At 38.2% G+C, this 144,179-nt stretch overlaps 2 long non-coding RNA genes across 2 annotated transcripts in view; both read left to right on the top strand.

Moving 5' to 3' along the window:
• Positions 1–6,275: 6,275 nt before the first annotated feature.
• Positions 6,276–89,966, top strand: LOC143675979 (uncharacterized). Its single transcript, XR_013171729.1, has 4 exons — positions 6,276–6,357; positions 47,418–47,482; positions 48,008–48,122; positions 89,679–89,966. It is a non-coding gene; the product is annotated as an uncharacterized LOC143675979 (long non-coding RNA).
• A 6,855-nt stretch (positions 89,967–96,821) lies between these two features.
• The window catches only part of LOC143675980 (uncharacterized), a 62,917-nt gene continuing 15,559 nt past the window's right edge, over positions 96,822–144,179 (top strand). Inside the window, exons 1-3 of the long non-coding RNA XR_013171730.1 lie at positions 96,822–96,888; positions 134,478–134,591; positions 135,433–135,581. This is a non-coding gene — a long non-coding RNA (uncharacterized LOC143675980). The remainder of the gene's footprint in view (positions 96,889–134,477; positions 134,592–135,432; positions 135,582–144,179) is intronic.

Below are 144,179 nucleotides of genomic sequence, written 5' to 3' on the forward strand. Positions count from 1 at the left end.
ATGGTATTTGTTTTAGTAGCTGGGAAACTAAGACAGTTTTTAATTCAAAAGGGAAGATCTTAGGTTTTATATATGTTACCAGAATAATAATTAAATATATATAGTCAGGAAGCTATTTTTTTTAACTGATGGTGGGAATAAAAAAAGTTTGGGGATCATCATCCTAGAGAATAGTTTGAGATGTGGATATGGGATTGTCAAGATCAGGAATATTCCCAGTGTCTGGGGACAAAAGAACGAAGGCAGAGGGAAATGAGAGAGAGACCAGTTAAGGGACCTGTGGTCAGAAGTAAAATAGAAGCCCAGTGACAAGTTGAAGACAGGATGCACAGCAGGTCCAGAGGGAGGGCTGATTGTCCCCTTTGAGTGCTTCCTAGGAGGGAGGGTTAGTCCTGCATTGCTGCGACTGACTCTGCCCCTCGGGGTCCAGTGGTCTCCCCTGAGGGGGAGAGGATGCCAGGTGCAACCAATAGCAAATTAATACACTTCCCCATGTTCTTAAAGATAACTTAATTTGGATTTCCTAAATTTTCTGCAAAGAATGTGAACTGTTTTTCTAATGATAAAATGTGGTAAAATGCCAGTAATTTCTCCACACATAAATAACCAGAGTAAACGTTTTGATGTATGTCCTTTCAGTTCTTCATTTCTATTTGGTTGAGTATGTGTGCATTTCCTTTTTAAAATTCGTTTTCATTTCACCTAAATTATTTTGTAGCCAGATTTTTTCCTTTGCATGAAAATATCATTAAATATTTTCAGTAAATATCGTTAAATAAAATGAAAATATCCTAAAACTTTAAAAGCATTCCATAATATACCTCTCTCTATATATATATATATAGAGAGAGCATGCTTTAATTGATTAACACATGATGCCAAAAATTTAGTTTATAATAAGAAGAAAGAAGTTGGAGACAAATGGTTCAGTAATTTGGTCCGTTTTAATATCAGAAGATAAAGCGTTTTTTGATTCTTTCCCTCTCCCTTTCTGCTCCTCATTGGGTACACACCCTCACAAAAAAGTTTGCCTTTCTATTTCTTTATTTTGCTGTTATATCAAAGCAATGGCTTCAGATGGCTTTCACCGTGCAGCCCTCCCAGCCACCTCTCCCATTCCATCATCTTGGAGCTCACCTCAGCCAACAAATCAGGCAAGAATTTACAGAATCAGACAGGTACGCATTCATTCTCTTCAGACTATTTTGAAAAACATATACAGAAGTGTGGTCGGGATCTCCTGCATCAGAATAACCTGTGGAGTTTTTTTTAAAATTCAGACTTCCCAAGAAACAGCCCAGGCCCGCTGAATCTCAAGTGCCATGTAGGAATTTGTATTCAAAAATTCCTTGTGTGATTCTTGTGAGCACTGAAATTCAAGACTCCAATTCCGGGATCATCTTCCTAATCCCTGCATCTATTTAAGAGGATCTTTAATGAACAGCAACAACAAAAAGCTTTCTAGTGCCAGGGCCAACCTCACTGTAACTGACAAGGTGGGAATTTCTTGCGGGGTATTGGCAGTTGCCTCCATTCATAACATATTCTAGCCATTACCCTCACTCCTTAAAAGAATACATTTTTAGTTAGGTTAAGGCATTTTTACTTTAGGGATGCTATATTAATAGCTTTATTTGATAGTTTGTAATAAGCTGTTGTCACATAACAGATAGGTGTCTGAAATTACTGTGTGTAAGAGGAGAATGGCAATTTCGGTATTTATGACTTTTAAAGAATCAAATGGTGAAAAAAGCAGTGAGTTGATTGTAATGATGAAAACAAGGGAAGAGTGAGTGGTTGGCTCAGTCTGACTGTCTCCCAAGTTTACCCAGAGCCCACTGATAAATCTACTTGACAGAAAGTTTATTTTTCTGTGTATACATCCTACGCTATAACACCACAATAGTGCATCAGGAGAAGAGATTCTGAATTCAGGGCTGATTTCCTTTTCAGTATTTCTTTTATATCGTGATTGATTATGCCTCATATTATTAAGAACTGAAAATCAGACCTCACACTATTTTCTGTGTTAAGTCAATAACTTCTTTATTTTGCAAATTTTATTGAAAAGCATGTCAATATATATATTCAATGTTTTAGAATAAAATAACTTGTCAGCACTTGTTACCTCTACTTGACAATGTTTCAGGCACATAATGGATAACGGCATGATAATTATACTTGATAAAGATTTTAGCAAATTGTGGGTAAATTAAAAATAATAAATTGTGAAGTAAATCATGCTTTGGGGAATATTTCTTTCTAGAATCATGGCAAAAACAAAAATTTTCTTTCTATTGATTTCAATGAAAAGCCTGTGTATTTTCAATTCAAATTCTAACTATATTAAAATCAGCAACTGTTTTTGCACATTGAAGCCACTAAGATGGATATTTTCTCAGTCAGCCACTTTTAAAGATTGTGCAGTGATGGTACATAGTATTCATAGGCATGTAGAAGCATATTTATGTATGTATGTATATATATGTGTGTGTGTGTGTGTGTATTAGCTCAGTTATCTACTTTGCATGAATTTAGGTGTCACGGGATTTTCTGCTCAAACCTGTACTGCACCAACTCATTGAAGAAAAACCAAAATTTCTGCTTCATAATACATTTCAAATAGGGCATCAGATACATGCTTAATATAGAGCATGGCATTCTGGGAAGGCAACTGAAACTCAAAGTTTGGTCTTTGCTTTTACTAGACTCTTAATCAATTTGTGGAAAATAAGATGGTCATGTAGGAAGTAATGAGAAATCAACCAAGCACATTGTGGGCATCTAGTCCCTAAATGCAGGTTAACAGCAAAATAATGAAAATACCATTTGTTTCCTCTAAAGCTAAAAGTATAATGTTTTTCTGTCTTAAAGTCTTAAGTTTTTCTGTCCTACCTTTTGAGATTATGTCCTTCCTAATTTGGAATGTATGTATGTGTTAAACTATCCTTAAAAGGCAAATGATGGTAGGTATTAGAGAAGTTTTTAAAGTTACAAGCTGGCGACTTATATTGAGTCATCATGTTGTTGCAATATATTTTGAGTTCATAAAATCCAAACATCTGGGGGCCTCTGGGGAAGGGGAGAGCATGACAATTATCTCTGTCCTTTACTAGCTGCAGCAATCTGAGAAAGTGACTGTGGGAGCAGAATTATATATATAATTTCCTCTAAAATAAAGTTTACATGAAATCAGAAGGTGGGTTGCTTTCAGGAAAGGCATGAGTTTTGTTTTTTTAAAAAAAGAGCAATAAATAAATCATTATGGAATTTTGTTTATTTGGATACACTTGCTTTGGAATACTTACCTATACCTCCTGAGCTCCAGAACCTGTTAGCCAGATGTTTTAGTTTCTGCTCAAAGGTTTAAATTTATTTACTCTATTTTTTTTCTTGGTTTTCAGCCTCCCTAAGATTTACAACCCATGGGCTCCTAGGAGATAAGTTCTCTTATGAAAACTGTCACATGTTTGTGTGTTCATCATATACTGTGTGACAGGTAAGAGATGATTGAATGACATCATAACCAGTCTCTTGGGTTGGAGAAAAGCAATTTAGCACTGATCTGTAAGGGATGTATGAACTCACAGAGAACTCACTCTTTAGGGCTTCCTCCTTCTCTGCCTTAACTCTGGGAGTCCTTTGTTTTACTCCTACACCGTGTGAAAGTTCTAGTGTTAGAACAGAAGTGGTTTATTAAAACACTTTGTGGAATCACACACATGCACACACAGAAAACAAATACTTTGCAGATTTTCTGAAATTGAGCATCACATGAACTTTATTTAACTGTGTTTCCTCACTGGAAACATAATCCTGCCTAACTGTCAGGGTACCTGTAGGGATTAAATGAGACTTTGTGTAAGAAGCTCCAAATACAGTGCTGGGCACACATTAGATATTCTCTATGATAGCTATTCCTATTTTAATTTACATACCCATAAGTTCCACTCAAGCATGTGGAATAGACCCAAAAACTCCAAAGTCGTTTGTGAGACATTGAAAGGTCCTCAGATTATTTAAGGAGCTCTTAAATTCAAATTCTGATTCTACGATAAGAAAAGTCTTATTAGCTGAATATTCAGGAAAGTCAATTTACACAGCAGCTCGTTGTACAGCTCAGACATGAACGCACGGGTTTTGTCTGCACTCCCGGGTCCTGTCCGCACTCCCGGGTCCTGTCCGCACTCCCGGGTCCTGTCCGCACTCCCGGGTCCTGTCTACACTCCGGAGCACCTCCGCGATCTCCACACTGAGACAGAATTGGCCTGGGCTCTTGGCCGGTGCAGGTTGGGGGCAGGTTGGGTGCAGGTTAAGCCTCACCTGACCTGGCGATACCAGCTGTGCACCAGGGGCTGGGCGGGGGGCGCTTTACAAAAATTCACTTGCCCAGGCCGGGGCTCCTTCATTAGCACCTGGGGTGGGGCCTGGCTGCCAGGGGTGAGAAACCCCCAGGCTAACCTCCAAGCTCCCCTTGGTCACCTTTTTTCTTCTTTTCTACATTTCATTTTATTGAGTCCCCGGAGGTCCAATTTCTGTGCTCTGAAATTTGTGAGCAAAATACTTATTTCTCTACTTTTTCAACTTCCATAAAATGTAAGCATAAAATCAAACAATGTAACTGAACTGATGAAATGCTAGTAACCTCTGCTGCAACAAAACTATTTGAGGCAAAAGGGTGATTTAATATTGCTTTTCCCAAATCTATGGCATTTACTCTTAGTGATATTTATTAACACATTCCAGTTGAGATTGAATTTCACCTTCTTGGGTTTTCTAATTAAAGAACATGGAATAAAACCTTTAACTAGTAACCATAGAGCTGCTAATGATACATGTAGTTGTGAAAAAAAATTTTTTCAATTTCATTTTCCAGTGGTAAACATTCTGTAGAGATGGGTATGAATAGGTAAGAACAGATTTGAGTCCCAATTATCTTTAGCACTTTTTTTTACAAGTAGATTAAAAGGATGCCAAATATCTCACACTGGTTTTGCCAATATGTGTGTGTGTGTGTGCATGTATAAAATTTTATTTTATATATTTGAGAGAGAGTGTGTGTGTACTGGTGCAGGTTAGCTGGCAACAGGTTACACTCTTAACATGTCTAGGGTCCTGGGCTAATAGAGACCTGGCTTCTAATGTAGTTCTGGTTGTGCTAACTAATAGCCCGTGGACAATCTCCCAGAGAATTCTGTAGACCCTACTTAATGGACCTGTGGGGATGGGAAGCAGCTCAGGAACCAATGAGTTGAACAGTCTACCAAACTAATTTAATGTCAAATAATATTTATTTTGATGATGCAGTACATGGGTAAAGACAACATGCAATAGCAATCCTCTAAATGTGGACAAATACTTAGTAAGCTGTGTAAGGTCCTGCAAGTGTGTCTTCATAATACATCTAGAGAAGACACTTGGAAGTCTGCCAGGTCAAGTTCATGGAAGCTTGCACAGGTGGCCGCAGAACTTGGGCTTTATTCTTTGGTAAGTGGAGATGCCATTGAAGAGTTGGAAAAGAGAAATTTGACAATATCAATTTCAAATTTCAGAAAGATTGATCTGGTAGCATGCATAAGATGGGCTGGAAGGGCAGCTCTGGGAATAGAAAGATTAGTAAAAGAATTAAAAGGTTGAGAAATTTTAGATAAGCGATGCCCATTTATGAGGTTTAAATGTAGAGTCACAATTCAGAAATATGCTCCTAAGAAACATTTTGTTTAAAAGTGCTCATCCTTTCACAGGTCCCATCTGTTTTATTAAGCTTAGAAAAATTATCTTTTATTTTTCTTGTTAATGTAATCCCATTGCTTTTGAAAATGTAGCCAAGTCTAACAGTTAAGTAAACAAATCCCTTTCTTAAAACCTGTTTCTCTGTAGTGACCATTTGGTCAAAACCAAGTGTTGTTTCCTCAGCCATGGTTTACAATTCCAACTCTCTCTTTCTGAGCCTTCCCCAGAAGGGTATCTCAGTCTTCTACCCACTTACTGGCAGAGAGAGTGGTGGGAGAGAGGGGAGAGTGATTGTCTTCAGATGCCCAGTGGCACATTGCTTGGTGTACTGTTCTGTTTGATGCCCACGGCCTCTGTTAATCAGAGGCTGAAACATAAACATTCTGTGTGCGTGGTTTTCTGAAGTCCTGTTCAACATTGCCCAGGACCCCTTCCATTCCAGTGCTCCCCACAACAGATGGATGGCCGTGCCTCCCTCAAGCCACCTCCCCCCAAGTATTAGTCTACCCAACTTTCTTTGGTTTGTGAGGTCACCTGGTTGGCCTTGGATACCAACCCCAGCAGTAAGCCTGGCAGTCAGTGGTGTCTTCCCCACACTTGGAAACATGTGTACATGTGAAACAAGTGAGTTCCTCCCCTTCCTTCTTCTTACATCCTCTTTTTCTATAGACTTTCAGGCCCTCCTGGGACAAATTGCTCAGCTTCTGCCTTCTCCAAATGAGAGGAGGCTCCACTCTCTGTGTTGAAATAAGTCCCCAGACTTTGAGAGACTCAAATTCAGCACCTCTGATCCTTCAAAGGGGGCTGGAGAGAAGAGCAGGACCCCCAAATTCAGGCTCCTTCTCTCCCCATCACTCATCTTTTTCCCTCAGGTATGAGTATCTTACCCCATATCCTTGTTAAAATTGAATAGAAGTGTATAGTCTTTGCTGTACCCCGCCAGATTTCCCTCTTAAATTTTCCCTTGTTGGTACCAGATTTCCCTCTTAAATTTTCTCTTGTTGGAGCCACCAAACCATTTTAGATCCCCTATACTGGTGAACACCGGAGGTCTCACTCAAACACTGGGCCTCCTTGAATTCAGTTTCTGAGAATTTAGTCACTGGTTTCCTAGAGTGTACGCTGTGCATGGCACAGTGAGGGGTGTAGTGGGTAGAAGGTCAGGAAAAAGTGTCGGTTAGTATTTGGAAATTGAGAGGGCAAGACATTTATGGACATCCCTGGAGGTAACAGACACAAGACCAGGTGCCTGTCCTGGTTTGAAAGAATTATGTGCCCTAGAGAAGCCATGCTTTAATCCTGATCTAATCTTGTGGGAGCAACTGTTCCTTTTAATTCCTATTTAGTACTATCAGTTGGAAACTCAATTAGATTATCTCCATGGAAATATGGCTGTACCCATTCCAGATGGGCCTTGATTAGTTTACAGTCATCCTTGAAAAGAGGGAGCATTTTAGAAAAAGCTTGAGGATGACAGCAGAGCCAAGAGAAAGCCTCAAGAATCATAAGAGCCCACGCAGCTAGAGACCTTTGGAGATGAAGAAGGAAAACGCCCCTCGAGAAGCTTCAGGAAACAAAAAGCCTGAAGAGAAAGCTATCAGATATCACCATATTCACTGTGTGCCTTTTCAATTGAGAGAGAACTGGATGCCTTAGATTGGACGTTTCAATGTCCTTGCTTTAATATGGATGTTTCCATGGGTTTAGAACTGTAAACTTTCAACTTAATAAATTCCCCTTTCTAAAAGCCATTCTGTTTCTGGTATATCACATTCCGGCAGCTAGCAAACTAGAACAGTGCCCGAGCAAATAAGGGAGAAGAGGTAAGAGAATGTTCTAGACAGAACAATTAACCAGACAATTGACCAAGTCAAAAATTGACCAGACAGTTTTTGACTTGGCGGACCAGGTATGACAGTCATTGATATGGGTAACACAGGAAGGAGAGCAGGTTTCAGTGGAAGGAGGAGACAGATAGGAGATGATGAAAAAGATTGTTTTTATGTATATTGGTAGATTGTTCTAAAAACTGTTCATCAATTTTATATATATTTTTAAAGTGTGTGAGTATCTTATCCCATACCTTGTTAAAATTGAATAGAAGCATATAGTCTTTGCTGTATCATGGGTTAAAAATTATTGCTATTGTTTTTATTCATTTTTCTACGATTATGAATAACATTCAAAATGCTGATAATTTAAGGGATATTTGCTTTTCGTTTTCCTTTTAACTAGTTGTTTATATATTTTGGCTATTTTTATTGATTCATGAGTTATTTCCATATTAAGGAAATTAATCCTTTATCATGTCAAACTCCATTAAATATGCCAAAAACATACTTCCAATTTGTCAGATATGCCTTGACTTTTTTAATGCTTTTTTTTTTCCATATAGAAATTAAAAATGTTTAGGTTGTCAAATTGGCCTACAGCCTTTTCTTGTAAGGCTTATATGATTTTTTTTGTCATGTTTAAAAATTCCTTTTATCCCATGATTGTCAACACATTGACTTAAAAAAAACTCTACAATTTCATTTATGCAGATAATGCTTTAATTTGGGTGCATGTCAGGGTTCCATCTCACTTCAGTCTCCAAATACCATATATTGAGTCATCTGTCTTTTCCCCACTGATTTGAAATGTGAGATTTATTCTGTTCTAAATTCCCACGTGTATTTGGATATATTTCTCTTATGTTTCATTGATCTTTTTGTCTTCCTGCACCAGAACAAAATTATTTTAATTACTGAATTTAAACACATTTGAATATCTGTTAAGGCTACTTTTTAAAAAAATATTTTTATTAATAAATCTTAACACATAAACCTCCTTACATGATGTACAGTCAGTGGCTCACAATAACATCATATAGTTGTGTATTCATCACCATGATCATTTTTTAAAACATTTGCATTACTCAAGAAAAAGAAATTAAAAAGAAAAAAGAAAAACTCATTACCATATCCCTTACTCCTCCCTCTTATTGACCACTAGTATTTCCATCTACCCAGCTTATTTTTCCATGTTAGGGCTACTTTTGAGTTCTCTTTTGACTTTCCAGATCTAGTGGGACTTCCAGAGCGAAAGTCAGGAAGTTCAGTAAGTAATTGGATAAATGGGTGTGGATCTTTGGAGAGAGGTCGAGACTAAAAGTACAATGTGGAGAGTGAGTTTATAGGTGATGGGTAAAACTATGAGAGTGGATGAGATTTCCTTAACAGAAAGCCTGGTGAAAAGGTAAACTTGGGCATCCTATATGATGGGACATCCCCACATATGAGTATCCCCAAATATCTCTGTCAAAGGCCCCCTGGTTCTTAAATTTTATTTGCTCTTAAAAATAGCCTTCTACCAATATACTAAAGCATTCATCTGGAGATGCAAATCGGAAAGGATCTTAGCCTAGTATCAAATGGAGGTTTGGACACTTCTGTCCTTAAACTTTAGACCAATGACTTAAGTGTGTGTGACCTCCATTGTATTAGTTTCCTAGGGCTGCCATAACAAATTACCACTAGTTGAATGGATTGAAATGATAGAATTCTATTGTCTCACAGATCTGAAAGCTAGAATCCAAAATCAAGGTGTTAGCAGGGCCATGCACCCTCTGAAACCCATAGAGAGAATTCTTCCTTGCATCTTCCAAACTTCTGGTGGCTTGCCGGCAATCCTTGGTGTTCCTTGGCATGACATTCCTTCAGTTTCTGCACCTGTCATCACAGATGCTCTCCCTTTCGCATGTATGCTCATTTTCTTTTAGGACACCAGTATACTTGATTATGGCCCACCCTAATTTGGTATGACCTCGTCTTACACTGACTACATCTGCAAAGACCTTCTTTCCAAATAAGCGTACATTCATAGGTTTGGGTGGTGAGGACTTCAACATACCTTTTTTGGGGGGCACCATTCGACTCACAACAGGAGGCCCCATACAAATGTGAAACTTTAGAGCAACAATTTTTAATTTTCTTGTGACATTTTAATTTATCATGCTGAACTGATTAATTAATTTATTTTTACCTCTCTTTTTGAACACTCAGAGGTCAGGTACTATCTTGTTAATTGTCCTTATCTCATAAGGACAGAGAAAGTGCTCAACAAATATTTGTTATTGGAGATACCAAGTACTGTGAGAGTAGGCTAACAAATTCATTGAGCTCCAAGTGTTTCTGGTAGTAGTAACAATCTTAGTCTCATTGTGGGCATTGCCAGCTCTTTTGATTCAAATTCTTATCTTTGCTCAGACTGATAACTTGCAGATCACTTGGGAATTAACAGAGCTGCTATAATTAATTAGTCTAAATCAGTCCAAGGGCAGACTGTTTATATTGGGGACAGCTATCAAAGTCTGAAATAGACTAGAGCTTGCTGTTTGGGGAGGATTAGGTTATTGAAAAATGCTGCTTTAAAATTTTTAAATTGAGAAAGGTGTTTTTCCCATAGGGTAGAAGGGAACTCTATTTACACATACATTTTTTCAAACACATCCCACATACTGGCTTACACGAGTGCTGCCTAGTAAATAGGAGGAGAAGGCAGATGTCCTCCAGGGAGACAAAGTGCTAGCATATTGTGAGACTTGTCATCACAGGCAAGTTTGCTTTTCCTTTCCGGATGAGTTTCTGACTGATGTTACCCTTTGATACATGCTCAGATTTTAGAAAATAGAATTACTTGTTCCTTTGAACTGAAGAATATACCTTTTTTTTTGCTCTGCATTCTTTTTCTGACTCTTGGGTCTAGAATAGAATAGTAGCTTGGAGTAATAGTGGAATATAATCATGGTAAGATTAAAATGGCTACAGAGCAAAAGGTCATTGACAGGTTAGAAGGTAGAGTTGAAGAAAACCTCACCAGATTATTTTTAAAACCAAATTTTCAAAATTTATTTTTCTTTTAGTTTAATGAATTTGCTTCCTCTTTTATTCTTTGACCAGCAAAAGTGACCAAATAATTCATATCCTTGAACATAATTCTAGAACATTTTGAAATCATTTGCCTACTACAGAAACCATAGTGTCTGAGAATTACTAATGTAAGGCATTCTAAGAACGGTAAAAATTCTGAGAAACCCATGGGATTTCTAGACCACATAAAGCATTCTAAGATAAAAGAATTATTTCATATGCTAATTCAAACCTTAGTAAAAATAACACTGTAGTTTGTATTTTTTTTGTGTGTAGAACCAAAGCTCTTCCCTTTCATTGATCAATATTTAAGATCCATCTTGATGTTTGTTAAATGGTGCTCTCAGCCATAAAGATAATTGATTTGTGTATTCCAAAATAGTTCTTATTTTGTTTTCCAAATATCTTGTCCTTCTTAGTTTTGTATGAGAAGCCAAAGAAAGGATCTAGTTTTTGCCAGTTTGACTTTGGATAGAATTAAAGTTCATAAAATCATCCCTAAATATCAGGTAAGCCATAGTGTATCCCTCTTAGACATTTTACTTCACTTCTTGGCCTTCTCCCATGGCCTAAAAGTTAAAGCACCTAGCACACTATCTGGCATGGAGTATGATATTAAAATGAATGTCTTTCACTTAAATTTAAAAGATATTTTAAAGGGAAAGAAATGAAGAATTTCTATTTGGAAAATTTAATAACAGTAAACACCTGGGCATATTGGAAGATGACTTTTGCCCGAGTAATCAACTCTCATTATTGTATTTCATTTGGGAGGAGGCTATAGAACGTTGATGTGTCAGAATGTACATGCACACTCACACACACATGGCCTCCAGAGATAGGTGTATTTTTCCATAATCTTCCCCCCCTAAATTTCAGTGCACTGATGATTAGGTGTTTTGCACTGAGTGACTCATAAGCCTACTGTGCCAGATTTGCATGGTTGAGCACCTCCACAGTCTTGCTAATGAGTGTCTGCATAGCAGCTCCCATGCCATTTTCCAAGAAGCAACCGATACTGGCAATTAATGTAACGTGTGTATATCGAATCATCAAATAGCCAGCTTGTGTATGTGTCTAAACACCTTTTATAAAACACCAAGAAGTATAGTGTTAAATAGCACTGTCAAAGTTATTTGTAATAGATGTGAAAAAATGTGCCCTTGCTGACTGAGAAGGGTCATTTTTTCTAAGGTTTCACCCTATAGACAATTTCAGAGTGAGAAAATAACTCTTCTTTCCCAAAGCTTCTCAGTGCTTTGTGCACATGGCCCGCAACCATCTTAGGGAATTGGTGGATTCAGCAGATAGAATGGAATCCCAGGGTTCATGTCTGCCTGGTTGGAAGATGGCTTGGGTACAACAAGAGGGTGCAGAGGGGAGAAGTTGCTGAATGAGTACAGCAGTGGACATTTTTAGCAGCTACTCTGAGTGTGATACTTTGGTGAAAGGGACTATTGTCTAAAATGGATCTCTGGAAGACTTTCTGTAAGCTGTATATTATATGAAACCCTGGACTTCCCCCTTTAGAAACATATAATGAAAATCAACTTTACTCTTGAAGGTTGCTGAACTTGCATTCTAGAATAGCCTCTATGTAAAGAATAAACCAAATGAACTCCTTAGATTTATAAGGGCAGTGCCTTAAAATATCTTGTTTAGAAGGATTAATTGGATAAATGATCTGTATTCATTTAGTCTTAGATATTAGAAATCCCTGGGGTGTTCATGTGGTGGTTTGAAGCTATATGTACTCCAGAAAACGTGTTCTTAAATCTAATTCATTCCTGTAGGTGTGAACCCGTGGTAAGTAGGATCTTTTGTTGAGGTTACTTCAGTGAAGGTGTAGTCCAGCTAATCAAAATTAAAGACATTTGTTTAATTAAGTACACGTGAACAAAAAGTGAGAGAGATGATAGAGTGGGAGATGATATTGACAATATCCCAAACTGAAAAGGGAGAGAAGATACCTTTTCATTCAACAATAACAAGATAGGAGTCCTGGTAGGAAAAGGGAAGAATCTGAGAAGACGATTAACAGAAGAGGAATCCCAAATAGCTACAGTATTTGAAGAGATGCTCTAATTCATTAGGAATCAGAGAATTGCTAATTAAAACAGCAATTAGGTTTTACTGGACTCCCTTACAACCAGTAAAAAAGATAAGGCTTCAGGAGCCCACGTGTACTTATCCACTGCAAGGGAGCCCAGACTAAAGCCCAGACTGAAGGATGATTATATGACTTCTAGCCAAATTAGGACACTTTTGAGAGCGAAAAGGAAGCGTCCATTAATATTACATAATTTTTGAAATATTAAGAAGCACATTGATTTACTTTACTGGTTTTAGTCAAAGAGTTGAATTAAAAACTATTTTCAAAAGCAAAGTTCTTTCTAAAAAATAAATATGATCTATTTATGTACATTAAATGAAAATAATTTCTTCAGTTTCTCTGAATAATAGGCAGAGTAATTGGTACATATTCACATATCCACATCTGTCTCTAACTACCTCTAAATCTACTTTTTTCAATATGGTCTTATTTTTATTTACGTAAAAATAGCTGCCATCTTGTTCAGAACTTGAAATTGTTATCTCTTCTCTTTTGACCATCGTATTTTTAATTGAGAAAACTTTACTCTCTACAGGTATTAAGTATCTAGTATACTCAGAGTATACTCTCTCTTTCTGTCCCCCTCTCTTTCTTAATTGAAATGTATAAATATTTTGGTTCCAGTATTTTCATAGGTCCAATAGTTTTTCCTCTATTCACAGCATTTTTTCAATATTTTTTACAAGGTAAGAATCTTAAAATAAGTGAATCCTATTTATGTTTGTTGCAATGTTTTGCCAAATTTAGATGCTGGAAAATCAAAGACCTTCTCAATTTTACTTTATTACAATGCAGAATAAAAACTTATTCAATGAATTATAGGAGCTTCACTAACAGATTCTTTCCAAAAGTCATGATATTCAAAATTGCAGTTACAGAATTTCAAAATTAAATCTTGTACTTCCTTTGGGCTCTCATTGTTTAATTTGTTCATTCTTTTCTAGCCTTTGCAAAGATAAAGTTCAATGTCTTCCTTTTGGTGAGCTTTGTTTTAAAAAATTATAATTTATGTAAAGCTTTAAAAGCTGAAGTTTTGATGCTTTATTTGTTGAATTACATTTAATTAAAAATTTCCAACTGATTTTGAACATAGTTTATTTTACAAAGTTTGATGTAATTGAAGAATCTTTACCTTGATTTACAAAGCTGTTCTTTAAAGGCTCATTTCTAAAATCTAATTGACAGTAGGCAGCTAAAAGAGAAAGGGCATGGTGCCATGCTGATGGATTTTGTTTTTTGTTTTTTGTTTTGTATTCAGCATCAGCTTTGTGACATAATTTTGTAGTTCAGTGATTCCAACTGTTTTGTGTGTGTATTTATTAAATATTGAAAAGGATTACTTCTCTTTTGATTGACAGGATATCATAGCTGTTTTGGATATAACTATGAATTATGTCTGTACCATACCCAATTATAACTATAAATTTGCTCCCTAGATGTCTTACTTTAATAAGAATATTGGGGTTTTTTTTTTGTATGCTGTATGGCAGAATCACATTTCATTATTTTTCCATGTGAGTATCCCATTTTTACAGCATTATTTGTTGAATTTTTGTTTGTTTAGTTGTTTTTTTGTTTGCTTTTGCTTGTTTGTTTGTTCTTTGGCAAGTGCATGGACTGGGAATCAAACCTGGGTGTCCCGCATGGCAGGCAAGAATTCTAACATGGAACTGTCCTTGCACCCCCAGAATATTGTTTTTTATAGGACTGTGCCACCAAAATTTGTTTTAGTATCATCAGTACACACATACACACATTCAGAGAACATGACTTTGTCTTCAATATTAAAATATTTAATTGGATTTGCAGAATAATTCATAATATCAGATGTTTATTCATTAAAGAATAAACTATTTTGATTCCATGGGCTGGATGAAAAAATCTGAGTATTTTTGGAATCAACTGAACTGATTTTCCATTTTGCATGTATCTGGCATTGCTTAACTGTGTGCATATCCCTCTGCTAGTTATTTGTTCTAAATGAAAAAACATGCTTCACCGAGTGATTTGTAAACAGAACTTCTGGAGTTGCAAGTTTTAAATCTTCATCTCTAGACACAGTCTTTTTAAAAAATGACCATCTTTTAAAATAGATGCTGATGCTTCCTCTGCAAATATACATCTTCTGGTTTTTATGCACCAGTGATATTTTCCAGGACCCTAAGGGGTATAATAAAAGTCAACAAACATTTTGTGCAAGTTACACGCTCATTGTCAACTTTCTTAGGGAAATTCAGGACTCCGATTTTCATTCAGGAGACACTTTTTTTTCTTTCCATTTTTGGTCATTCTTACTGACAGTTTCATTGAAAATAAAAAAAAAGTGGTAATGAGCAATAAAATAAGTAATTGTGGGCTTACTATTAAAAATGGCAAAACCATCTAGCATAGAACCACTCTCTGTATGTCCCATGTGGGACTTGCTGGGCCTGTTTCCTGCGTATATACCACACACACCTAAAACCTGCAAATCCCAGTGACCCCTTTATTTGGCAGCCTCCAAGTTCCTTGCACACCACTGACTCGGGCTCACCTGACTGGTGCACTAAGCTGCCAGCAGGGCAGTTGTGAGGAATACTCTCTCCCAGCAACATGGGAGTGCTTAGGAAGTTAGCTGTTCCTATCTGATCTGAGCACACTTCTGTTTTATCATGGCATACTGTCCTTTCAAGTGAGGTTTCTGGTTATGCTGTGTCTGAAAAATTTCAGGAAATGAAAAAAAAAACGGTTTTCTGCTGGCTGATTTTCATATTTAACTATGTGTGAAAGTATCCACTATATATGGCAGAAGCTAGATGCAAGGTGGAGGTCTACCAAGCTCAGCTGGCTCATTTTAATTATCCATCATTACTTCTTCATGAAAATAAAAAGTCCAGGGCACATGCTGACTCCAAGGGCGCCCCAGGCCAAAGGACATGAACTGGCAACTGTGCCAGGCAATCTGTGCTATGGGGTCACCCTATTTAGAATCTAGAAAAGCACTGTGTCAATCACTATGATACAAGTCAAAAGTGGTGGGTTCTCTGTCTGATGTGCTCAAATAACCAATTGCTGAGACACCAGAACTTCAAAGAGAAAAAGAGTTTATTACTAAGAACGAAGCAGAAGATTCATTCTATTGGCCTAAAAGTCTGTCTCCCCCCCGCCCCCAAAATATAGAACTATTAAACTTTCCCACCTTGGAAACCCCTGATACTCTCTCAAACACTAGAGACTCCCAAGTTAATAGGCAAGGTCCTTGATCTTCAGAATTGCTCTTAAGAAACTTATTTCTGTAGTGGAGAACTTAAGCCTACCCATAATTATGCCTAAGAGTTACTTCCAAAGAACTTCTTTTGTTGCTCAGATGTGGTCCTTCTCTCTCTGCAAGGAAAATCATTACCTTCCCCCACTACATGGGATATAACATCCAGGGTGTAAGTCTCATCTCTAGCAATGTGGGATGAACCTAGCCCTGGGACTGTGGAATCGTCAATGTCTTCCGGACCAAAAAGGGGAAAAGATTTGTAACAAAACAGGGTATCAATGGCTAATAGAGTTCAAATAGAGTCAAGAGGCTATTCTGGAGGCTACTCTTACGCAAGCTTCAGCTAGATATTGCCAATTTTCATAGCTTGCCAAACCCCAATCAACATCATTCCTGTTAAGCTCAAAGAACGTCCACATCTCTATCTGAGAGCCTACAAGAGTTGCATGTGCTAAGTTTACTTTTCAGAAACCTAAAACTTCAGGTGCTTCTTAGACCAGATAAGTCCTGAAACCCAGAAGTGCCAGCTTCTCCAAGAACATCAACCAGTCCCATTCCCCTATCCCATATGGCTGAAACACTTTTTCAACATGAAAAAGTTAGGATGGGCATAACCCAAATATCCCTAAAGATTGGGAGAAGGATCAAAAGAGAAGGAGGAGTCGTAACAGAGAAGTTAGGATTTAACAAATAAGTATGACTACTGAATCATTATATTGATATGTCTCTCTAGTCTCCAGTTTCTTGGAGCAGCTAGAAGGAAGAGACTGAAATTGTGGAACTGTAACCAATATCAAACTCTGAAATCTGGTCTATAACTACTTGTTAAAATGTACCAAAAAAATGTATATATACGTCACAATAAAAAATGCTAGAAAAAATCTGTCTTCCCCAAATAAATGTATAAACTCTCATAGTTTATAATATCAGAAGATGAGCAAGCAGTATGACTATTTCAAAGGCTTCTTCAATTTTTTACAATTTTAATGAAAATCTGTTTACAGTTTTGTTTTGTTTCGTTTTGGTGATCTGTGCCATGGTATTTGAAAACCACCAAAAAATTAAGGGAAATTTTGTATTCAATTCCTTTTTTTGTTGTTTAAAGTTAAGTTGTATAGATTGTTAATACATGTCCACTGAATATAACGCTGGTTTTGTGATATAACTGTTTAGATTTCATTGGCGACATTAGATTAGTGCTTGCATTAAATAACTAAATTCCCATTATGATCATTAATTGAAACTTTGTTTCAATTTGCTTAGAGAGCGTATGTCTGTTTATCTATCAGTACCGGAGAATGTAAACTCTTTGCATCATTAGTGAACTCATTGGATGTTTAGTCCTTGCTAAATATAATTATAGGTATTAGGTATTTGATAAAGCAAAAAAAAAAAAAAAAACTCAGCTCTCTCACTCACCAGTTGGGTGACTTGAAGCAAAGTACTGTACCTCTCTAAACCTTAGTAGCCTCAGGTGTATAACTCAATGATCATCTACATCTATTTGAGGATGAAATGAGATAATATTTGTAGAGCACCTGTGCTCTACAACCCCTGGTGCACAGTAAATGTTAAGTAAATGAAAAAAAGAAAAAAATGAGCAAGTGTTCCAACCCAGCTCTTGAAGGGCTTGAGGTGGTGCATCCCCAAGACCAAAGAACACATCTGGTACAGAGTAGACATGAATTTTATTAGGATTTATGAACAGGATAAGCACTTTCCTGGTGGTAGCATCCAGAAAATGCATGTCAGCACTCCGCAAAGGTGGGGATACAAGGGATAGCTTATAAGGGTTTAGGGTATGGACATTCTATAGGATATGAGAACAGAGCTCAACAGGGTCTCATGAAATGGGGGAGTTGGATATTTGTTATCAACATATCAGCGGAGATGAATTTTAATGCCTTACAGGATAAGTGGTTTGTTGTACAATCTGTATGTTCTTTCCTCCTTGAGGAGTTTGGTTGAATTTAAGTTTTGTCCTGGTCATATGGGTGGCTACATGAAGTCACTTATTCTCAATATGGTGGGGGAGACTGAGCCTGGGCCCTGGGTCTCCATAGTGGGTTTTAGATAATGAGCACAATGGCTGAAGATGATGAGATTAGAGATGGTCTTATTATTGAGCATATGCAGATTGATCACATGCTTAGTCACAGAATGTATGTAATAAAACGGCGGTCTTAATATGGTGATGGGTGTGATTTCTAGTGTTATAAAGATGTATATGTCACTTATAGGTTAAAGTATAAGCTACTATACATGTAGGTGTGCCAATTTTGGTTAGATCCAGCTGTCTAACAACATAGTTTTGGAATTACATCAAGGCCCTTCATCAATAAATGATCATAAGACTCTAAATTTGAAAAACAGAATAAGTTGGTAGAAGTGGGGGTCAGCTACAAAGTTTTTATAATCACGAGATAAAGGCTATGTAGCTATACAATCATTATCAGAGACCAAGGCAGTTGGATTATGGTTCAGACATTTCAGTTACTTCCCTCTGGCTATTCTAATATACTGGAAAGTAAATAGAAATATCCATATAATGATTCACTAATCATAATCATTTGTTAAGTCCTAACTTCTCAGTTACAGCTGCTTATAACCATATCAAAACTATGAAGGAAAAAAAGAACTATGAAAGACATCTTCAGGGGCATCATTGAACTTTCTGATCTGCTTGGGTTCAAATTCTAGCTCTTTCATCTACATGTTGAGTGATATCAGGTGATTAGAACTCAAAGTCCACTGTCCAATATGGTAGCCATAGTCACATGTGACTATTTAAATGAATTAAAATTAAGTAACATTAAAAACTTCAGTTCCTCAGTCACTCTAGCCACAGTTACAGAATGTTTCCATCATCCCAGAATGTTCTGTTGGATGGCATCACAAAACCTCAGATATTTCAAGTGTAAAACAAGATTAGTAATTCCAACCTAGTATATAAGGTAGGTATAAAGAGTAAAATCAAATAATATATATGGAATCACTAGCCCAACATCTGGTACATAGCTGCTTTGTAACAAGGCTATCTTTATTCTTTAATTTATTCTACTTTACTATAACTGAGAAATCATAATTTAACAAATAACTATGACTGAATTGTCATATGATACCTTTCTCTTACTTTCTGGCATTATGTAAAATAGCCAAAAGGAAATACCTGAAATTATAGAAACCACTGAATTGCAAATTGTGAAACCTCCTGACTGGCCCTGCTTGTATTCCCTTATTCTGTTTTACAAACTTTAAATAGAGTCTAACAAAAACAACCCCCTAATGTTAATGAAAGAACCTGAGTCAGCCCCGAACTAACCGCTGACTACAGTGCCCTTACTTGCTAGTATAATGGTTATTCTAGCTTAGTTCTAACTTAGCTCCATTCCTTTACATATGTAAATTATAGTTGTTTGTACATGTTACTGTAATAGTGACAACTCCATCTTCCCTTGTTTGAATCCATAAAAATCCTAAACTCCTTAGACTCAGGAGGCATAAAAATCCTAAACTCCTTAGACACCTTGCTTCCCATTGCAATAAACTTTCTCCCTATGAGACCCTAGTGTCATAGATTGGCTGCTATGTGAATTGAGCAGAGAACTCCACATTTGAACCGTATCATTACTGCTTTGCTTGTGGCCACTCCCTTATATCCTTTGAAAATTTCAGCCATGTCTTCTCCAGCCTAGAAATCCAGATTAAATAATTGGATTTGACTTGAAAGAAAAAGTAACCTCTAGTAATATCATCAGATCCAAAGTGACGTCTCAAAACATGCTTAACGTTTAAAATGCAAGCATTTAAAATATACAACTGCATATATTAATTGGAGATATGTAACTAACTTAAAATATGTTCAACCTACACACTTATAAATTGCACAATTCAAATTTCATTTTCTTCCTTTCTTACTGTTGGCTAAATTTCATTCCTGGGATAAGCCAATGCTTTGATTTCAATTTAATTCAGCAAATATTTGTGCTTTACTATGTTTTCAATTACTCCTTTGGGCTACACAGCAAATTGTCAATTATTCAAAGTCGTTTTGGCCCATATTACCTATTAGCTATTCTTCCTCAAAAAAATATTCTTAGGGAGGAAGTACATATTAAGAAACAATTTATTCTTCCTCAGGAAGTTTTATGTTTTTCTGAAGGATATTATTGATATTTTTACTTCTGCATTTTATTCTCTTCCTCAAGCAAAGTGAAGAAAAAGTTTAAAAACTCCATCAATTGTCTCCTCACATATCACATTCAGTAGCTCCTTTTTTTTCGTTGTTTTTTCAGTAGCTCCTTTTTTACTCTCTTCTCATTAGCACTGAAATGACTCAAATCTCTCCCTTGTCTCAAGCCCCTACCTCTACCCTCCAGTGACTACTCATTCTCTCCTACCATCAAAGACCTACTCACTTGCCTATAATTCAAATTCTATTTATTCTACATCCTGCTACAATCATACTTCTGCCCCTACTCCTCCACCAGTAAAAAATTTATTGATAAAATCTATAAATAAATTATAAACATTATTTTCTAATTTATAATTATTATATTTAATAAATAATAAATAAAATTAATATCTACAGAAAATTTTTAAACTATTGTAAAAAGAACACCTGTATACACATTACTTAATTCATAAATCAACATTTTGTCACATTTGTTTTATCTCTTTTTTTATTATCTCAAATATCATTTAAAAATCTCAGGGTAAACAAGAATCATAGGACTATACAGCACAAACAGTGAACCATAGTGTAAATGACAGTACAGTTAGCAGTACATTTTTACAAATATTCTTTCAAAAATTGTAAAAAGTGTGCCGCACTAATGCAAGCTATTGATAATAGGATATATACGGGAACTCTGTATTTTACGTATGACTTTTCTGTAAATTTACAGCTTCACTAATTAAAAAAAAAATCCCATGATACATCATTCCTAAATACTTCAGTAGATATCTTCTAAGAGTAATGGAACTCTTTCACATAACCAATACAATTTGCATAGTCATATAATTAACAAAAATTCTATAATATCTGAGTTCCTATTCAAATTTCTCTAACGTTTCTGAAATGTCTTTTGCAGCATTTTGGTTTTGGTTCATGCATTCATTTGATTATAGTTTATTAGTCTTTTTCCATCTGAAACATCTCCCTACCTTGTTTTGTTTGTTTTAACATCAGTTTTTTTTGAACCATGGAAGTCTAGTTCTGTAGAATAGATTCCATGTTCTGCTTTTGTCCCACTCCCTGGGAGAGGGTGGCATTTAATGAATTATGTACTTCACTGAATGAATTCCTCTTGCTCTTTCACATAGCTGGTGTGTGACCATCCCCAAGTCTCAGAATATCATATTCTCATTAAAATATTCAAGCTCTTCCCATTTTCGGGGGATAGAGCTCTAGAAATCCCTTCAAATGGCAAATACATGGATATTTGTATTTAATAGCATTTTTGGAGTACTGTTCTTTACAAAGATTTTTCTTTTCAATTTTTTCCCAATTCTCCATTAAGAAAATCTCAATTGGATATCAGTATGTCTTCAATACTTTTTATTAAAGATCTGCTAATTTCATTTTCAACAAGGAAAACATTTATTTCTATAAAGTCTAAGTTGTCAGGGAGATGCAAGGTAAGGGGTGAACTACAAAGCATTAGGAAACAAAATCCAAGTACAGAAAAAGGATCAACTGCCGTGAACTCTGTTCACAAATCCAGAGGATTGCAATTAAATTCAACATATCGATACTTACAAAGCACTTACTATGCACCCTGCATGATAGGTGTGGACATAGAGATAAATGAGAAATTGTTGCTATCCTCTGGGGATCCACAACTCACTTGCATACCCAAGTAATTTCGCCAGAGGCAGGTTCGAACAGGTACTGTAAGGGACAGTAGGAAGTGGAGCAAAAAGCTTGGCTCTGCCCAGGGTAACCTCACAGGCCTGATGGATGGGAGGGCAGGGGAGCTGGACCTTCCTAGACATTCTAAGATCTTGCCTGGAATGGGCACTAGGGGATGGAAGGACCATTACAGTGTCCATTTTGAGCAACAGTAAGTGCCAAATGTACTTGATAATGAGGTAGAAGTCTGCTTAAAGGAGTATTAAGGAGTAAGATTGAAGTGGGGTAGGTATTTTGTCACCTAAGTTTTCTTCAGGGCTGTGTTGAATGACTGGTTTTTCGATATTTGGGCAGTGTGGCTTTGCAAGCCTCTACCTAGATTTTAAACCGACCTATGTGAGATTTCAGACATTAGGATGGTAGGAAATGGTTACTTATTTCCAGCAATGCACAGTTTTGACAATGTGGCCTGATGCCCCTGAATTCTGCCCTCACAACTCAGCTTGGGGGTCTGCCATTCAGCCTTGAATATAAAAGCTACTCTCTGCAATATAAGTGTAATTGCCCTGCAAGAAGGTCCCCTGCCTCATCTCTGTCTTCAGGCACCAGGTAAATGAAATCTCTGAAATATTAATGTGTAGAAATGACTCTATTAACATGAAAAAAAAAAAGGAAACAACAAGATCTCACATGTGAAAAGAAAGAGCACACTTCATTGAAATCCAAGCTTTTGTGGAGGGGCTTAACCGTTCCTGACTTGTGGGAGGACAGTGAACCCAATATTGAAGGCTGGAGCCATCCTGTCACAGAGAACAGCTTGGAGGGATGATGATAATTTCTCTGTGGGTGACAGAGGAGGAGAAGTCCTTGCCAAGGAAAGAATGATCAATATCTTGTTATTGATGCTGTGCATCTGAAAGCCAAGGGTCTGTCTTGAAGGATGAGAACAGAAGGATGCATTGTGGAAGGAATTGCGATAAGGTGTTGGAAGCACTCTGGGGCCAGCTCAAAGTATCTTTTCTCCTTTCATTACTTTTCTCATGCAGCATTTCTAGTGGAGAAAAAGTTGGGGACCTTTCTGCAAGGAAGTCTAAGAGATGGGCCTTCAAAAATGTTTATTGAACTAGTGGTCAATGAGAGGGAGTGGTAAGGGGTATGGCATGTGTTTTTCTTTTTTCTTTCTTTTGCTGGAGAATTGCAATGTTCAAAAAAATGATCATGGTGATGAATATACAACTATGTGATGATATTGTGTACCATTGATTGTAACCATGTCAAGAATGTTTGTATGTTTGTTCATTGTTTATAACAACAATATAGAGAAAAAAATGTTTATTGAATCCCTACTATGTGCTGGACCTGTGCTATTTGCTGTGGATAAGGTGATTAATAAGACAGACCCAATTCTCGCCCTCATGGGACTCATAGTTTAGTGGGGGAAGACAGGCTACTAAGCAAATCACATTTAAGTAAACAAGTATGAACTGCAAATGGGATAAATAAGAGGATGTAACTGAAGCCCAGAAGAGGGAATCTAATCAAGTGTGTGGGAAGTAGAGGGTTGGGGGTGTGGTTAGGAAAGGCTTTCCTGGGGAGGATTGAACAAGCTGCAACAGTTGAATAAATAGGACTTAAACAGGTAAGGAGTGGCGCGAGAATAGCACGTTTCAGGCAGGGCGAAATCTAGGACAATGATATGACCTGATGCACAGTTTACACAGTTTATTCTGCCTGAAGAATGGAGAATAGATTGGAGGGGGGCAGAATGGAAGCTGGGAGACCAGTCAGGACGCTAGTATGGTTGCTCAAGTGAAAGAGGATGATAAAAGGAAAACTTACATCATGCCCTTAGATGAACATCATTCACCATTTGGGGTACTACAGAGCACTGTGTGCCATAGTTTAGAAGTTTTGCAACCCAAGGTAAATTTTATTAAATCTGTCACAAACATTATCCAACCAGAATTGTAGACTACCATATAAGAATTTGAGCTCTATGTATCCCTAGTATTTTTCTATTCAAGGAGGTTTGACTCCTTTGCAATGCAAGTAAAATTTTTTCCAGAAATATTTATGACTTTTTCTTTGAAAAGAATTATATTTTGCAGTAGGTGATGACTATGGACTATGTCTTGAGTCAGTGAAAGAAGAAAAAGGTTCTTTGTCTGAAGGATAAAAGGGTCTCAAATTTTTCTGAAATGACCTTGTGTTAGTCTTTAAGCTGCCGGAATGCAATAGGCCAGAATTAGAATGGCTTTTATAAAGGGAATTTATTACGTTATAAGTTTACAGTTCTAAATCTGTGAAATTGTCCAAATCAAGGCACCAACCAGGGGTTACCTTCATTCAAGAAAAGCTGATGCTGTCTGGAACACCTCTGTCAGCTGGGAAGACATGTAGCTGGCATCTGCTGGTCCTTGTTCCCAGTTCTGTTGCTTCCAGCTTCTGATGCCAGTGGTTTCCTCTCTAAGCATCTGTGGGCCTTCACTTTAGCTCCTCTGGACACAACTCTGGGTTCTGGTTTGCTTAGCATCTCATGGGAAGGCACATGGGGACATCTACTGGGCTCTGCCCATATCTAGGCATCTGTTCTCTCTGTCAGCACTCCAAGCATCTCCAAGCATCCATGTCTTTGCCACCCCTGAAGCAACTGTTCTCCAAGTGTCTGCATCTGCATCTTCAAAGTCTGAGTCTGAGGTTTCTTCAAAATGTTTCCCCTTTTAAAGGACTCTAGTGAACTAATAAAGACCCCTCTTGCATGGGTGGAGCTACATGTCTATCTACCCAAAGGGCCACACCCACAATTTGATGTGCCACATCTCCATGGAGATAATCTAATCAAAAGGGTTTCCACCCTACAATACTGAATCAGAATTAAAGGGGATGGCTTTTCTAGGGTACACAACACTTTCAAACCAATACAACCCAGAACAGGAGAGAGCCTAAACGATATCAAAGAGAAAAAAAGAATGTGGCAGTGAATTTTAAATTGGCCCCACCTTATGGGACAACCACAGCTCCGTGTCTTTTTACAGCCAGCATGGGCCCCACAAATCATGCAGTTCAACCCCCAGTAGGATGGAGGGATGCAGAGGTTAAGTCACTTGCCCCACATCATACAAATAAGAGAAGTAATTTCTTTATTTTGAGTAATTGCAAACCAATATAAGTTTTTGGACATGCTTTGTTTATCCTTCTGTGTTCCATCACTGTGCTTTACACCTTCCTAAAAACTCTCTTTAGATTTTCTTTGCTATTAATGGAATAATTTTCTGAAAGTTGTAACACATCAATTAATTAGCATTTGTTTCTTCAATGAGGATCTTCTCACTCTAGTCATTCATATGTACATCAAGAAGTTATCTCCAAAGCCAGTCCCACAGGCATTTCCCCACAATTACTGAGAGGGAGATTCTTCATTGTTCCTTGACAATTTCATTGAAAGACAACTGTTTTAAGCAATCATTTGATACTTTACTTCACTGACAATATTAGGACATCTCATTTTTCTTCTCTGTGCTTTTTTTCTTTTGATGTCCCTCTTCCTCCAGGCAGGGTCAGACTGAGACATGTTCACACTCAGACCAGACTAATAAATTTAGGTACCTTAAAACCAAAAGCAGTGAGTCAGTGTGTGTGTAAGGCATTTGATCGTTATTTAGCAGAAAGCTTTAATGTGCTCATGGGGAAGGCCAGAGCAGCACCAGCTGTGGCCGTGTGACCCTCTCCTCTATTGTGAGCGTTTCTGCTCGGCCCCAAACATGAACATCTGTTTAGCAAAACAAGATCCCTGCCATTAACAGGAGTCCCTCTTTAGACAGCAGTGTGGCTTTCTGAGCATTCCTCTTGGGGATTTCAATCCCAGCAACCGTCCTAAGTGGCTTATTAAATGATTCCTTTTCACTTGCTTGAGGAGTCCTAGTGATTTTAACTTCTGGTATTTTGTCACATTTCCAATGTTGTTTTAGCTGAAACATCCCTTAAATCTGTCTTGTTCCTGGTTGCATAGCCTCCTGTGTCATCCCCTCCCTGCATCTGCTCCCAGGGATTATTCATCACTCCCCATCAGTACTCCCCTTGCTTCAGGACTCTGTCCTTAGCCCGATATAAAATGAAGTCATCTAAGTAAATAACCGCTGCTTTTCTTTTTATAACCCTCATTCTTGTAATGGTTTGTTTTCCATCTATTTTAAATCCTAGACCGCAGACCATATTAACACCTACATTATTCACCACTGTAGGTATCCCAACGGCTACCATAATGGTACTTGACAGCTGGTAGATGCCTAAAAATATCTGCTTCAGGAGTGAATGAATTAAAATAACCCAGAAGACTGATAACATATTATCCACTGTACCAATCAGGGTTAGGTTCACCTCTCAGCAACAACCCCCAAGAAAACTATGGCTTCAACAAGATGAAATCTTATTTCTCTTCTACATATCAGTGTGAAAGTAAGTGGTCCACAACTCCCGTGAGACTTCATGAAGTCCTCAGGGACCTAGGCTTTTACTGTTTTGCTGCTTTGTTGTATTCAGCGTATGACTTTTACCATGTGGTCCAAGATAAGGGTGTGAATCCCAGATAGCATGTCTGTTTTCCAGCTAGGAGAAAAAAGGGAGGATTGAAGACAGGAATGCCTAAAGATATTTTTTGGAAGACACATAAGAAACACATGACACGACCCCTTGAATACCATTCACTAGATCATAGTCACGTGGTCATGCTTAGCCATAAGGGAGGCTGGGAAATATATTCTTTACTATGGGTAGTTATGTGTCCAGCTAAAAACCAAGGATTCCCATTATTAATGGAGAGAAGGAGAATGGATATTGTTACTTTGACATCCATATACACTCTTTTCTTTTTTTATTAGAGAAGTTGTAGGGTTACAGAAAAATCATGGAGAAAGTAGATTCACGTATACCCTACACCGCACACATTTTCTCTATTACTAACATTGCATTAGCATGATATTTTTGTTACAATTGATGAAACTATTATTGTAATTATTTTACTAATTATAGTCCATGATGTACAATAGGATTGACTGTATATGTTGCAAAGTTTTATGGCTTTTAAAAATATTTATTCTGGTACTATATATGTAACCTAAAATTTCCCATTTTAACCACTTTCAAATATAAAATTCAGTGGCATTAATTTTATTCACAATGTTATACTATCATCTCCACCATCCACTACCAAAACTTCCCCATCACTCAAAACAGTAACTCTGTACCAATCAAACATTGACTCCCCAATTTCTACCCCCAGCCCAGCCCCTGGTAAGCTATATTCTAGTTCCTGACACTGTGAATTTGCATATTTTAATTATTTCATATAAATGAGATCATACAATATTTGTCCTTTTGTGTATGGCTTATTTCATTCAATAGGATGTCTTCAAGGTTCATCTATGCCATTGCATGTACCAGAACTTCATTCCTTTTTATTGACACATAATATTCCTTTGTGTGTGTGTGTATGTGTGTGTATATATGTATACCACAATTTGCTTATCCATTCATCTGCTGAGGATTATGTGCTGATTTGAAACAATTACATACCCCAGATTAGATTCTTTTCATTCTAATCTTTTCTTTTAGGAACAGACCTATTGTTTGGAGGGACTATTTGATTAGGTTGTTTCCATGGAAAGTCAGCCCACCCAATTGTAGGCAGGACCTTTTGATTAGATGAAGATGTGACCCCACCCATTCAAGATGGGTCTTAATCAGTTTATTGGAATCCTTAAAAGAGCTCATGTAGAGAGAAAGAGCAGTGAGCCAATATAGACACCTAGACACAGATGTTTGGAGATGAAGACAAGAGATACCTCAGGTGCTAAGCAAGGATTCACAGAAATAACCAGAATCTGGAGAGAGTGAACACAGAGGGCAGAGAGATGAAACCAAGAGATACAGATGTTTGGAGATGCTAAGCTAAGAGATGAAACACGGAATTTGCCCTGGAGAAGCTAAATGAGGCCCCTAGATGCTTGGAGGGCCACTGAGGCTGAGAGCAATGGAATTCAGGAGCAAAGGACCAGTAGATTCAAGCCATGAACCTTCCCAGCTGACAGAGAAACCCCAAACATATTGGCCTTTCTTGAGTGAAGGTATCCTCTTATTGCTTCCTTACTTTGGACATTTTCATGGCCTTAGAACTGTAAATTTGTAACCTAATAAATCCCCTTTGTAAAAGCCAATCAATTTCTGGTATATTGCATTCTGGCAGCATTAGCAAACTGAGATAGTCATTTGGGTTGCTTCCATCCAACAATTATGCATCATGCCACTATGAATGTCAGTGTACAAATACCTGTTCCAGTCCCTCCTTTCAATTATTATGGATTTATAGCAGAAGTGGAATTGCTGGATCATATGGTAATTCTACACTTAACTTTCTGAGGAACTGCCAAACTGTTTCCACAGAAGTTGCACCATTTTACATTCCTACCAATAAAGAATGAATGTTCTATTTTTCCACATCCACTCCAACACTAGGCATTTCCAGTGTTTTGATAGTAGGCAATCTAGTGGGTGTGATATGGTATTTCATTGTGGTTTTGATTTGCATTCCTCTAATGGCTAATAATATTGAGCATCTTTTCATGTCTGGCCGTTCATATATCTTCTTTGGAGAAATGTCTGTTCAAGTCTTTTGTCCACTTTATAAATTGGGCTGTTTGTCTTGTTGTTGAGTTGTAGGATTTCTTTATTTATGCTGGATATTAAACCTTTATCAGATATGTGGTTTCCAAATATTTTCTCCCATGTTTGGTCTCAAAATAAAGATAATAGTAAAATCTTACCCTTGTCTAAAAAAATACAACTAACCCTTATACAACCAAATTCTTTTCCCAAAAAGATGATACAAAAACTAGCCAACTCACAGCTCCCCTTTGATATCCTGCAATTTAAATAATGAGATACGAAATTATCTACTATTAACACTTTTGGATGTTGGGAATGGGAGAGAAGAAGAGAAAAACATTTGGTTAATATATATACAAATGTATTTGTATCAAAATAAAGATGAAATAGTTATAACATATTGAAGTCCTTGTTTCTCCAACTGGTTATGTAGTCATAACTGGTACTTATAACTATATTCTTACTCAATCCATTCTGTATTTCCTTTGCTCTCAGCAAACAGCTCAGCTGATTGTGATTCCCTAATGCAAGGTTTATTCCTGTAAGGTCTGGGTCATTAAAATGCTAACTGTGTTGGTTTGGTTTAGTTTCCCACTTATATTAATCACAGGACATGGAGTAGTTAGAGGAACTCTAGGGACTCCTGCATTCCTTATACTCCTTTACCTATGTTGAGTAGTAGCAACTCACTTTTGCTTGGATAGTCAGGGCTAATCATTTCTTCCAGTGTGGTTACTCCCTTCTTTTCCTGTTGATTCACTGGCATAAGTATCCCAAAGTGGCCAGGCAGTGGTCTCAACTTCCAGTTTAATGGAACCATTGGTATACTCCCTGGTAGAAGCATTTCTCCCTTGGGAATTAAGACTTATAGGTCTGCATAGCCTGAAATCAGTCATGGGGATGAGTAAGTTGCTAGTGGATCACTAAACACTGTGCTGAGAGAGCCACCTTCAGTTTTCTACCCCGTGATTCTTAAACCCATTAATCCTGGTTGTGGAAGGGATAACGCCTGACCTTGTTTAACAATTTGGAGGATATGACATCTCAGAGGATGGTACTCCATCCCAGCAAAATGTTTCCCTCAGTTTACCCTATAAGTTTTCAAAAGTCCGTTCCACAATTTTTCAAGCCATCTGCTTCAGGAGGAGTAACTATAATGGAGAACATGGTAAGATCAGTGAATTCTATGAACGTGAACCAGTAACTGCACTCCATTTGCTGTAAAATTAGTTTCTTTGTAAAACTAATGCTTTGTGCAGTACCATGAAGGTGACCATCTTAGTTTCCTAGCTGCTAAAACAAATATCATACAATGATTGGCTAAAAAACAGGAATGTATTGGCTTATGGTTTTGAGACCAGAAGAACTCCAAAAATAAGGCCACAGCATGCTCAGGCTTTCTCTCCAAAGACTGTGGCATTCTGTGGTTGGCTACCAGTGATGCTTGGTCATTAGTTTTTCTTCACATGACAGTGCACATGGCAGTCTTCTCCTTTTTCTTTCAGGTTTCTTTGACTTCCAGATTTTGGTTACTCCTCATGGCTTTTCTATCCAGTCCCTTGCTTATAAAGATTTCAGTCATATTGGATTAACAACTACCATTCAATTTGAGTGTACCTTAACTAGTAACATCTTCAAAGACCCTATTTACAAATGGGTTCACACCCATAGGACCAGGGATTGGGACTGAACGAGCATTTTATGGGGAAGGTGATTCAATCCCCCAAATTAATAAGACAAAGCCCTTGGGTGTTGATTTTTGCAATGCTTTCTATGTAGGGGAGGCAAATCTGTATTTAGAGTAACCGTCTCTCCCTATGAGAACAAATTGAAAACCCTCCCATGATGGAAGTAATGCTATGTAATCAGCCTGCCACCAGGTGGTTGACTGATTCCCTCAGGGAATGGTGACATTCTGAGGGCTCAGCATTTGTTTCTGTCATTAGTGTCTTGAGCATTAGCAGGGACGATAGTTGATTGGCCTTAGTGAATTAAAATTCATATTGCTATACCCATTTGTAACTTCCAGCCTTGCTACCATGGCAACTTTGTTCATTAGGCAAAGATAGGTTATGTGGGAAAAGAAGCTGAGCTGACTGATGTCCACAGAACAGATCATCTGACCAACCTAATTATCTAGATCTTCCTTTTTAAGTTTGCTCACTGCTGGGCATTCATATGGGAACAAATACGGTCACTCTCTTTCCCCATTCAAAGATAACTATCCATATATCCTTTCCCTAAACTTCCTTGTTAACAATTTAACAATTGTGTTCTTTCCAAGTACCTGATCATCTAGCCAAACCATTAACCATTCCTATGAGTAAATATAAATCCCTACCTCAGGTGATGTCTCCTCCAGGCAAAATGAATAACCATGTGCACTGCTTGAAGTTCTTCCCATTGGAAGGATTTTGTTTCATTGCATTTTTCATGGCCATCCATGAAATAGTGCTTTAGTGTGGCAGCTATCCACTTTTAGCTAGTATCAGCATACTGTGCAAAGCCAACTGTAATGCAGGTCTGAATTTCTCAGTTTAATGAAACTATGACTGCTAACCAGGATTCTTTCTAATGGACCAGGGCTCTGGTATACAATTCAAGATAAATTTCAGTAGTCTAGCCATCTATTTCAATTCTAGGAGCATCATGATCAGCTAATCGATGCCAAAAATGTCTGCAGGTCAGACGATTTGGATTACTGCCCTTCTGCCCATGATGGTAACCACATCCACCTTATCTTTAATGATTAGATGATTTACTCCTGCCACTCAGGATCCCATTAACCCTATTGAATTTAGGGAACTTAGTTTAATGACATCAGTTCCCACTGTCATTTGCAGATTACAAAGAGTAGCCAGAGTTCCTCAGTGAGTTTTCTTATTGCCTGGGTGAAGGCAGCATCCTCTGGATCCTCCTGTAGGATATTTCAGAGGTGGTTAAGAAGGGATTTTATGTTAAATCCACTCTAGCATTCCAATTGCTCTAAGTCTTTAGATAACTTCTGTGACTTTAGAAAGGCCTGCTGGCTTTGAATACAATTATATGCTGAGCCCTGTGAATCCTTCTAGTAAATCATTGAATGGCATTTGGTCGTGGGGCATCCCTACATACATTCTCTTACATATTCCGAGGAAGTTATGGCATTTCAACTACACTTAATATAGGCTCTCATTGGGTTCATGTTTCAGTCAACCAATCACTCACACTTACTTGCTGAATCTCTACTTTGTAAATCTTTATCAATAAATTCAGCCTGATCCAATATTACATTCCTCTACCCTAACCCAACACACTTAATTCTACAAATGTCCCGAGATTTCTGTCAATATAAATTGCTAAAATCATACAACACTTTTGATGTATATTTGACCTTCTCACAGCTGCCATTTTGTACTTTACCTTCTGTGGCCTGTTCGGAACTGAGGAGGGTCAGCAGTCCCTTGCAAGGCAACTACATCAGTGGTATGGAAGGGAATACTAACCTCACTGTCTCCAGCTTCCTTGGGATTTGTCCATTTGTCCCCATCCCAACCTTCAGGGTCCCATTCTCTTCCAATCAATGTCCTAACATTTTTGAAAATATTTTTATTGAGAACTCTTCACACCCATACAATCATGTGAGTATACATACGTGGTATACAATCAATGGCTCACAATAATGTCACATAATTGTGTATTCATCACCATGATCATTTTTAGAACATTTAATGCCCTAACTTTAACATAAATGCATAATATAATTTTTATTGAAACATTGTTTATAAAAGCTCCAAATAGGACAGAACCCAAATGTCCATCAACTTTAGAATGTTAAATACTTTGGGTATCTGTATACAATGGAAGACCATTACAAATTACAGCTACACAAAACAGTGATGAATCTCATAAAACTATGCAACATTCATAGAGTTTTCCTGGTGCATTTAAGGAATCAACAAGAAGTTCCAGTAGACAAACTTTACTGTAATTTTGGATCATGGTGCTGGGATCCATGAAGTCTAGAGTGTCAGCCCTACCTTAAGGGTTCTGGAAATCCTTGTTCTCCCAAGCTGCCTCCTCTGTTTGCCTCTCCAACTGTGAATTGAAGCTTCTCTTTCCTTTGCATCTAGTTTCCCTGTCCTACTAAATTTGTATACTATTCCCAATTGTTTCATCTCTATCTGTTTGTCTTGAAAGGACTCTTTTGCTGGGTAATTTTGAGAGTTCTTATTGCCCAACCCACTCCAATGCCATTCAACTTTCCTGAAGCCCCCTTACACTCACTCTATATTAAAGCTTGTTAGGTCCCTTCTCTGTTTCAGTTAATGTTCTTAGATTGCTCTGCCAAACTCGTGTTCTGAGTTAAGATTCCGTCTTTTGAGGATAAATACTTAGCAATTTCTTATTTACTTAGTCTACAGGACCATCTGAATTCCCTTTGTATTTTTTTTTCTTCCTCCTACACAGTTACTTGTACCATCTGGATATTGTTGCTGTCAATGGCTTGAACCTACCCACTCTTATTTTGGGGAATATTAGGGGTAACTTGTCACTTTGTTAAAAATGTTGCTTACGAATTTTTTTTATCCTGTTTGTTCCTTCCATTTTCCATTCCTACCCTCCCTCCCTCCCTCCTCCCCTTGTCCCTTCCTCTTCCCCCTCCCCTCTCCTCCTCCTTCTCTCTCTTTCTTCACACAAAGTGGGGATTCAGAGAGATTAAAATGTAATGCCTCTGGGGCCACCATCTTGCTTTCAGGTTCCACTGGTATTTTTTAAAAGTCCCCCAAGTCCTCATGTGAAGCCGGCATTGAGAATTGCTAGTTTAAGAGGGGTGGAGAGAATATGAATACTTTGCACTTTTGCTTCTGCTGAGGTGTTGGAGGGGCTTGGAGCACCCAGTCAGTGTCCAAGCTCCCACTCATTCCAGGAGGGTCCAGGACAAAGGAGAAACCACCCTGCTGATGTGTGATTTGACTAAAATGCAGCACAAGTGTCTGAAAATTTTCATGCTTCCGTGTATCTTGGGGTTTTTTTTACGGTCGTTCTTGGCCATATCTGAGCAGTGTGTTTAGCCAAAAATCTCCATTTTGTGTTGTAAATATGTTACTAGAATAAAACTTCATTAAAAACCACAGGACTACAAAAAAATCATCTCTAATTACCACAATGTCTGATACTTCTGTTGGCCTTCTCATTAAGTATGCAATAAACAGCAGCATTTACTGCTCAGACCAAGTAATATGATTTAAAGCCTTAGGTATATTACAGATACCATCTCTGTGCAAAAAACACATTAGACTGTTTCCACAATTCAAGAGCAGGAATGTTATGCATAGGAGATTCAGAATACTCTGTCTCTCTCCTTTGTGTTTCCCTTTCTGTGACTCCCTGCCCCCTTTGAAGCTCTCAGTAACTCTGAAATTTCTCAATGGATAGGATCAGTTTCCGGCATTTTTCCAGCTGCTGCTGCTATAGTTACCAAGGTCCAAATACAGTTCCTCAAAGTGAATGTTGATTCTGCATGGTTTCCTTATCCAAGGTGTGCTGGTTTGAAAGGAAATATGCCCCCTAGAAAAGCCATGTTTTAATCAAAATCCCATTTCATAAAGGTAGAATAATCCCTATTCAATACTGTATGTTTGAAACTGTGATCAGATCATCTCCCTGGATGATGTGATTTAGTCAATAGTGGTTGGTTGTTAAACTGGATTAGGTGATGACATGCCTCCACCCATTTGGGTGGGTCTTGATTGGTTTATCAGAGTCCTATAAAAGAGGAAACATTTTGGAGAAAGAAATTCAGGGACAGCAGAGCAGAACGATATAGCCACGAGAAGCAGAGTCCACCAGCCAGTGACCTTTGGAGATGAAGAAGGAAAATGCCTCCCAGGGAGCTTCATGAAACCAGAACCAGGAGGGAAAGCTAGCAGATGATGCCGTGTTCACCATGTGCCCTTCCAACCGAGAGAGAAAACCTGATTGTGCTCACCGTGTGCCTTCTCACTTGAGAGAGAAACCTTGAACTTCATTGGCCTTCTTGAACCAAGGTATCTATCCCTGGATGGATGTCTTTGATTGGACATTTCTATAGACATTTTATTTGGGACATTTTCTTGGCCTTAGAACTGTACACTAGCAATTGATTAAATTGCCCTTTTAAAAAGCCATTCGATTTCTGGTATATTGCATTCTGGCAGCTAGCAAACTAGAACACAAGGTATCAGTTCTCCATTTTATTTTCTGCTGAGGCTTTTTCTCTGAGGATCATTCATAACATCTTCCCTGATGTAGCTTCCAGGGGTAGGTAGTCTACTGCACACCCTTTTCCTGGAATCATGATTTGTGGGAGTCTATTTAAAGCGGTGTCATTCACCCTCCCTAAGTCAGGGGAACTGGGTTCTAATCTTGGTTCTGTCAGTGACTAGGTGAAATTGGACTCAGTGCTATTTGCACAGGTAATAATACCACAGAGCATTTGTTGTTTGCAGAGACTTAAGGAGGGTGGGTGTCCTCTGAGACAGAATTTGAGGGAGGGCTTGTGTAGGATTCTCAGTCATAGGTAAAGGTCTTCAGTGGTCATGGAATTCATTCCTTTTCCCTTTTAATGTTGAGTCTTTTCTTCTGAGGTGGGTTCTTTTTGGATAGTGATTTTCCACCAGGTGTCAGCCTGCGTTCTGGTTTGAACTTTAGAATGTTTCACAGTTTCTTTCTTTGATGGAAGTATAATTAGAACTGTGCCTACACCTCATCCACATTTGTTCATGGAGGATTTTGCAGTCTTAGTATTTGGGTACTATGTTTATGACTGTGAGCAAGCAAGACTGAATCTTGCTGTATACCTGATCAAGTCAGGGGTCCTTGCGATCATGAATGAAGACACCAAAGGAAGATACCAAGTTCATCCTGTTCAACTTTCTTGTAAATTGCCCTCTACTTGTCATAAAGCGATACACTATTATGATAAGAGAGGAGGATATATAGGAAGAGAATGTGAAATACATTACAAAGTGAGACACAGTTAGTCGCTATAAACTTTTGAGATGGTTGATATCTTTGAGCTGGGCTCAGACACTGAATTGCCTTCTTCTGTTATGCTGACAAGCTTCCCAAGGTCAACTTGCCTGAGCCTTTGCAAGTCAGACTGTCTCTGACTTTAAACTGTATTACAGTGACAATCCACAAGGCTACAATTACTGACCAAAGCAGGTCCTCAAGCTAGTAAACAACTGTAAAGTATTAAATAAGCCTATTTTTATGAAAGAACCATATCGGTATAAAGTGATAATCACATGTGCATGGAGTAATATTACTGATTCAATTTGAAGTAAGAACAACCACATTTTTAATTGGATTTTGTGAGGCCCAGATGCATGGGGTATTAACTAGGACTGATGAGATTTAGGCACTTAGGAAAGGAAAGCTCATGCCTTTATGGAAGCTCATCCTTATGTGATGAAATGGAATATAAACGTGTATATTAATAAATACAGATACACAAACACCATATAAACACATACATACACACACGTGTATGTCTGTATGTATTTTTTCTTCTATTCTTGTCAGCCTCAATTACTAATTCGCTTTTCTTGCAGAGTTTTGTCTGCTGTAGAGCAGACTGAAATCTAATCATAAACAAACAAACAAACAAAAGAACAAAAACACTACCCTTTAAACATGCCCTTTCAGGCACAACGTGAAAGGACATAGAAGTGCTAGTATGTGAGCCTTTCCCAGCCAGCTCATCTGTCCCTGGCAGGATGGTTTTTCACGGATGCTGGGAATAGGGCGCAGCATACAGGCCATATGCTCACAGAAGTATTGGTGACTTGACTGAAGCAGGGACAGGGAGAGCCGCGCTAATTGTGTGAAGTGGTGCTGAGCTGAGCACTTGGCAGGTGTGCTTGGGGGTGGGAGAAGAAGTTGCATTTGGATGGGATCCTGGAGCTGAGGGCGGAAACTGGAGATTAGATGGGCAGGTGCTGGTGAAGTGCAGAAAGAAGGAAAGGAAGGGAAATTGGACTGAGTCATGGGGAAGGAAATTCACAAGAAAATGAAAATGTGTGAAGGTGGAATAGGACTAGGGAAGGGACAGAGAAAAGGAATAGAAAGCTTGAGACGCAGGGAGTCTGAATGACAGAAGCGAAATACACCAGGGAATCAGTACTTAAGCTAAAAATTGTCAAGAAAAACAAGAATAGAGGAGTCTCTCCTATATAGTAAAAGAAATAGCATCCCATCCCTCCTTTTAGAGGAAGTAATAAAGTGTGATAATGGAACAAATTATGACAACCAAGCGTGGAAAGTATAAACACAGAAAGATGACAAATAAATGAGAAAGATGATACAGGATAATAGGTATTACTAATTTTTTTTTTAAGAAGAGTGAGAAGACTTTCTGAGCAACTGAATTTCTCTTCATTTCATTCCAGAATGCACAAAGAATTTTGCCAGGGTTTTTCTTAAAGCTAGAATTCATTTCTTCCTTTTCCTTGAAACACTACCTATACTACAGTTTCACTTTTTTATAAAATTTTTTACAAAATAGATATACATCAGCAAGCTTTAATGTATTGTCACTTATTTTTCTCTGAAACTCTGTTTTGAAGAGGATATTGTGTATACATTTTTCTTGCCCCAATGTCGATAAAGTGTGATCAATAACTCTAGAGAAGCAGAAACTATTAAAATATATATATATATGTTATCTCAGAATCCTGCAGTTTTAAATTCTTAGCTGCTGTTGTACTAGTGGTAGGGTTATATAATAGTAGAGGTTTGTTTCTTGTTATAATTTATGACAAGAGTCTGCAAACATTTCTGTAAAGGGCTGGATGGTAAATATTTTAGGCTTTGAGGTCCAAACAGTCTCTGTTACAACAAGTTAACTCTGCTGTTGTCATGGAAAAACAACCATAAACAACGTGTAAACAAGTGAGCACGGCTGTGTTCCAAGACTTTATGGACACTGAAATTTGAATTTCATATAATTTCCATGTGTCATATAATAGTGCTCTTCTTATGATTTTTCCCAAACATTTAAAAAATACCTGTATAAAAACAGGTGGCAGGTCAGATTTAACACAAGGACAATAGTTTGCTAACCCCAGTTCTATGGTACTAAGGAGAGATCGATTTCTTTTCATTTCATTTGCCTGTCACCATTTTCTCAGCAAGTTATTTCTTTTACTGGCAGCGTGAATTATTTTTCAAAAACAACAGTTGGGTTTAATTATTAGAATTGTGTCTTCAAGAAAAAAAAAAATAACCAGATTTGGGTCTTCAGAATAAGCATGAAAAAATGCCAACCATAATTCTTGGCTCATAGCAGAACTTTAAGTGGAATTTGAATTGATATATTGTATTGACATCATTTTGGAATGTCAGACTTTTCAGAAGTGAAATATACTGAGGTTCACAAATTCAGACTAATAAAAATAGAGGTCATCAAAATTGATGACACAATTTCAGGATCATCTGATAATATAGCTAATTAAATTATCTTCAGGAAATTCAATCTTCTTTAGTAGGAAATAAATATATTTTCATGTAAATGGGTATATCTGAATTGCTTGAGGATGCTTAAATATGCTTTATATTCCCCACAGGCCTAAATTATTTGCCCTACTATCATTTTTATAGTATTTACTTAACCCATCTATAAAAAAAGACTTTGCTATCTGAAAGAAAGATAAAGCTCAACTTAATCTGTGCAAACACTCTCAAATACTAGTGTAAATGAATGATGCGTATGTATATTTCTAAGGTTTGAAGTGTCTCTAGGTATATGCTAACACATCTTTTAGCTGTAATGACTTTGGGAGAATGATGGAATGTCTTTGGTTTGTAGATGGTGTAATTATTGTGCGAAGAGACTACTTTCTTTTTCACAAAGAAATATTTCTTTGTAGCTTTTAGATTACTAAAGAGGAGTTAAATATGATCCCTGACCTGGTGGTTGTTGGCAGGAAGAGGGAAAAGGAAAGACTAAGATTCAGATAATTATAGGGTGAAAAGATAATATAACACATACTGTTAAGTGGTTCATGGGACTTGATGTATAGCATCCATTTTCCTCGCCCAATTTGAGAAACGAATTGAAAAATAAAACAATGGAGGCAGATTTATTATCCAGCTTTATGAAGAGTTAAGTTGGTATAGGAGATTGTGATTTACATCTGTAGCAATTATCTTTCTAACATTGAACACCGTCTTTCGATGCTTACTTGGTCAGTCCCCGGCTGTCCCCGGCAGGCCCTTTGTATGCACAGTGGTGGGGTCCATGCAGACCATAACAATGTTGAATGTCCTTCCACATGGAATGAAACATCAGGGATAAAGGGATAGAAGATATTGGGTGGGGTAATGGGTAGGTACTTGTAGTTTTTACTCTGTTTACTCTTTAGTTGGAAAATGTTCAGATCTGGGTTTAGGGTATACTTTGTTAAATGAATTGACTGACTGAATGGATAGATGCATGACATCATTATTAAATGATGTCAAAGTTTCCCAAGTCTTGAAGGAATCACCCTCTGTGCTGTGCTTGGCTGTGATCTGTTTCAGCGTTACTACCAAAATCAGAGCAGGAACAGCAGCTCACCACGCTGATGATCTGGGTTGGGCACTAACGTGGATGTTTTTTGGGGGGAAACACAAGTTTGAATGGACAGTCAGTCAGACCCTATGAAAGCAAACCTAGATTTCTCAGACACCAGCCTTAGCTTCTGCTGCTCTTTTTCCCTTAGTCCTGACTGTGACTTGTCATCCACACTCCATAATGCCCTCACTCTCTCAGATAACTGTATAAACTTCTCCAAAAGACTCCTGTACATTGTCTAGTCCCAGGCCCTCTAAGAGGAACATTTTTGAAGTTTATCTAACTGAACCTAAGTCTATCTATATAATCTAATATTTACTGACTTAATGTATATACTAACATAATATTTACTTTCTGGTCCTTTGTAATGTCTAATTAAGCTCAGCCTTCATCATACCAGACTATCCGATTGTTGGTTGGTTGGTTCGTTCATTTTTCATGGGCAGGAACCAGGAAACAAACTCAGGCCTCTGGCACGGCAGGCAAAAACTCTGCCACAGTGTCACCATCGATCATCCTCAGATTGGTTTTTATGAAAGTGAACTGGGTTTCTAGAAAATATGTTGATGGCTGCAATAAAAATACTATTTTTTGGTACTAGAAAGCTGTCCTCAAATCTCAAAATCTGTGGGCACCTATCCATCTAATGTCAGAATTAGAGGGTAGGAGACTTAACAGTCCTAAGGCCAAAAAAAAAAAAAAAAAAAAAGAAATTTGTGTCCATTTCTCATGAATAGAAAAGTTTCTGCTCTTCCTTTAAAATAGGATTGGAAAAGAATTCATTTGCCAAACCAGTGGCCATAAACCATATGTTTGGAACCTGACAAATCTGCTCCATCCAGACCTGGCATAACAGTTGTGATCAGGACTACTTGAGTCTGACTTAATCTACATCATTCTCCAAGATAAATTCATTTTCTTCAGGGACAAGACTAGCAAATTAAATGGAGAGTGTTTTGAATTAGTTAAGTTGGATTTTAAATTGGGGTCTAAGTAGAGATCAGATGCAAAACAAAGGAAAACCAAGACCATAATGCATGAGAAAGGATAGTTTATTACTGCAGGTGCCAGGGAAAGAAGGGTGCCATAATCATGGAGAGCATGATTGGCTCAGGTCATTCAATGGCACATAGCAGAGAAAGAGGGACCCATGAACTTGTGTTTCATTGTGGTCCAGGGATAGAGGTTAGTAGATTTCCTATGGAAGTCAAGGATTGGTTAGTTTAAAGCAAACACATGGAAAAAAAGGTAAAGGGAATTGTGGTCCATGGGTGGTGGGGTTGATTAGCTTGTCATTTGGGACCAGCTGTGGGGTTTGGAGAGGGTGGGTGTGGTGTGGGTGATGGCCACAGATGTGGGTTTGAGCTCTGGGGAAGTTTATGTCCCAAGGCTGGGAAGCTGTTCATTAACTAGGCCAGAGGACAGTTTTGAGGCAAGTGGCTTAGCTGAAGTAAGATGGATGCTGAGGCATGGCAAAATGTTTTTGTGTTTTGTTTTTTTTAATTAGAGAAGTTATGGAGTTATATAATAATCATGGAAAAAATACATGACTCCCATATACTATCCTAATATTAGCACTTTGGATTGGTGTAACTTTGTTACACTTGATAAAAGCACATTTTTATAGTTGTACTATTAACTAAAGTCCATGGTTTAACTTAGGGTTCACTGTGTTGTGCACTCCCATGGATTTTTTAAAAATAATTTTTATTCTGATAACATACATACAACCTAAAATTTCTCTTTGTAATCACATTCAAATAGATAAGTCAGTGCTGATAATCGCACCCACAGTGTTGTGCTGTCATGACCATCATCCATTACCAAAATTTTCCACTGTCCCACATAGAAACTGTACAGTTCAAGCCTTAGCTTCCTGTTTCCTACACCTACCCCATGCCCTGGTAATCTATATTCTAGATTCTGACTCTGTGCATTTGCTTATTCTAATTATTTCAAATCAGTGAGATCATGGTATAATTTTTCTTTTTGTGTCTGGCTTATTTCAATTCATACAACGTAATGTTTTCAAGGTTCATCCATGTTGTCACATGTATCAGAACTTCATTTCTTTTATTGGCTGAATAATATTCCACTGTATGTGTGTATGAATGTATACAAAGTTTTGTTTATCCATTCATCAGTTGATGGATATAGGTTGCTTCTATCTTTTGGCAATTGTGAAGAATGCCACTTTGTTGTTCATGTTTCAGGATTTTCTGTAAATAGGGAAAATTTTACTTTCTCCTTTCCAATTTGGATACCTATTATTTCTTTTTCCTGCTTAATTCCTCTGGCTAGACACTCTAGTACAATGTTGACTAAGAATGGTGACAGTGGATGTCCTTGTCTTCTTTCCTGATCTGAGAGAGAAAACTTCCAGTCTTTCACAATTGTTATGGGTTTTTCATGTATACTTTTTATCATATTGAAGAAATTTTCTTCTATTTCTAGTTTTCAGACTATTTATCAAAAAAGGTGCTAGGTTTTGTCAAATCCTTTTTCTGCATCAATTGAGATGATCGTGTGGTTATTTTCCTTCATTCTGTTAATGTGGTATATTACATTAATTGATTTTCTTATATTGAACCACCCTTGCATAATTGGGATAAATCCTGCCTTGTCATGGTGTATAATTCTTTTAATGTACTATTGGATTTTGTTTTCTAGTATTAAGGTTACATATTTTTGTATCTATATTCATAAAGGCTATTGGTCTGTAATTTTCTTTTCTAGTGGTATCTTTAAATGGCTTTAGTATGAGGGTTATGTTGGCCTCATGAAATAATTAGGGAATATTCCCCCTCCTCAATTTTTTGGAAGATTTTGAGCAGGATTGGTATTAATTATTCTTGGAGTGCTTGATAAAATTCACCTGCAAAGCCATCTGGTCCTGGAGGTTTCTTTGTTGAGAGGTGTTTGATTACTGATTCAATCTCTTTACTAGTCATTGGCCCACTGAGATCTTCAGTTTCTTTTTGAGTCAGTATAAGGATTTTGTGTATTCTAGGAATTTATTCACTTCATCTAGGCTATTTTATTTCTTGATGTGTAGTTGTTCATAGAATACTTTGTAGTCTTTTTTATTTTAATGCAGTCAGTAGTAACATTCCCCTTTTCATTTCTGACTTTAGTCAATTGTGTCCTCTCTTTTTCTTTGTTAATCTAGCTAAAGGTTTGTCAATTTATTGATCTGTTCAAAGGATGAACTTGTGTTTTTGTTGATACTGTTTTTTTTTTTAATTCTCTATTTAATATTTCCACTCTGATATTTATTATTTCCTTCTTTCTGCTTGTTTTGGGTTTAGTTTGATTTTTTTTTTTCTACCAGTTCTTCCAATTTTCAGGTTGGGTCTCTGATTTAAAATATTTCTTCTTTTTTAATGTAAGCATTTAAAGCCATAAATTTCCCCCCTTAACTCTGCCTTTGCTCTATCCCATAAACTTTGGTATGTTATAATCTCATTTGTACTTGCCTCAAGATATTTCCTAATGTCCCTTGTGATTTCCTCTTTAACCCATTGGTTAAGAGTATATTGTTTGATTTCCAAATATTTGTGAATTTTCCATTTTCCTCTCTGTTAATTGATTTCTGGCTTCATTCAGTTGTGGTCAGAGAAGATACATTGTATGATTTTAATATTTTTTAATTTATTGAGACTTGTTTTACGATATAAGGTCTGGTCTATTCTGGAGAATGACCCACGGGCACTAGAGAAGGATGTGTATTCTACTACCGTTGGGGATGTGTTCTATATGTGTTTGCTCCATCTAGTTGCTTTGAGTATCCTTCAAAACTTCTATTTTCTTACTGATCTTCTGTATAGTTGTTCTATCCATTTTTGAAAGTAGTGTATTAAAATCTACTATTCATGTATGTTAGGGCTCTGCTCTTAGGTGCATGTATATTTACAATTACGTCTTCTTTTTGAATTGACCTCATTATCAGTATATCATGACCAAATTTGTGCCTTGTAACAGTTTTTGACTTAAAGTCTTTTATATTTCATATTAGAATAACTACCCTAGCTTTCTTTTGGTTACTATTTGCATGATATATATTTTTTTCCATCCTTTTATTTTTAACCTACTTATGTCTTTGAATTTAAGGTATGTCTCTTATAAACAGCATATGATAGGGTCGTTCTTTTTTATCCCTTCTGCCAATTTCTGCCTTTTGCCTGAAGAGGTTATTCCACTTACATTTAGAATAACTGCTGATAATTTGGAACTTTCTTCTGCCATTTTTATATTTCATCTTTTGTAAGTCTTACGTTTTTTTGACCCTCAATTATTCCATTAATGCCTACATCCATAATCATTTGCTTTCTTTTCTTGCTTTCTTTTTTGTACTGCACCATTTTGCATTCCTTCTCATTTCTTTCTGAATGTTTTACAGGCATTTTTTTTTATGATTACAATGGGATTAACACCGTAACCCAATAATTGAACATACTCAATCTATAACAATTATACTTAATTTGATATCAACTTACATACATTTCCCTATGTCCTTGTGTCTCCCCATCTTTGTGTACTTTTTACAAATTATCTCTTTGTACATTGTATGTATGTTCAAAGCCATAGATTTATCATTGCTTTTTAGTGCATTTGCATTTTAACACCTTAGGAAGGAAAAAGTGGAGTTACAGCCCCAAAATGCAATGCAATAGTACTGGAATTTATAATTCCCAAATTGTCACATTTACTGGATGTTTTATTTCTTTATGCCACTTTGAACCACTGTCTCGTGTCCTTTTCTTTCAGTATGAAAATTCCCTTTAGCATTGCTTATAAGTCAGGTCTAGCGGTGATGACCTCAGCTTCTGTTTATCTCGAAATACCTTAATCTCTCCCACATTTTTAACAGGAAGTCCCAGCAGACACAAAATTTTTGGTTGGTAATTATTTTCTTTCAGCACTTGTGATGGTTAGGTTTTGGTGTCAACTTAGCCAAGTGATGATACCCAGCTCTCTTGTCAGGCAAGCACTGGCCTGACCATTGCTGCAAGGATATTTCATGTCTGGTTGATAAACTGGTATATTAAATCATCAGTCAGTTGATTGCAGCTGTGACTGATTACCTCTGCAATTAGCTAGGGCATGTCTCCCACCAATGAGTAATTCAATCAGTTAAAGACTTTTAAGGAAAAAGAGACTTTCTCACTGCTTCTTCAGCCAGTGAGCGTCTCCAATGGAGTTCATCCAGACCCTTCATCAGAGCTGCTGGCTTCACAACCTGCCCTGCAGATTTTGGATTCTTCCATTCCCATGCTTGCAAGAGAAACCTTTATAAATCTCGTATTTACAGATAACTCCTTTTGGTTCCATTTCTCTAGAGAACCCTGACTAGTAACTAGTACAGCACTTTAAACTTTTTTCACCGCTGACTTCTTGACCCCATGCCATCTTATGAGAAGTCAGCACTTGATCTTATTGGGATTCCCTTGTACATACATGTTGCATTTCTCTTGCAGCTTTCAGCATGCTTTCCTCATCCTTTGCATTTGACCGTTTGATAAATATGTGATGGGGCATAATTTTCTTCATACTTACCCTATTTGGTGTTCTCTGGGCTTCTTGGATATGCATATTTACATTTTTTGCTAAGTTTGGGAAGTTCTGTATCATTATTTCTTTGAATATTCTTTCTGCTCCATTCTCTCTTTGTTCTTCCTCTGGGACCCCTATAATGCATATATTGGTATACTTGATCGTGTCCCAGAGGTCTCTTAGGCCATTTTCACTTTTATAATCCTTTTTTATTTCTGCTCCTCAGAGTGACTCATTTCAATTGTCTTGACTTTGAGTTTGCTAATTCTTTCTCCTGCCTGCTCCAATCTGCTATTGAAACCCTTCTGAGAATTTTTCTTTTCAGTTTTTGTGGCCTTTAACTTCAGTAATTCTGTTTGGTTCCTCTCTAAAATTTATTTCTTTTTAATGAGCCTCTCAAATTGTCCATGCATTGTTTTCTTACTATCCTTTAGTTCTTTCTTGTATTTTCTTTCATGTACTTGAGCATACCGAAAATCATTGTTTAAAAGTCTTTGCCCAGTATGTCCACAGTCACTCTTCCTTTGGGTGGGGCATCATTTCCTGTTCTTTGTTTTTTCTTACAATCTTTAATTGCACACTGTACATTTTAATATTTTAAAATGTTAACTCTGGGATTAAGTTCTTGAGATGCCTGTTTCTTGAATGTCAAGACCTTCTTGAAGGAACGTCCGCCCAAGACAAATGCAAAGTGAAGGGTCCTCCTTGTCTTTTCGGTGCCTGTGTCTTGTCTTGGGTTGTGCCTGCTAGTTGCCTTAGGAGTTCTCTTCTTTACAGAAATTTGAATGCCCCCTTCTATCTCCCAGGAGTCAGTCCTTCTTCCTCTCCCAGTATCCCATTGCCAGACCTAAAGTATAAAGCCTTTGGCCAAGGCTGTCTGCTGAAATTATTTTTTATACTTGCTTTCACTGCTTCAAGTTGCTTTTGTCTCAAGGGCAAATTCAGGTGGGGGTTTGGGGAGCATTTTGGAGAGGAGTTTCCCAAGTCAATCTTTCCCACCCAAACAAGGCCAGGGACCCACAAAGGTAGCACTGGCTGACTTCAAACTTCCCTGAAAAGAGGATGAGGCAGGGGCAGGAAGGATGCCAGGGGCTTCTTCCATGGCTCCCTAAAGCTGTATTTGCCCTGTCCAGCAAATGCAGCCCTTCAGTGGTCCTCCCCAGTTCTGATGAAGCATACTATCTTTAAGTCTCCTCCATTGCCTTTGCCTTTATCCATGGTGTTTTGGACCAGTGGCCACTCTCAGAGATGGGCTGCTCATGATCCAAAATAGCTAGTCAAAAGGTAGATCATGCCTACCTCAGATCTTTGGGAATAGGATTTGTATGTCCCTTTCTACACCAGCAAGCTACACCAGGGGCCAACGCCCTGTGCTGCCTGCTGCAAAAATGGCAGCTGAGTGATGGTAGCTGCTGCATGGAGAGAGCCATTAACTGGTATCTCATGGAATTTATCAACCACTTCCTTCTGCTCTTCCCTGGATACTGCACAGTGTTCTACTGAACTCCAGAATTTCAAAACAGTTGATTGAGATAGTTCCTGCCTGTTTAATAGTTGTTCTGGTGGAAGGACTGATTCCTGGAACTTCCTACTCCACCATATTTCCACAGCTTATAGTGCACAAAAGTTTGGATACTTATAACACAGATAATGACAGGGACCACCACCTCCACATTCTTTAGGTCTTAATGGTGGCCGCAATCACCATACCCCTAGGAGACAAAGTTGTTTTTTTGATTTACTAACCTGGCCAGGAGTGAGGAGTATGGAGGATGGGGTGGGTGGAGACAAGCTTCAGAAGTTTTCATTTGGCTTTCCTAAATATAATTGTGATACCGTAAAATCACGACTTTCAGTAGTTGGGTCTTCCCTGTCCAGTGCTAAACAGAAAAATGAGTCTCTTTGGTGAGAAGGTGAGTTTTAATACAGGTGCACAGTATGTAACTAGGGGAAATCTTTCCAAGACCAGTTTGAAATGAGAAAGGGGACTTGGGTTTTTATAGCCCAAGGAGAAAAACAAATGGCAAGGGTCAAGAGGAAAGCAGAAAATAAGAAAGGGAAAAAAAAAATCTGAATCATAGTTACAGGATTTATTAAAATTGAGTACTGGTCACCTGCTTTTTTTTTTGTTTGGCCAGCACATCCTGTTATCTTATAGGTCCTCCTCTCTTTTTTTTTTTTTTTTTTTTTTTTTTTAAAGGAAAGACAGAGAGAAGGATGGAAGGATAGAAGGAAGGAAGGAAGGAAGAAAGGGAAACATTTTTAAACATTTTCTTGTTTTATTGTATTCTGTTTCTCCGTTTTTGTTACATGGGCTGGGGCCGGGAATCGAACCGAGGTCCTCCGGCATAGCAGGCAAGCACTTTGCCCGCTGAGCCACCGCGGCCCACCCCAGGTCCTCCTCTCTTTACTGACTATCCAGGCATCTCAGATCTTCAAGGCAGGAAGGTGCTGATTTATTAGTCTATATAATATTTTTGGTGCCATCTCATCCTATTTTAGGATGTTATCTCATTCCTGCAAGTAAAGCTGAGAAGTTCTGGTTAATGTAACTAGGAACAGAGAGTAAACTTCTGAGATTATATCAACAGCAAGCTATTCCAGCAAAGGGCTTTAGGCTTTAGATGAATCAAAGCTGCTCTAGTGAAGAGATTATAATAACCATCTTCTAGCTACCAAAGGCTATGCTAAACATTTTTCAGCTAATGAATTATATTGAGCATCTTTCTAATTATCCAACTATCAATTGTTCTTGTTCCATATTCCAGGTACTCAACTTGGGGTTAATACAAATACCAAGTATGTCAATTCCATTTGCACACTAGGATGCTAGGTAAGTATCTATTGGCTGGTCTGCAAACCTAGTGGGCCTGTTGTGAGCTGGGCTTTAGCCAGGATTTCATTTGGTGCATCTACTGTGTGGCAGGTGAAGGGAATGCTGTCCTAGTTGGAGGTGGAGTAGAAATGATTCCTGGCACAAAGTGGAAAGAAGAAGCCCTTGTCTCCTGAATTAGAAGGGAGAAACAGCTGGACATCAGACTTCTCTGAAAACTACCCTAGAAGCCCTCTATCAAATGCTTAACAGCCCTAAATTTCTCATTACTTTTCTTTAGGGAATCAATACCTGCCAGTTCCACTCTTTTTGTAAGCATTGTTCCACCCATGCAGTTCAAATGCCTGAATCATTATGTCTTCAGTACTTTCCAAGGTTACAACCAGTGAAATCTTTAGCAATGGAGTTTCCACTTTGTGCCCTACCTAAGACAACATTCTCTTCACCTGAGAGGCAGTGTGTCAGCTAATCCCAAAGTCCTGTCTTACTGTCTGTTTTCTCCTGGTACCACTTGTGCTATTCCAGGAGTTCCATTAATCCAGATACCAAAATATGGCCAAGAATTTTATTAGGGAAAGGGCAAGTGATTGAGAATGGGACAAAGCCTGGGAAGCCAGAAGGAGTCATCAGATCATAAAAGGCAAGTCTGGAACCAATTGAAGGGAAAGGGGAAAATGGTTGGGTGGAAGCATCTTAGACCAGCATGTACTGATAAAATAGTAGTTTCCCCATTTCACTTAGGAAAGAGACAACATCTATTTGCTATGAAAATTGTTGCTTTGAGGTTCAAATTGCTTGCCATAAACAAAGTAAAGTCAGTGCTGGTAGCAGGTTGAGACTATGTGCTGAGTTTACAGGGCCCTTAACTCATGCTCCATAGCTACTACCATGGCTTAAATCCACGTGGCTAATGATCAACGTGTTCTGTGATGTACTGGGGCTTATGGGAGGAAGCCAGCTAGGACTCTGTCTGATTCTGCTGCTCTTTACTGAAATTATGTGGACAACCAGAAACAAACAAACAAACAATCATAAACATGGCAACACTTGTTTAGTTTTCACCAAATCTAGTGACATGGTTGAGGCAGATTGGCAAGAGAGTGGAGAGGAGCAAAAAGGAATGATTTGTAAATTGCCAACTGTTAAAAGTGTATATTTATTCAAAGCGATTCTATAAGATGGTTCCCAGCAAAACTCAAACTGAAACTTTGTTATCGCTTCTGTTCACCAGAAATTTGGTGAAATGTTAGATTGGTCCTCAGATAGGATTTAACTTAAGTAGGGGAAGGGGCAGGTGCCAAATGGGAATAATAATATGGCATTATAAACACCCAAAGAGGACAGATTCAGATGATCTTGATTGCAACACTTTCCCTCTGATTGAATGACTAGAGCACGTGATTATCATCTATAATATGGACATAATTATGCCTGCTCTGTCCATCTCACTCAGACTATATTCTATAGGGCATTTAGTTATGTAGAAAACAATAACCTCAAACCCAATTTGAGGGTTTTGAGTCAGGGAGTTTGAATTGATAAGGTTATCATTTGTTGCATTTAGTCTTAAAATTGGAAAGTATAGCATTAAAATATAATTCAATGAAGTCTAATTTCCAGGGGCAAATGCAATATACTCTACAAGGGTAGCTTTTTATATTATAGTAACTAAACAAAGGTTAGCACTTAGAATCCTGGTAGAAGGCAATAGATAACACATTTCTCAAAGTAATATATTTGGCAATAAATTTCTTTAACTGAGCCTTGGTGTGGGCTACAGAAAAATGTTTTCAGACTCAACTCTCTGGTGAGGGCTTGATGTATGGGCCCCTCGTTCTGCGAATGAAAGTCATTTCTTTAAGCTTTACTACCAAGAAACAGGTAACGAGGCTAAACTCTAACCATCAATCCCAACCTTGCCAAAGAAATGGAATAGAGACTTGAAGCCCACTTGAGCTTTTGATCAGGTAGGTGTCTATTGAGAAATCCAAACTTTCAGATTAAAAAGTAAATTGGCATCAATTTTTAAAAATGTTTGAGAAGCTGTAAGTTTATAGAAAATCATGCAGCAAATACAGAGTTCCCATATATCACACTACTATTAACACCTTGCATTAGTGTGGGGACATTTGTTTTAATTGATGAAAGAATATAATTAATTGTACTATTAATTATAGTCCATGGTTTACATTAAGGTTTCCTTTTTGTGTTCTATAGTCATATGGCGTTTTTTTTAAAATTTATTCTAGCAACATATACACAACCTGAAACATTTCCCTTTTAAACCATATTCATATATATGTACAGTTCAGAGGTGTTAATTACATTAACAGTTGGCGTCAACTTTTGACAAAACATCCAGCAAACCGATGGTGTTTAATGGTTGATTGGTGTAGGCAGTGCCTCTTTAAAAGGGGATTAAGCTATTCTACATGTAACAACAGGGCATCATATTAAATTAAGTTGAATTTAATGATTTGGTGAGGAGTGGGATCTACCACTGAGGATAAACTAAAATTCTGGTTGCAAGATAGCTTTACCTCAGCTTTATTTCATTAATTGTGACTAATGAGGATGGTTATGGTCAAAGAGGCTAACCAGGACCTGCACAAGGAGAGTTCCAGGTTGTTCAAATTTCGAAATAGTTGCTCTAGGACTGTAGAGCTAGGAAATCAGGGCTCCTGTACATCAATAGTGATCTATGCTACAACTGCATTTCAAGTCAGACCCATGCTGTGAGCAGCCCTGTTCTCAAATCTACTGTCATAAATAATCCAAACAAGTAAGACTGTGGCTACCTACTGGGTTTTGTTGTACTCGGAGATTTTTGAAATTATATAACATTTATACTAGTAAACTCAATCAATTCTCAGGTGGCTTCTTTGATGTTCTATTTTTTGTATTTCCTGGTTATTATAGCCACAATTTTTCTCATTTTGCAGCTCCCTTAGGCGATCCTTATCAAACCAAAAGCAATGCAACAGGAACCATATGTTTATGTTTCTCAATTTTAAACAAACAGGAATGGCTTAAGACTGTTAGTAATTTGATAAGATAAGACAGAGAAGAGCTTCTTGGCAAGTTGGTGCAGATTGTTGCAATTTTTTTCTGTTCGGGAAAAAAATTACACATAATTTTAGAGAGTTCTTCATTGTTCCTTGTACTCAGTTTTAGCTCTTTTGAGATTAATGGATGTTCTAAGGATTAAATAACCTTTTGGACACAACAGGAAATTATGTATGGTGATAATCAAAGAGGGGACATTTAGTGATTCATACAACTGGTGCATAAATTAGGAGGTGGCTGAAATTTCTCCTGAATTTGGCTTACAACATGCAATTCAGTGAGAGTAAATTATGTCTGTGGATACATTTTGTCTGATTTTTTCCAGATAGTTAAAAACAATTATCCCATTGAGAAGTAGTCAGGGGCGGAACAATTCTCTCATCTCTGGTAGTCTATTGATAGGTTTTAGGAGGAAATGGAGCCTACTAGGATTATTAAGTATACAGCAGACATTGAAAATATGCTTCTACTCTTAAGAGACTTGAGAAAGCTAACATGAAAGAGAAAATGATTGAACAAATAAGAGACAATATTATAAAATGCGTATAGACGCGGGTGATTGTAAGATATGGGAGAGTGGGAAATGACTACACCCAAACTAAAGAAAGTCTGATCTTTCGTGAAGCAATGAGTCTTGACCAGGCCTGAGAGAAGTGTTGGCACAATGTTGGTGAAGATATAGGGAAATAATAATATATGTATTTGCTGCTGGTGGGAATTTAATTACACAAATTTCTGGAAGATAATTTGTCAGTGTTGACAAAGGCTGTTTTCCTTCTCTTGACCAAGCTCCCAGCCTTACTCCTCGGAGGTCCCTCCCTACCCCTTCCCCTCCGTTCTAACTACCTTGAAACCAATCTTGAAGCTGTGAGAATGCAAAGAAAAACAAGTCGGACTGCAGGAGAGGAAAAAAAAAAAAAAGGAAAAAAAGACAACTTCAGAACGTAGCTATTCTATATATCAAACCCACCCCTTACCACCCCCACACCCCACATGAGATCCTCAGGTGCCTGCCAGGCCCTAAATGGGTAGTTCCTAATCTCCCTTCACCTCTCTTCCAGCCTGTACAGGCTCCAGGAGATCTAATTCCCACAAAGGCAAACATTCCAAATCTGGTGGTCCTAAACACAGCCTCAGAAATTCCCCACCCTTCCCTGTGGAACCCAGCTGTCCTAAGTGTAACCTCACACACTCGCTCGCCCGCCCCAGTGTCCAAGCCACCTGCAATCATGCAGGGTCTCTCCTCCAACCCTCTCAGGCCTCAGAAAGCTTACTGTCCTTTGTTTCATCAGAGTTCAGTTCTACCTTCTCTCTCTCCTGTTTCAGCAGTCCTGAAAAATTATCCCTTCCTGTTTAACATTGTCTGGTGCAATTTTTTTTTGACAGTTCGAAAACCCTTGAACATATTTTTTCTCATAACCCAGTAATTTCATTTCTCTGAACTTGTCCTAGAGTCATAATTTAGAGATGCTCTTAAGGATGTTTACTGTAGAACTATTTTATGATAATGAGGTACTGGGAACAAATTAAATGTCAGGATTTAGGAGATGGTTAAATCAATTATGGTACATTCATGGAAATCATCACGCTTTGGAGAAAACCAAATGACTTGGAAAAATTCCTAAGTTACCTTAACTTTTTTTTCTTTTAGTTTTTACTGAGAACTCTTCACACACATATAGCCCAACCAAGTAGACAATCAGTAGCTCACAATATCATCACACAGTTCTGTATCAATCACCCTGATCATTTTTAAAGCATTTGCATCACTCCAGAAAAAGAAACGAAAAGAAAAAACTCATATATCCCATACCCCCAACTCCCCCTCACTGACCACCGATATTTCAACCCACCCAATTTTTAACCCTTAATCCCCCACTATTATTTATTTTTTATCCTTATCCTTATTATTATTATTATTATTTTACTCGTCTGTCCATCCCCTGGATAAAAGGAGCATCAGACCCAAGATTTTCACACTCTCACAGTCACATTGCAAAAGCTATATCGGTATACAATCATCTTTAAGAATCAAAGCCACTGGAACACAGCTCAACAGTTTCAGACACTTCCTTCCAGCCACTGCAATACGCCATAAACTAAAAAGGGATATCTATATAATGCATAAGAATAATCTCCAGGATACCCTGACTCTGCTTGATATCTCTCAACCACTGGAACTTTATTTTGTCTCATTTCTCTCTTCCCTCTTTTGGTCAAGAAGGCATTCTCATTCCCATGATGCCAGGTCCCAGCTCATCCATGGGAGTCAGGTTCCACATTGCCAGGGAGATTTATACCTCTGGGAGTCATGTCCCACGTAGGAGGGAGGGTAGTGAGTCCATTTGCTGAGTTGGCTTAGAGAGGGAGGCCACATCTGAGCCACAAAAGAGGTTCTCTGGGGAGTGACTTATAGGCATAATTATCAGTAAGCTTAGCTTCTCATTTGCAGGAATAAACTTCATAGGGGCAAGCCCCAAGATTGAAAACTCAGCCTTTTCTATTGGTTGTCCCCACTGCTTGTAAGAATATCAGGAGTTCCCCAGATGGGGAAGTTGAATATTTCTTCCTTTCTCCCCAGTCTCCCGAGGGTACTTTGGAAATACTTTTTTATTCTTTGCCCAAATTACAAATTACCCTGGGGTGTATTGGGGCATCACACTAACCCATACAAACCAACAAGATATCACACCCTATTCAAGATTATTTTAAGACTTGAAACAGGTTAGAAATTGTTGAGTTATATCCCAAAGTTTGTCAATGAAAAAGTATGGAAAAAAGATTGATGGCTATATACTAAAATGGTAAAGAGCGGAAAGTGGTGATGGATTATTTTAATGTTCTTTATATCTCACTTCCCTAAGTTTCTCAATAAATGTCTTCTACTTTTATAACTAATATTTAAGAAAATTATATGTATAGGGGGGAAAGGAAATACATATTTGATGGGAAGAAATTGGTTAAGTTGCAGGAAATCATTACCAAGAAGGAATACTTGAGAAGGGCATTCAAGGCAAAATGAAAACCACTTTCACGGAAACCGCGAAGTAAGGCTGAGGCTAGATAGCAGTAGGTACAGTGGATGGAACACCTGGAATACCAGGCTCAAGAAATTAAGTTGGGAAGCTGCCCTAGAATCTTACACAGGCAAATATGGTAATAGAACCACACTTTGGAATGGTTGCTTCTGGAGTGGTATACTATGACAATGTCAATAGAAAATGTATTCAGATTGAGTGGTTACTGATCACGGGGTAATACACTATATAAATGGAGTACATAACTGAAATAAGTAATTTATCCTTGTTTTGGAAATTGACAGCAACAGTAGCATATGCTGTCCATATTCATCGATACATTGGATTTTTTAAAGCCGAGTAGAAAGTGAAAGTTTCATTCTGTCCTGATTTGTTTCTCCCTTCTCCAACTCAGCAGGGATAACAGTTGACTCTCTAGTGGGTGTGTTTCTGGTCTTCTTATATGATCATTCAAAAGGTGCCCCTCCCTCCTTCCTTCTCTTCCTCCTTTCCTTTCTCCTTCCCTTGTGTCTTTCTTTAATTCTTCTCCATACAAAATGGAATAGCACTATAGATATTTTTTCCGTAACATGCCTGCCTTTTTGCTCATAAGATGAGGCATTTTCCAGATCATACATAATATCTACAGAGGTCTTTTTGTAATTGAACTCTGACACATTTTCTACTGCATCATAATTTGTTATCAAAATCAATTCAAATTGGGAACCATTCCAGTTTTGCTCAGAAAGCTTAATATCATGTTCCAAATGACCCAGCTCATAAATACTGGGCTTGGGTTAACATAAGTGACCTTCTGACTCAAGCAAATGTTCATTCTGGTTTACCAGCTGCTTTCTTGCACCTTTGTGAGAGTTAATGTACTAGGTCCTGTCTTAGCACTAAATTTTATAAAAGAAGTATATATGAGTAAACTGGAGAACAACTACTAAAGAACTAGAAACAGTACAGAACAGCTCCCAGAGCCACGACAGAGACCAGACACACAGCGTACCCCATTCTGGACCGGCTGGACCGGCTAAGAGACTCCGCTGCGGTGAGGTCCCTGAGAGGCGCGCGCTTCCCTGGGCCGCGGTGGCTGGCGGCCAGAGCCCCTCCCTCCCTCCTTCCCGGGCCTGCTGGGAGCTTTGGATTGGCGGTTCCCCAAGCCATGGCAGCCGGCACCCCTCCCCCACGCGCGGCTTCCCAGGCCAGCTGGGAGCCTCGGATCAGCGGTTCCCCAAGCCATGGCGGCCCTCCCACACGCAGCTTCCTGGGCCGGCTGGGAGATTTGGATCGGCGGTTCCCCAAGCCGTGGCGGCTGGCGCCCCTCCCCCATGCGCGGCTTCCCAGGCCGGCTGGGAGCCTCGGAACAGCGGTTCCCCAAGCCGTGGTGGCTGGCGACCACAGCCCCTTCCACACACGTGGCTTCCCGGGCCGGCTGGGAGCATCGGAACAACGGTTCCCCAAGCCGTGGCGGCTGGCGCCCTTCCTCCACAGGCGACTTCCCGGAGGGAAAGGAAAGAGTCTCCAACAGTAGTAGAGACTGAGCCCAACCTAACACCAATAGTGGCATTAATGAACAACTTCTGACTACTAAAAATAGGCCCTCAACTCAGGCGAAACTGATCAAGGCAGAAGTCGCCAATTGGGCTAACTGAAAAAGAGGAAAGGGGATGAAACAGAGCCTTCTGTGGCTGTTTCTATGGAGGCTTCGTTGCCTCTGGGCTCAGCGCTGGGATTACACAGGTTGCAACTGCCCCAAATACAGAAACAGGCTGCTTTCAGGACTCTCTACCACCTGAACCTTCCCCGCGGGAGGGGTGAAACGCAACTCAGGTGGAATCCCTCTCTCAAGGAATTCAGATCCCAGGACTTCACAAATTGAAGCCATTAAAACCAACCTACAACCTTTCCTCTGTCTCCACCACACACCCAGCAGCAAGAGTCTTCCAAAGTTAAAGGAGCCACAACATCTTTTGCTGGTGGGACCCGCAGACAGACAAGCACCACATACTGGGCAGGATAAGAAAAACAGAGCCCAGAGACTTCACAGGAAAGTCTTTCAACCTGCTGGGTCCCACACTCAGGGAAATCTGATTAAATGCCCAGATGCCAATAAAAAATAACAAATCACACCAGGAAAATTGAAGATATGGCCCAGTCAAAGGAACAAACCAATAGCTCAAATGAGATACAGGATCTGAAACAACTAATTCTGAATATACGAACAGAAATGGAAAACCTCTTCAAAAACCAAATCAATAAATTGAGGGAGGACATGAAGAAGGCATGGGCTGAACAAAAAGAAGAAATGGAAAGTCTGAAAAAACAAATCACAGAACTTATGGGATTGAAAGACACAGTAGAAGAGATGAAAAAAAACAATGGAAACCTACAATGGTAGATTTAAAGAGACAGAGGCTAGAATTAGTGAACTGGAGGATGGAACATCTGAAATCCAAAAAGAAACAGAAACTATAGGGAAAAGAATGGAAAAATTTGAGCAGGGGCTCAGGGAATTGAATGATAATATGAAGCGCACAAATATACGTGTTGTGGGTGTCCCAGAAGGAGAAGAGAAGGGAAAAGGAGGAGAAAAACTAATGGAAGAAATTATCACTGAAAATTTCCCAACTCTTATGAAAGACCTAAAATTACAGATCCAAGAAGTGCAGCGCACCCCAAAGAGATTAGACCCAAATAGGCGTTCTCCAAGACACTTACTAGTTAGAATGTCAGAGGTCAAAGAGAAAGAGAGGATCTTGAAAGCAGCAAGAGAAAAACAATCCATCACATACAAGGGAAACCCAATAAGACTATATGTAGATTTCTCAGCAGAAACCATGGAAGCTAGAAGACAGTGGGATGACATATTTAAATTACTAAAAGAGAAAAACTGCCAACCAAGACTTCTATATCCAGCAAAATTGTCCTTCAAAAATGAGGGAGAAATTAAAACATTTTCAGACAAAAAGTCACTGAGAGAATTTGTGACCAAGAGACCAGCTCTGCAAGAAATACTAAAGGGAGCACTAGAGTCAGATATATGAGTAAACTGGGTTCCTTCATGAGTTAACATGTTATAGAGTAGAGAAAAAAATGGGAAGGCTCCACACTGTAAAAACAACTTTACCAACCTCTTTGTATTTCCTTGGTTTACCAGATTCCACCTTATGGTTAATAAAGGAGAGAAGCCATCCTGTAGCTATTAAGACATTGCTGCATTGTATGTTTCATGGTGTGCAAATACCTGTGGCCAAAGAGGAGAATGGACTCTGTGGATCAAAGTCTCATAAAAGAATAAAGCAAAAATAACCAATGTTCTAGCAAGTTTTCAGAGGAACTGTGCACAAATTCATGGCTTAGAGCAAATTTATCATGCTGCTCCTGGGAGATCTTAATTCTATCATTGACCCAAAATAAGACAGTAAATCAATTCACAACATCAACATGATGAATTCACCATTACTCTGTCAGGAATTTGTAATTTATACCTTCAGAGTACTACCTGAGATTTACTTCTCACCTTCTTGGTGGGCCACGTTAGTGTTTTGTCCAAAACAATGGGTGATTTGGGAAGTTAAATCATGTGTCCAAAAATTCATAGACACTCTGCATGGCAGAAAACAGTTGTTTGCCAAATGTATTAAATCTGACTTCACTCTTTGTAAACATTCCTTTACCCAGGTCTATCTAAGAAAAACTGAATCACAATATCTGCTTCACACAACGGATTTTATTCTTGTAGAGAGAAAGGCATTTCCCACGTTAAAACCTATCCTATTTCACCAACTATTCTCACTTGGTTCTGGTTTGCCCTAATCCTCTCCTTAGCTAGTGAGCAGTGTTCCCTGGGACTCTCTGCTCGATCTATCAGTAGAGACATCCAGGAGAGCCATGCAGTCCTTGTACTTGGGTTGCTTACAATTTACTTTGGAGAAAAGCACAAAAGCATGATTAGAGAGCACGTTTATAGAACTATGTACCAACAAACATGAATAATTGTGGAACAACCTGCCTTTTTTTCTCCTTTCCTAGGACTTTAGGGAAAGGTAAATAAATGGGCTGTATAACCCAGAGTGTTGATAAATAACCTGGGTATTATGAATCATGATTTATAACGAATGTTCCAGGAACAGATTTCAGGCAAAGTGGAGAAAGTGTTCATTAAGGACGTTCAACTTCACAGGCAGCTACAGTCCACAACATTATATCTCTCTGCATAAGCTTTGGCATCACTTTAAGAAGTATTTCTAAGAGTTTAAGCATTGAGTAACTTTGTTTTCTGGATGCCCTTGGTGGATAAATTTGCTGCAGAAGACCTCTAAGAAATGTGCGGTTTGCATAGAAACTTTGTCTTTTCTTTGAAGATTGGTTTATCAGACACCAATAGTAATTTTAATAAGGATTTCTAAGAAAGAAGTAAATTAAGTAGGAGCCCAGTTATTAACAATGTCATATGTTTGATAGAAAATATGTGAAGATTAAAATTTTAAAAATCCAAACTCGGATAATGAAATTGTAGCATTCAACAGTCTTTCAAAGAAAGAATGGAAATATTCCTTGTAAACCAACCTTTGTCATGAGTTCCACCCCAGGTCAAACAGGATTGACTAACTTGTCTGAAATGGAACTTTCAGTTCTGATTCAATTGGATGAACACCAAATTTCTATCTGGTTCGCATTGAAAAGTAATTTTCCTTTAAAAAGCAAGGACAATGAAGAATACAGAATTTGAAGGAAATTCAGTACATTAACTGGAGATTTCTGCTACTGCAGAACTTTGTTCAATAATATAAGCATATAAATATATCTAGAAATGCATATGTATACATGTATACATATATATATGGACATAAACCTCTGAAGAAGTGGTGAATTATCGTTCTCAAAAAAATGCTTTGTGGCAATTTCTGTCTTTAAATTTGAACTTCTTTCACATTTCTTAGTTTTACAAATGCTGCCATTTCTTGAGAATTGGGCACTGTATTGGGTCTCGTGGGAGATACGGAAATAGTATGATCTTTCAATAAGCACTTCCAATCTATATGGGCTATAGGGGTGGACAATATATTCGTTTTTTAACTTTTAATTTATTTGTAAGTGTAAAACGACAAATCTCACTCATTGCCAAATGAATGATCCAGACAGTGAGTCTAGTAGCAGAGTCAATTAATTATCTCAACAAACGTAAATTAATTGTTTTAAACTGCCTTTTCATTTCAGGCCCTGTTGTAAGTGTTTGGGAATTTTGCAGGGAGCATGACAAACAGGGGCTTGTTTACAGCCCATCTCTGCTTATATTCTAATGAGTGGAGATGGGCTGTAAACAAGTAAAGAAACAAAAAAACCAAGGTGATTTCAGTTTATTTTTGCATTTCTTGTAACCACGATTACCCCGGAGCCCAAACGGAGTCTGATACAGATTAGGGATTCTCTCTTGGTCTTTCTTCTTCTCTCAAAATATCTACATATGTATTTGTGTGTGTATTTAAATATACAGATATAAATAAAATGAAAGACTCCTCATATATTAGAGCCTCATAATTTCATTTCTGTGAAAACTACCAACAATCTCTTTAAGAAACACATAGCAGCAAAGCATTTTAACAACTACTACAGTAAATAATTTGTGTGGGAAGAATCTGAACTAAACAGAAAAGTAAGTTTCAGGTAAATTAGAGGAGAGTAATTAAAACAATATCATGGGAAATGTAAATGATTCACAAGGAAATACCAGACAGGGGGTATATACAAACCATTTAAAACCAAAATGTATCTTATAGGCAGTGACCCAGAAAAAGTTCTGCAATGCCACCTCTGAAATATATTGAATTTCCATATAGGCCTGATTCAGATTGGGAAATCACAATTTGTCTGGACAAAACCATACCTTAATTGCTTTATCGTAATAGTAGCCCAGGACATGGACCAGTTGCATCCCCCTTTTTCTGCTTTGGAAGCGTCTTGACTATTGTTAGCTCTTTGTTGTTCCTTAAACATCAAACAATTAGTTTGCCAAGTCCCTCAAGACACCAGGTTGAGATTTTTATTGGAATTACATTAAATTCATAGATTGATCTGTGGAAAAGTGACATCTTTAGAAAGTTGAGTTTTCCTAACTATGGGTGTGGCATATTTTTTTCCATTTGTTTAGATTGTCTTTAGGTTGTTCATTTTTCAATGAGGTTTGATCGTTTCCTTCATACAAGTTTTGCAAATATTTTTAGATTTATTTCTAGGCACCTTATACTTTCGCTGTTATTATAAATGGTATCATGTATTTTCAAAAATGTTTTCTTACTCTGTTGCTGTGTATGATACTGCAATTTTGGGGTTATATTGATCATGTATCCATTTGTTGTGTTAAATTATCTTATAAATACTAATTTGTGAAAAATTTTAGGTGGGATATTAGACAAATATGTCACCTATGAAAATGACAGTCTAGTTTCATTCTTTCTCATCTTTCTTTTTTAGCTTTTTAAAATTTTTTATTGAACTGACAAAACCTCCATAACAATGTCAAATAGAAGCAGTGGGAACAGGCATCCTTGGCTCATTTGTGATTCTAAAGGGAATTTCTAAAGTTTCACCAATAAAATTGATGATAGTTGTACTAGTTACCATTTCTGAGGTTTGGAAGGTTTCCTAGTTTTCTTAATTTGTTATGATTATTTAGCATGGTTGTTTATTGAGTTTAATGAAATGATTTTTCTGCGTCCATTGAAATGACCTTATGGTTTTCCAGTTTTAATCTGTTGATACAGGGAATTGCATCTATAGATTTTTCTAATGTTAAGCCACCCATTTTTCCTGGGATGATCCAAACTGTTTCGGATTTGGTTTGCAAATATTTTGTTTTGATTTTTGCATCTTTGTTTGTCAGTAAAGTCAGCTTGTAATTTTTCTTCCTGACACTATCCTCATTTGATTTGGAAAACATGGATCTGCTGAATTCATAGAATTAATTGAGGAGTAATTTCTTTTTTTCTGTCCTTTGGACAACTTTCAAAAGATAGAAATTATCTAGTAGTTGAAAGTTTGATAGTACTCATATGTTAAACCATCTGAGTGGGCTTTTTGTTTTTCTTGTTTATGAAGGGGATTTAAGTTGATGATTGCAATTATATATGCTTAGAGGGATCTTCAGGAATTTTCTCTCTCTCGTGTGTGTGTGTGTGTGTGTGTGTGTGTGTGTGTGGTTGTTTTGGTAATAAAAATTTGAGAACTTATCCATTTTCTTAGTGTTTTCAAATATATTGGCAGATTTTCCACCCTATTCTTGCAATATATTTGTTACCTTTGCCATGTTGATAGTTCTATTCTTTATTTTGGGGCTTTCTTTTCTTATGAGGAAATGTGGGTGGACACCAGCAGTGTCTGTCATTGCCACTGTCTTCCTATAAACACTACTGATTTTCCTCTCTCCTCCATGGCACCTCCTTCTCAGTTACCTCTGTTGAGTTGTCCTCGTTTCCTCCACTTTTTAACTTGGCATGAGAACTGCAGCGCTCAGCTCCTGCATCTCTTCCTTTCTAGTTATACTGGCTCCTTGGTTGACCTCATTTAATCTCATGAATTAAAGTATTGTCTATGTACAACTATTCCCAAAGTTGGGTCTCCAGCCCTGGCTTCTCCTCCGAATTTCAGACATATATATTCAATGGCTTACTATTGATCATCTCCACTTGGAAATAGTAACTGGTATTGCCAGGTACTCAACTGGGCTCAGTTGCTCAGTCTAAAACCTAAGGATCATTTTTGACTTATCTTCCTAAAACCAGTGGATCATTTTTTACTTCTCTTTCTTTCTCACCTCCCTCTTAAAATCCATTGGCAAATCATGTTGGCTTTACTTTAAACATATATCCAGATCTTCGCCACTTTAATGCTTCCATCCCATCTTGTATCATCTGGATTATTTAGATCCTCTTTTTTTTCTTTACAAATGAAACGTTGCTTTTGCTCTTTTAGATTTTTTATTACATTTTGACCATTATATAAATTGAGTCCAAAGAAAATAGAGAAATTTGTAAAATTACAGTGCTTTGGATTTTAAATACACCATTGCAAATGGCATTAAAATTGCAAAAACAAAAAGACACACACTAAATGTAAAATACAAATAGATAAATTGAAGAACAGTTTAATTTGTTCTACCAGTAATTTGTAGAAAGAACAAAAAAGAAGAAAATTACCAAATAATAGTCAATTCTGTTCATTTATTCAACTCTTTTTACAGTTTCTGTATGGGGTAATGCTGACTTTCTTCAGAGCTCTAACTCTGAGTCTCGGCTGTCACACAAATACCTGAAATTCTAGGGAACTATCAGGTTATGTATAAATAGCTCAGCATCTCAGAATTTAGAAATAAGAGTTTCAGTCCCGAATAAATGTGACTACTGTAAGAGCTTACAATCTAGGATCCTTTGCAATAGGTCCCATCCTGATAACCCGTGCTCTAGACTTCAATTCTCAGAATTTGTATATTATAGATAGTCCATGTGGGTCAGGCATGATACTATTTGTCTTTTTGTTCTGACATTTCATTCAACATACTGTCCTTAAGATTCATTCACGTAGTTGCATGTCTCACAACTTCATTTCTTCTTGCAGCCATTCAGTAGTCCGTTGTATGTAAACACCAGTTTCCCTTCCATTCTTCAGTTGTTGTACCCTTAGGCCACCTCCATTCATTGGGACTCTCTGAATACTGTCACCATAAACACCAGTGTACAAATATCCATACTTAGGCCAACCCTCAGTTCCTCCAGGTATTTACCTAGCAAGGGAGTTGGGACATCATATGGCAACCCCACCACTAGCCTCCTGTGGAACCACCACACTGCCCTCTGGAGGGGCTGCACCTCTCAGTTTCCCTACCAACAGCGGATCGGTACATCTCTTTCTCCACATTTTCTCCAGCACTAGTTTCTCTAATCATTTTTAAACAGTTTTATTCACACATGATACAATACAACCTAAGTAAATAGCCATGCCTTTGCCACCGTAAGCTATATGAAGACATTTCCTTTTCTTCCACAAAGGATCCATTCCCCTACCCCAATTGCCCCACTTATTAAGTTTTAGCATAATGCCTTTGTTACATTCAGTGGAAGCATGTTACAATTTTAATTGTAACACTATATTTTTTCCCTGTATACCAACCCATTTTCAACACCTTGCAATGTTGGCATTCATTTGTTCTCTCTCATGCAAAAACATTTTTATATTTGTACATTTAATAACCATCATTGACTACTCTAGACTTTGTGAAGTTATACAGTCAAGTCTTTATCTTCTGTCTTTACTTCTGGTGTCATACATTCCCCTAGCATTGCTCTTTCAACCACACTCACACTCATCTTTGTTCTGTGTAATTTGCAATTATCTCATGTTGTGCTGCCATGAGATAGTATTGTACTACTCATTTCTGGATGTACACAATGCAACCAATCTTATTGGATCTTCTGTATCCCTTTAGCAGGGAATGTCTGATCTCTACTCTCTTTCTATCTTGATACACTGTGTTCTCAAACTTTAACTCTCAAAGTTCAAACTCATTAATGTTATTTCATATTAGTGAGACCATGGAGTATTTGTCCTTTTGTTTCTGGCTAATTTCACTCAGCAAAATGTCCTCAAGATTCATCCACATCCCGCTGCCATCTAGCCCTCCTCTTCCTCTTTCTCTGCCGGTGGCGCTCCCGCCACCATCTAGCCCTCCTCTTCTTCTTTCTCCGCTGGCGCTCCCGCCACCATCTTGCCCTTTTCTTTCCCCTTCTGCTCCGGTGGCGCTCCATCCGCCATCTTATCCTTCACTTTCTTCTCCTACTCCAGCGGCTCTCCAACCACCACCGTGCCCTCTTCCGCCTTCACCGGCTCCTCCGCCACCGTCCTCGACAGCCTTGACGTCCTCACCTTTCCTCCTCCAGAACAGCTACTAGGGGAGTAGAAATGATACAGAACAGCTCCCGGAGCCACGACAGAGATCAAAAAGACAGCATACCCCATCCTGGAACGGCTGACTGACTGGGAGAACCCACTCCGGTGAGATCGCCGAGGGGCGCAAGCTTCCCCAGGTGGGGCGGCAAGCGGCCAGAGTCCCTCCCCTCCTCCTTCCCGGGCCAGCTGGCAGAATTGGGCAGGCGATCCCCTCAAGCCGTGGCGGCTGGCGCCCCCACCATGTGCGGCCCCCCGGACCAACTGAGAGAATTGGATCGGAAATCCCCAGGCCGCGGAGAATGGTGACCGGGGGGGTCCCTTCCAAACACGTGACTCCCCAGTCCGGCTGGAAATGGTGCACTCTCCCGGGCCACGGCGGCTGGCGCCCTCCCGCCATGCTTGGCGCCCCGGGCTGACTAGGAAATTCGGACGGGCGCTCTCCCAGGCTGCGGCGGCCGGCAACCCTCCCTGCGTTCGGACCCCTGGGCCGGCTGGCACTCTTCCAAGCCGCTTCGGCTGGCGAACCTCCCCCACGGCGAGAGTTTTCCAAAGTTAAAGGACCCACAGCACCTTTTACTGGTGGGACCCGCAGACAAACGTGTGCCATGAGCGCCACCTACTGGGCAGGATAAGAAAAACAGAACCCAGAGATTTCACAGAAAAATCTTTCAACCTGTTCGGTCCAACACCCGGGGAAATCTGACTAAATGCCCAGACGCCAGCAGAAGATAACGGATCACGCTCAGAAAATTGAAAATATTGCCCAGTCAAAGGAAAAAACCAATAGTTCAAATGAGATACAGGAGCTGAGACAACTAATGCTGAATATACGAACAGAAATGGAAAACCTCTTCAAAAACGAAATCGATAAATTGAGGGAGGACATGAAGAAGACATGGGCTGAACAAAAAGAAGAAATAGAAAAACTGAAAAAACAAATCACAGAACTTATGGAAGTGAAGGATAAAGTAGAAAAGATGGAAAAAACAATGGACACTTACAATGATAGATTTAAAGAGACAGAAGATAGAATTAGTGATTTGGAGGATGGAACATCTGAATTCCAAAAAGAAACAGAAACTATCAGGAAAAGAATGGAAAAATTTGAACAGGGTATCAGGGAACTCAAGGACAATATGAACCACACAAATATACATGTTGTGGGTGTCCCAGAAGGAGAAGAGAAGGGAAAAGGAGGAGAAAAACTAATGGAAGAAATTATCACTGAAAATTTCCCAACTCTTATGAAAAACCTAAAATTACAGATCCAAGAAGTGCAGCACACCCCAAAGAGATTAGACCCAAATAGGCGTTCTCCAAGACACTTACTAGTTAGAATGTCAGAGGTCAAAGAGAAAGAGAGGATCTTGAAAGCAGCAAGAGAAAAACGATCCATCACATACAGGGGAAACCCAATAAGACTATGTGTAGATTTCTCAGCAGAAACCATGGAAGCTAGAAGACAGTGGGATGATATATTTAAATTACTAAAAGAGAAAAACTGCCAACCAAGAGTCCTATATCCAGCAAAATTATCCTTCAAAAATGAGGGAGAAATTAAAACATTCTCAGACAAAAAGTCACTGAGAGAATTTGTGACCAAGAGACCAGCTCTGCAAGAAATACTAAAGGGAGCACTAGAGTCAGATATGAAAAGACAGAAGACAGAGGTATGGAGAAGAGTGTAGAAAGAAGGAAAGTCAGATATGATATATATAATACAAAAGGCAAAATGGTAGAGGAAAATATTATCCAAATAGTAATAACACTAAATGCTAATGGACTGAATTCCCCAATCAAAAGACATAGACTGGCAGAATGGATTAAAAAACAGGATCCTTCCATATGCTGTCTACAGGAAACACATCTTAGACCCAAAGATAAGCATAGGTTGAAAGTGAAAGGTTGGGAAAAGATATTTCATGCAAATAACAACCAGAAAAGAGCAGGAGTGGCTATACTAATATCCAACAAATTAGACTTCAAATGTAAAACAGTTAAAAGAGACAAAGAAGGACACTATATACTAATAAAAGGAACAATTAAACAAGAAGACATAACAATCATAAACATTTACGCACCGAACCAGAATGCCCCAAAATACGTGAGGAATACACTGCAAACACTGAAAAGGGAAATAGACACAAATACCATAATAGTTGGAGACTTCAATTCACCACTCTCATCAATGGACAGAACATCTAGACAGAGGATCAATAAAGAAATAGAGAATCTGAATATTACTATAAATGAGCTAGACTTAACAGACATTGATAGGACATTACATCCCACAACAGCAGGATACACCTTTTTCTCAAGTGCTCATGGATCATTCTCAAAGATAGACCATATGCTGGGTCACAAAGCAAGTCTTAACAAATTTAAAAAGATTGAAATCATACACAACACTTTCTCAGATCATAAAGGAATGAAGTTGGAAATCAATAATAGGCAGAGTGCCAGAAAATTCACAAATATGTGGAGGCTCAACAACACACTCTTAAATAACAAGTGGGTCAAAGAAGAAATTGCAAGAGAAATTAGTAAATACCTCGAGGCGAGTGAAAACGAAAACACAACATATCAAAACTTAAGGGACGCAGCAAAGGCAGTGCTAAGAGGGAAATTTATTGCCCTAAATGCCTATATCAGAAAAGAAGAAAAGGCAAAAATGCAGGAATTAACTATCCACTTGGAAGAACTGGAGAAAGAACAGCAAACAAATCCCAAAGCAAGCAAAAGGAAAGAAATAACAAAGATTAGAGCAGAAATAAATGAAATTGAGAACATGAAAACAATAGAGAAAATCAATAAGACCAGAAGTTGGTTCTATGAGAAAATCAATAAGATTGATGGGCCCTTAGCAAGATTGACAAAAAGAAGAAGAGAGAGGATGCAAATAAATAAGATCAGATATGGAAGAGGAGACATAACTACTGACCTCACAGAAATAAAGGAGGTAATAACAGGATACTATGAACAACTTTACGTTAATAAATACAACAATTTAGATAAAATGGATGGGTTCCTGGAAAGACATGAACAACCAACTTTGACTCAAGAAGACATAGATGACCTCAACAAACCAATCACAAGTAAAAAGATTGAATTAGTCATTCAAAAGCTTCCTAAAAAGAAAAGTCCAGGACCAGACGGCTTCACATCTGAATTCTATCAAACATTCCAGAAAGAATTAGTACCAACTCTCCTCAAACTCTTCAAAAAAATAGAAGCGGAGGGAAAACTACCTAATTCATTCTATGAAGCCAACATCACCCTCATACCAAAACCAGGCAAAGATATTATAAAAAAAGAAAACTACAGGCCAATCTCTCTAATGAATATAGATGCAAAAATCCTCAATAAAATTCTAGCAAATCATATCCAACAACACATTAAAAGAATTATACATCATGACCAAGTAGGATTCATCCCAGGTATGCAAGGATGGTTCAACATAAGAAAATCAATTAATGTAATACACCATATCAACAAATCAAAGCAGAAAAATCACATGATCATCTCAATTGATGCAGAGAAGGCATTTGACAAGATTCAACATCCTTTCCTGTTGAAAACACTTCAAAGGATAGGAATACAAGGGAACTTCCTTAAAATGATAGAGGGAATATATGAAAAACCCACAGCTAATATCATCCTCAATGGGGAAAAATTGAAAACTTTCCCCCTAAGATCAGGAACAAGACAAGGATGTCCACTATCACCACTATTATTCAACATTGTGTTGGAGGTTCTAGCCAGAGCTAGACAAGAAAAAGAAATACAAGGCATCAAAATTGGAAAGGAAGAAGTAAAACCATCACTGTTTGCAGACGATATGATACTATACGTCGAAAATCCGGAAAAATCCACAACAAAACTACTAGAGCTAATAAATGAGTACAGCAAAGTAGCAGGTTACAAGATCAACATTCAAAAATCTGTAGCATTTCTATACACTAGCAATGAACAAGCTGAGGGGGAAATCAAGAAACGAATCCCATTTACAATTGCAACTAAAAGAATAAAATACCTAGGAATAAATTTAACTAAAGAGACAAAAAACCTATACAAAGAAAACTACAAAAAACTGTTAAAAGAAATCACAGAAGACCTAAATAGATGGAAAGGCATACCGTGTTCATGGATTGGAAGACTAAATATAGTTAAGATGTCAATCCTACCTAAATTGATTTACAGATTCAATGCAATACCAATCAAAATCCCAACAACTTATTTTTCAGAAATAGAAAAACCAATAAGCAAATTTATCTGGAAGGGCAAGGTGCCCCGAATTGCTAAAAACATCTTGAGGAAAAGAAACGAAGCTGGAGGTCTCACGCTGCCTGACTTTAAGGCATATTATGAAGCCACAGTGGTCAAAACAGCATGGTATTGGCATAAAGATAGATATATCGACCAATGGAATTGAATAGAGTTCTCAGATATAGACCCTCTCATCTATGGACATTTGATTTTTGATAAGGCAGTCAAGCCAAGTCACCTGGGACAGAACAGTCTCTTCAATAAATGGTGCCTAGAGAACTGGATATCCATATGCAAAAGAATGAAAGAAGACCCATATCTCACACCCTACACAAAAGTTAACTCAAAATGGATCAAAGATCTAAACATTAGGTCTAAGACCATAAAACAGTTAGAGGAAAATGTAGGGAGATATCTTATGAATCTTACAATTGGAGGCGGTTTTATGGACCTTAAACCTAAAGCAAGAGCACTGAAGAAGGAAATAAATAAATGGGAGCTCCTCAAAATTAAACACTTTTGTGCATCAAAGAACTTCATCAAGAAAGTAGAAAGACAGCCTACACAATGGGAATCAATATTTGGAAATGACATATCAGATAAAGGTCTAGTATCCAGAATTTATAATGAGATTGTTCAACTCAACAACAAAAAGACAGCCAACCCAATTACAAAATGGGAAAAAGACTTGAATAGACACCTCTCAGAGGAGGAAATACAAATGGCCAAAAGGCACATGAAGAGATGCTCAATGTCCCTGGCCATTAGAGAAATGCAAATCAAAACCACAATGAGATATCATCTCACACCCACCAGAATGGCCATTATCAACAAAACAGAAAATGACAAGTGCTGAAGAGGATGCGGAGAAAGAGGCACACTTATCCACTGTTGGTGGGAATGTCAAATGGTGCAACCACTGTGGAAGGCAGTTTGGCGGTTCCTCAAAAAGCTGAATATAGAATTGCCATATGACCCAGCAATACCATTGCTGGGTATCTACTCAAAGGACTTAAGGCAAAGACACAAATGGACATTTGCACACCAATGTTTATAGCAGCGCTGTTTACAATTGCAAAGAGATGGAAACAGCCAAAATGTCCATCAACAGAAGAGTGGCTAAACAAACTGTGGTATATACATACGATGGAATATTATGCAGCTTTAAGACAGGATAAACTTATGAAGCATGTAATAACATGGATGGACCTAGAGAACATTATGCTGAGTGAGTCTATCCAAAAACTAAAGGACAAATACTGTATGGTCCCACTGATGTGAACCGACATTCGAGAATAAACTTGGAATATGTCATTGGTAACAGAGTCCAGCAGGAGTTAGAAACAGGGTAAGATAATGGGTAATTGGAGCTGAAGGGATACAGACTGTGCAACAGGACTAGATACAAAAACTCAAAAATGGACAGCACAATAATACCTAATTGTAAAGTAATCACGTTAAAACACTGAATGAAGCTGCATCTGAGCTATAGGTTTTTTTTTTTTTACTACTATTATTACTTTTATTTTTTTCTCTATATTAACATTCTATATCTTTTTCTGTTGTGTTGCCCGTTCTTCTAAACCGATGCAAATGCACTAAGAAACGATGATCATGCATCTATGTGATGATGTTAAGAATTACTGATTGCATATGTAGAATGGTATGATTTCTAAATGTTGGGTTAATTTCATTTGTTCTGTTAATTAATAAAAAAAAAAGATTCATCCACATTGTGCCATGTTTCATGGCTTTATTCCATCTTAATAGCTGCACAATATTCCATCATATGTATATACCACAGCTTGTTTACTCACTCGTCCATTGATGGACATTTGGGCTGTTTCCATCTCTTGACAATTGTAAATCATGCTGCAGTAAACATTGGTGTGCAAATGTCCATTTGTGTCCTTGTCAGTTCCTCTGAATATAGACCTAGTAATGGATTGCTGGATCAGTTGCTGGCAATTCTGTTCTTAGCTTCCTGAAAACTGCCAAACTGCCTTCCAGAGCAATTGCATCATTTTGCATTCCCACCAAAAGCAGATGTGTGCCTCTTTCTCCACATCTCTCCAGCACCTGCTATATTCTTTTTTTTTTTTTGGATACTTGCCATTCTACTGGGTGTGAAGTGATATCTCATTGTGGTTTTGATTTGCATTTCCCTAATAGCCAGTGAAGTTGAGCATCTTTTCACGTGCCTTTTTGCCATTTATATTTCCTCTTTTGAAAAGTGTCTGTTTGTGTCTTTTCCCATTTCTTTATTGGGTTGTCTTTTCATTGTTGAGTTGTAGAATGTCTTTATATATACTGGATATTAAATCCTTATCTGATATGGGGTTTCCAACTATTGTCTCCCATTATGTAGGCTGCCTGTGCACTTTCCTAACAAAGTTCTTTGATGTACAAATATGTTTAATTTTGAGGAGTTCCCACTTATCTATTTCTTTTTTAATTGCTTGTGCTTTTGATGTAAGGTCTAGGAAACCACCTCCTATCAAAAGATTTATAAAATGTTTCCCTACATTTTCTTCTAATAGTTTTAATGTCTTAACTCTAATGTTTAGGTCTTTGATCTATTTTTAGTTAATTTTTATATAGGATGTGAAATATGGATCCTCTTTCTTTTTTTTTTTATTTTTTTATTTTTATTTTTTTTTTAATTAATTAAAAAAAGAATTAACAAAACAATTAGAAATCATTCCGATCTACATGTACAATCAGTAATTCTTAATAACATCACATAGTTGCATATTCATCATTTCTTAGTACATTTGCATCAATTTAGAAAAAGAAATAAAAAGACAACAGAATAAGAATTAAAACAATAATAGAAAGAAAAAAAAACAAAAAAAACAAAAACAAAAAACCTATACCTCACATGCAGCTTCATTCAGTGTTTTAATATAATTGCATTACAATTGGGTAGTATTGTGCTGTCCATTTCTGAGTTTTTATATCCAGTCCCGTTGTACAGTCTGTATCCCTTCATCTCCAATTATCCCTTCTCTTTTTTTTTTTTTTTTTTTAATTAACGGAAAAAAAGAAATTAACCCAACATTTAGAGATCATACCATTCTACACATGCAATCATTAATTCTTAACATCATCACATAGATGCATGATCATCATTTCTTAGTACATTTGCATTGGTTTAGAAGAACTAGCAACATAACCGAAAAAGATATAGAATGTTAATATAGAGAAAAAAATAAAAGTAATAATAGTAAAATCAAAACAAAACAAAACAAAACAAAACAAAAACCTATAGCTCAGATGCAGCTTCATTCAGTGTTTTAACATGATTACTTTACAATTAGGTATTATTGTGCTGTCCATTTTTGAGTTTTTGTATCTAGTCCTGTTGCACAGTCTGTATCCCTTCAGCTTCAATTACCCATTGTCTTACCCTGTTTCTAACTCCTGCTGAACTCTGTTACCAATGACATATTTCAAGTTTATTCTCGAATGTCCGTTCACATCAGTGGGACCATACAGTATTTGTCCTTTAGTTTTTGGCTGGATTCACTCAGCATAATATTCTCTAGGTCCATCCATGTTATTACATGGTTCATAAGTTTATCTTGTTAAAGCTGAATCCATTCTGCCATTCTATGTCTTTTGATTGGGAAATTCAGTCCGTTAACTTTTAGTGTTATTACTGTTTGGATAATATTTTCCTCTACCATTTTGGCTTTTGTATTATATATATCATATCTGATTTTCCTTCTTTCTACACTTTACTCCATACCTCTCTCTTCTGTCTTTTCGTATCTGACTCTAGTGCTCCCTTTAGTATTTCTTGCAGAGCTGGTCTCTTGGTCACAAATTCTCTCAGTGACTTTTTGTCTATAAATGTTTTAATTTCTCCTTCATTTTTGAAGGACAATTTTGCTGGATATAGGAGTCTTGGTTGGCAGTTTTTCTCTTTTAGTGATTTAAATATATCATCCCACTGTCTTCTAGCTTCCATGGTTTCTGCTGAGAAATCTACACATAGTCTTATTGGGTTTCCCTTGTATGTGACAGATTGTTTTTCTCTTGCTGCTTTCAAGATCCTCTCTTTCTCTTTGACCTCTGACATTCTAACTAGTAAATGTCTTGGAGAACGCCTATTTGGGTCTATTCTCTTTGGGGTGCGCTGCACTTCTTGGATCTGTATATTTAGGTCTTTCATAAGAGTTGGGAAATTTTCAGTGATAATTTCTTCCATTAGTTTTTCTCCTCCTTTTCCCTTCTCTTTTCCTTCTGGGACACCCACAACACGTATATTTGTGCGCTTCTGGATCCTCTTTCATTCTTGTGCATATGGATATCTACTTCTCCGAATACCACTTGTTAATGAGGTTTCTCTTTCGCAGGTGGGTTGGCTTGGCCACCTTGTCAAAGATCAGTTGTTCCTAGATGAGAGGCCCCATCTCTGAACATTTAATTTGATTCTATTGGCCAGCATATCTATCTTTATGCCAGTACCATACTGTTTTGATCACTGTACCTTGTAATATGCTATAAAGTCAGGTAGCGTGAGACCTCTGATTTTTCTTTCTCAGGATATTTTTGGCTATTTGGGGCACCCTGCCCTTCCAGATGAATTTGGTTATTGGTTTTTCTACTTCTGCAAAGTAAGTTGTTAGGATTTTAGTTGTTATTGCATTGAATCTATAAATCAATTAGTGTAGAATTGATATCTTTTTATTTATTTATTTATTTTTATTTTTAAATTTTTAATTGACAAACCAAAACAGCATACAAACACGAACATTCTTTACATAGAAACATTCCAAACGTGGTTTACAGTCAATGGCTCACAATATCATCACATAATAGTATATTCATCACCTTGATAATTTTTTTAGAAAATTTGCATCACTCCAGAAAAAGAAATAGAAAGAAAAAAGAAAAAACTCATACATACCATACCCCTTACCCCTCACTCTCATTGACTGCTAGTATTTTCATCTACCTAATATATTTTAACCTTTGTTCTCCCTAACTTTTATCTATCCCCCTTACCACACCCTTTCATTGATCACTAGTATTTCAATCTCTGTAATTTGTTTTAACATTTGTCCCCCCTATTATTTATTTATTCTTAATCCATATTTTCTACTCATCTGTCCATACCATAGATAAAAGGAGCATCAGACCCAAAGTTTTCACAATCAAATAGTCACATTGCGAAAGCTGTTCATTATACATTCATCTTCAAGAAACATGGCTACTGGAATACAGCTCCACAGTTCAGGCACTTCCCTCTAGCCTCTCTAATACACCTTAACTAAAAACAGGATATCTATATAATGCGTAAGAATAACCTCCAGGATAACCTCTTGACTCTGTTTGATATCTCTCAACCAGTATCACTTTATTTTATCTCATTTCTCTCTTCCCCCCCTTTGGTCAAGAAGGTTTTCTCCATCTCTTTATGCTGAGTCCCAGTTCATTCTAGGATTTCTGTCCCATGTTGCCAGGGAGGTTTATACCCCTAGGATTCATGTCCCACGTAGAGAGGGAAAGGGCAGTGAGTTCGCTTGCTGTGTTGGTTGAGAGAGAGAGAGGCCACGTCTGAGCAACAAAAGAGGTTCCCTGGGGTGACTCTTAGGCCTAATTTTAAGTAGGCTTAGCCTATCCTTCATGAGGATAAGTTTCATATGAACAAACCCCAAGATGGAGGGCTTGGCCTTTTGATTTGGTTGTCCCCACTGCTTGTGAGAATAACAGGAATTCTCCAAATGGGGAAGTTGAATTTTCCCCCTTTCTCACCATTCCAAGGGGACTCTGAAGATACTTTATTCACTGTTAAAATTACTCTGGGATTTATTGGGGCATTACACTTGACAAACCTACAAAATCTCATGCCCTATTCAAGGTTCCATGTACTTATGAAATAGTCTATATAAGTTATATTAGAAAATGCACTAGTCAAAATATAAATTTTGTACCAAAGAAACATTTTTTTTGCTTTAGTTGAAGTTTTAAAATACGAATAACCATCTATTTTCAACACCCTGCAATATTGAAATTCCTTTGTTCTTCCTCATTCAAAGACATTTTTAAATTTGTACATTTAGTCACTATCATTGTACACTGTAGGCATTCCTAGATTATACCATCTCAGTCTTTATCATCTATCTTTCCTTCCAGTTTCATACGTACCCTCAGCCCTCCTCTATCTATCATTCTCACATTCAGTTTCATTCAGTGTACTTACATTATTGTGCTACAGTCAGGTAGTATTGTGCTATCCATTTCTGAATTTTTATAATCAGTCTTGTTGCACAATCTATATCCCTTCAGCGCCAATTACCCAATATCGACCCTATTTCTATCTCTTGATGATTAACTGAAATTCTCCAAGTTCATTTATTAATGTTAGTTCATATCAGTGAGACCATACAGTATTTGTCCTTTTGTTTCTGACTAATCTCATTCAGCATAATGTCTTCAAGGTCCATCCACATTGCTACATGCTTCATGACTTTATTCTGTCTTAGAGCTGTGTAATATTCCATTGTATGTATATACCACAGCTTATTTAGCCGCTCACCTGTTGATGGACATTTGAGCTGTTTCCATCTCTTGGCAATTGTAAATAGTGCTGCTTGCTATAAACATTGGTGTGCAAATGTCTGTTCGTATCCTTGCCCTTATGTCCCCTGAATAGCAATGGTATTGCTGGATCATATGACAATTCCATACTTAGCTTCCTGAGGAACTGCCAAACTGCCTTTCTCAGCAGTCGTACCATTTTACACTCTCACCAACAGTGGATAAGTGTGCCTCTTTCTCCACATCCTCTCCAGCTTTTGTCTTTTTCTGTTTTATTGATAATGATCATTCTGGTGGGTGTGAGATGATATCTCATTGTAGTTTTGATCTGCATTTCCCTAATTGCCAGGGAAGCATCTTTTCATATGCCTTTTAGCCATTTGTATTTCCTCTTTTGAAAAGTGTCTTTGTCTTTTGCCCATTTTGTAATTGGGTTGTTTGCCTTTTTGTTGTTGAGTTGAACAATCCCTTTATATATTCTGGATACTAGACCCTTATCTGATAGGTCATTTCCAAATATTGTCTCCCATTGTGTAGGCTGTCTTTTTATTTTCTTGACAAAGTTCTTTGATACACAAAAGTGTTTAATTTTGAGGAGCTCTCATTTATCTGTTTCTTTCTTTGATGCTCATGCTTCGGGTATAAAATCTAGGAAATCACCTCCTATTACAAGTTTTATAAGATATTTCCCTACATTTTCTTCTAAAAGTTTTATGGTCTCAGCTCTAATGTTTAGGTCTTTGATCCATTTTGAGTCAGTTTTTGTATAGAGTGTGAGATATGGATCCTCTTTCATTCTTTTGCATGTGGATATCCAATTGGTCAAGCACCATTTATTGAAGAGACTGTTTTTTCCCAGGAGAGTTGGCTTGACTGCCTTGTAAAAGATCAATTGTCCATAGATGAGAGGGTCTGTATTTGAACACTCTATTCAATTACATTGGTCAGTATATCTATCTTTATGCCAATATCATGTTGTTTTGACCACTGTAGCATCATAATATGCCTTAAAGTCAGGTGGTGCAAGACCTCTGACTTCATTTTTCTTTCTCAGGATAATTTAGCTATTTGGGTCCCACCAGCATAAGGTGATGTGGTACCTTTAACTTCAGCAGACTTTCTGCTCAGGGTGTTGTTTAGACAGAGGAGAGCTTGTAGTCTGGCTTTAATTGCTTCAATTTTCCAGACCCTGGGGTCTGAATTCCTTGAGGGAGGGATTCCACCTGAGCTGGGCCCCACCCCTCTCCTGGGGAAGGCACAGCCTCCTGGATATTATCTCCTTTCACCTGACCAGCCTCTTTGTCTCTCAGACAAGCTTAATTCCACTCTTGCCTGGGGCAGTTAGAGCCTGAGCAGTTAAGTGATAGAAACAAAGAAAAAAAATCCTTTTTAGAGCAGGAACCATTCCTCTGGTTTGTTAATAAAGAGCTTAAGTTGGTACATTGCTCTGTGTATCTCCAGGTCCTATGTGCCCCCTCTTTATTATTTTTTTTAAATGGGTCCAGAACTTTTCAAGTATTTTGTGCTGTCTGATCCAAAAAAATCTCTGTTTTTTCCCCCATCAGCCCTGCCCCCTCTGCGCTGGGGCAAAAACTAGCAACTTGAGCTTTTATCTGCGGTTTAGCTGAGCTGGGGGCCTATTTTTATTAGTCAGAATTTGTTAATTAATTCCACAGTTGGAGCTTGGATCTCAGCCCCTTGCTGTTAGTCAAGTTCCTTTCCTTTCCCCTCCAAGAACTAGCCTGTGGGGAGGGGCGCTGCCTCCCCGGCTTGGGGGACCCACGGTTCTGGGTGAGATCACAGCTGGTCCAGCTTATCCGACTGGTGTATGCTGTGTGTCTGGTCACTGATGTGGCCCAGCAGTTGTTCTGTACTGTTCCTGGCTATTTACTAGCTGCTCTGGAGGACGAACTAAATTCCACACCTCACTAGCTGCCACCTTGGCCACTTCCCTGATTTGAATCTAAAATGTCAATTCAATGTCAATTGACATCTTAACTATATTTAGTCTTCCAATTTATGAACACATTATGCTCTTCCGATTATTTAGGTCTCCTGTGATTTCTTTTAGCAATTTCTTATAGTTTTCTGGGTATAGACCTTTTGTATCTTTAGTTAAATTTATTTCTAAATACTTGATTCTTTTGGTTGCTATTATAAGTAGAATTTTTAAAAAAACTTCCTCCTCAGATTGCTCATTACTAGTGTATAGAAACACTACTGATTTTGAGTGTTGATCTTGTACTCTGCCACCTTGCTGTACTCATTTATTAGCTCTAGTGGCTTTCTGTAGATTTTTTGGGATTTTTGATACATAGTATCTTATAATCTACAAAGAACGAGAGTTTTACTTCTTCCTTTACAATTTGGATGCCTTTTATTTCTTTTCTTGTCTAATTGCCCTGGCTAGAACTTCCAGCACAATTTTGAACAACAGTTGTAGCAGTGGCATCCTTGTTTTGTTTCCAATCTTAGAGGGAACACTTTCAGTCTTTCCCCATTGAGGATGATGTTAGCTGTAGGTTGTTCATATGTTCCCTTTATTATGTTGAGGAAGTTCCCTTCCATTCTTATCCTTTGAAGTGTTTTCATCAAGAAAGGATATTGACTTATCCACTGTTGATGGGAATGTCAAATGGTGCAACCACTGTGGAAGGCAGTTTGGCGGTTCCTCAAAAAGCTGAATATAGAATTGCCATACAACCCAGCAATACCATTGCTGGGAATACTCAAAGGACTTAAGGGCAAAGACACAAACGGACATTTGCACACCAATGTTTATAGCAGCGTTATTTACAATTGCAAAGAGATGGAAACAGCCGAAATCTCCATCAACAGAAGAGTGGCTAAACAAACTGTGGTATATACATACGATGGAATACTATGCAGCTTTAAGACAGGATAAACTTATGAAGCATGTATTAACATGGATGGACCTAGAGAACATTATGCTGAGTGAGTCTAGCCAAAAACTAAAGGACAAATACTGTATGGTCCCACTGATGTGAACAGACATTCGGGAATAAATTTGGAATATGTCCTTGATAACAGAGTCCAGCAGGAGGTAGAAACAGGGTAAGATAATGGCCAATTGGAGTTGAAGGGATACAGACGGTGTAACAGGACTAGATACAAAAACTCAAAAATGGACAGCACAATAATACCTAATTGTAAAGTAATCATGTTAAAACACTGAATGAAGCTGCATCCGAGCTATAGGTTTTTGTTTTGTTTTGTTTTGTTTTGTTTTGATTTTACTATTATTACTTTTATTTTTTTCTCTATATTAACATTCTATATCTTTTTCGGTTATGTTGCTAGTTCTTCTAAACCAATGCATATGTACTAAGAAATGATGATCATGCATCTATGTGATGATGTTAAGAATTAATGATTGCATATGTAGAATGGTATGCTCTCTAAATGTTGGGTTAATTTCTTTTTTCCGTTAATTAAAAAAAAAAAAAAGAGAAGGGATAATTGGAGCTGAAGGGATACAGACTGTACAACGGGACTGGATATAAAAACTCAGAAATGGACAGCACAATACTACCCAATTGTAATGCAATTATGTTAAAACACTGAATGAAGCTGCATGTGAAGTATAGGTTTTTTGTTTTTGTTTTTTTTTCTTTCTTTCTATTATTGTTTTAATTCTTATTCTGTTGTCTTTTTATTTCTTTTTCTAAATCGATGCAAATGTACTAAGAAATGATGAATATGCAACTATGTGATGTTATTAAGAATTACTGATTGTACATGTAGATTGGAATGATTTCTAATTGTTTTGTTAATTCTTTTTTTAATTAATAAAAAAAATGATAAAAAAAAGAAAGGACATTGAATTTTGTCAAATGCCATTTATGATCTTGTGGTTTTTCCATTTTGACTCATTGATATGGTGTATTACATTCATTGATTTTCTTATGTTGAACCAGTCTTGCACACCTGCAATAAATCCCACTTAGTCATGGTGTGATAATTCTTTTAATGTAAGCTGGATTCAGTTTGCAAGTATTTTTTTTGAGGATTTTTGCATCTATGTTTATTAAAATGATTGGTCTGTAATTTTCTTTTCTTGTAGTATCTCTGTCTGGTTTTGGTATTAAGGTGATGTTAGCTTTGTAGAACGAGTTACGTAGTTTTCCCTCTTCGAATTTATTGAAGAGTTTGAGCAGAATTGGTACTAATTCTTTCTTGAATGCTTGGTAGAATTCACATGTGTAGGTATCTGGTCCTGGACTGTTCTTTTTTGGTAACTTCTTGATGACTGATTCAATCTCTATCCTTGTGATTGGTTTTTTGAGGACATCTGTTTCTTCTTGAGTCAGTGTTGGTCATTTGTAATTCTCTCCTCATCTTTGACAGTTAAGAATCTGATTAGTAAGACCTACTCTGAAGAAGGTCTATTTGGATCTATTCTGCTTGGGATGTGCTGCACTTCTTGGATCTATAGTTTTATGTCTTTCATAAGCGATGGAAAACTTTCAGTAATTATATGTGCCATTAGTTATTCTCCCTCTTTTCCCTTTGCATCTCTTTCTGGGACACCCATAACATATATTTATTTTTGTGCACTTCATGTTGTCCTTCAATTCCCTGAGACCCTGCTCACATTTTTCCATTCATTTCCCTATATTTTCTTTTGTGTATTGGATTTGAGATGTCCAGTCCCCTAGTTCGCTAATCTTTTCTTCTGCCTCTTCAAATTTGTTGTTGTAGGTCTCCTTGTTTTTTCCATCTCTTCTCTTGTGACTTTCATTACCATAAATTCTGCCATTCGTATTTTCCAAACTTTCAAATTCTTCTTTGTGTTTGCCCAAGATCTTCCTTATATCCTTCCTCAACTCATTGATTTGATTTTTGATGGGATTTTGCATGTCTATTTGAATGTCCTGAATTAGTTGTTTCAACTCCTGTATCTCATTTGAAATGTTGGTTTGTTCCTTTGACTGGGTCATATCTTCAATTTTCCTGGTATGACTAATTATTTTTTGCTGGCATCTAGGCATTTGATTTCCTTAATTAGTTTATTCTGGAGGTGTTTTCTCTTTTGCCTAGGGTTTTCTTGTTGGTTGGCTTTTTTCTCTATCTGTTCTTTGGCTTTCTGCTCAAGTTATTCTGGACCTCTAGCATATCTGTTTAACTGATATGACTTTTTTCAGTTCTTGTTTTTCTGTTTCTTCCTATATGGAGCCTTTTTTTGAGGAGGGTCACTTCAGATATCATCTACCAGTCAGATTTTTCCAGATCAGAGAGTGGCCAGCATCTGTTTTCCCAGGTTGTCAGACTTCCCTATGAAACCTCCAGACTCTGTGCTTTTCCTATCCTGCTCAGTACATGGCACTTGTCAACCCGCAGCTCCCCACCAGTATAGAGTGACGCAGTGCCCTTAATTTCAACAGGCTTTCCCTTCTAGTTACATGTTTGTGTCCAAGGCTAGGGTATGAGGTGGGCATTGATTGTTTATGTTTTCAAGCCCCTAGGACCTGAATTCCCTGAAGGAGAATCACCACTTGAGCTGGGCCCTGCCCCCCTTTTTTGGGGGAAAATACACACTTTAGGGAATTAACGCCTTTTGCCTGACTATTTACCATGTCTCTCAGACATGCCTTAATTCTGCCCTAGCCTGGGGTAGTGCTGGAGCCTAAGAGTGCTCATTCTATCTAATGAGCTGTTAAGGAGTTAAAAGGATAAAGAAGAAAGAAAGAAAGAAAGAAAGAAAGAAAGAAAGAGAGAAAGAAAGAGAGAAAGAGAGAGAGAGAGAGAGAGAGAGAGAGAGGGAGAGAGGGAGGGAGGGAGGGAGGGAGGGAGGGAGGGAGGGAGGGAGGGAGGGAGGGAGGGAGGGAGGGAGGGAGGGAGGGAGGAAGGAAGGAAGGAAGGAAGGAAGGAAGGAAGGAAGGAAGGAAGGAAGGAAGGAAGGAAGGAAGGAAGGAAGGAAGGAAGGAAGGAAGGAAGGAAGAAAGAAAGAAAGAAAGAAAGAAAGAAACCATGGTCAGAGCAAGATCCCTGCTCCCCAGAATTGCCAGTCAAGAGCTGGAGTTGGTATATGACCCCATGTGTCCCCAGGCTGTGTGCTCCCTTTTCTTGGGGTCCCTCCATTTCCAGTATTTTGTGCTGTCCAACTCAAAAGGCCTCCGTTTTTTTTTTTTTTATTTTAAAAAATTTTTTCCCCATCAGCCCTGCCTCCTCTACTGGAGTGAAAACTCCTGTTTCCTTTAATGCTTACTTCAGGTTTATCTGTGCTAGGGATAAACCTAGGGGCCTGTTTTCAGCTGTCTGAATTTGCAAATTAATTCCACAATTGAAACTTTGTTTAGCTAACTTCCTTGCCTCTAGTAAATCTGTTTCCTTTCCCCTCAGTGAACCAGCCTGCCATGCCCATGGGGGAGGTTTGTCAGCCTCCATGACTTGGGAGACTCACAGTTCTTTGTGGTATCTCAGCCATTCCACCCATTCCAGACTGATGTATGCTGTGTGTCTGGTCACTGACGCCCACCCCAGCAGTTGTTCCATACAGTTCCTGGCTATTTACTAGTTGCTCTGGAGGATGATCTAAATTCCACACCTCACTAAACTGCTGTTTTGCCCCGGTTCCTAAATAGCCTTTTAACCCATTTCCTTGCTTCCATTCTTGCTCCCCTTGCAGCCAGAGTGTTTTAAAAGGTGGGATCATGTCATTCATCTATTCAAATTTTCCAATGGTTTCCCACCATGCTGAGAATGAAATAAAAATCCTCACTATGTGAATAAAAAAGTATTTGCAAAGTCCCCTTCAGGAAATGGTGAGAAAGGGGGAAAATTCAACTTCCCCAAGTTGAATTCTTGATATTCTCACAAGCAGTGTGGACAACCAAAGCTATAGGCTGAGCCCCCAGGTTTGGGGTTTGTTCAGATGAAACTTAACCCCACAAAGGATAGGTCAAGCCTACTTAAAATTAGGCCTAAGAGTTACCCCCAAGAGAACCTCTTTTGTTGCTCAGATGTGGCCTCTCTCTCCAGCCAACACAACAAGCAAACTCACTGCCCTTCCCCGTCTACGTGGGGCATGACTCCCAGGGGTGTGGACCTTCTTGGCCACGTGGGACAGAAATCCTAGAATGAACTGAGACTCAGCATCAAGGGATTGAGAAAACCCTTTCGACCAAAATGGGGAAGAGCGAAATGAGACAAAATAAAGTGTCAATGGCTGAGAGATTCCAAACAGAGTTGAGAGGTTATCCTGAAGTTATTCTTACACATTAAATAGATATCACCTTGTTATCCAAGATGTAATGGAGAGGCTGGAGGGAACTGCCTGAAAATGTAGAGCTGTGTTCCAGTAGCCATGTTTCTTAAAGATGATTGTATAATGATTTAGCTTTCACAATGTGACTGTGTGATTGTGAAAACCTTGTGTCTGATGCTCTTTTTATCTACCTTATCAACAGAGGAGTGAAACATATGGAATAAAAATAAATAAGAGGGGGAACAAATGTTAAAATAAATTTAGATTGACATGCTAGTGATCAAAGAAAGGGAGGCATAAGGGGTATGGTATGTAAGAATTTTTTTCTGTTGGCTTTTTATTTCTTTTTCTGAATTGATGCAAATGTTCCAAGAAATGATCATGATGATGAATATGCAACTATGTGATGATATTGTGAATTACTGATTATATATGTAGGAATGATCAAAAGTTAAGAATGTGTTTGTTATATTTTTTTAAAAAAATTAAAAAAAAAATCCTCACTATGAGCTTTTTGTATATGATCTGGCATCGTCTCCTTTCTGACTTCAATTTTTACTAATCTTCCCCTTGCCAGTTGTTCTCCAGCACAAAGAGTCTTGATTTTCCTTGAGTACAAATCCTTTCCCATCATACAGTCTTTGCTCCCTCTAGCTGGCTGGAAGAGCTCTTGCCAAGGATATTTCCTTAACTTTCTCCCACACTTCATCCAGGTTACTGCTCAAATGTGACTACTTCAGAGATGCTTCCCTCCCCCCTCACCTAAAGAACAGACCCTGATACTGTTATTTTCCTTGGAGTACTTATTAATATCTGATATTGAATTATATGTTGTCTGATTTATTTTATTTCCTATTAGAATGTAAACTACATATGGGAATGATCTATTCTGTTCACTCCTGCTTTTCCAGTGACTGAAACAATGTTTGGTCCATGAAGTGAATGGTGAATAAGTGGATAAATGGATTGGTGAAGTATAATTTTAATTACACATGCTCTGCTCCCATACTTTGTGTATATTAAATGGAATTATGTTCAGCCTCTGGTTAGCAGACTATCTAACAAGTGTGGCTTAAACAAACCAAATTTACCTTTCTCTTATAAGATATCTGGAGGTTGGCAATTTTGGGCATTGGTCCAGTAACCCAACAGAGCAAGTACCTCTGCTATTCTTAGGGTATTTTCTTCAGAGTCATATGATAGCTGCTACAGGTCCAGCCATCACATCTCCCTTGAAGGCAAAAGGACCACAATTTTTCTGCCTCTTTTCATCAGGAAAACGTTACATTTTCTATAAGTCTTCCAGTTCCCATCTTAGCAGATTTCCGCGTAACATATGTACCAGAAATCGGTCACATGATCACTCCTAGCTGCAAAGGCAATTAAGAAATGAGCAGTTTATCTTTCAGCTTCTATAGTAGGAGACTCAGGGGAGCAGAGGCTTGAGAATTACTTCTGTGTAACCCAAGTGCCTGTTTCACATAGCACAAGACACATAGTCCCAGCTGCATGGGTGGAATTTGGTTGTGATTAATGAAAGCCCAAAATTCTATCCAATTAATATGTACAGAGTTCTGTCCTTGTCCCTAGCACTGTGTTTGGTGCTGGAATTTTAATGGGAATATGACGAAATACCCAGTGCCCAGGAGGTTGACAGGAAATGACCATCAAATAAATGAGCACGTTGATGAAAAGTGACTAAAACAGTCACAAGTTTTAATAAGTGTTAAGGAAATGTAGACAGAGCTTTGTTTTCATAGAGCACCCAGTTTAGTTGAGGCAACAGACGATTAAAAAGACAATTTCAGGTCCATGAAGGAAGGACTTCTTGCCCAGCAGCATGAAGAACTCCATGGACTCAGTCCCCAGGGAAAGTGAGATAAAGGAGTGCTAGGTAAAGGATATGGGGTTTCTCTTTGGGGTGTTGAAAATGTCCAAAATTGGGGTAATAGTTGAGCATATCTGCGAACATACAGAAAACCACTGACATGTACACTATAAGTGGATGAATTGTACGGTGTGTGAATTATATCTTAACAAAGTTGTAATTAAAAAAAGACATTTTCATCATGAGAAATGCCATACGGAGGTATGCCATAAAGCACAGAGGAGAGATACTGCATCAGTTCAGCCCCGCTGAGAGCAGACCCCACGATGGAGTTAGAGGTAGGAGGTGTTTATTGGGGAAAATACCTGTGGAAAATGATGAGGAGCAGGAGAGGGAGCAAAGAGACACTTCAGATCACAATGCTGGCCTGGGACCTGTGAAAGAAGAGGGGAGGAAAGAAGACTTGGTCAGAAGAAACCTCTTATTACAGTGCAGCTCTGAGAAAGTTTTGCCAGGATGAAGGGGAGTCCCAGGGCAACAATGGACTCATGTGGAGAATAAAGTGACACTGGTTCTGCCAACCCTGTCATGCTGGGTCATTGGCTGGAAGTAGCCTGGGGAGTGCAGCCTCACCTCTCTGAGTTTCAATTTTTTTCCTTTATAAAATTAGCTAATATGTTGGTAAAATGCCTAGAACAAGACATGCAACACAAGTTATTAGGAAAGCAAATCCAGTTTGACTCTATCTAAGGGAAATGATATGGAAAGAGTTCCTTTAATATGGAAAGGAAGAATGTGATCTGTTGAGCCCAGTGAGGCAGGAGACTGTGGACATGTGGAGATGATATATACAAATGACTAAGGATGTCAAAGGCCTAGAGAACTGAATTGTCTCCCTGAGCTAATAGGAGGCTGGGTTAGTTTGCCGAGGCTGCTATGACAAATACCACACAATAGGTTGGCTTTAACAACATGCATTTATTGCCATATGGTTCTGAAGGCTAGAGGAAGCCCAATGTCTAGATCCGTATGGCCATGCTTACTTGTGGGAGCCGGCAGTGTCCCAGTGCGGAATTGCTGCAATCCTGGGCATACTGTGGCTTGCATCTCAGCCTCCTGTCGTGTGGCAGCTCTCTCTCCTTATGACTGCTCTTCCAGTTTCCACTGACTTCTGGCTTCTTCCTCTGACTTTTGTATCTAAATTTCCTTTCCTTATCAGGTCTCCAGTAACACAAAGACCCACTCTAGTTCAATTTGGCCATACCTTAACTTATAATGACATCTCCAAAAGTTCCTATACATAAATGGGTTAACACCCATATGAACAAGTATTAAGACTAAGATCATGTTGGGGTACATGATTCAGTTTCCACAGAGGCTAAACAAGCAGGGCTCAGACGTCCCCTTTCAGCTATGCTACTTGTGCTGGCTTGTTATGTACCCCAGAAAAGGCCATGTTCTTTGAATCCGTTCCTGTGGGTGCAGACCTGTTATGGGTGGGGCCTTTTGATTAAGTTATGTCAATTTGAGATATGACCCACCTCATTCGAGAGGGTTCTTAATTCTTTTTACTGGAGTCCTTTATGAGAGGATAAAGGACAGAAAAAGCAGAGAGTGAGTTTAGAGAGAAAATCCCCAGAGGTGCAAAAAGAGGACCCACAGAAGCTCAGAGAGGAGGCTGCTGGAACCAGGAACTGAAAGCAATGAAACCTGAGAATGAAGGACCAGCAGATGCCAGCCATTTGCCTAGCTACCTAACAGAGGAGCCCTGGATGGCAGTGTCCTTTCGTTAGAGATTATCTTCTTGATGCTTTAATTTGGACATTTTCATGGCTTTAGAACTGTGCATTTAGAAGCTAATAAACCCCCATTGTTAAAAGCCAGTCCATTTCTGGTATATTGCAATTTGGCAGCTTTAGCAAACTGAAAAACCATTGTTAGTTACCTGATCTTGACTTTTATGTATCGTCTTAGAGCTTCTCTGGATTTGTAAAATTAAAGTGGTTCTGTAAAATTGTAAGAGAACCACAGTGAAAATGAAAAAGAACTGAGGGGAGAATGAGATAAGGTATCTAGGAGGTCTACAACTTTCTTCTAAAATAAAAACAGTTAAAAGGTTTAGAGACAGAGGAGCACTAAAACATTTTAACGTGTCAGTGATTTGGACTTCACAGCAAAAGTAAAGATGATTTAAGCAGTGACCTTTTCAGAAAGATCAGCAAAGAAGAGTTCTATGGGTCTCTTTAGAGGGACACTGCTCTCAGGGTAGTGTCTGCTGCCACAACAGTTGTTGTAGCTTGTGTGGTTGACCTTTCATTTACTACTTCCCAGCTTCTTGTCATCATTAAAAAGACTAAATCTGAGAACCCACTTCCTATGTTTGGGAATTCCTTACTATTGAATTTTGCTGGGCAGCAAACTCTCCCTACCACTACAGGAAACTGAAAACATTATTACTTTCTCAGGTCTGCAGCCCAGAAGCTAGGGTCAGCCAATCAGATACCTCTGCCTGGAATGGTGATACAAAGAAGGGGCAGGCTGGGACTTTCCGCTCTGTTTGTTGTGACGTCCTGTCTCCAGTGGAAGTCGAAGCAGTGCTGCTGAGGTGTCCTTGGTCTGGGGTTGATAACAGCCTCCCTTGGTGTCAAGTGATTTCACACCAAACCTTGTCCCAAGGGTTCCCTTTAAAACTCCAGCCGCACCCCAGAGATTCTGATTCAGTAGTTGTAGGGGTGTAGCCTAGAAATCTAGGTGTAGCCTAGAAATTTTGAAGCAGCACCCCAGGGGATGCTGATGCAGGTGGTCTATGGAGAATAACTTGAGATACACTTCCTCGAATGATCAATGTAAATGGTGCTAAAAGCAGTTCATCTACAAGCTGATACTTCAGAGTCAACACTCTCCCCGTCTACTCACAAGGGAAATTAAGATGCAGAAAACATCCTAGAGTCTCAGCTGGGAATTATTTCAGGGACCCTCAGGTCACAGACCAGTGCTTTTGCTTATAAATCCATATTTCTCCTTATTCGATTTCACAAATCTTTGGGGGCTGTTTTTCCATGCACAATGCAGCAGCAAAACATTGGTGAGAGGGAGGTCAGTTAACTGTGTCTGATCTGGATTGTCATTGCCTCTTACTCTCAGAAGTACTAAGTCATTGCTTATAATTCTATTCCTTTATGTGAAAATCCTGATGCACAAACAGGAGAAGCTGAAGACAGGTTGCTAAGCAAAGTTTAACTCCGCAAAAGCAAAGGAAATTTGGCACACTAAATTCCTACCACTTGAGTTGCAATCAGCCAGCATACACATAAAACTCGGCTGCCTTCTGTAGAAGCAGATGGGATAGAGACCTAAGGTTCTTTATTTTTTCAAGGATGAAAAATGGATTTTCGTAATAAAAGAAGCTTAGCCAATATTAAATGCAGCAAAATATGTGGAACAGTTGTTTCCATGATTTAAAAGGCTGCAAACTCTCTCACAACATCTTTACTGGAAAACATTGATAATAAAAAATACCCTAAACCAGAGGGAAGAAATACTACCTTTAGAGTAATGATGTGAAAACTACTTGAGCACTGTCAATCTTTCAGGCTCTAATATACAGATCTTGGGAGAAGACCAAGGACTTTCTGAAAATTCTTTCCTGAATATCATCCTTTTGTTTCTTAAAACCTATGAGTTTTTTGGGTTTTTTTTTTTTTTCACAGATTCAACTTACTGAATATAGTAAGGAAAAATAAGATCCGTAAGGTCTCTTGGGATTTTGCTGATACCCTCTTTGATTAGAAGCCTCTATCAGTCTTTTTCTGTGTCTCCACTGGGCCATCAGATAGACGCCATGTTAAATGTAGTGCCTATTAAAGGTGGGCCTATCAGTACCCAGTGTCTAGGCAATCAAGACCGCATGAAAAGCGTGGCTTCTGCACTCTCCGTCTTTATCCTACAGCTCAGGCCTCTATTGCTGTAACCCTTAGGGGAAGGGGCAGTGAAGCAAAGGGGAACAGCTATTGAGCCTGCAGGCATCTGGAATCTCACTGCGAACTCCCCATTTCATCCCTTGTAATTTACACTTTTAACACACAGGTAGTTCAATTTAAGTGAGTGGGAGGCCTTTAAAACCAGTTATTCCAGGCAGAACCTGGAATGATAAAACCTTTATTCCAAGCAGAAGAGGGGTGAGCCTCCCTACAGACAGAAAAAGCAAAGGCTTTTACTTGCAGTCCAGTCAACTGCTGACATGGACATTTTCAAATATGACTAGAGGTTTCTGCATTCCTTGCTGCTTTAGCCCTACACTAGTAATTCCCAATTTGTCCACTGGATTCTCTGGCCAGGATTTTAAATTAATTGGTTTCTGTTCTATACCCAGCTATGTAATGGAATGTGAGTGATCTGAAACACACATGCACATACACACACCTCTCCCTCATCTGGCATTCAAAAAGTTTAAGACTCCGTCTCATATTTATTTCATTAAGCTACAAGGTTGTGTTCTCTATTGGTGTTTAGGTTGATGGAGTATGGCCCAGTGACTTAGATCTTGGAAAAAAGAGGTTTTTCATTAAACACTCTGCATCAGAAAGCTGGAAAGTGTGGCTTATTCCTTTGCTCATTTACAGAAGTGTGTTAGTTTCAGTTATCACCTTGGCCAGGTGATGGTGCCTAGTTCTGTTGCTTGTGAAATTCACCTATAGCTGATTACATCCTCAGTTGGCTAAGGGCAGTGCCTTCTGCAATGAGTGATATATAATTTAATTAGCTGGAGGCTTAAAAGGGAGAGGTCAGAAGAGAGCACAGCCCAAGCAGCTCATCTCAGCACTGGCAGCTCAGCCTAGAAGTTTGGAGATGCAGAAAGAAATCACCCTGGGCAAGGCCGTTGAAACCCAGAAGCCAGGAGAGAAGGCCAACAGATGTTGCCGTGTGCTTTTCCATGTGACAGAGAACCTCAGATGAAAGTTAGCTGCCTTTCCTCTGAAAAACTACAAATTTTTAACTAAAAAAAAACCCTTTTATTAAAAGCCAATCCATCTCTGATGTGTTGCATTCTCGCAGCTTTGGCAGACTACAGCAAGAGGTATGACAGCACCAAAACTGGAGTCAAGTCATTAGAAAGATGTTAATAAATGTTGATAGAATTTCTTCACAATCTGAAGAAATCACTGTGCAATGTAAAGTGTACAATCAGTGACTGTACAATCAGTACAGTCTTCTTGTACAGAAAACTGTGTTGGGTTGAAGAGAAATGCGAAGCAAAGCCAGTTTGGTTAAGACAGTATCTACATGGGGAAGATAACTAACAAAGCAAGGAGGCAGACCAGTACTTTTCAAACTCAGATATGCATATGAATCACCAGAATCTTGTTAAAAGTCAGACGGATTTACTAGCAATTCATAATGATTTGCTAATGAGCGCCCAGCTGATGCTGGCCACATTTTAAGTAGCAAACGCATGTGTTAAATGAGAGCTCTGCAGCTCAAAGCAGACAACAATCTTTGAGGCCTGAGTCAACTGGAGATGATTTCATAGATAGGGCTTGTGGTGGGATTTCTAAGAGGGTTGCTAGTAGAGAGTCTTGAGGGACTGGGCAGTCCATGTGGGGAAAATGGAAGCCAAGGCAGGTAAGTACAGTGCTTAGGTAACAAGGAACTGGTTTGGCTGGAGCAGTAAGCGAATGGAAGAAACTAGTGGGTGATAAAGACAGAAAAGTGCATATGGTCAAATGATCAAATTAGGAAGAAAATTCAGTGCCCAGCTAAGAAGTCCCTGGGCCAGGTCTGAGCCAGAATAAAGGAATTCATTTTAGTAGGTTTTTATTCATTTAATTAGGTATGCCTAATGGATATATTTAGCAAAAATTGATATATAGATTATACTGGTCCACAAGACTACTGTGAATTATATTTTATTAAAAGCAATTAGGAAGAGACTATAAAGTGGTAGTTAAGAGAAATTACTCTCTGAATACTCAAAATTGGATAGACTATAGTTCAATCTCTTTTCCACCTATGGGTCCACATTTCATGAGAAATTTGGAGTGTTTTGAGAGGATTTAAATAATAATAAGAAAAGTAAAGGCATCCCAACAGCACTTCTGAAATTATGCTGCAGCAAACCCATAAGAGGAAGGATGAACCCATCTGAATTGCGAGACTTCAGACCAGAACACAATCCTTAGCTCATCAAGTAAGCTCTGGTTCAGGAGTCTTGAAAACCTGTGTGAGATCCAAACCCCTTTAAGGCAGGTGCTCTGTCTTGCTCTTGCTAACTCTGCCCCTCTTGTTGTACTCAAGGATGCTGCCTGCCCCCTGAATTCCAGTTCTGCCGATTGGGACCTTCTACTCATTGACAGACTATCTCTCATGGTTACCATCAACCCTCTGGACTGCGTCAGATTTCCTGTGCCTCTAGTTCCTGATTGCCATGATCCACCTGCCTGTTGGGTGTTGGTGAGACACCCCAATGGCCAGAACCTATTTGTAACGCCTTCCTCCCTTCCCATCACCCTCTCTCTTTCTCTCTTCACCTTGTACCTGCACAAATCCTTCTTCAGAAGCTAGTAAATGATAACGTACAAATGACCTTTTGAATGTATATGTTCTCCAGGTTGATTGTGTTTTTTTCCATTGTCTAAAATATTTGCTGAGCTCCTACTATGAGGAAGGCTTTGTAATAGTGGGTGCTAAAGATAATTCCAAAATAGACTTTGCATTCAAGGAATTTATACCCTGGACATGCGATGACACATAAATAACCGCAATATAAGATTCAAAGTAAGAGTTATAGATTAGGGGCTTACAGAGTTCAGAGGTGAGAAAGAGGAAGAGGAATTCGTGTTTGCTAAGTATCTCCTCCTAGCCAGGTATTGTTACCTAATTCCTCCAGCAAACCTGGGGTTTGGATTATTATTTCCATTTACAAGGATGGAAAATAAGTCTGTGATGTGAATTCAAAGCCATGCCCTTTCCATGATGGATGCCACCCTGTGATAATTGAGATGAGAGAATGCTTTGTGGAAAGGGTGGTGTTTTATTGACACATGCATATGGCAGTGGTGATGCATTTCAGACCATGTGAGCACTGGCAGCAAAGGAAGAGAGGTGGGATAGCATGAGGAGTACAAAGAAAAATGATGGGAACTCTTTGAATTGTTGGAAGTGGTTGGGAGTGAGGTTGAAGATGTTGGTTGAAATCCAATTGGGGCAGAACTTACACACAAGGCAAAAAGACCATGCCTTCTCCAAATGGCAATAGGGAGCAATTGAAGGCTTCCAAACAGGAAAGGGACGTTACCAGAGCTGCTTCAAGAAGATGACCTTGGCAGAATTGGGTAGAATGGATTAGGAGGGGAGACAATATTTTTCTACCCTCATGAGTCCTTACCCTTGATGATGACAAACCTGCCTATGGGAGGTAGGACAGTGTTTTGGTTTGCCAAAGCTACCATTATACAATATACCAGAAATGGATTGCCTGTTACAAAGGGGATTTATTAAGTTACAAGTTACAACTCTAAGGCCAGGAGAAAGTCCAAATTAAGGCACCAACAAGAGGGTACCCTCTCAGAGGAAAGGCTCCTGGCATCTGGGTTTCCTTTATTACATGGGAAGACACATGGTGACATCTGCTGTCCTCTCCCAGCTTCTGGTTTCAAATGGCTCTCTCAGCTCCTGTGGGTTCTTCTTGCTTCTCCCTGGGATGTTTTCTTTCTTAGCTTCTTTCTCAGCTCTCTCTCATAAAGGTCTCCAGGAAAGGATTAAGACCCACCTTGAATGAACTGGGTCACATCTCCATGGAAACAACCTAATCAAAAGGTCCTACTCACAAAAGGTCTGTACCCACAAGACTGGATTAGAACATGGCTTTTCTGGGTTTTATAACAGTTTCAAACCAGCACAGATAATTTAGGGGTTATAAATACCAACACTTCCAGTTAATGTTTGTGTGATCTTGGGTACATTTTATTATCTCTTTAAGCCTCAGTTTCTTCATCTGTAAATTGGGAAAAATTTTATAATACAATTTATCAAGTTATGAATTAAATGGGAACATATGTAAAGTTCTTTAATTGTTAATCACTGCATTTATTCTGGGAGGCATCACAATTCAGGAGAAAGGACATGGGATTTGTTGCCAGAATATATGTGTTTGAGTCCCAGACTTCAGCAGGTACTTGACTAGGGCAAGTCATTTAACCTCTCTAAACCATAGCTTTTTTTTATTCTTGTTATAAAATTTGGATAGCAATTATAATGACCATCAAATAGGGCTATTATGAAAATCAAATGAGATGTGTGTAAAAGCACTTTGAAACAGTAAGGCTCTATAAAAATGCTAGTATTATTCTTAAATTACTTTGCAAGAGAAAGCTTCAGGGTGAAAACTTGTGATAAATGCTTTAGAGATACAGCCAGTCTTGGTTGAGGAATCATTCATTTGATCTTCCTGATAACCCTGTGTGATAGGCAGGGCAGGGATAATTAATTCTATTTTAAGAAAGGGAAAATGAATGCCCAAGCTCACTTTCCCAGGAAGAGGCCGAGCCAGGTTTTGAACATAAGGCTTTTAATCCTGGCCCAGGGCTCTTTCTACTATATTTTGCTGACCTGACCACAGATACCTGGTGGCAAATACAAACATATTTCAAGCTTCCAGTTAATGCCTTTTAATCCCAGCCCTACATCACAGATGAAAAACATTAGTTTCTAACAGACCTGTTCTGACATGATTTAAATTCTTGCCAGAACCTAACCATGGATTGATGTTAATATTTGACTACAATTTTAATAAAGCATCCACTCCCAATGTTTTATGCACAAGTATATTAAAATGGAAACACAATGCAACACATAGTAGAATTCAGAGAGAAGTAAAAAGGGTATGCAATAAAAATTATGTGTTATTACGACCTAAACCTTCTGTCTTTTTTTTTACCAGAGGTAATGACTACAAATCATTCTTCCAGAATCTTCTTATGCATCTTCAATCTTATATAGGTAAACAAGTCCATTTTGTTTTGTTTTGTTACTCAAAGGACAGCATCCTCTTCATACACACGCCTCTAAGGGAAATGTCTTTCTGCCGAATGAGGCTTTTGCTTGGACCCTGTTTCCTGTCACTGTAATCAATGCCATCCATTCAAAAAACATATAGGTGCCTACTATGAGCCAGGTTTTGTTCTAGATGTGGGGGCTATAGTAGAAAAATGAAAAAGAAAAGGAAAAAGAATTGCTCCTCTCGTGGAACTGACATTCATTAGATTGAGGATGCTGGACAGGCTCCTGCCCAATGCCAAGCCAAAGGAAATACTCTAGCATGGAGAATTCTCAGGATTCTGATGCAGGAGTAGGAGTGCCAGGTCACTAGGCCAGGGAGAGAGTTTGGGGTAGGCAACTCTTTTGGTGACCTCCAAATCACTGTAACAGGCAGTCACCAACTTTGCTCCTGTACATACCCAGGAAGTGAGTTTTAGCTTTCATTGAGTCTCAGTTTACTTCAAGTATCTGAAGAAACTATGGTCTTGCTCCTTAGAATAATGCCCATAGATTCTCCAGTGATTAGCCATAGAATCCTCAGACCCACTGACACCAGATAAAGGACAAAGGCCAGATCTCTGTGAAATCAGTATTTTCTTTAAAAGAGCTAAATGTTGGAGCCCATACCTGTTTCACACTTACAAGCTTTGTTTGGGAAGCTTTGGAAAGCATTCTTTATCAGTCATTGTGGTTCTAGAAGAGCCTTGTGGTCATGCCACATTTGTCACAGTTTGCTTTGCAGAAGTTTAATCAAATGCAAATGTACAGTTCCAATTAAGAAGCTGTTTTCATACAGCTGGCTTAAAATTAGTTTTCACATTTGCTGCTGTATGGACATTACTCCAAATGTGGCATAATTATAGGGGAAGGGATTGAAAACAGAGATGAGTCAAGTCACTCTCTGGATTCTTGCATCACTCACCTGTGAACATCCCTACCCAGGCTGAACATATGTATCCCCGTTTGCCTTTGTCAAGGGCACATTCTAGACTGGGGCCCTGTTTATTGGGTCCTGCTCTTAAATATGCTCTGTTTTGTCATCTGTTCCGTCCTGTGAATTTTAGGAGGCAACAAGTACAGAACTGTTTACAGTTTTGAAAACAATAACAAACAATGGGTTGCAGGTATCAGATGTTTGGCTCCCAAATAATTTGTCATGGCCAAAATGCCTAATATTGGAATTGAATCGTTTTGAGTTGTTTCTAGAAAGCCCTGCATTTTAGCCATCAAGATCACATTAGTTCAGAATACCTGGTCATACATATTTGGCAAGGACACATTACTCTAAGACTCTAATTCTGCATGAAAGTATTTTGTGCAACTCAATGGAACATACATGTGACTCTTGTTTAAAAGTAATTATGAACATGACTTTAGGGTTCTATGACTGATGCATACCAGGCTATTGAGTTTTTAACTATTTCTTATATCACACTGAGAACTAACTTAGCAGAGTGCCCTGAGCAGAGTAGGCATTTTGGGGGATTAGAATATAAAAGTTCTGATTGGGAAAAATCTAATACTGCATATTCCATTTATGGGTGTGTTGGGGGAGGTGGGAGGGTTGGTTAATATGAAGATGTGAGTCCTTAGGAGGGGGTTTCTCTGTATACAATGAAAATGGCAGATGAATTGCTGAAGTGGGATGTTAGTTCTGCACCTTCGCAATTGTGTTTTGGGTCATTGTGTTACTGAGTTGCGGTAAGAAACAGGCACTGACATTCAGAAGTCTATGCAATCTCTCGATGCTTGGCAAGGATTATCAGCTCCTTAATTAAAACAAAGCAGACTGTATTAAAAACATTTCTTCAAATACTATGCTGGGATTGATCCATGCGGATGTTAAAGTCAACATGTACAAGAAAGGAGAGAAATTTACATCTTTGTCAGACATTTTCATTTAGGATATTCCCTTTAGATTTAGACCCTCTGTGCTTCTATAGCAAATTTGGTTGGGGTACTTTAAAAGGAATTCTTTGAAACATAGAAATATATAAAACATGACTCTGAAGATGAAATTATACAGGCAATCTGCCCAGACATTGCTGATTTAGGGCTGTGAGATTATTTCAGGTTTATTTCCAACACTTCTTTCACAATTTTTCAAGGGCCATGCAGGACCTTTTAACTCGCTGTTTGTGAACAATATTTTAGGGTGATCTTCCCCATTTGTGAAGCTTAGCTTTCCCAAATGAAAATAATTTATTCACTTAAGTGTGTAGATGGAAAAAGAACTGAAAAGTGACAGAGGCATGTTTCACAAAAAAATCATCTCTATAGCAGCTGTTTCCATAATGAGCAAATGCTTTATGCTAATTAGCCCAAAAGGGAGGCTTTAACTCTCATTGGTTAAAGAAATAGTAGTTTATATTACTTTAGGACACATGTTCCTATAAGTCATCATTCAGAAATATCTTGGCTTAACCCAGCACCTAAAATGTAAGATTTGTGAATGAAAATACAGCTCCCTAGTTGAAATATCTTGAGAATATATGAATTGGCTCATCCAAGTAAACTATAGACCTTCAGAGCCCTTGTGTTAGATCACAGGCTTAGCTTAGTAATATGATGGTTTAAATAAGATGGAAGATTATTCCTTCCTCATTTAATAATTTGGAGACGAGATGGTCCAGGGAGAGTGCTATACTATTTTCAATACACAGCCTCAAATCTGGGCCCTTGTCAGATGCTCATGTTGTAGCAATATATGAAGTAGCAGGAAGAGGAAAAACAGAAGACTGAGGGTGAGCAGTTTCCCTTAAGGATGCAAATCAGAAGCTGCTTTTCATCCACATCCCACTGAGACCAGGGCTTAATCCCATGGCCATACCCTGTTTCGAGGGACATTGGGAAATGTGTTCTCTACGTGGGTGGCCTTAGGCCCTGTTGAAACTACATTTAAAAAACACTTAGAAATGCTGGAAGAAAAACCACACGAAATACACTTAATATGTACAGGTGCTGGAAACTGAACAGCAGAGCAGCAATCTGGGGAGCTAATACAGCAAATATGTGGAGAGGTAGGGCTGTGGCGTGGATGTTAGTTTCAGTAGAAAGAGCTTGAGAGTGAATGTGTATTGAGACCCAATGGAAATAATATGTTATCATTAGGAAAAGACATTGAAAAAAATATTCCTACAGAATTTGAATGATCAGACTATAAGTCCTAAGAATTTGGGGTTCTAATTTACATTACCAGAGTCTTAAAGCCAAGCTTTTAACATATAAGTAAATTTCAATCTCTGAAACTGCTGAGGGTGCGCAAAGAAGAAAACAAAGTTCGCTGTGGAATAATGTGTACACAGCCAGGTCACAATGGATTTTTGTAGAAAACGTGAGCACTACAACAAATAAGCTAGAAATAAAAGATTACAGATCACACAAAGGAGCATTTCACCATAAATGAGTCATGGAAAGCATAGCAAATGGCAAGAATAGTGCCCCAAGAATTTGAGATAAACAAAAATCTGAAAGAGGGTTAAAAATGGCATATTTGAAAGTATAGACGTAAGAAGTTAGAACCCTATGGTAAGAAAAGTATCCTATAAAAAGGACAGCCAGAATTGATACAGGCCATGTAGAACTTCTCAAAATGAAAAATAAGGGAATTATAATGAAAAATTCAACAGATTGGTTAAAAACAGATTAGTGAAGTAAACACAACTAAAGAGGGAATTAGTGATCTGACAGCTTTAAGAAAATTAAGCAGAATGCTGCACAGATAAATTGAAAATATGAAAGACAGTTGGAAGACTTGGGAGGATAAAATGAGAAAATGCAGTAAATATCTAATAGGAGTTCTAGAAAAGAATAAAACATTTAAAAATGGAGAAACAGAATGAGCAGTGGAATGACTAGATAACTAATTATCTAGGATTAATGAAAAGCATGAATCCTCAAATTCTAGAAGTACAACAAATCCTAAGCAGAATAAAGTTACATTTAGACATAAAGTATTAAAACTGAAAAATGTCAGGGACAAAGAAGACATTTTAAACTCAAATCTTTTAAACTTAAAAGATCTAAATTTTCCCTTTTAACCACATTCACATATATAATTCAGTGCTGTTAATTACACCCACAATAATATACTAACCATAAACCTAAATAGAAATTCTGTACAAATTAAGCATCAACTCCCTATTCTCTACCCCTAGTCCATCCCCTGGTAACTTACAGTCTAGATTCTAATTGTATGAGTTGACTTATTACAATTAGTTCATATCGATGAGATCATACAATATTTGTTTGTGTTTGACTTATTTCATTCATCATAATGTCCTCAAGTTTCATCCATGTTATCACATGCATCAGTACCTCATTTCTTTTTATGGCTGTATTTCATCCTTTTTATGACTGTATAATGTTTCATGCATACAACATTTTGTTTACCATTCACAGGTGATGGACACTTGAGTTGCTTCCATCTTTTGGCAATTGTGAATAGTGCTGCTATGGCCATTGGTGTGTAAGTATCTGTTTGAGTCCCTGCTTTCAATTCTTCTGGGTATATACCGAGTAGTGGGATTTCTGGGTCATATGGCAATTCTGTACTTAGCTTTCTGAGGAACTGCCAAAGTGTCTTTCACAGTGGCTGTACCATTTTACATTTCCACCAGCAATGAATAGGTATTCCTATTTTTCCACATCCTTTCCAACACTTGTAGTTTTCTGGTTTTTTTTTTTAATTGCCGCCATTCTGGTGGGTGTGAAATGAGATTTCATTGTCCTTGTGAGTTGTATTTCCTTAATAGCTAGTGATATTGAGCATCTGTTCATGTGCTTTTTAGCTTTTTGTATGTCTTCTTTGAAGAAATGTCTACTTAAGTTGTTTGCCCATTAAAAAAAATATATTTCTATTGAGAAATCTTCACACACAGTCCATACATGGTATACAATCAATGGCTCACAATATCATCACATATTTCTGTATTCATCACCATGATCATTTTTAGAATATTTGCATCACTCCAGAAAAAGAATTAAAAAGAAAAAAGAAAAAAAACTCACGTCCCATACCCCTTACTCCTCCCTCTCATTAACCACTAATCTTCAATATACCCAATTTTTTAAATTCTTTATCCTCCCCCCAATTATTTACTTATTTTTTACTCATCTCTCCATACCCTGGAGGAGCATTAGACCCAAGGTTTTTGTAATCACACGTCTCATTGTAAAAGCTATATAGTTATATAATCATCTTCAAGAATCAAGGCTACTAGAACACATGGTTCAACAGTTTTAGGTACTTCTCTCCAGCTACTGTATACACTATTAACTAAAAAGGGATATCTATATAATACATAAGAATAACCTCCAGGATAATCTCTCAACTCTGTTTGAAATCTCTCAGCCACTGGAACTTTAATTTGTCTCATTTCTCTCTTCCCTCTTTTGGTCAAGAAGGCTTTCTCAACCCCATGATGCTGGGTCCCAGCTTATCCTCAGGAGTCATGTCCCATGATACCAGGGAGACTTATACCCCTAGGAATCATGTCCTATGTAGAGGGAGAGGCAGTGAGTTCACCTGCTGAGTTGGCTTTAGAGAGAGGCCACATCTGAGCAACAAAAGAGATTCTCTGAGGGTGACTCTTAGGCATAATTATAATTAGGCTTAGCTTCTCCTTTGCAGGAATAAGTTTCATAGGGGTGAACCCCAAGATCAAGGGCTCAGCCTATTGAATTGGTTATCACCACTGCTTGTGAGATATCAGGAATTCCCCAGATGGGAAAGTTGAATATTTTGTGCCCCCCCCCCCAGTCCTCCAAGGGACTTTGTAAATACTTTTTTATTCTCTGTCCAAATTACTCTGGGAAATATAGGGGCATCACACCAACCTGTGCAAACCAAAAAGATCGCATGCCCTATTCAAGATTCCATACAATTATAGTGTTCAAATAAACTGACCATGCAAGTTAAATTAGATAATGTGCTACTCAAAATACAAATTTTGCACCAAATAAACATCCCTTCCTTTGGTCTCACACAGAAGTTGAAGTTTTAAAATATGGACCATATCATCCTTTCCACTGTATTCTGTTTTACCTTATTCCTATCCAAATCAGCTTCATTTATATCTTCAGTCAATGTCTGATCACTTTTTTAACAAGTTGCTTTATGGAGTAATGCTGACTTTCACAGCTTCTGTGTGCTAACTCAGAGTCTCAGGTGTCACATAAATACTGAAATTTCAGGGAATGACCAGGTTCTACACAAATATCTCAGTGTCTCAAAATTTAGAAATAACAGTTACAGCTCCTGAATATATTTTACTGCTATAAGAGCTTACAATCTAGCACCCTTTACAATAAGTTTGTTCATTTTTCACTTGGGTTGTTTGCTTTTTTTTTATTGTTGAGAGGATTTCTTTATATATTCTGGATATTAAACCCTTATCAGATATGTGGTTTCCAATTGTTTTCTCCCATTGAGTTAATTGTCTTTTCACTTTCATGATAATGTCCTTTGATGCACAAAAATTTTAATTTTGAGAACTCTTATTTATCTATTTTTTCTTTTGTTGCTTGTGCTTTTGGTTTAAAGTCTGAGAAACTGTGGCCTACCACAAGATTCTGAAGATGCATCCCTCCATTTTCTTCTAAGAGTTTGCTATTTATGTCTTTAAATGTTTTCTGTCCCTTCCTCTCTCTTTTCTCCTTGGATGATTCCAATTACAGTTATATTAGGCTGATGTAATTATTACATAGCTTACTGATTCTCTGTTCAATTTTTCTCCAGTTTATTTTCTCCCTACAGTTAAATTTTGGATAATTTCTTCTTTTCTTTTGTGATGTCTAATATGACTCTAATCCCATTGAGCATATTTTTTATCTCAGACCTTGTAGTTTTCATCTTCAGAAATTTAATTTGGGTCTTTTATATATCTTCCATATCTCTCCTTAACATGTTCAATTCTTTCTGTACTATTTTGGACCTATGGAATACAGTTACAATAACTATTTTAATGTCTTTCTCCACTAACTCTATATTAGGTCTGAGTCAATTTTAATTGATTAATTTTTCTCCTTATTATGTGTCATATTTTCCTGCTTCTTTGTATTCCTCATAATTTTTTAACTAGATGCCAAATATGGTGAATTTTACCTCACTGAGTGCCAGATATTTCTGTATTCCTGAAAATATGCTTGAGCTTTGTCTTGGAATTGTGGTTAAGTTGATTGGAAATAATTTGGATCCATTCAGGTCTTGTCTTAAGATTTATTAGTTGGGATATGAACAGGATTTAATCTAGGGCTAAATATTCCCCATTACTGAGGCAAGACCCTTCTCATCACTCCACCTAGTCTCCCTTGAATTAACAGATTTTCCCAGCCTGATTGGTGGGGACAAGGATTATTCTCATATATGATGAGTTGTGTGAGGTATGAGTACTTTCCCTTCTGATTCTTTTAGATGGTTCTTTCTTCAGCCTTGGGTGTTTTCCTTATATGCATGCACTGACTAGCACTCTGATGAATATTTGAAGGCACTCCTCTACTGAGCTCCTGAATTTCCCTTCTGTGCAGCCCTCTCTGGTGTTCTTCCCTGCAAACGCTCTAGCCACCTTGACATCCTCAGACTCTTGACTCTGTCTCCTCACCTTTGGGAGTCTACTAGGCTTCATGTAGAACACGCCCTCTGTCATGGTCAGGTTCATGTGTCTACTTGGCCAGGGAGTGATGCTTGATCATCTGGTCAGGCGAGTGCTGGCCTGTGTGTTTCTATGAGGACATTTCATGGACTTAAATCATGATTATACTGGCTGCATCCACAGCTGGTTGCATTTGTAATCAGCTAAGGGGACTATCTTCTGCAATGAGTGATGCTTAATCTAATCACCAGAGGGCTTTTAAAGAGAATTCAGAAGAGACAGTCACTTCTTCCTGCTTTAGCTGGCAAGCCTCTTCTGTGGAGTTCATCCAGATCACTCATCGGTGTCTCCAGCTTCACAGCCTGCTCTACAGATTTTGGACTCTTCCATTCCCATGGTTGCCCAGCCAGCCTCTCCTGAGAGTTCATTGCAAACCTTCATTGGAGTGACCAGCTTGCAGCCTGCCCTAAAGGCCCTGAACTCTACATTCCCACAGTTACATGAGACACTTTCATAAATTTGGAATCTATGGAAATCTTCTGCTGATTCTGTTTCTCTAGAGAACCCTAGCTAATACACCCTCCAACTTCACTGCAGAATGGAACCTTTCTCAAGGCAATGATCTGGGGCAATAGTAGAGCACACTTAATTTTTTCATGTCTCTCAGGGATCATAGACCATTATTGCCTGTCCTTGAAAACCACAGGTTCTTTTTTTTTTTAATAGTCCTTTTTCATTTGTGTTAGGTGGGAGGGTGTTTTAGTTCTCAAGCTGCTAAAATAAATACCATATAATGGGCAGCCGTAGTAACAACATGAATTTATTGGCTCATGGTTTCAGAGGCTAGATGGCTTTCTCCTTCCTGAGGCCAGTATCCTCTGGCTACTTGGATATCTTTGGGTTTCCTTTGTTTCTCCTTTATCTTCTGGATTCCATTGACTTCTAGCTTCTTGCTTTTCTCCATGGTTTTTCTCTCTGTGGTCTTCGCTATAAGGTCTTCAGTAATGGATTAGGACCCATTTTGATTCAATTGGACCACACCTTAACTAAAAACATCTCAAACGTCCTATTTACAAATGAGTTCACATCCACAGCACCATGGGTTGGGATCTGAACTTGCCTTTTGTGGAGGATATGATTCAATCACCATCTAAGGGTAGATCCTGTACTTGTTACCCTATTTTGGCTGGAGGTGGAAGTCACTTATATTAACTAAAAATTTTAAGGCTACTGTGGTGTAACTCTTGAGGGAAGTGTGTTCCATAAAATGGCCCAGAATTCTGGATTACTGTGATCACATGGTATCTCCATCTTTGGTAGTCTGGTTCAGGTGTCACCCTGGCCAGGTGATGGTGCCTAGTTCTGTTGCTGTGGACTTGAATCATTAGCATGTGAAATTCATCTATGGCTGATTACATCTGCAGTGGACTAAGAGGAGTGGCTTCCACAATGAGTGGTGTTTAATTTAATTAGCTGGAGGCTCAAAAGAGAGGCGTAAAAGAGATTGCTCAACAGCACAGCACAAACAGCTCAGCATACCTCATTTTAGCACTTGCAGCTCAGCCCAGAAGTTTGGAAATGTTGAAAGGAATCTCCCCAGGGAAAGCCGTTGGAACCCAGAAGCCAGGAGTGAAAGTAAACACATCACTATGTGCCTTTCATGTAACAGAGAACCTCAGATGAAAGTTAGCTGCTTTACCACTGAAGAACTATAAATTTTTAACTAAATAAATCCCCTTATTAAAAGCTGATTCATCTCCAGTGGTTGCATTCTGGCAGCTGTGGCAAACTAAAATGCCATTTAAGGCTTCTCAGTCACTGACTGGAAATGCCAAGCTCCATCTACTGCACCTATCCACTGAACAGTAGGCTCAAACACATGCCAATAGAGATGTATTCAAATTGTAAAATCAAAGAAATTTATAAATAGTAAAAGCTAAAGCAGCTGTAGTTGAAAGGAAAAATGATCAGGCAGTGCACCAGTGGCTCAGTGTCAGAATTCTCGCCTGCTATGCTGGAGACCCACGTTCAATTCCTGGAACCTGCCCATGTTAAAAAAAAAAGGAAAAATGATCTAAACTTAGGTGTGGCTATAAAATGTGATTATTTACTTTCTTCAATATTCTACCCAAACACAGAAAGCATTTTTCCTCAAGTGATTCAACTGTGTCCTTTCAAGAAAATCTATTATCTTTTATGCGTTTGTGCTGCTTTTGTGAAATTCAAAAATTCAGACAATAATAAACATAAAAAGAGAGCAATAAAACTACCTTATTTCTAAAAAGCTAAAATTCTTAATAGCTGTTATGTTATCTTATATATTTTAAAGTACTAGGATTCTGATTAATACCACACCCAAGGCCATGACTGTTTCATTTACTTGAGTAGTTTATTCTTATCTAAAAACCCTTTTAGAGGCTGCTTTTCTATAAGATCAAATCCCAATTTCACAACAATGTTAAGGTATATTTTATACTGTGTTGTTTCCCCAGTAGTTTTGGATAGCACCAAAGGTTTACTCTAACGCTATATCCCTTGGATAGTAGCTAGAACAGATACAAGAAATAATTAGGTGGGCCTTTTGATGTTCTATATTTTTAATTAGCTCCAACAGTGGTGTTAGAGCTGCTCTGGTATCAACCTCACAATGTGAGAACATATTTACTAAGAAAGAGGTGCTCAACCAGTATTAGAAAGGTAATATTACAAGGGTTAAATAGTATTAATATGAAGGTATTTCAGCTATTCAGGATCTGCTTTCAGGATAGGTAGATGCATCTTCATTTTGGTGGGCAAAGACTAGCACACTGTCTGTCAAAAAGTAAGTTGATCTCCAAGAAGATTTAGTTTTAAATCTAAAATATACTCATCAACTTCTGGCAATCATAACAAATAATTTACAGGATGGATCAGAGGGTCCTGGAAATTTGTCAGTACCCTCACTGGCCCAAACATGTCCTCACCTTCAGGGTGTCTTTGACCAAATGCTTGTGAAATAGTTATGAGTTATATAAAAAGATTAGAAAAAATGACAGCGGGTTCACAGGTAACCTTGTCTTTGACCCTTGCCTTCTTTCTCTTCTTTCCCCTCCTTTTTGCTATGTCTCTTGCCCCTTAACTGGATATATTAGTTTTCTATTAATGTATAATAAACTACTACAAAATTAGCAACTTAAAACAATACCCATTTATTATCTCACAGTTTCTGTGTTTCAGGATTTGGGGTATGACTTGTGTCCTGCACTCAGTGTCTCAAAAGAAAGCCCTGGCTAGGCTGCAGTTCTAGTTAGTTGGATGCTTGAGTGGAGAAGAGTTCATTTCCACTCTCATTCCAATTGTTATTGGGGTTCATTTCCTAACTGAATGATAGAGGGTCTCATTTTCTTGCTGACTATTGGTTGGGGACCACTTGAAGCTCCGAGAACCCACCTTCAGATCCTTTCCACAGGAGTCACTCCAGAAACCTTCTCACTCCCTGGCAGATTCCTTCTTCAAGGCCAGCAGAAGAATCTCTTCAGCTTTAAGTCTCTTTTAAAGGGCTTATCTGATTAGGTCAGATCAACTCAGATTAATCTCCCAATTCAATTAAACTCAACTGATTAGGGACTCTTATCACAGCTGCAAAATCCCTTCTCCTTTGTCATGTAACATCACCATATTCACAAGTCCTGCTCATACTCAGTGAGAAAGGATTATACAGTCAGAGGCTATCTTAGAATTCTGCTTACCACTCTTGCAAAGGCTGTTCTGATGGCTATGGGGATGGGATTGCACCGAAGAATCTGAGCAGGAGGTATGAAAACTGGAACAGTATCCAGTTGTTTCATTTGCAAGTTTCCAGCCATTAGAGATGAAAACTGCTACCTGAGACAAAGCACAAGGACATTCTTCTCCTCACTCTATAAAATTTGACTCGAGTCACACTCCTTGTTTCTTTCTTTTTTTAATTTTATTTATTAATTTAAAAAAATTTAACAACAAACGAACAAAAACATTCTTAACATACGATCATTCTGTTCTACATATATAATCAATAAATCACAATGTCATCACATGGTTGCATATTAATCATCATGATCATCAAACTCCTTGTTTGACTCAAGGGACTCTGATGTGCATTAGCTGATATGCACACACCTTTAACCTATATTTGAGTCATGTAAACTATTTTCTCTTGACAATTATAACCCAATAGAGTAATCTATTCTCCTCCATTTGATATTGTTGGCCACTAAGCTAAAAAAAAGTCAAAATAAGAAACCGTTTCACTCGTTAGCAGCAGGAGGTTTCTAACCTTCCCTCCCCTTTGCCCAGAGTCTTCTGCTATAAGCTACATGTCAGAACTCGAAACATCCAAAAGAAACAGCAAGAGAATGTTAAACTCAGTTACTTAATGAAAACACTGGACTTCCAGTTTCTGCTTCAACATACGAAGTTCTTGGAAGTCATCACTTCCATGCTAATAATAAGAAAAAAGTTGACCAATCTGAAAAAAACAGCTCTTCTTAGATTCATCAGAGAATTCAGGTCACAAAGCAAGCAGCTGTCCCAAAAAGCTGTAGTGAGAAGCAGACAGAGAATCCCAGGTTACCTGGGGCAGAAGCCAAGCAGCAGCAGTGCTCCACTGAAGCCAGTACCAATGGGAATACATAAACATCAACTGATGAATTGCTGCAGGCTCAGCGATGACGAGCTTGAGAGGCAGAAATTCCAGGGAATCTCTGGGACTATCCACACTTTCATGAGTTTTACCTCCAGGAGTCTCACCAAGTTCTCACTGTGAAGACTGGATGAAAATTCCTTATACTTCCAAAAGGGGGAGGGACATAGTAACCATGCTGAAATATTTGGTCAAAGGGACACATCAATAAAGGACTGCTTTCAAAATAAAATATTTTACCAGAGCCTAACCGATTTAGCATTTCCCAGGGCCTACCTAACCCGGGGAAAGACAAGAAGCCCAAATCCAGCTCCCTCTAGCTTTCTTGTCTTATTTAAGGGGGTAGGAAATCCTGAGAAACACTTGGTAACGTGATAGCTCAGGGGCACAGGTTCACCTAAAGACTGAAACATAGAGCTATATATAATATTCCCCCTGCACCCGCAGCTTGCTATCATATGAATACAGCTCCTGTATAATAACAGGGTATTACAAAGGAAAGGACAAGGCTCTAACCTTATTTAAGAAGTTTTTTAGGGAAAACCAAAGAAAACATGGAAGACAACAACAAAGCACTATAGAAAAGTTTAGCCTCTGACACCTAAAGCTACAACAAAAAGTAAATACTGCCTAACTCCTAAACTAGATAAATATAAAGCCTCACACAAAAGTCCTACCTACCACAGTCCATATTATCTGGTACATCATGTCCAGCTTTCAACAAAAAATTACAAGGCATACTAAAACGTTAAAAACACACTTGAAAAGGACAGAGCAAGCTTCAGAACAAGACTCAGATATGGCACAGATTTTGGAATTATTAGATGGAGAATTTAAAATAACTAAGATCGATCTGATAAGGGCTGTAATGCATGAAGTGGGCAACATGCATAAACAGATGGGTAACACAAGCAGAGAAAAGAAAACTCTAAGAAAGAATCAAAAGAAGATATTAACAATTGAAAAAAACAGTAACAGAAATGAAGAATATTTTTAATAGACTCATCATTAAACTGGACAGGTTTGATGAAAGAATAAGTGAACTTGAAGATATGCCAATAGAGACTTCCAAAATAGAAATATAAATGGAAAAGAAGAATGAAAAAGAAAAGAACATTCAAGAATTGTGGGACAATTACAAAAAGTGGAAAATATCAAAAGAAGACAGAACAAAGCAAAACAAATATTTGGATTACTAATGACTGAGAATTTTCCAAAATTAATGACAGACACCAAGCAACAGACCCAGGGAGCTCAAAGAATCCACCAGGATAAATAACAAAAAATCTACACCTAAGCATATCAAATGGAAAGTTCCAAACATCAAAGAAGAAGAGAAAATCTTGAAAGAAGTCAGAGGTACAAAAACACTTTACACACAGAAGAATAAAGATAAGAATTACATTAGACTTTGTTTTTGTTTGTGAGCCGCTGGAATGCAATATACCAGAAATACAATGGCTTTTAAAAAGGGGAATTTATTTGCAAGTTTAAAGTTCTAAGGCCATGAAAATGTTCAAACTAAGGTATCCAGGGAAAGATACTTTCTTTCAATAAAAGCCCATGGATCCAGAACACCTCTGTCAGGTGGAAAGTCACATGGTAATGTCTGCTAGCTTTCTCTCCTGGCTTCTTTTTACATAAGGATTCCATGGACAGTCTCCTGCATTTCCAAATATCTCTGGCTGTGTGGCTTTCTTGGCTCTAAAGCTCTTTCCAAAGTAGTTCCCTCTTAAAATGCTCCAGTAAGCAATCCCACTTTGAATGGATGGAGACACATCTCCATGGAAGCCATCTAATCAAAAGTTACCACCCACAATTGGATGGGTTACATCTCCATTGAAACAATAAAAAAGATCCCACCCAGAAATAGTGAATGAGGGTTAAAGAACGTGGCTTTTCTGGGGTACATAACAGATTCAAACTGAAAACACTTCTCTTCTGAAACCACCCAAACAAGAAGAGAGTAAATATTTAGTATTAAAAGAAAAAGACCCACCAACCTATAATTCTGTATCTGGTGAAATTATCCTTCAAGAGTGAAGTACAAATAAAGACCTTCTTGGGCAAACAAAAATTGAAGGGATTTGTTGCTAGTAGACCTGCCTTGGAAGAAATGTTAAAAGAAGTTCTTCAGAGAAGGAAAATCATATAGGTCAAAAACTCATTATCTAAGGGTAGTCCAATGATAGAATTCTCAGCTGCCATGCAGGAGACCGGGTTCAATTCGCAGCCCATGTAATTTCCCCTCCCACTCCCACCCCCAAAATTCAACAAATGGTGCTGCAATAATGGGGTAGGCACATGGAAAAAAAATAATGAACTGTGACCCCCACTGTTCTAGTTTGCTAGCTGCTGGAATGCAATATACCAGAAACGGAATGGCTTTTAACAAGGGGAATTTAATGAGTTGCTAGTTTACAGATCTAAGGCCGAGAAAATGTCCCAATTAAAACAAGTCTATAGAAATGTCCAATCAAAGGCATCCGGGGAAAGATACCTTGGTTCAAGAAGGCCGATGAAGTTCAGGGTTTCTCTCTCATCTGGAAAGGCACATGGTGAACGCAGTCAGGGCTCCTCTCTCGGCTGGACAGGCACATGGCGAATACGGTATCATCTGCTAGCTTTGTCTCCTGGCTTCCTGTTTCATGAAGCTCCCCGGGAGGCGTTTTCCTTCTTCATCTCCAAAGGTCGCTGGCTGGTGGACTCTCTGCTTCGTGGTGCTGCAGCATTCTCTGCTCTCTCTGAGTCTCTCATTCTCCAAAATGTTTCCTCTTTTATAGGACTTCAGAAACTAATCAAGACCCACTCAGATGGGTGGAGACACATCATCCCCTAATCCAGTTTAACAACCGTTCTTAACTAAATCTCATCAACCAGGGAGATGATCCCATCACAGTCCCAAATACACAGCATTGAATAGAGACTATTCTACCTTTAAGAAATGGGATTTATATTAAAACATGACTTTTCTTAGGGGGCATACTTCCTTTCAAACCAGCACACCCACCATATAGCAAACAAAACAACAAACACACACACAAACAAAAAAACTCATATCTACATAAAGTAACAAAGAGCATTCAATAAGGCATAAATGAAAGTAAAATGAAATATATTTATTTTTCTTATTCTTAATTTATCTTATAGATAATAGTTTGTTCAAAATAAGAATAGCAACAATATATTGAATAATTACAGCTTATGGCTAAGTGAAATGAGTGACAGCTATAAGGGACAGGAGGGAGTAATTGGAAAAATCTGTAAAAAGATACCTGCACTACTCTGAAGTGGTATAGTGCTATTTGAGAGTGGACTCAGACTTGTTGAAATATATTGTACAAGCTCTTTGGCAACCACTGAAAAAATTAAAAAGAAATATAATTGATATGCCAAGTGAAGAGTGAAAATGACATCATATAAGTACTCAATTATAACTAGGGAAGGTGGGAAAAGAATGGAAGACAGAAATAAAAACAAAAAGCAAAGAAAGGGCAATGAAGAGAAAACAGCTTTAAATATGGTAGATATTAACCCAAATAGATTATTAATCATGTTAAATGTGAATGATTTAAACACACAAATTAAAAGACAGATACTATCAAAGTGGATAAACACAACATCTAACTATATTTTTACTACAGGCAACATGTTTTAAACATAAAATCACACATAGATTAAAAATAAAGGAATGGAGAACTATATACTATGCTAATAGTAATCTAAAGAAAGTTGGAGCAGTCATATTAATTTCCAACAAAGCAGATTCTTGACAAGGAAAATAATTAAGAGTTAAAAAGGGCATTGAATAATGCCAAAGGGATTGATTCTCTAAAAAGATTCTCTAAGAAGACGTAATAGTACTTAGTGTGTGCAAACATGACAACAGAACATCAAAATAAGTGAGGCAAAAACTGATAAAATTGCAAGGAGAAATAGACAAGTCAACGATTACAGTTGGAGACTTCAACATCCCTCTGTCAGTAATTGACAGATCCTGCAAGCAGAAAATCAGTAAGGATTGAGTTGAACAGCTCCATCAATCAATTGTATCTAATTGACATTTATAGAATACTCCATCCAATGGCAGCAAAATATATGTTCTTCTCAAGCCCAGAAGCAGAGAGATCACATTCTGGGCCATCAGGCACAGATGTTTTTTGCTTTTATTTATTTAGCAAAATAAAAAAAGTAGAAATCATATATTATGCTCTCAGACCACGGTGGAATTAAACTAGAAATAAATAACAGAAAGATGGCTGGAAAATCCCCAAATATTTGGAGATTAAACAATGTATTTCTAAATATCACATGGTTAACGAAGAAGTCTCAAGATAAATTATAAAACATTTTGAACTAAATGCAAATGAAAATATAACTTACCAATATTTATGGGATGCAACCAAAGCAGTGCTTAGAGGGAAATTTATAGCATTAAATGCATATATTGGAAAGAAGGAGACTCTAAAATCAATAATCTAAGATTCCACCTTAGGAAACTTGAAAATGAAGAGCAAATTCAGTACCAAGTAAGCAGAAGAAAAGAAATAATAAAAATTAGAACAGAGATCAATGATATTGAAAACAGGAAATCATTAGAGAAAATCATTAAAAACAAAGGTTAGTTCTTTGAAAAGATCACCAAAATTGACAAACTTCTGGCCTGGCTAACAAAGAAAAGAAAAAAGATATGAATTTCTGATATCAGAAATTAAAAAGAGGTCATCACAATTGATCTCAAGGACACTAAAAGGATTAGGAAGGAATATTATGAACAACTCTATGTCCACAAACTTGATAACTTAGAACAAATGGACGAATTCCTTGAAAGGCACAATCTTCAAAACACATGAGGAGAAATAGATCATCTGAATAAGTATATATCAATTAGAAATTGAATCAACAATTAAAGATATTCCAAAACTGAAAGCACCAGTCTAGACAGTTTTACTGGTGAACACTATCAAATATTAAACAAAAAAAAAAAAATTATAGAAATTCTCTCCAGTCTTTTCCATAAAATAGAAGCAGACAAAAACTATCTAACTCATTCTAGGACCAATATTACCTGAATAACAAACCAGACAAAGAAATTACTAGGAAGGAAAATTATAGACCTATATCTCTCATGAACATAAGTGTAAAAATTCTTAACAAAAATTAGTAGCACATAGAATCCAACTATGTATAAGAAGAATTCTATACCTTAACCAAGTGGGATTTCTTCCAGGTGTGCAAGGCTAGTACAACATTTGAAAATTAAAAATGCAATCCATCACCTCAACAGGCTAAATAAGAAACATCATGTGAACATATCAATGTTATGTTCTTATGATAAATACTTATGATAAAAACTCTGCACAAACTAGGAATAGGAGATGAAGAACATCTACAAAACACTACTGCTGAAAACATATTTAATGGTAAGAAACAAGATGCTTTTCTCTAAGATTGGGAACAAAGCAAAGATGTCTCCTCTCACCCCTCCTGATCCACATCGTACTGGAAGTCCTAGCCAAAGAAATAAGATAGACAATAAAGGGAACTAAAATATTGGGAAGGAAGAAATAGCACTGTTTTTGTTTGTAGATGATATGATTGTTTATGTAAAAAATTCTAAAGAAGCAACAGAAGAAGTAAGTATAGCAAGGGGGTTGGACACAAGGTTAATATACAAAAGGCAACTACTTTCCTATATAACAACAGTGAATAATTGGGATCTGAAAATAAAAGCACTGTACCATTTACAATAGGACCATAAAAGAAAAAAAAGACACACTTGGAAAGTTAATAGTAACATATCAATATTGCTTCATCAACTGTAACAAATATACCACACTGTTCTAGTTTGCTAGCTGCCAAAATGCAATCTACCAGAAACGGAATGACTTTTAAAAGGGGGAATTTATTAAGTTGTAAGTTTACAGTTCTAAGGCCATGAGAATGTCCAAATTGAAGCAAGTCTATAAAAGTGTCCAAATTAAGGCACCAACAAGAGGTTACCTTCACTCAAGAAAGGCCAGTGAAGTTCAGGGTTTCTCTCTCAACTGGAAAAGGCACATGGCAAACATGGTGACATCTGTTGGCTTCCTTACCAGGCCTGTTGCTTCATGAAGCTCTCCCCAGGGGCATTTTCCATCTTCATCTCCAAAGGTCTCTGGCTGCATGGGCTCTCGGCATAGTGGCTCTACTGTGGCTTTCTCATGGCTCTAAAAGGACTCTCTTCAAAAGGTTTCCTCTTTTACAGGATTCCAGTCAAGGCCCACCTGGAATTGGTGGAGTCACATCTCCCTCTAATCAAAAGTTAATACCCACAGTCGGGTAGAGTCACATCTCCATGGATAATCAAAAAGCTCCCAGCCGGCAATGTTGAATGAGGATGAACATGGCTTTTTTGGGACCCACCACAGATTCAACCCAGCACACACCAATGCAAGTTGCAAAAATAGTGGAAATTCAGTGTGTGTGTGTGTGTGTGTGTGTGTGTGTGTGTATGCGCGTGCATGTGCGCAGGATATATGAGAACTCAGAAAAAAAACCCATACCAAATATTCTTGACTTTTGATATTGTAGGGAATAGACACATGGATGATCTAATGTATTTCTCATAATGAGAGGATATCTGACACTGTATCAAGGGACCTAGGACAAAGGCTATCCAGGACTATTTTAGGACAGAAGCGGATGAATTGGTAAAGTTGATGGCTTTCTAAGGTCAATGGAACAAAGAGGTACAAGAATTGTAGCTATTTATTTTTAAATGCTGTACTATTTTCTGATGGGCATATAAGGAAACCATTTGTCTTTCTTTTGGATAATCTCCAGCCCTCAATTTAGTAAGCTATTTCTGCAAACCGGAATGTAACTGCCTATGTTCCAACTGACCCGTCAGAATCCTACAAGATATCTCAAGATGGATGATTAGCTGATAAATCATTGGAGAACAATGACACCTCTAGAAACAGAATTCAGACAAATTATTTAAAAATGGGGAAGGCTTAAAAACATCACAAAAACTTCTGGCTAAGAAACATAGACCTAAACTTTACTTTTTGTGTTACTGCACATCTCTAATCAAGCCTTTTGGAGGTAGCACCACTAGTGTAACATATGAAGATTCGGTAGAAATTATGATGTATTTTGATAGCTCTTGTCTGAAAAATGCTTATAATGATGGCAAAATATTATGCCAGATGCCTTTACTGAATTTAATTAAATAGTATGCAGGTATTTGCATAGGTTCAACAGGAATCTGTCCTTTTGTTCCCTATAAGGATATAATTGAATAATCCAAATTGGAAACCATGAACATGCTACAAATGTCACATTTAAAGGTTATTCTTATTTAATTAATAGGACATGTCCAGTTGTAAAGAACCAGGACTGTGCTTCATATATGGAAATAATGCCTTCAAATCTCTCTAGCTACTTGGCCTGGTACTTGAACTATGGTTTACAGAACCTCAGCCTTACAGATGGTAATGAGTATGGACTGACAAACTTTGTGGATCTTCGAGAAAAAGGGATATCATCACAGTTAAAGATATTGAAATTGAAAGTCAGTATGATGAATTAAATGTTCTTAGTTCATGGACTCAAAGTAAACAAACTGAGAGGAACAATAAAAATATTCTAGCCCATTGAAGTTGTACAAAATACTACCCTAGGAGCTTTATAAAGCAACTAGACAAGGGTAAATTCTTTAACCTTAGAACTGTATTAGTTTCGTTAGCCCTACACCCAGGATCTCTTTCTGTATTTTATCAACACAAAAATAATGATACTGAACAAGAAAATCAGATTTCATTTCTTAAATCCTTGCTTTAGTTTAGGACTAGTAGATGTTCAAGAAGAGAAACTCAGAAAGAAAACCATATCTTGTCTTTGTGATGTAAAGGAAAAGAAAGCATATTGTGCTCCATAAAGGAAAGAAAATATTGTATTCCTAAAAGCTTTGCATCCTGAGAAAACCATGAATGCAGAAACTTCCTAAAAGGCACAAATAGTAAGGATTTTCTCATTGCCATGCATCTTGAGATCTGTAACATCTATTTTTTTTAAATCAAAACCAATTCAAACCTTATGCTTTCAGAAATGTCACCTGCTATGTAATAATCTGAGCCATATGCAGTATTTCTCAACAATATGTATTCTTTCCACTTGAGGATTATCATCAGGAGGAAATAGGGTTGTGATTGCATTATGGGGGCAGGGAGGAATGTGGTGGCACCCAGATGCTCTGCCTGAGTGCTACTTCATGCTCCTATGCCCAGTTGCAATGGTAAGTACACAAGTGGAGCCATGACAGCCTGAGAAGGCCTTGATGATTAGGGGCTGTGACCCTTTTGGGATGACATTATGGGTCATGCTATAAGCCACCCACCATCAGAGGAGGTAGCTGAAGGTGAAGGGAGCCTAGAATCGATGGAGAAGGTAGGTGATGAGTATCATGGGGAGATGATGCAGGCTTGAGACCAGCTGCAGTGAGGACTGGATTTGTCCAATTAATCTTTCCTTTCGAAGAGACCAGGAAGAAGAGTCCACTGAAATCCTGGAAAAGCTGCCTCCCAAATGTATAGGAAGAAGTGAATCTAAGTGGGCATGTGGTGATCTTCCATGGATATGGGAAAGCACCACTCAGATTGCACTCCAAGGAGGGACTTGTGACCCAGCGCCTGGGAGTATTGTCAGTCAATAGTCCCTAGTTGTCAACTCGTTCAGGGTTTTGCCTCAGCAGCAGGCTTCCTCACCTGAGCATATCCTTACTGGGTCAGTGACCCATTATGGTAAGGGTAGAAACATCTAGACATCAGGGCTCACTGCAAGATGACTCCGATGGGCCATATATGCTCCTCTGGGGCTGGCTGCAGCTTTCTAAGATGTACATCACAGTTCTACTTTTCCCTCTCTCCAGTCCTGCTGCCTCCCCATCCCATCCACAGATGTGGGTGCTTAACAAATATCCTAGATGCCAAACTCCTTCTCAGTGTCTGCTTCTGTTACTACCTGTTGGTCCTAGAGAGGAAAAGAGGAAGTGGTTACAGAATCCCCAAGGAAGGGAATCATCATGTAAAGAGGGCTTGAGAGGGCTTTAGGTGGAGGGATGCATGCAGACCAGGGTGGCTCTGAAAATAGAAAGTTAGCACATAAAAGATAACCTTACACCTCTTCCTTATAGTCTCCTGTCAGGACTCCCCATTGACCAAACCACACCAGAAGCTGAGAGGGCAAAGGAAACAATTGCTGTGGCCCATTCAGGGCAGTCTCCCGGGGCCAAGTGCAGGGTTGAGAAGGGTGCCGAGTGGTTCTGGTGGAGCAAAGGAAGACATCTGGCACATATGGGATCGTAAAAAACAAGGAAGGAGAAATTTTCAAGATGAGTGAACAAAACTGTCAAATGCTATGGAGAAATCAAGTGAGATAAGAACTAAAAAACATTCTCTGGATTTATAGATGAAGATTTACCCATCTTTGATGTAAATAATTTAGTGGAGTAGTAAGAATAGAAAACAGTGCAATGGTTTGAGTAGTGAACAGAAATCCAGAAGTAGAGATGAATGGGGACAACCCTTTCCATATGATCGTTTGTGGAAGAAAGAAAAGGGGTTAAACATAGGGTATTTGTTCTAATTTTTACAATATGAAGAACTTTTCTTTTTTTAGAATAGGAGATAGAAGCATGATTCATGGCTAATGGAAAGTGCTGTGTTATTGATTGAAGAGACATCTAAATGCTTTAAATAACAGATGTGTGGAAATCAGCAGAGAGGAGAACAGAGGAAGGAGCCATTGATTAAGTCCTAAGCTGAGGAGACTGGAAGAAGTGGTATCCAGACCAGAGCATGGCAGCCTAATACAGGGGTTAAAATGTGGACTCTGGAGTTGGGCAGCCTTGGATCCCTCACAGATTATCTGTACTTTTGGAAAGAAACAATCTCTCTAAGCCATAATTTTGCTGATTTGTAAAATGTGGATAGTGATAGCATCTACTTATGGGATTTTAAGAACTTTAAGATCACACTTATACAATGCTTAGCATGTCGGCTGGCACCTCCTAACTACTCAATGAGTGATATTTACTGTTATGATTAGTACTGAGGAGGAGTTAGCCTGAGGCAGGGGAAAGAACTCTTTTTATTTGTGAAAATAGGGTAGTCAGAAGGACCAACTGGGAGAATGGGGAAGTTATGTATGTGACAAGGGAGTAGAGCAAGGGAGCTAATGCTATTTTGTTTCTGAGAAATAGAAATGGGCAAACAGGGAAAAGTTGGCATAGGTGGATTGAGGAAACTGATTCAAATTTTATGGAATGGAGGAAACTGATTAAAGAAACAGATTTCTGGGCAACATGGAAGACTTCCTTGAGCTTGGAGGCTGTGAATTTGTAGTGGCACCAGTCTGTGTGATTGTGTGATTTTGCTCAGCACAATGGAAACAAGTCATTTACTGATAATGTGCGCTGGATTTAGCCCTCAGTGCCCTGACAGGCAAGACAAAAATTAATACATGATGGATTGCACGGTTTTCATCTTGTGAAATAAAGTATAATCATATTAGCAGGGGCACTTTTTTTTTTTTTGAAACTATATACAGGGATGAATCCATTAGGAATACTTTCCTATAAAGGATTTGGAGTAACATATCAGGCAATGTTTTCAGCTCTGATTTGCAAAAGATGGAGAAACATGCACTTGGGATTAATTATTATGGAGAAACTGAAGGCTGGAGAAGAAAAAAATGCAGCTGAATTGGGTGCTATATAGAAAAAAAAAATCTCTGCCATGTAGTCTTTGGCAAGAAAAAAGGATGCGAGGAAGAGAAAAAACAGTTGAGCTTTAACTCAGTGAAGACATTTCTACAGAGCTGAAAAAACAGGTTCCAGATATGTTGCTTCCTGACAACCAAGGGCACAGGGAAAGCTTAGCATTTAGGGATAGCTTTCCAACTATTATGGGTAATTATGGGTAATTAATGCCTTCTAACCCTTCTCTATCAAATAAACAGATGTGTCAAGCTTGCCTTTGGTAAGGGCTGATTTAACATCAATTCCTGGTTGAGTTACCTGGAGAGGGCTTGCCTGAAAGGTCAGCATTTCCTGCTGCTGACTGAAGAGAGATCCAAAAGCTTTAGGAAACATGTGTGGGAGGCAAAGATGTCATTCTAATATTAAATGTTTAAAAGGCTGATGTGAATCCTCCTTCATCCCACTTTCCTGGGGGCTGATATTGTTTGTCCAATTTCATTATTTTCTCCTCTTTCTTAAAAGCGCTATGAAGAAAAATAAAACCTTTATACTTTAAATTAGTAAAATTGACCTAGATTTTTGAGTGCTTTTGGGCACTTTGCTATGAGATCAGTGGAGGTGTTTCAGGACAGGTTGAGACTTATGTACCTAGATGGGCCAATAACTTGGAGCACCTTCAAATATCTATTTAACATTTATTAGAAGACAGGCCTCAGAAGGGGGAAAAGGAGGAGAGCCCTTGGGGTTCTTTTAGAACAGAGCTCAGCCTCTGTTCTAAGTAGGTACTCCACAAAGCAGCTTTCTGGTCCCTAACGCCTGGAATCTTGCATACTAATAAAAAGTCCTGGAATTATCTCGACTACTCTATTGGAAGGGATTTGCATCTTGGGGTTCTTATCATTCATGTTTCCCATCTCTTAGGTTATCACATTGTCCCTTCCAACCACATATTCTTCTCTCTGAGAGACATTTGAATAAATGTAATTTTTTTCCTTTCAATATTTTCTAGTGATTTTTTAAAGTATACCTTATAGGTGAGATTAGGGCTTTAGTGAACTGGTTACTTGGTCTGTCTCTTAATCTAACTCAATTTGGGAACCAACGGCAAACTAATAAACCAAATATAAACCACTGTATAATATCAATGTATCAGAAAAAACTGGTCTGAGATATCCCCCAATTCCACATTCTTCTAAATAGATAATCAATAGCTGGTGGCTCTGTGACGTTTCAAGATGTGATTCTCAAAGGGACAGAGTCAGAAAAAGAGTTAAATGGGCACACATACATGTGCACAAACATACAACTTGTTGAAGGTGTTTTTAGTGAAGCAGATAATTAAGAAACACAGGAATTTGAAAAGGAAATGTTAAAGTGAGTTATTGATTCCTTGACTTAGAAATTTCATCATAATGTATGTCACCATGCCAAAATTTTGAATAATGAGGTATAGGGTTTGTCTCTTTCTTTTTGATCTAACTCTTGTTTAGCACTTGTAACAAGTCACGAGACTGTAGTAAAATAGAGGGTATTGTAATGGTGCCTGTTTTGGTAAATGTGTATGTTTGAAAAGTGAAGTGGGTATGTTTTCCTTTTTAGCTTTTCTTTCAGAACAGAACTGCCCACTCAGTCCCCAAAAAAGAAAAATGAGGGGAGAAGAGGCATATTTTTGCCCTGGAAGATTGTGTTCCCTTTAACGTACATGCTATTTCAATGGAAATGATGCCTTGGAAAGGACAATTGTTATTTATAAAGAAGATTGTCTTTAGAGGCAAGATTTGTCTGAAATTCCTAAATGCTATTTTTGCCTTAGAACATTTCTCTGTTTCCAATAGTTTCTTTTTCTGTTCACCTACTAGAAAGGGGTGATGGTCTTTTTGTGACTTCTTGAAGGTAGTCAGCACTCCAGACAGGACTATAATTCCCTTGGGTCCTGTTTTATGATTTCTTAGTCTTCTCCGTGCCACCACCAGCCACTCAGTACCTTCAGAGCTCGGAACCTCGCACGGTGTCAGCAGAACAAGATCCTGGTTCTCCCCCACGCCAAATCCACAGTCTTCCTAACTCCCTTCTTCAGGAAAAACATCCTTTAGGGTTGATTAGATTGGGAAAATTTTACCAGGTAATGGAATCACTTTGAATGAAAAGGAACGGCTTGTGTCCTAGGTATTCTCCTTTAACAGCAATGAAATTAATTGAGTACCTACTATGTGCTCAGTTACTGTTTTAAGAGTTTTACATCGCTCATTTACATAGCACCCCTAATGAGATACTATTATTTGCTCCATTTTCATATCAGGAGGAGGAGGTACAGAAAGGCTTAGGAGCATGTCTGAAATCTGTTAAGTGGCAGAGTTGGAATTTGAATCCAGGAAATCTAGATCTGGAGCTTTTGTATGTCAGGGCTGTGCTTTGATAAGCTATGCTATCCACACACACACCCACCCCCTCTCAGCTTCCCACTTCCTGTTTCCCATAGGATAAGCATGCTTGGACCAGACCTGCTTTTTTGGGACAGACCAGCCATTCCTTTCACTTCAGCTCTAAGCAACTTGGTGGGCAAGTAACTCAAGGACTCTCTGGTGATCTGGCCTTTTATCTTTTCTCTTCCTTTTCCTTATTTCCAATACCTACTTATTTATGTTGGCTCCATAATTTAGATTGGGGAGCAAGGGCTATCTCCATTAGGCCTTGAGCCGAAGTTATGCATTTTAATTCAGCCTTTGCCAGAACACTGTTGCAATGCTAGATCGTTGTCCAACTATTAATAGAAAGGTACTCTATTATTCATTCAGCTATTATTCTATGCAAGGAGTTTCCTTTAGAACCTTGCAAGAGAAGCTAGGGGTGAATGGCAGGGAGGTATTTAGGCATTCCTTGGTCGGAAATCAGAATAATTTCAATAACAAAATACTTGACACTTGACCCCCAACAGATAGGCCAATCATGGTTTTGAATTCGGAATACTCAACTCATTAGCCATATGTGAATTTTAGTGGCAATTTAAATTCCCAAAGGAATATGAGAATTTTTGTACTTGGCTGCTGCCTACATTAAGCAGGGTTCTTCTGATCACAAGCAACGAAGATCTACTAAAACAAGCTCAGAAGTGATGAAAGGAACTATTATATAGCTGGGCTGATGGATAGCCATCAGGAACCAAGACAGTTTATCTTTCATTTTTCCTTTCTGTCATGGACCAGAGGCCTCTCTTTGCTCATCCTCTGTATTCTTCTCTCTATATAACAGCTGGTTTGTTCTGCTTGCTCTTAGATTTCACTCCACATTTGAATGCACTTGGATATTTATTGCCAGCTTCTCTCACTTTAGTTTACACACACACATCCACACACATCACACATACATCATGGTGTCTAGTTTTTTTTAACTGACCTTAATTTTTCTGCTTACGAATCTGAAATTTCCAGGCTAAAAATGCAGAAATCAAGATTACATTCATAAGTCAAGCTATAGGCCTCACTGGTCATTTTATGAATGGATGCCCTTTGAACCAATTAATCAGGGAATCCAGGGAGAGGGCTGTGGTCCTGTAGTGCAGTTCATGGTTGCTTAGAAGGGGCTGTGGACGGGCCCTGAAAATGTGTCCAAATTGTGCTTTTTACTTCTAGGGGTGTCCAAGATTAAAACAAAAGTGCAAGTTTGTGGCAAAATAAGACTTCCTATTCAATTCCTGTGCATAAGTAGTAAAGGTATCCTGCATAGGTGTATTAGATATCTATGACTGAAAAACAAATTACCCCAAAACTTAGCGGTGTGGGAGAAGAGGACTATTGGAAAATGGTGGTGTACGAAGCTCCAGGAATCAGTCCCTCCACCAAAACAACATTGAAGTAGCAGGAACTGTCTGAATTTGAAATTCTGGAGCCTAGTGGAACAATGCAGTATCCAGGCAGGAGTGGAAGAGGCCAGTAAATGATGTAAATACTGGTGAGTGTCACCTTCCCTGCAGCAGCCACCAATCCTATTCTTCCAGTCTCATGGAGACAGCAATAGGAATTGCAACTCAGGCTCCTGACACAGCTTGCTGGTGCCAAAGTGGAATCAGCTACTTCAGGTTGCTGGGGGCCAGCTCTCAGGGTGGCGATTGTTCCAACTCCCCTTGGCAACCGGCAGCAGAAGAATGCTACAGATCATAACTTTCCTCAAAACTATAGAAAATAATTAAAGGGTCGCATCAACTAGGCAAGAGCCAAATCAAGGAAATGCGACTTCAAAAGCTATAGAAGAAAGAAGAAGGAGAAAAAAAAAGTTATCGAAGAAGCTTCTGGTGCCCTTGGGGGCCTCCCCTACTCCCTCCACAATGTGGGTGTAGCAAGCTTGTCCTCCCTTTGAATGTCCCTGCCTCAGTTCCAGAGTGAGCAGAGTAGCTCCCAGGTGCATACTTGGGTGCAGGTATGTTGGCGCCAATCTATCAAGTGGAGATCTGAAAGGCTGAACCAGGGAACTTATCCCAGGCTTGCCCTCTCAGAGTTTGTCCTGAGGGCAGAGAAGTAGTTTGCAGATAGCTGGGACAATATGAGAGACAATTAAACTGAAGTGACCTGCGGCAAAGAACTACCTATATGAATTCACTCAAAAGATCACCCAGGAGGGGGTGAAAGTCTATTTCAAAGGGAGTAGAGGGGAGGGCCATATAATCATCTGTAAACTGTAAACAGGGAATTCCTAACACCTCTAGGGAGCACAAACAAACAGTGAAAGGTGCTTTTTGCTTTTTCGTTTGTTTTGATTTGCTCCTGGCATTCAAGAAAATATCTTATCACTATCTGAATATAAACTTAAGGAACAGACTGCTCAGGTACTAAATCCCAGAGTTAGTGCTTTAAAAGTTAAAATATACAGTGTGTAATAAAAGATTAAGAAACAAAGAAAAAGGAAATGACAGTCCATCCAAAGGAACAAGATAAAAATCCAAAAACAATCAAGGAAGAGGAAGAAGACCAGACTTTGAACTTACCAGACAGAGACTTAAAAAAAGATCTCTAATATGCTCAAGGAGATTAAAAAAAAAGAGAGAGAGAGAGGAAAGAGGAACATGAAGAAAACAATGAAGGAACAATATGGGAATCTCTTTGAAATATTCAATAGGAACCAGTCAGAAATATTGGAGTTGAAGAATACAATAATAGAAATAAAAAATTTCCTAGATGGTTTCAATAGCAGTTTGGAGGTGGCATAAGAAAGAATCAGTGATTTCGAAAAGAAGACAAGTGAAATGTTTCCGGCCAAGGAGCAGAAAGAATAAAGAATGAAAAAGGATGAACACAGCCTAAGAGGCCTATGGGACACCATGAAGCATACCAATATACACTCCATGCGAGTCCCAGAAGGAGAAGAAAAAGGGAAAGAGGTAGAAGGAATATTCAAAGAAATAATGGCAGAAAACTACCCAAATTAAAAAAAAGACATGAATATATTCATTCAAGAATTCTAACAAACCCCAAACAGGATATATTCAAGTAGAACCACGGGCAGACACATAGTAATGATACTGTTCAATGCCAAGGACAAGGAGAGAGTTCTGAAAGCTGCAAGAGAAAAGCAACAAGGTATGTAGAAGGGAATCCCAAAAAGATTAAATGCAAATTTCTCCTCAGAAACTATGGAGGCAAAAGGGAAGTGGTATAAAATATTTAAAGTGCTGAAAGAAAACAATTGCCAACCAAGAATTTTATATCCAGTGAAACTTTCTCTCAAAAATGATGGAGAGATTAACACATTCCCAGATAAGCAAAAGCTGAGGGACTTCATTACCACTAGGCCCCCTTGTGCAATAACAAATGAAGATTTTCAAACAGAAAGAAAAGGAGTGGATCAATGTGGCATAAAGAAATAAAGACCTCTGGTAAAGATAGCCATATAAATAATTATAAATGCCACTGAATTGTGTTTCTTGGTATGTAACTCCATGTCTTACTTTTCATGCGGCTAAACCGCAAGTGCATAAAAAGTAATGATAAACTTATGGTTTGGACATATAATGTACAAAGATATAATTTGTTACAAGTACCAAAAAATGATGTGGGAGATGGAAAGACCTAGGGACAGTGTATGTGTCTGCTGTTGAAGATAAGTTGCTATCAAATTAAATATGATCATTAAAACTGGGTGATCTATGGAGTAATGAAAATGTTCTAAAATTGATTTGGTGATGAATGCACAACTATGCGATAATACTGTGAGCCACTGATTGTGTACTTTGGATGGATTGTATGGTGTGTGAATATATCTCAATACAATTTATTTTTTAAAAAATTGGATGATCTAGAAAAAGAAGAGCAACCTAAACCCAAAGCAAGTAGAAGGTAGGAAATAACAAAGATTAGAGCAGATATAAATAAAAGAGAGAATAATAAACAACAGAGTGACTCAACAAAACCAAAATTTGCTTCTTTGAAAATATCAATAAAGTTAACAAACCTTTAGTTAGACTGACAAAGAAAAAGAGAAGACAAATAACTAAAATCAGAACTGATAAGGGGGGGCCTACCAACCCCACAGAAATGCAAAGGGCTATAAAAGTGTTCTATGAACAACTTTATTTCAACAATTTAGATGACCTAGATGAACTAGATCAAGGACCTAAATATAGGAAGCAGAACTATCAAACAGCTAGATGAAAACATAGGGAAGACATCTTCAGGACCTTATGTCAGACAATGGTTACTCAGACTTTGTATCAAAAGTATAAGAAACAAAAGAAAATATATGGATAAATGGGACCTCATTGAAATTAAGGTCTTTTGTGCATCAAATGTCTTTATGAGGAAAGTAAAAAGAAAACCTACAAAATGGAAGAAAATGTTTGGAAACCACATATCTGATATGGGTTTAATATCCAGAATTTATAAAGAAATCCTACTACTCAATAACAAAAAGATAAACAACCCAATTAAAAATGGGCAGGAGACTTGAATAGACATTTCTTCAAAGAAGATGTACATGAAAAAATGTTCAACATCATTAACCATTAGGGAAATGCAAATCAAAAACAACAATGAGAATCTATTTCACACCCACTAGTATGGGTCCTGTTCAAAACATCTCAAAATCTATAAGTGTTGGAAAGGATGTGGAGAAATAGGAATATTATTGTTTGTGGGAATGTAAAATGGTGCAGCTACTGTGGAAGGCAGTTTGACAGTTCCTCAGAAAGTATAAAATTAGCACATGACCAGTGTTCTAGTTTGGTAGCTGCCGGTTTGCAACACACCAGAGATGGATTGGCTTTGATAAAACGGGATTTATTTCATTAGTTCTTCAAAGGAAAGGCAGCTAACTTTCAACTGAGGTTCTTTCTTATGTGGGAAGGCACAGGGTGGTCTCTGCTGGCCTTTTCTCCAAGCCTCTGGGTTCCAACAACTTTCCCTGGAGTGATTCTTTTCTTCATCTCCAAAGGCCTGGGCTGAGCTGCGAGTGCTGAGATGAGATAAGCTGAGCTGCTTGGGCTGTGCTACATTGAGCTCTCTCATTTAAGCACCAGCCAATTAAGTCAAACACCATTCATTGCAGCAGGCATGCCTCCCAGCCGACTGCAGATGTAATGAGCAACAGATAAGGTTCACATAACATTGGCTTATGTCCACAGCAACAGAACTAGGTATCTTCACCTGGCCAAGTTGACAACTGAATCTAACTACCACAACCAGTAATCATATTTCCAGGTACTTACCCAGAAGAATTGAAAGCAGGAGCTTGAACAGATATTTGCACACCAGTGTTCATAGTGGCATTATTCACAATTGCCAAAAGATGCAAGCAACCCATGTCCATCAGCTGATGAATGGATAAATAAAATGTGTTTGAAATTATTTTAAACTAAGAAGTTTTTTTTTTTTTAAAGCACACAAGATGTCCTTAAATTTAAAAAAATTAAGTGAATAAGATGGCAGACAGACATCTCTGCTTCTAGCTGGGATAGAGAAAGGGTAATAGTGAGAGAAGGGCTAGCAAGGTAGCCTGTGATCAGATTGGGAGGTTGGCTCAGGAAAATAAAGGGACAGCAGGTATAATATGAATATGTGAGTGAGAATATCTCTTTCATCCTTAATTCTCTAGTACTTAGTTCTGTGCTTTGTTCTCTGTATGCTTTAACAGATGTCTATTGATGTGTACTGAATTGAAATGAAGTGAGCTCCCAGACTAGGTATAAAAAATAAATACTTGGTGCACAATTTTTTCTGCTCTAACCTACTTATGGACCTTGACAAGTTTCTTCCCAACTTTGGACCTCACTTGTAAAATGGGGCTCTTGGAATAAAATGAGCTTTGGATTAAAAGAGCAACAGAAGCTGAGAACTGCACAGTGCTTTTGAACTTACATCTAACTTTCTGCAACATGGCATTCCTGACCACAAATCGTTTTGAGGCAAGATAACTTAGGAACAATTAATTGCCATGTTGTGCAGTATCCACAGAAAGCAATTAGCAAAGCCCTTGAAATATCACCAGTAAGGACACATCAGTCCCAGGGTTAGCAGTGTGTTTTTAGTTTTACTACATATATACATATTTTTTTGTTGTTGTTGTTAAATCTAACTCTATGCCCTGGGATTTTTTCCTGATCAGATGTATTTTTTGGGGCATTTGTGTGATAAAGACCAAATCATCATATGGAAAATTGCTCAGTTCTTCTAAATATGAGACTTCAGAGTTCTAAATAATATAGAGCTTTTCACTATATTCTCTCTAACCTGTTTCCTAGGTGACTCCTGGAGCCCAGGTCAAAAGCAAAGCCTTCATTTATTATGGGCAGATTCTAAAAATATTAAGACTGATTGATATCCACCCACGGTTTTCTATGAAATCTTAATTAAAAGTAAAGTAGTTGCAGGGGGGATTGGTTGAAAACTTTCTTCATGGACTTCGATGTTTTCAAGTCAGAGGAAATTAAAATATTGGAATTTACTCACATGTTACTTTATAATTGGCAGTTTTTATTTACATAATTTCACTTGCATTGTGCAGTTGAATGACAGAGAGAGGCTTACAACTTAAACCAGGCATGTATGCAATTTTGGTGGGAGAGTTAATTATGACTTTTAATATTCCAAATTTTGGGGCACTGGGAAAAAGTGGGGGAGCAACCAAAATCATGAGGTTGATGATGGTAGACTCTTACGGTTATCTCATCTTTTTGACCCTGAGGACTTTTTGTCAATTTAGAAGTGCTGCATCTTCCTAGGCTCTAAACAGATCTTTCCTAGAGTATTTCAAGTGTGGACATTTGAGTCTTGCATTCATAAAGAAAAGTAAAATAGTTTGTGGTGTAAGGCCTTAAATGAAGATTCAATATTTAGTGCTGCCTTGGCATCTGTTAAAATTAGCAGGACCTCCATAACCATAATTCTACAGCTTTAAGAGAAAGTGTGATGCTGCCAACATTTTAATTTTGGACTTATAGCTTCCAAACATATACCTGCTTTGTATTTTATTTTAAAATGCCTAAATTTTTAATTTTTCTGCCTCAGAATCATTTATATTTTTGATTGAATGCATGCCTCTGTTATGACTTCACTACCTAAAATAAAACAGCATTTGAATTAGACAGATATGTTGAAAAATATGTTGAACACTTTACATAAGTACTATGAAATCCTTCTGAGTTAACACTTTTGTCAACTTTGTCGAAATAATAAAATTACAATCATTTTCAAAAGTTAATAAAATATTATATTTCTCTCAAAAAAAAAAAATTAGCAGGGCCACAAATGGCTTAACTACAAGTTACCTTCCCTCTCTGCTCCTACGTGAAGTTCCCCTCCCCAAACAACCCTTGTGATCATGAAGACTATTCCTGAGTAGCAGATTTCAGTTCCCTAACTACCCATGGAAGTTTTCAAACAATCCAATTACATCCTCCTGCGGGCACCAGGGCTCACCTTACCCTCTTGTTACTACAGAGTCTACCTCCTGCAACCTCTGCTGGTTCACTCTTTTCCTGAGAGCAATCTTTGGCCTTGCATGGCATGCAGTGTCCTCTGCTTCCAGGCTGTGAGTTTACATGCTTAATAAGTTGGTGTCAGTCTCATCTGCCCACTGTCACGTGCTATATATTTGGTCATCCACATAATCCAAGGGTAAGAATCCCTCCCTTACCAATGGAATCAAGAGGAGGCAAATATTAACAGTTCTTCAAGTCTCTTGGTTAAATGAGCTATGTAATCTGACAGCAAATGACACCTATTGACAATGATTCTGCAATGTAGCAGGTATCACGGGAGACATAGAGAAGTGAGTATAAGCTCAGATTCCTTCACTTACGGAGCTCCAGTCGTTTGGAATGATAAGACAGAGCCATATATAAGGACATTGTATAAAAACCCATTGGATAAAAGACTGAAAATGAAAGTCCTTCCCTCATGAGTAATATACACAATAAAGGCTATAGAAGCCAGAAATGGGAGGAATAACTTGCATTGGTGAGATTTAGGGTGGCTTCAGTGAGTTGTTTATTCCTGGACAATGCCGAGACCTTGAGCCCAGGCCTGCAATCCTGGGCAGTTTGGAAGGTAGACGCATAGCAAGGTAGTGGAGGTGATAGCGACCATTTCATATGGAAAGAACAGTGCAGACAAAAGCATCCAATCAGAAGGGGGCAAGATTTCTGAAGACTAATTTTATATGGAGCAGAGAAATTACTCTGTTTTGCACAAGGAAATATGACTAATCACAGTGGGGGTGGCATTTTTCAGGAAAAAAAAAGAATGACTTCAGCCAAAACCAAGGAACACAACCTGGAGCCACAATTCTTAATGAATTATGGAACAGGAAGCATTTCCATTTGTTCTCTTGTAGGTGGGTAGAGTGTCCACTGTTTTCCATTTTAGCTCTGTCTGCATCTGTAATTCAGAACTAGACAGTGACAATGGCTGAAATGCTGTGTTTTCATAAATTGTTGTCTTGGGCAACTGCAAAGGGTGTTAGAAGTAGTTTGGGATTGGCTTATTCTTGAGTATAATCATTAATCTCATCTCTCCCTTTTTTGCTTCTTTTTCTGTATGCATGTAGGAGAGATGAGGGTTGTGTTTGCCTGTTTTATTCCAGTGATCCTACAAAGGCAAATAACATTATGAAGCACATACAATTCTTCCAAAATAAAGCTGTTGATGCATTGCTATGCTGGTGACCCTGGAGCCTCACCATGTTTATCCCTCATTTTCAGCCATCTTTCTGTTTTGCACCTTTGGCAGTTCCCTCCTGGCTCTTTGGATTTGCTGTTTTAATTTTCTCTGCATCATATATATACTAATGCCTTGTGTCTGAGAGAGTGGTCTCAAAGTGTGGGCTTTCAGGCCTCATCCCAGACCTAAAGAATCAGAATCTTCATTCTAACAAGTTCACCAGCTAATTTGAATGCACATCAAAGTTTGAGGAGTACTGGTCTAATAGGGTTGAAGTTTCTGCCTGAAACAGGTACAGAGGCAGGGCCTCCCTTGATTTCTAATCCTGTATCAACTATGGCCACTAGTTCTAGCCCTTAGGACTCTCTTGCTTTGAATCATTCCAGAGTCTCAGGCTCTGGAAATTGTCATCCCTAGCTCTTGAGAAGATGGAGTATTGAGTGAGGGTCACCAACATGCAGTTTGCCTGAGACTGAGAGGGTTCCTGAGATATGGAACTTTTGGTGCTAAAACCCAAAAAATTCTGGGAAAACGGGAACCCTAATGACCTCTATTCCTGACCAATAGTTCTTCCGAGATTACTGAATCCTGTCCCTGATGCACAGACTGTGAAGTCCAATAGAATTTGAACCCCAGTAGTTCTGGTCGGCAGAGACTTGCTGATGAACAGCCAGAGAAGAGACACTTGAAGGCCGGAAGGGACATCTCCTGGCCCGCCTGAGTCAGACTTGGACACACAAGCCTGGGGGATGGAGGTGGGGAAACGTGATTGCTATTCTAAACACCGGCACACATGGGCCCTGGCAGGCTCAGCTTGCCAAGTCACTTAGACTTATAATAGCCAAAAGGAGCTAGACTTTTTTGAGTAAGTACTTGAATTTTTGGCCATGAAGGAAGTCTCAGGGGAAAAAAACACATCATTTTTTAAAAATCTATTTTTAAGGAAACAATAAATGAAAATGTGTGTAGTGAAAAGAACAGTGTGAGGTTTATAAATATGAACCCTATTTACACTTATTTTATCAAAGATAATCACTTTTTGGAACTAAGCAAACTGCTCTGATTTGATTAAAACCATAGTAGACCATGAGGGAATAAAAAATTTTTTTAGGGAGGACACTGTTTTTATGTATGCATTTAAAAATAGAGTAATACCTCATTTGCCCACAATATGCAAGAAGCAAAATGTTCCACATATTCACACTTTCTAGATAATGAAAATTAGTATTCATTTACCAGTTTTAAATTTAACTATATTGGATGGAAAGCTTCCAACATGATAAAGTATTCATAGTATATCTATGAACATCCCTTTTTTCTTATATGGAATGTTATGAACATAATTGATTTTTTCTTTAAGAATTTAGACATCGTTGTGAGCATCTGTTTTAGAATTACCAAAAGTCAGTGATACCTGAAGAAATTTTATAGTCTGCTTTATACAATTTCACAATGCTTTGATGTCTGATTTATTGTGCATGCTTTTTATAGTATTTTTATATCTAATGGGTCTTCCATGCCCTCTTCAGTTGACTTCATGTGAACTGCTGTGGTTTTTGGGAGGCCATCTCATGAACTTTTCTGTTCTGGTGCCCCTCTACCCCCACTTTGATGTAATCTTTCTGACTCATACTACCCCTACCCTTGAGCCCCCTGTCCCAGTTTGCAGAATGTCTTGCTCCCAATAGGTACTCAGTAATTAAGTGTTCCCCAAGGTTACTTTGATTATTGTTCACAAGTTTTCCATCTCATGGCAGAACTCAAGTGTAGAGAAAGAAATTTCATATACTGAGCTCAGTAGACAATGCATCAGTATTTCCTGAAATGAAGCAGCAATGACACATTTGCTAGACCATGGGAGGACACTCTTGGGTCATCAGGCTTTACTGTGGTAGTCACACAAGTGGACTCAGCATGAGACATTCTGGAACTTCATCAGATGGAGCTAGTTGAGAAGGGAAAAAACAGGCTTGAGATTAGGGAAGCTAATGCTGAGGGTTTGTTGGTCAACACTATGTCCATAGGGGTCTGTCCAGCTCAGGTGTGGTTCAGGTAGGCATCAGCATGGAGAAGATTTTCTCCAGCAGCCAGGTCCAGGAGCAAAGGGTCAGGCAGGAAACAGGCATCAGGACTTCATACAATCGTCCATTTATAGCGGATCTCAGCCAGCTGTCAGGCAGCTGTGGACTATTTCCATCTCCCAAAGGAGTTGCAAGATCTAGGCTGCTCACTGCTCTATCAGTTCCCGGCACAGTGATTGGCAAAAATCGGGTGGCCAATAAATATATGATAATGAGTGGATAAATGGCAGGATTCAGGGTCCTAGACAAGAATACTTGAATTCAATGGAGATCTGGAGTGTCAGATATTTTAAGCGCCCAGCGAGTTATACTTAGTTAAGTCCCAGGCATATGTAGATTGATGTGGGAGATCCAAGGGCATAACCTGCCTTCTTCAGACTGTCCTGAACATATCAAAATTCAGGTTTAGACAGGACTCCATTCATTCTTAAAGATGTGGGTATCTATAGTGGGTGCTCCTGATTGTGTACCCGTCTTTCCCTTCCCCTCCCCTCTTCTCCCTTCCTGACTGAAGCCCGGTATTGTATAGATGTATCCCCCACTGTGTGATTCAGGGCAAATGTCCATCCACAGCTCTAACATAAGTTCTATTAATCAAAGCCACTCTTAATAATCTCATTCTTTACACAGTGATTGTTTAAGGAAGGAGTTTGTGACTTAGTTCTTTGCCATGAGAAATAAGAGGAAGGCAGCTGGAGGCTTTTGGGAATGGTTTCCTCTCTCCTAATGAAATAACATGGGGATGGAATGGTTTCTTTCTTGCTTATGGATATTGCTGTGTCTCCGCGACCTGTGGAATGATACAGCCATCTAGCAGGCGGGAGAAAATGAAAACAATGCAGAAAATGGCAGGGTAAAGAGAACCCAAGAGAAGCAGAATTTGAGCATGCCTGGAGCCTGGACCTTGGCACCTATGCTACTTCTGTACGTCTTAAAAATGTGAAACAATATATTTCTTTGAGTCAGAATATTCTGTTATTTCCATGGCAAATCATCCTATTGGAGAAAGCTTTATCAAGGCATGGCTGTCAAATAGTCTTTATCGGAAATATATCCTGTGTTAGCTGGGTCCAGGTATTACACTTACCTACTTGAGTTGTTCAGGGGAAACTCCAGGAGTTAAGACTGCTTTAAATGAACTATTTCCTGAGTTGTAATGCAATAAGCAACAGATTTTTAATGATTAATCTTGACTGACAAAAGAAACCCTAGCATCTGTTGTATTCTCAGCATACATTTTTCATTTATATACATATTAACCCCCAACAGTCGCTCCATCTCTGGTCCTCTCCCCAGCCTTAACTGTCACACATCCCTGTACAAAGTGGGTGTTCAATAAACTGACAGTTGTGTACACTAAGACCCATTGGCCAAGATGACTTGAATTGCTGGCTGCTGCTGAAATAGATTGCTTGTATGTAAGACCAGTGCATAGGCCCACCCAGAAGTATGTCAACTGACCCTCACCCCATCCTGGCCCTCACCCCTTCCCTAACAGTAATCCCTTTTCAGATATTGTTTTCTGTCCTTGACCCAGATTCTCTTTCCTGACCTACATCCAACTCTTTCTTTCCAATTTGATTGCCCAAGTACAATGATACACTACTGACCAGCAACAACTGGGCTGGCTAAGCATCTAATTCAGGAACAGGGAATATCAAATATTTGTACTTACTACTTGACTTGTTAAATATATTTTAAAACATCAATCAAAGATTATTTTCTTGGAAAATAAAATGTTCAAGGCTATTAACTTTTTTCTATACTTGTCCTCCTGTTTTTTGTTTGCTTGTTTGTTTTTTATACTTTAGAAGAAGTATTATCTACCAAAGTCCATAGGTCTTAACTTCATTTCAAACTTGAAGTCTTTCAAAGCTCCAAGGAACTCCAAAGTCCTATGATATTTAAATTTTTCCTGAATAAGAAAATAAATGAAAAGCTGTAAAGTTCATTTTATGATGTCTGCACTGCCCAGATCCAAAACCTGACAAAATGTCGTGATAACCCCCTACTAACTAATTTCAAATATTAATATAAATTCAAAAATCCTGAATAAAATATCATCAAACAAATTCAATGGGTATATATATTTAAAATTATGCACCATGGTTGAGTAGGATTTATTTTAGGAATGCAAGGTTGACTTAGTCTTAGGGATTTATTAACACAAATCACAGCATCAATAGTCAAAAAACTGAGAAAAAACTTGTGATTGTCTCATTAAATTCACCAATGGTATTGTAAAATTAATTCCCAATTCTGACTAAAAATAAATAAAATTCTTAGTTACATAGAATGATATTTCCTAATTATACTGAAGAAAATGGGAAACCAATAACTAATGCTATTTTAAATGATGTCATTTTATCCCCATTCCTGTTTTATCTGGGTAGGACTTTGAGGGAAACAGGCACATGTCAGGCTCCTCTTGTTTCCTCTCACAAACCATGTAATTACCATACTTCTGATATAGGGGTATTTAGAAGCACTGATTATGTATCTAGATTATAGTGTGTGAAGCAAAATACTTTCATTAATCAGGCTGTATATAGAAGATATAAAAATCGAAGTATGCCAATGTGCACCATCAAAGATGAGAGCAAAAATGTTCTGAACTTGAAGCATTTGTTCATGGCTGATAACACGCCAAGTGAAAACATAGATGTTACTAAATAAGGACTGTCTGTCAAGGCAGGGGCAGAAAGAGCAGTATAAGGAGCCAGGTGGCCCCATGGGCTGAGGTGGGGAGAAAAGCCCAATTCCCCAGAGAGGGGGACTCCAGCCAAAGCACCCGAGGATTGATTCCACATGTTACCCCATGTGACCCCAGTGAGTACCTATAAAAGCCACAGATAAGCAAACTACTATCTATGGGGAGGCACATGTGGCTTTTCTTCTGAGGTGCCTGTCCCCATCTGGACTCAGGGGTGCTAGGAGAGTGCTTTCTTTAGCCAGCGCTAGCTGGGTTTGTGCATCCCTCAGTCTCTCTCTGCCTATCTTTCTCCGCCTTCTCTCCTCCCCACCACACCACACCCCCAACCACTAGTTCAAGGATATAGGAAAGAGGAGGAAGAGAATTAAAGGTAATATAACTTTCTATTTTAAAAGATTTTTAAAAAATTATGTAAGAAAACAACTTACAAGCCTGCAGTTGTTTACCATCATTTAATTTTAGCCAACCTATATTTAAACCATCTGCTTAGCTGGTCCAACTAGAAATATAATTAGTGATAGGATTTCTATTCAAAATACATGCATGCTTTGTCTTATACAGGAATAGATAACGTTTTAAAAAAGTAAAAGGATTTGCTCCTTCAAAGACCCATATCCATCTCCATTCCCTGCCTAAAAAACCGTTGTCAGTTCAGTGTGCCACCTGCAGAGTGGTAAGAGTTGGGAATTTCTCACTGGGGGTGGGGGGGGTCGATGAGAGGTGGGGCTGTGAGCAAGGAGCTCTCCAGAAGGAGCTTGACCTTGGGGATCTGTATGCAGCAGAGGAAACAGAATGCATTGGGGATGACTCATAAAATCAAATTTCACTGGCTCCCAAGTGTACTCTGGAGTCAGATGTGTCTTGGGGAAGACAACACTATTTCTGCAAAAATGAATCTAATGAGTTGTTTTGAAGCTTCACTACAATTGGTCCTGAAGACTCTGACCCTTACCAGAAAATATGATTTGCATTAGAGGCTTAAAAGAGATTGACAAGCTTTAAGACTTACATGTCAGTGCAATTCAATCTATTGTTTCTCTCTACTTCTCTCATGTTTGCCTACCATGACAACTTTATTTTTATCAGCCTTTGGCATAGTCTTTCCTCAAAGACAGAAGCAGAAATGAAAATATATGCCTCTTAACATAGTGGCCTCTTGCCTCCAAATGACTAAAGTAATTTGCTGAATTGTATGATGACACTGTGGCTCAATATGGAATTTCTTCAAGCCAGCTCTGAACAATTTATGCATAGGCGCCACAGGCCTGCAAAGAGCAAGTGAAACATTTTGATTCTTTTGTATTTATGTTTGTTTGTCTATTATTTTATTCATTTTGCTGTTCTGTTTTAGGCAGGTTGGTTACATATTATCTGAAATTCTTGAGTCTATAATAAGGTTTATGAACAAACTTTCCTCACCCCAGAGCTAAAGCAAAGAGGCTGTGCAGGTGCTTCCACCTTGCCAAGTCTTCTCAGCAAACAGGATCAGTATATCCTTAGGCTTCTTTGTGATTCACAGTGGCTTGCTAACAATTTGGTTTAATCACCAATATTTTTGGAGCCTCTTCTGTAGTCAGTGTGAAATGCTACAGGGGGATTCTGAGTATTCATCCACCCAGTATGTATTGTTCCCTGGCCCTCCTGGTGTGAGTCTCAGCGTGAAGCAATCTGGATGTGGAATGGGGACAGTCTTAGAGAAGAATGAACACACCTTGTGAGAGGAGCTGTAGACACACCTCTCTGGAGGTGAGGATGAGGTTTCCGGAAGAAACACACAAAAAATGTTTGGCAAGGTAAACTGAGCTCAGATTTCAGAACACATGGATGAAATTTTATCTATAGTGCCATAATGATAAAATGAAAATAGTGTTTTGGTGGTGATGGTGGGGCAGATGAGGCTATTACCATTATCAGGATAAACTGGAGAAGGGAGAGGTTAGAATCAAAGAGACCAGCTCCAAAGTAGTTACAAAAGTTAAGGGAAGAGATGGAAAGACCCTAAACTACTTGCTGGGGAAGAAGAGAGGAAAAAGGATAGATGCAAGGAAGAGAAAGGTTGAAGAAAGACTTGACTGGACATAATTGCTTAATTCTCCTCTAACATTCAAAGGAAACAACAAGGCTGAGTCTGACTGCCTGGAAGAAGAATATTGCTTTTATTAAGAAACAAAAATTGGAAATGGGAGTTGATTTTTGACTGAAAGTAATTAGAAGACCTGAACTAGATAAAGTGCATTTTTGTGTTTGTGAAGGTGGAGAAGAAGCTACTGTGGACCAATCACTTTTCCCTCCTGGAGGCATCTACCTTATAGCTTACAGGTCTTTGCCAGCCGGTGCACCTCACCCAGTAACCACTCATAGGAGTGAATAAAATTAATGAAAATATTTATGTTAGTATAATGCTATTTATTTGTATTTAAAATATAATGAAATATTTTGATGAATGTATATGGTACTTTTGAAGAAATCAAAAGTAGAGAATCGGATCTAACCAAGATTCTCCTTTAGTTGACCTTGAAAGAGCCAAAAGAATTTGGGGAATATTCTCACTTTAGCAAACCTCATGCCTGTTACACATGACTTCCTCACCAAGTGGCTCACATCTGTAAGCACATGTTGAGTGATCAGAAAGTCAAAGTTTTATAAGGCATCCTATTCTATTTTTCGTTATTGCCTCATTTATTAGAAAAAGCGCTGTCCTTTTTTGTTGTGATATCAAACAGTTCTAAATGCTTTATATTGATAAGAATAAAAGAGAACTGAGACTTAAGATGGTAAGTTAGAAGGAAAACGATGAAATAATGTATCTGTGAAAAGGGATTATTAAGAATAAAGGTATCCCACAACTATGGATGATATTGCAAACCATTGATTGTATATATTAGATGGATTTATGGTGTGTAAAGACATCTCAATAAAAATACATAAAAATTAAAAATATGTATAACCTGAGAAAAAGAATTAAGGTGTGATGGTTAAGTTCTGGTGTCAACTTGGCCAAGTGATGATGCCCAGTTGTCTGGTCAGGGACAACTGGACATCATCCTTGTTGCTGCAAGGATATTTTGTGGCTGGTTCATAAACCAGGAGGCAGGTGTATTAAATATCAATCACTTATTGCAGCTTTGGCTGATTACATCTGCAATCAACTAAGGCACGTCTCCCACAAACAAGATAATTCAACCAGTTGAAGGTGGTTAAGGAGGAAGACAGATTTCTTCACTGCTTCTTCAACCAGTGAGCCTCTCCAGTGGTATTCATCCAGATCCTTCGTTGGAGCTGCCAGTCTCACAGCATGCCCTACAGATTTTGGGCTTTTCCATTTCCATGGTTTTGTGAGACCCTTTTATAAATCTCATATTTACAGATATCTCTTGTTGGTTTTGTTTCTCTAAGGAGGCCTGATTAATACAAAAGGTATCCAATAAAGTCCAACTTATCCATAAGTAATGTGTTACAAAATCCAGTTTTTGACAGGTATAGTAAACATTGAGAATCTCATGTACTGTTTTCTATGCTGCTTGCCTTAGCATCATGTAACATTTTATATGTTTAAGCTGCTATCTGTGCACAGTTATATAACATGTAGTAAAATATGCTGCCTTTTTTAAAAACATTTTTAAAATGTTTGTAGACATTTTAAAAAGAAATATGCTACATCCTAAGGAAATGTTTTAAAATTCCTAAACATAGTATTATTAATATTAGATAATAAGATAGAAAATTATTTATTTCAATATATCTTCCTTTATTGTTGTTCATTTTTGGAATCATTTTCAAATCAGGGATTTCCTTGGGTTGTTTTTTTTTTTTAATATGGTTTATATATTACATTATTTGTGAAATATTAACCTTTTAGTAAAAAGCTCATGAGGCCTACACAGGGATAATATTAATAGGGCATAGTTTAGCAATATACAAATATTTGTATAATTGAATATGAAATATTAATGTAAAATATTTGATAAATAAATAGCTGTGTAGCAAGGTTATGGCTTGTACTTTTATGGTTCTGAAAGGTTCTACTTTCAGTCTGAGACATGTTCTGCCAGCTGAAGTCACTTCTCTTACCCTGTAGCTCAAAACCAGGAACAACGCTCTGCAAGAGTCTCCAGGGACATGATGCGGACACTGGACTGGAACGCATAACCAGGAAGGAGGCTGCAAGCCTCCAGGAGCGTTACGTGGAAACAACAAACTTGGATCGAGGCTCTGAAATTTCAGGAAGTAGGTTTTATTAGTCTATGGCCATAGGGCTCAGCCGAGTAGCCTCTGTAAGACTGAGCCCTGATAAGGGACTGATAGAAGATTTTAAGACAAAATGACTTGTTTGGGACAAGGTTTCTTCCAATGTGGTAACTGGTGATGCTCAAGGAAGATGATTGGCTGCGTGCTGGTGATCAGACCCAGAAGAATTGCAAAGCTGAGTTTACAGAAGCGGATGAGCAGTTATGGGGGAGGGGGCTCCTATGGAAGCCTCTTGTCTTTGTTTATGTGCTTTTTCAACTGTCCCTGGGCTGGGAGACTTTCCAAAGAAGGAGTAGCTTGAGTAAATAAGCAGCCTGCTTGCTGCCAGGGGCCTGCATGCTACGATCCTAAATTTCAAAATCTGCAAAATGGTAGCAACATCTGCTTCTAAGAGCTTCAGTTTTATCTCTCCAAGACCACCCAAGGCTTTGATGAGTTTTCTGTCCTCGGCAGGAGTCCTTTGCCCTAGTAAGAGGTCTGCAGGGTTTTCCGTTCCTTCATTAAATCTGAACTTCTTAGCCTCTTTCCTTGCACCAGATCTGGCAAACATGCTGTCCTCCCCCAGCTACAGAATGTCAGCTCACCTTTCTAAATCTCCTCCCTCTCTGGAATCTTTGCCATCTTGTCCTTGTTTGGCAGTTTGGTATCTGATTATCTTTCACTGATTGTTTTCTTGGGTTATTGCCCTAACCAAAATCTGCAAGGGCACTTGGTTTCCTACTGCCTTCTTGACTTAGGATTTTCAAAGAGACTCTATCTTTTGGAGACAGTTATTCCCTTTACATTCAAACTCTAAGAACAAGAAGTTGTTGCTAGCTGGGAATGTCCATCCAGTTTTATAATCCTTAATATCAATCAAATGAGGACTCTTGAATAAGGTTTAGTTTTATTTTCTTTCTAAACCTTGGATGCAGAAAGTTGAGTCAATCACATTTCTCAGAGCTTGGCATAGTTACACCATTGGTTTTGCTAGTTTTTCTTTCTTTTGTTTTTTTTCTATCTCTCTTCTCCACTCCCATTTCTCTCTGCCTTTCCCCCTGGGTAAAAATTCTAATAGGTATCCTTGTTTGTTCTTTGTGTTTGTGTGTATTCTTGCAAATATGCATTGTTATTTTGGGAGTTCATGAATACAATGTTTGTGTGGATACAAAATGGTCTCTATTTTAATATAGACTTTATTTCCTGCTTTTTCTTACAGTGATATGCTTTCAGTATTTTTATATATTCCAGTCTATTGCTTCCAGTAGCTGCTTTCATGTTGTGCATCCACCATGTTTTTCTCTCCCCTATCCCAAAGTGGAAATCCAGATTTCTTCCAATTTCCCCAAATCAGACACAGATCTGTAATAAACAGACTTATACATATCCTCTTAGGAATTCGTGTGATGTTTTTTCTTTGATAAATAATAGGAATAGGATTGCTAAGTTGTAGACTATATTTACATTTATTTTAAGTAAATATTGCCAGATTTCATTTCATATTGGGTTCTCTAATCTATGACTCCCTGTTCTAGTTTGCTAGCTGCCGGAATGCAACATACCAGAGACGGATTGGCTTTTAATAAAAGGGGATTTATTTTGTTGGTTCTTCAGAGGAAAAGCAGCTAACTTTACACTGAGGTTCTTTCTTACATGGGAAGGCACAGGGTGGTCTCTGCTGGCCTTATCTCCAGGCCCCTGGGTTCCAACAACTTTCCCTGGGGTGACTTCTTTCTGCATCTCCAAAGACCTGGGCTGAGCTGCTAGTGCTGAGATGAGGAATGCTGAGCTGCTAGGCTGTGCTACCTTGCGTTCTCTCATTTAAGCACCAACCAATTAAGTCAAACGTCACTCATTGCAGCAGACACGCCTCCTAGCTGACTGCAGATGTAATTGGCAACAGATGAGGTTCACGTACCATTGGCTTATGTCCGCAGCAACAAGAGTAGGTATGCTCACCTGGCTAAGTTGACAACTGAGTCTAACTAACACACTCCCCAAGCAACATGAGAGATTCTGAAAATCTACATCTTTACCACCTTGCATTATTCAGTTTTCTAAATTTTGCCTAAATTTTGTTTGTGCCTTTTAGCTGTTTTTCTATTGAGAATACTGTCTTTTTCTTATTGGTTTTCAAGGGTTTCTTATATATTTTAAGCCTTAATCCCTTTTTTAGTTTTAGATTTTAGTAGCATATTCTTAAAATTGTCATTGTCTGTTAAGTTTGTCCATGATATTTTCTCTTGAAGAGGGTCTCAATTTGATATCACTAAATTCATTTGTCTCATGGTCTTTGTTTTTGGGTTTTATTTAAAAGGACTTAATGTCACAATGATATTCTCTTATAAAGTCTACAACTATATTTATAATTTTACTATTCACTTTATTAATCTGTATAGAGTTCATGTTTACATATAGAATTTTATAGAAATCCAGAATTATTATTTTTTATAAAGGGACCCAGTTTTCCCAATAATATTGTCTCATGGTTCAATGGTAGAATGCTTGCTTACCATGCAGGAGAGCTGGTTCGATTCCCAGGCTATGCATCACCACCCCCCACCCCAAAATGCTAATAATATTGACTCAACAATCCAATCTCCATTGATCTGTGGTGATGCTGTTTTCTATAAGTTCTTCTCTCTGTGTGTCCACTTCTATCTTTAAGCTCTCCATTCTGTTTCATTTGTCTTTTTTTATTCTTACATGATCACCTTACTGATTTTATAACTACTATCAATTTTTTTAAATTTTTTACAAGAAGCATGGAGACTTCTTTTTTTTTTTTCTTTTTTATTTACATGGGCAGGCACCAGGAATCGAATCCAGGTCCTCTGGCTGGCAGGCGAGCACTCTGCCTGCTGAGCCACCGTGGCCCGCCCCTACTATCAATTTTTATTAGCTCAAGTAAAGAAAAGTGCTTTTTCATTCTCCATTTTCAAAGTTGCTTTTGTAACTGACTGTTAATTCTCCCATTGTTTAGAGTAAATTAATCAAGTTTTTAAAAATTCCTCTTAGAATTTGGATTAGTGTTGCACTGATTTCATTTCATATTTTAGAAGTTATATAAATTAATCTAAAAGCATGGAATATCTCTCTTTTTACTCAGATAACCTTCTATGTCTTTTATTAGCATTTTGGAGTTTTCTTCAGAAAATATGGCATATTCCTTAATTTCTTGATTTACCTTTGTAGTTTTTGGGTAAGATGGATAAAATGAATAGTAACTTATTTTTTCTTATAGTCTTTAGTTGGTTATTGCTAGGTGGAAAAATGTTAATGATTTCTTAAGTTGATCTTGTATCCAACAAGTTTGGTAAACTCTTCCATTGGCTCTAATAATTTATTACTTCTATTGGTTTTTCTAGGAGGATGATCAGATCAAATGCAAATAATGACAGTTTTATCTCTTTCTAATCCTAACATTTATTTCTTTTTCTTTCCATATTTTAGTCAGGACCTCAGTAATGGTGGATATCCTTGTCTTGTTCCATATCTGAAAAAGGGACTACATCTAAAGTTTCTCCATTTAAGTGCAACGCTTGCTATAGGTTTTGGTATGTTACCTTTACCAAATAAAAAGCTCTATTCTATTCCCAGTTTGTGAAGAGTTTTCTGAAAGGCAAGCCCAGCAAACTCACCAGGAATGAAGCGGGAACAAAGGAATTCAGGCAAAGGCTTTATTTCAGGAAGAAACAGAACCACCTGGGCAGCGTTTCAAGAGAGCAAGTAGAGGTGGCAGGGAACAGGGTTTTTATGGCTTAACATTGGGGGGTAGGGAACCCAAGGGTTAGGTAAGTCTCTATTGGCCAGCTTTCAGAATTAGGGGACTAAGTCAGGAGTTGGCAGCTTTCCATTGGTAAAGTTAAAATTTAAGTGCTGCCTGAAATGTGCAGGGATGTAATTGCTGGAGGGCAGATGTTGAATAAGGGAAGTGTTCCACAAGAATGTATCTGCCGGAAGGGAGAGGTTGAGTAATGGGAGGTTATTGTTAAGAGGGCAGCTGCTGGAGGGTGTAAAGTGGCAGGCTAGGGTAGGAGAGCTGCTTGAAATGTTTGCCATAGGTAGGACACAATACAGGGGAGGGAGTTTCTATTCTCCAGGTCTAACATTTTCATCAGAAGTGCTAAACTTGATAAATTGCTTTTTCTGCATCTCTTGAGACAGTTTTTTTTTTTTTAGTCTGTTAATTTGATGAATTATTGTGACAGGTTTTCTAATGTTAAAATATCCCTGGGACTTCCGGAGAAGATGGCGGCTTAGTAAGACACGCGGGTCTTAGTTCCTCCTCCAGAAAAGCAACTAAAGAAACAGAAACAATACGAAACAGCTCCTGGAGTCACGACAGAGACCAAAAAGACAGCGTACCCCGTTCTGGAACAGCTGAACGGGCAGGAAGAATCTGCTGCGGTGAGATACCCAAGGGGCGCGCGTTTTCCCAGCCGGGGGGCTAGCGACTGGGGTCCCCTCCACGCACGTGGCTCCCCGGTCTGACTGGGAACGTTGGATAGTGGGGCCCTCCCGTCACGCTTGGCGTTTCGGGCCAGCTGGGCAATTAGGACCGGCACTCTCCCAAGCCACGCCGGCCAGCGACCCCCGGCCAGCGACCCCCGCCTCCACGCGCGGTTTCCCGGGCTGACTGCCGTGCGGACAGACGAGCGCCACGAGCGCCACCTACTGGGCAGGAAAAGAAAAACAGAGCCCAGAGATTTCACAGAAAAAGCTTTCAACCAGCTGGGTCCCACACCCAGGGAAATCTGATCAAATGCCCAGACACCAGCAGAAAATAATGGATGACGCTCGGAAAATTGAAGATCTGGCCCAGTCAAAGGAACAAACCAATAGTTCAAATGAGATACAGGAGCTGAGACAACTAATGCCGAATATACGAACAGAAATGGAAAAACTCTTCAAAAACCAAATCAATAAATTGAGGGAGGACATGAAGAAGACATGGGCTGAACAAAAAGAAGAAATAGAAAATCTGAAAAAACAAATCACAGAACTTATGGGAGTGAAGGACAAAGAAGAAAAAATGGAAAAAACAATGGATACCTACAATGGTAGATCTAAAGAGACAGAAGCTACAATTAGTGAACTGGAGGATGGAACATCTGAACTCCAAAAAGAAACAGAAACTATAGGGAAAAGAATGGAAAAACTTGAGCAGGGGATCAGGGAACTGAATGACAATATGAAGCGCACAAATATACGTGTTGTGGGTGTCCCAGAAGGAGAAGAGAAGGGAAAAGGAGGAGAAAAACTAATGGAAGAAATTATCACTGAAAATTTCCCAACTCTTATGAAAGACTTAAATTTGCAGATCCAAGAAGTGCAGCGCACCCCAAGGAGAATAGACCCAAATAGGCATTCTCCAAGACACTTACTAGTTAGAATGTCAGAGCTCAAAGAGAAAGAGAGGATCTTGAAAGCAGCAAGAGAAAAACAATCTGTCACATACAAGGGAAACCCAATAAGACTATGTGTAGATTTCTCAGCAGAAACCATGGAAGCTAGAAGACAGTGGGATGATATATTTAAATTACTAAAAGAGAAAAACTGCCAACCAAGACTCCTATATCCAGCAAAATTGTCCTTCAGAAATGAAGGAGAAATTAAAACATTTATAGACAAAAAGTCACTGAGAGAATTTGTGACCAAGAGACCAGCTCTGCAAGAAATACTAAAGGGAGCACTAGAGTCAGATACGAAAAGACAGAAGAGAGAGGTATGGAGTAAAGTGTAGAAAGAAGGAAAATCAGATATGATATATATAATACAAAAGCCAAAATGGTAGAGGAAAATATTATCCAAACAGTAATAATACTAAAAGTTAATGGACTGAATTTCCCAATCAAAAGACATAGAATGGCAGAATGGATTACGACCCAGCAATACCACTGCTAGGTATCTACTCAAGGGACTTAAGGGCAAAGACACAGACGGACATTTGCACACCAGTGTTTATAGCAGCATTATCGACAATTGCAAAGAGATGGAAACAGCCAAAATGTTCATCAACAGACGAGTGGCTAAACAAACTGTGGCGTATACCTACGATGGAATATTATGCAGCTTTAAGACAGACTAAACTTATGAAGCATGTAATAACATGGATGGACCTAGAGAACATTATGCTGAGTGAGTCTAGCCCAAAACTAAAGGACAAATACTGTAAGGTCCCACGGATGTGAACCAACATTCGAGAATCAGCTTGGAATATATCATTGGTAACAGAGACCAGCAGGAGTTAGAAACAGGGTAAGATAATGGGTAATTGGAGCTGAAGGGATACAGACTGTGCAACAGGACTAGATACAAAAACTCAAAAATGGACAGCACAATAATACCTAAGTGTAATGTAACTAGGTTGGAACACTGAATGAAGCTGCACCTGAAATATGGTTTTTTGTTTGTTTGTTTGTGTGTTTGTATCTTTTGTTTTTGTTTTTTTTCTTTTTCCTTTTTATATATATATATATATTATTAGTATTATTATTTTAATTCTCTTCTCTGTATTAACATTCTATATCTTTTTCTGCTGTTTTGCTAGTTCTTTTCCTAAATCGATGCAAATGTACTAAGAAATGATGATCATGCATCTATGTGATGATACTAAGAATTACTGAGTGCATTTGTAGAATGGAATGATTTCTAAATGTTGTGTTAATTTCTTTTTTTTGATTAATAAAAAAATAAAAAAAAAAAATCCCTGGATTTCAGAAATAAGCCCTATTCGATCAATTTGTAGTAGTTTTCAATACACAATTGGACTCAATTATCTAATATTTTATTTAGGATTTTTGAATATACTTTCAAAATGGGCTTATAATATTGTTTTTTAGATAGCTCATATACTTTTGGAATCAAGATTATGCTTATCTCATAAAATGAGTTAAATTTTACTTTTTTTATTTGCTAGAAAATCTTTTACAAGTTGGGATATAACTTTTTTTTTTTAACGTTTTGTAGAATTTACCTGTAAAACTCTCTGGAGGGCTTTTGAGGAGGTACTCTTTACTTTATCAGTTGTTTTATGCTTACTTTATTTTTTCATCACTTTTTGAATTGAATATTTTTCTAGACATAGATTCATTTTGTTCAGTTTTCCAAAGTTCCTAGCATATAATCATTCATTTTATAAACCTCTATGTGTCTGTGGTAATTTTTGTCTTTTTCATTCTGTATTTTGTTTTGTTTTGTATCTTTTCTGTTTTTCTTAATAGGTCTTCAGGGAAGTTTCCGCTATTCTATTAATCTTTTCAAAAAAACAGTTTTGGTTTTATTAATCTTCTCTGTTGTTCTCTGTCTCATTAATTTTCTCCCTGTAACTACATTTTTAATTTGGAAAAATCTGCTGGTTTCTTGACCTTTGCAAATGATGCTCAATTAGTACACGGTGAGGTTCTGCCTGAACAAAACTGACAACAGGGACCTTTTGTTTTATTTCTAAAATAATTGCTTATTGGAAATTTGCCCTTTTCCATATCCAAATCTTTATAATTTATTTTTTCAGCAGGGCTCGTACAGACAGGTTTTGAAAAAATAGAATCAAAATACTTTATAATAGGTCTCTAAAAGGAATTTGATTCTAAACATTTATATCTCTTATATCCAAAATAGAGTTCATTTGTTTTTTCTCATATAATGTAGTTTTTTTTTCTAATGTAAGAGCCAATCATCTGAAAATATCTTCTGTTATGAATTTTCTTAGATTTTGGTATGTGAAATTCGTTCTCTTTGTTTTTGATGTCATGTTCTCAGCACCATCACCATATAAAATGACACTACAATAGTCACTCAGGATTAGTGCAGATTTCACAAGTGTCAAGATGAGAATGGACTAAGAATGTTCATATTTAAAATGCCTCTTCAGAGATAAAACCTCAAAAGAGATCATGTTGACTCGTCCCAGCTGGGAAGTATTAACGTTAGTGATGTTTTTAAGACCTGGAGCAGTAAATCCATGTATCTTCTATGAGACAGGATATATTGCTTTTATACCTTGGAAAATTCTGATTAGAGTGCCAAAACAACATTTCTTGAGACCTTGGAGAATAATTTAGAAGACTTATGGAAAACAAAGCAGTAATGTTGTTTGTCATTATTTTTAATACTTTTTTAGTGCAGATGAAATATTTTTGATGCTAGGAAACATGAAATACCCACCCAAGGTATCCTGGCTTCAGATTATAGTCATGGCAGAGGAAAAAAACAGATGTGCAACCCAACAGTCATGTGAATTTTTCACTATTTAATTTAAAAATATATTGAAAATAATGGCCCTGGTCTTATTAAGCTGCTCTCCACCCAGAAAAGAAATGAAATGGTTTGCTGGTTTGAAAGGAAGCATGTCCCCTAAGAAAAGCCATGTTTTAAAAAAGTCCCATTTCATAAAGGTAGAATCGTCCCTATTCAATACTGTATATTTGAAACTGTAATGAGACCATCTCCCTAGTTGATGTCATTTAGTCAAGAGTGGTTGTTAAACTGGATTAAGGGACGACATGTCTCCACCCATTTGGGTGGGTATTGATTGGTTTACTGGAGTCCTATAAAAGAGGAAACATTTTGGAGAAAGAGATTCAGAGAGACTCA

Source organism: Tamandua tetradactyla, chromosome 3, assembly GCF_023851605.1.
Source record: "Tamandua tetradactyla isolate mTamTet1 chromosome 3, mTamTet1.pri, whole genome shotgun sequence".
NCBI classification, from domain to species: Eukaryota; Metazoa; Chordata; class Mammalia; order Pilosa; family Myrmecophagidae; genus Tamandua; species Tamandua tetradactyla.